This window comes from Pangasianodon hypophthalmus, chromosome 11, assembly GCF_027358585.1.
Source record: "Pangasianodon hypophthalmus isolate fPanHyp1 chromosome 11, fPanHyp1.pri, whole genome shotgun sequence".
Taxonomy (NCBI): domain Eukaryota; kingdom Metazoa; phylum Chordata; class Actinopteri; order Siluriformes; family Pangasiidae; genus Pangasianodon; species Pangasianodon hypophthalmus.
Window position 1 is genome coordinate 19,135,549 of NC_069720.1, and position 144,179 is coordinate 19,279,727.

At 37.7% G+C, this 144,179-nt stretch overlaps 1 protein-coding gene across 22 annotated transcripts; it reads right to left on the reverse strand.

The window, feature by feature from the left end:
• Nucleotides 1-16,644: 16,644 nt before the first annotated feature.
• On the reverse strand, nt 16,645-113,927 carry adgrl2a (adhesion G protein-coupled receptor L2a). Of its 22 annotated transcripts, none has more exons than XM_034308674.2 (25): nt 113,211-113,925; nt 94,461-94,639; nt 75,123-75,336; nt 59,206-59,315; nt 55,013-55,027; nt 52,637-53,437; nt 42,045-42,344; nt 41,724-41,827; nt 41,023-41,208; nt 40,349-40,387; nt 35,135-35,318; nt 34,105-34,227; nt 32,868-33,073; nt 32,089-32,262; nt 31,684-31,893; nt 30,940-31,160; nt 29,653-29,719; nt 26,534-26,625; nt 24,195-24,363; nt 23,846-23,974; nt 23,300-23,396; nt 21,950-22,078; nt 21,237-21,254; nt 19,112-19,150; nt 18,495-18,615 (listed from the first exon to the last, which is right to left on the reverse strand). In XM_034308674.2, exons 2-24 carry the CDS (start codon nt 94,561-94,563, stop codon nt 19,113-19,115), a joined length of 3,729 nt encoding a protein of 1,242 aa, XP_034164565.1. In that variant the 5' UTR covers nt 94,564-94,639; nt 113,211-113,925; the 3' UTR covers nt 18,495-18,615; nt 19,112. The 22 variants fall into 22 exon arrangements, with proteins under 22 accessions (XP_053093954.1, XP_034164554.1, XP_053093955.1 ...); XM_034308673.2 differs by having other exon boundaries at nt 18,506-18,615; nt 21,203-21,254; XM_053237979.1 differs by lacking the exon at nt 19,112-19,150 and having other exon boundaries at nt 16,645-18,615; nt 112,739-113,927.
• Nucleotides 113,928-144,179: the final 30,252 nt, after the last annotated feature.

The following is a 144,179-nucleotide window of genomic DNA, read 5'->3' on the forward strand; positions in this document are numbered from 1 at the left end:
ATTTATCTTCCTGCTTGTAAATCCATATTTAATAAATGTTTCAGCATATTTTTATGTTTGCTTCCTTGACTTCAGTTGTTCCAGTGAGTCAGAGTCACTTGATGTTGTTGGTGAATTAGCAGAGGTAGATGGACAGACAAATTTGTCGCTTTATTGCTGAACTCCTACACTAATGCAACGTGTAAGAATCACTAAAAACACTAAAATGGCATGTACATTCCTAATTTAAATGTGGCTTGTTTGAGTTAAATTTTAAAATATTAGCAAACAACATCCATCATCATTGTTAGATTGATGTTTATATTATATTAATTTGTAAAATAAATGAATAAATGAAGAATCGTCGGAGATTCGTGTGAGTTTCTCTCACGGCCAACAATTTCTAAATCAAGTGACCACACATGGGGTTGTGACTCCTAGTTTGGCAGCCCCTGATATAGATGGTTTGTTGACTGTTTGTTGAGAGTACTTCCTAACATAAGCTTGTATCGCTTGTAAGTAGTTATAGTTACAGTTATAGTTAATTTACAAGAATTAATATATGATTCATAATTTCAGGGCACATAATATCTGCATGCATTTTATCTGTTAATAAAAACATTTCAGACACTATTGTTGAATTGTAGTAGAACACAGACTCTGCTATAGCATCTGAAACATAAGGTATAATGAATAATAATAAACTTTTTCAATTTCTACTTCACTGTTTATCAAAGTATACAACACATTCTAGAGTATTATGGCGGGCCACTGGGTGATTACAATAAATTAAAGGACATGATCCAAATCAACATATTGCGCTTTGCACTTCCCAGTTTCTTGTTACCATGACAATCTGTGTTTATTTTTTCTTATTAACTTCAAGAGAGAGAGAGAAATGAGAGATGGGTGAGGGAATGACTTACATTATTATAGCTGCTATAATCTAAGTAATAAAAGAAAACTTGCATTGTGTACAACAACATAAAATTTAACAATAAACAGATAAAATGTTCAATGTATCATTCTTAAATGAATACAAAAAAATTGTAATCACAAATTTCTGTAGTATAAATGGGAATAAATCATTTCAAGACATGCCGTGATTGGAAAATAGTCAACAGCAGGGTAGAATGGCATCACAGCCCCTTGCTGTTGATTATTTTCCTACAACAGCATTGTTGGTTGCATTTATATTCCTCTAATACAGGCTTTTGCTAGGCATTATAAAATATTTCATATCTAAATATGTTAAGAGTGTACTTATAATGCATTAAGAATACAGGATATAGAGGAAGTTTTGCGGTACATCTCACTGGCCACTCACTGGCTTCTTGCTAAAGGAAGGGTATAAATGTACACTAGCTGCCTTGTGAGTTGACTATCCCTGCAGGAGAGAATTTTAAGCAGGGAGTCATCATTCTTAAGCAGGTGAATGGGGACAAATGCAGTTACTGCCGCTGTTACACACATTATTGGCACAGTCTCAGGGGCTTTGGAAGTGTGACACTAGCCAAAAATCAGGAGAGTGCCATAAACTCTGCTGGTGTGATATATATGACAGTAAAGATCTGGAAAGTCATTCACATTGATGATATACTGTGAACTACAGTGGTGCAAAGGAGCAATTGTTCATTGTGGGTTGAAATGACACAGATATCAAACGCTTTCTGTACAGTAAATGTAATGGCTGAGACCAGAACATAAAGAATGATATGGATTATATAGATATGTATAGATATATATAGATACAGAAAAATAATTATATATGGTAGATGTCAAAAATTGACTACCTATATACACCCACCAGTCACTTTAATAGGAACACCTGTACACCTTCTCATCTGTGCAATTATCTAATCAGCTAATCATGTAGCAGCAGCACACTGCATAATATCATGCAAATACAGGTCAAGAGCTTCGATTAATGCTCATATCGTACGTCAGAATGGGGAAAAATGTGATCAGTGATTTTGACTATGGTATGGTTGTTTTACACACAATGGCATGAAAAACAAAAATTACCCAGTGAGCAGTAGTTCTGCCAGTGGAAACACCTTGCTGATGAGAGCGGTCAGAGGAGAATGGCCAGCCTGGTTTGAGCTGACAGGAAGGCTACAGTAACACAAATAACCACTCTTTATAAATGTGGTGAGCAGAAAAGCATCACAACACGCTGAAGCATGAGATGGACAGGGTTACATCAGCTCAGATTCACAACCTCAGGGTTACACCACCTCAGATTCCACACCTGTCAGACAAGAACAGGAATCTGAGACTAGAGTGGGCACAGGCTCACAGAAACAGGACTGGTGACCAGAAAAGAAAGACAAGGAGAGGTTTTTACAATCTTCAACTGTCCAGTTTCGGCAGTATCTGCATGATGTTATGCATTGCACCGCTGCCACATGATATATATCTTTAGGTAGGTGATATGTGTCAAAGTAACATCCACATGAATGCCAGGACCCAAGGTTTCCCAGCAGAACATTGCCTAGTGCATCACACTGCCTCCGCCTGCTTGCCTTCTTCCCATAGTGCATCCTGGTGCCATCTCTTCCCCAGGTAAGCGACACACACGCACCTGATCATCCACATGATGTAAAAGAAAACGTGATTCATCAGACCAGGCCACCTTCTTCCATTGCTCCATGGTCCAGTTCTGATGCTCACGTGCCCATTGTAGGTGCTTTCAGCAGTGGACAGGGGTCAGCATGGGCAATCTGACTAGTCTGCGCTACGCAGCCCCATACACAGCACGCTGTGATGCACTGTGTGTTCTGACACCTTTCTATCATAGCCAGCATTAACTTTTTCCGCAATTTGTGCTACAGTAGCTCTTCTGTGGGATCAGACCAGACAGGCTAGTTTTCGCTCCCCACGCTCATCAATGTGTCCATGACCCTGTTGTTGGTTCATTGGCTGTCCTTCCATGGCCACTTTTGGTAGGTACTAACCACTGCATACCAGGAACACCCCAAAAGACCTGCTGTTTTGGAGATGCTCTGACACAGTCGTCCAGCCATCACAGTTTGGTCCTTGTCAAAGTCGCTCCTTACACTTTCCCATTTTTCCTGCTTCCAGCACATCAACTTCGAGAACTGACTGTTCATTTGCTGCCTAATATATCCCACCCCATTACAGGTGCTACTGTAACAAAATAATCAATGTTATTCACTTCACCTGTTGTGGTTTTAATGTTATGGCTGATATCTATCTATATCTATCTATCTATCTATCTATCTATCTATCTATCTAATCGCACTGCTGTAAAGCGAACACAAAGCACCTGTTCTTGCTCACATCCCAGTAAACACAAATCTCTTGTGATCAGCATTATTAAAGTCTTACAAAGTTAAACATCCGTACTATTATTGCCAAAGAATGCACATTTTGCATTTTTTTATAAGTGCACACTACTGACTATCAGGCACAAGCGCTGATAATATTGTCAAACTTGCTGAGATGGTGGAATTACCTAACTTGGGGAAAAAAAAGGTTTCCCTCTCTTCCTCTAATTTCTACAGTGTTCTACAATGGAATATTCTTCAGTAGATTGATAGAACTGACAAACTGCCACCATCATTTTCAAGCGTAATATTACCATACAATCGGTTTTATACTAGGCCAATAAATGCCTACATCTGTTTTCATACATGAGACGCCTGCCGTTACGTCATACAGATGGAAGCGGAATGGACCATCTGTTGTGAATGTTCTCCTGATCTACATGTCATATTTGGGCAATGAGAAACGAGCGTGCCTAGCGAGAGCCATCATTAGACCATAAATCTATAACTTCCTGACAGACTAGCCACAGGCCATTATCTCTGCTTTAATTCTTCTCATTGCTGCTGCATGCAATGGAGATTTTTTTTCCCCTTTAAATAAACACATCATCTTCCCGATGATGATGAGTAAAGTCTCTAAAGAAGAACTAAAGATATTTCTTTTCCATTTCTTCATACATTCTCTTTATGAAATGAGCCCGCTCTTGCTTTTTTGTGGCTTACTGTACACATGCTGAAACAATACTGTCCTCCATAAAGGACCATCTGGAAGTCAGATCAGGATTTTCTACTTTATTTGAGGTAACAGCAGGCAACATTCCAAACAAGCTCAACAGGAAGTGATGTTAATGATTCATCCATGAGTTTAATGATCTGGTCCCAAACTGGCACTGGTGAAAAGAAGGGAAAAGCTAGCTAAAAAGCCCCAACTATAATTTGCTTTAATGAATAAATGTGACGGTGAACAGACAGCCACGCTTCTTCATTTGAATTCTGGGACCTATTCACTTTGCTAAGAGACTTCTGGGAAATTTTTTTGATTGTCATATGAATCATTAATGTGGTATTTACCAGCATCTGGCTTTGACATCTTTGCATTGCTCTTATCGTTCAGGAAGCAAACTTACAACTGATTAAAGCTTTATTATAAGCATTATTTGAATTTGTATGATAAAACTAATTTTATACACAGGTCTATATATTAAGGTCTGCATTTTTTAATAACTGGGAGCTGAAGTGTTTACTTGGTCTTTGTGGGTTTGTGGTCAGCAGCCATTTGGCAGAGATTAGAGTCTCTCAGAGACTAATAACTCCAAGTTCAGGACTCAGAGGCTATATGATTCACAGCACACAGTAAGATTAATATAAATGTTCCTGAAGCATGTTAGTTAGAACCAAGAGTGTGGGTTTGTCTTGGAACTTGGAGGGGACAGCTGAAAGGAAGGTTAGGCTATATGGATCATTTTGAAAAAACATCCAACTTCAACACTGAGAACAATTTATCTGTCAGAGCGATCTGTAATTTGCTTTCATACAAAAACACAATACACTCTCCTATTTATAGAATAGTAGAAATAAAGTACATATAAACAGAAAGGTTTCAGGATTATAACCATATTACTATTAGTGACAAATTTCATAATGACAACAAAGCAAAAATTTGCCTATATCAGTCGGTTTACATCTAGCTAGCTAAAAAGTAGGTCCATCAACACAATGCTAATAGCTAGACATTATCCTAGCTAAAAGAGATTATCCTAGCTACAAGAGAAATGTTTCCTTTTTTGACAAAGACAAAGCATCAAAGACAAAATGAATAATTTCAGAGTCAGTTTCTAATCAAGTTAGCTAGCTAGCTACTTACAGTCAATCCATAACTTTTTAATTCTTTGAACTTCTTTGTTCAAATCAGCTTCTAACCTGTGAGAGGCTTGTGCCGAGTCTGACTGAAGCATCTGATGATGCCTAAGGTAGAGGTGTGAATTGGGACTGGGATCCCAAACGACTCAACGAATGCAATTTTTACTGTCATGTGGGAGTGAACGGGCAGTCAGATAAAACGCTTTCAGGACAAAAAAAGCCATGTTCATTAACCTTGGAGTGGCTTGCTAATGCATGCACGTTTACCATATTCATTCAGTCCTTCACTTTCAGTAAATGCTTTACCCTGATCAGGTCACTTTAGTCCAAATTGCTAATTGGGTTATATTTTGGGAAATAGAACCAACTAAGTTCATTAGAAAATATCCTTTGGGAGCAGGCTGGAGTGGGATTAAGAAGACAGCCCTGCATATGCCTCTAACCAGTGTTTTCCATCGTAATGACTTTATCGGTAGATTTGGTGACTTTTTAGACCCCTTGAATGAGCCTACGTTCCAGATGACCAATTACTGACCACCCACGCACTGCTTTGTTCTCCTCAGTTTAAAACTATCTTCTTGCCAATATCTATAACTAATAAAAAGTGAATTATTCCATCTGTTTCCTTCATGTCTATTTCTCAATTACTCACTACCATTTTGTCTGAGTTCCTGAAAGAAATAATAGCACCTTTTTTCGATAAGAAATAAGTTCGAATATTTTATTCAATTTTATTCTGATGAGACTATTCTATTCTATTCTATTCTGTCTTTAGAAAATCTTCATTCTTCATGTAACATGTTTTGATATGCTAATGATAATGATGAGTTAGTGAAGATGCAAATTAGTCTGTGAGATCAATTGGTGACTTCTAGCACCTTTTTGTGAATGCACTAGCTACTTTCCCCAAGAAGCCTAGGAGACTTAGACAAACCTACGGATCTGTAGCAAAAGTATGCTCTGTTTTACTCACCATTAAAAAACGCAATTTTTTGTAGAGACATTTTAGCTATCATGGAGGTTGGTAAGGACATGTATCTACCATCACTAACCAAATCTATTCTTATTTGCTTAAAACACTTCCTGAGATACAATGAGTTTATAATACCTTATATACTTATTAAGCATCATTATGCTCATTGTATATGAAGATAAACACATGAATAAATCTAATGCTTATAAATAAAACAACACTTCAGGCTCAATAGTTTATAGTATGTCTTAATGACAAACTTCTCCAATTTACAGGTTTGCCTGTTTACACGATACTAAAAACCTCAGGGTAGATTGAAATGTGTAAACTGAGATGCAAAAAAAGCTTAATTTAAAGGGATAAAGTTAATTTCAAGGCACGATTCCTTGCTTGAGGTGAATTTATTTAAAGAGGAGAAGATTCTTGTGTGAAAAACTAACTGTCTGTGATAGTTATCAACCCACATTTGAATATACAAGGAAGTGCAAGTTCTACACATACACACACACATACACACACACACACACACACACACTGCTGAAATATGTTGTAAGCCTTCTGAACTTGCAGAGAGCTCAAGAATAATCTTCTCAACACAGGCCACCTGCTATGCCACCACCATGCCTTTTTCATAAATTCATGTTGCCACCTTCTTTTCTTTCATGGTTCAGCAGATTCCCCCTCTCCTCACAGCTCCGCTCATTGCCGAGGCCCAGATCACCCACACTGAGCGCAATCAAATAGTAGAGCCACTATCCAGATGGCCCCGCTCATGTTGGTTTGCAAACTTCTTAGCATAGCTGTTGGCTTTCATCAGCAAAACGGTTCCTGATTAAAACTCAGCCTGTCGGAATGCTGAGTTTATGAGAACTGATTAAAATCGCAGAAAAAGTACAATTCTGCCCTACAGCTCGGAATCGTGGGATTGGATATAACTCCGTATGAAGGGGAAAAAGGCTTCATTATGTTTCCTCTCCTTTGAGCAGGATGTTTTTTGTACTCATTTAGCATACAATAATCTACAAATAAAATACTATAATTATTTGTGCTTTTTGATAATCGCTTTTATAGTATACACTAAGGAATCCATTCTGAAAAAAGAAGCAAGCCCAGCTTTATCAACTAACCTGGCACAAAATCATGCTGGTCTACACTGTTGGTCTCTTTTTTAATTTTATTTAATTTTATTTTCAGTGGGGACATCAGTGCCTATGTGGTTTTTACTCTTCATTTTATTCATTTTCTGCTGCACGCCAGGGAATGCATATTCAATTCGTTAGTCATATTTGATTAATTTTTCTCCATATAATGAAACTGTAGCTATTATAGAGGGACTTTAAAGGCAGTTGAGGCACTGGACCTGAGCTAAATTGGCTAACTGCATCCACTAAACGTTTATACTCTAGCAAATATTCACTTGGTTTTCAAAGCAGTTCTGCTCAAAAAATTTATCCAGAAAAAAAAAGGAAAAGAAAGCTGTGCTGTCGCAGACATTCAAAATAAATGTTTAGCTTGACCTTTTCTTGTGGACAAGAACACAAGCTCAGGTTTGTTTGGTTGTTTCCATTCACATAAAGCAGCTTAAATTACAGTGGTTTGCTCTGTCAATACTCAAACGAAACACACAGATGGGTGCCACATTAATGGAAAAGCAGTGGCTCTGTTATGCTGAGCTGTTATGCTGGCATACTTTGGGTCCACTTAGAGTGAAGAGCTGCAAGTCAGAACAATGTACTTCTGACTGATTACCTTCATCCTATAATGAAACATTTCTATGCTGATGGGAGCGGCCTATTCCAGGATGACCCCACCCCCATCCACAGGGCACGACGGCTCACTGAATGGTTTAATGAGGATGAAAATTATGTAAATCATATGCTGTGTATGGTCTTCACTGTCAGCAAATCTCAACCCAAATGAAATCTTATGGGAGATTTTGGAGTGTCACCACCATCACAGCGTAGAAGCTAGGCCAAGATACACTGAAGGCTTGTGGTGGCCCAACATGTTACTAAGCAATTTATATTGGTTTGTACTTTAATTTGTTTCCCATCTGTATATAATATTCCTATAATAATGCTCATTCATGAAATAATCCACTCAGTCAATCATGTGGCAGCAGTGCAAAGCATAAAATCATGTATTTGCAGGTCAAGCGCTTCAGTTAATATTCACATCAAACATTAGAATGGAGAAAAGTGTGATCTCAGTAACTTGGCTGTTGGTGTCAGATGGACTGGTTTAAGGATTTCAGGAATTTTCAAAACAATAATAGGGATAAATTTATAAATTTAAAATTCATATCTGGAATTTATATATTTCTGTAAAGTTGCTTTGTGCCAATTATTTTTCTCACCATTCTGTGTAAACTCTTGATATTCAATTCAATTTTAATCAAGAGTTTACAAAGAATGGTGAGAAAAACAAAAAACATTCAGCAGTTCTGCAGACAAAAATACGTTGTTAATGAGACTGGTGTGAGCTGAACGAATGGCTATCGTAACTCAAATAACCACTCTTTATACCATAGTGAGCAGAAAAGCATCTCAGAATTCACAACACTTCGAACCTTGATGCGGATGGGCTGGAAAAGCAGAAGACAACATTGGGTTCTTGGTCAGCCAAGAACAGGAATCTGAGGCTACAGTGGGCAAAGGCTCATCCAAACTGAAAAGTGGAAGATTGGAAGAAAAAAAAAAACAGGTGACATTATTTTTTTTCTCCAGTCTTCAACTGCCTAGTTTTGATGAGCAGTCTAGTCACTGTAGTATTTATTGTGGATATTGTAAAAGTAAAGCGAAGGACACAAAGCAACAGGACATTTTGGACAAAGGTCCTTCGTATCCACTGGTTTCACTTCCTACAGCTTTAGAAGTTCTTTGCTCACACAGAAGAAGGACTTTTTTTTTTCCCAAAAACCTTGTTTCTCTGGAATCTTTGTGTACTTCCCCTAACTTTTACCCTCTCTATATAAATAAAACGTAAAAAAAAAGAACAAACAAACAAACAAACAAACTACTATAATGGGTAAAAATGCGCACTGCACACACACACACACACACACACAAAAAGATTAACATTTGCCAGAGGACTAATCAGATATGGTGTTTCAACTCAAACCAGATTTATTGGAATATTTTAGCCCAAATGTGTACACTGAGAGAAAGCAGATGTGTGTATGGTTTTTTTTTTTTTTTTTTTTTTTTGCTGTGCAAATCAGCTTGGATTTACTCTCTTACACTGTTTGGATTCAACTGTTTTCTCCATCACCGTCCAGGCTGCATTTTTCTCTGGGTGCATCATCAGAGTGCAATAATCAGACAATTGTGCTCTTATTTTTTTCCAGTTTAACAAAAATGGTCTCTTCTAATTACACAACAAATCCCGAGGGATTTCCTCCAGAGATCGTAATCAGATAATGACAGTGGAAGAAGTTGTGTGTTTATTCACCACTGATTAATCAGGGACCTTTAATTGCTGCATCTTCTTTTCTGCAGCATGTAATCCACATCAGCAACCCCAAATGTAAATGAAACATTTTGAGACAAAAATATGACAGTGATGAGATAGGGACAGAAATGAGTGACAGGAGCATCATCATCATCATCATCATCATTATTATTATTATTATTATTATTATTATTATTATTATTATTATTTCCTGTTATAATAAGTTTTCATTTTATTATTATTTCATGTATTATTTCACTGTTGTGGTTAGAAATTTGAACTTTGATCATCATTAAGCCTCAATAATCACTTTCTAAGATTTCCTTTAATTAAAAAAGTAATTGATATATTCATAATTTCTGCTGACCAGAAATATTACATGATGTTTTTACAGACTGCAATACTGGGATACTTTACAAATAATACATGTAATGATAAATAAAATATTGTTTGGGAATTTCTGAAGCCAGTGAAATGTTTCTTGAATTCTGTGAAACCATTAATAATTGTAGCATATTTGGCACATACTGACTTCAATTAGTGGATATCACACATAGTTTATTTCTCTTTATTTTAAATAATGCAGTTGCAGTATTTACAAAAGTGTGTTACATCCAGTGTTTGTTAAATACTTGAGTAGAGTTTTGTACATTAAATGGAATATAAAGTGGTTTGAATTAAAGGGATCTTTTTCTTTTTAATGACAGATGTCCATTAGCCTTTATTTCATTTATCAAATTTTATTTTGTCATCACTTGCAAGCTCAGGTGGTACATCTGTTAAGGTGCTGATGCATTATGATGGAAAAAAACCTATTTTTCAGAAAGATTGATCTGTAGTAAACCTGTTTTTTTAAATATCTGAGTAGTGAAAACATATTTTGAGCAGCATGTTACTATGTTTGCAGCTAGAAGTGGAAGACTATGAAAAATTAACAGATGACATCCCAATATCACCATCTGATTAGTCAGAAGTTTTCCATAACAGCAGCTCTGACTGTAGTGTTGGCTGTAATTCAAATCACGGGTTTATATTATTGCACTCGTTCTAATACCTTATTGTTTCTATAGTAACCGCTCATTCACAAGGACTTGTATGGTGGATAAATTAAGTATAATAATATATAATACGTCTGATAATAAACAGATTTTAACAAAGAAAAGCATATAATCGATAGGTTTTCTGTAAAGAGATGTTTAATTGACATTTATGAAGGAGTCTCCAGAGTAAGCACTTTTTAACAGTCACTATGTTTTCCACCATGTGAAAGTCTGCAGAACTGAACATTTTGTGTTTTCTGGTTTATCTGCAACATAACACCTTATTAACTTAAGAGAAAAAGAGAGGCTGATGAGGGAACGAGTGTTTATAGCTGTTTTAACATGAGTGATAGCAGGAACTAACTTGTCTCATGGATGTTCCACAACATTAAATGTAACTATAAATAGTTAAAAAGCACAGCATATGGTTCAATAATAAATGAACAATTGCAATTACTGGCAAATTGTAATTGTAACTGTGGTATAAGAGGAATAAAACACTTTGGGACATGCTGTTATTGGAAAAGTTACACTTTGAGGTGGTAACAGTAACTTCAGTTTGTGTTGGAATCACCAACACCAACACCCTGACGTTGATTATTTTCCTATAACACAGCCTTGTCATGCTTCATTCCTTCCTTAATACATCATGGGATCTGATGCAACTTGTTTTTGTATTAACCACTGAGCAGGCGCTTAGCGAGCATCAACTTCTTCTGCTTATTATTACTAATATTATTATTATTATTATTATTATTATTATTCTTTAAAAACTAGACTGCTGTACTTGATGTACAGTTTTTCTTTCTTTTATTTTAAAAGCAGGCTGTCTTGTTTTTAGAAATCTTGTCACATTTCGAGGGGAAAAAATTTTTTAATATGATCATATATACCAGTTTGGCATAATGTTATCAGTAACTACCTCAGATTTCCATATCAGTAAATTATCATACCTATGTTTGTAGCAGAATGGTTTTAAATGACTTTGCTGTTATAAAAACACAGCTACAGATGAAGAGGAATAGCTAAAGCTTTGCTAAAACATTGTGGGCCTCTGTTTTCATTAAAATGCAGTCCAGCTCGTCACCAGGACACAATGTGCAGGAAACAAACTAAAACAAGCTGCCACTTGGGGCCACTTTGTCCTATCACGCAGTACAGCATTTATTGAAATAAATTTGAATTAAGAACATTCATTCCCAACTTCCCCCCGAGGATACACCCGTTCCTTTTTGTTTGGGTTGAGGTGCTTGCTAATACTGCAGGAAGAGCAGCTCAGAAAGATGCAGTGCGAGGTTTTATATCCATTGGGGGAATCATGTTTTAGTGAACAAACCTTTACTGGGAATTGGCTTCTAGTAAAGTAGAAGGATTAATAAAAACGTCACAAACGTTCACTTTCATGTTTGGAGATGTCAGGTGGTCTAAACATTTGTATACAGTTTATACAGAACACATATTATTAGTTAAGAAATGATTATATATTGTTGTGGCTTTCTTTTAGATTTTTTTTTTTACTTGCAGTATAAAATTTAGACTTCTAGTAGCATTGACCATCCTCAGTGAAGACGTTCTAGTTTTTAACATAGCTCTCAGGATAGGAATACAGCTACTTTTGTTGAATACTGATGGTTTTTTATGTGATTTGCTCTAATGCACACTGAACCTCAGTTTGATCAAAGCAGACTTCCAAAGGTAAATAAAGTGTCTGAGCTATAAATTGAACGAAGATAATTTGGCCTGTTGGTTAAATAAAAACAACATGTACATCTGAGCTTTTTTCATTCAAGTTATGTTGCTTTGCAGTAATGAGGCCATTTCATCCAGCTAAAAGAAAAACACTGAACACTACTCTATGCTTTACAGTCTAATTATACACCACTATCACCAAGAAAACCTCTCTACTTGAGACTAATACAGCAAGCAGTCAGGTGATGACTCCCAGCTAGGGGTTGTACAGACTAATTGACAAGTGAAATTATACATTCATTAGCCACTGCTGTGGGGACAAATTTTGCCAACTTTGAGACTCACTTGTCACTAGATTTGGTGACTTTATAGACAAGTGATTATCTTGCACTCGACATGGCTCTCCTGCTCACATCACTGCTGCTATTATACAAGTTGAGAGAGTAGGTTCGGCTGACTCGCCAGCAAGTGAGTTGCACTTATGCAAGCCTATGTTCCCAAAGACTCCCAGAATTCCCAAGAACCAATCACTGATCACCACTGTTTCCTCAACAACCAATCACGGATCACCATTGTTTGTTCCAGTTGAGCTCTTCTTTGTTTTAATCTTTCATCTTGGTGATATTTCCTTCATGTCTATTTCCCAACTAGTCACTATTGCTGCTTCATTTTCTCTGCATTCTTGATCGAAATCATAGTATGACCATGACCAAAGACTTCTTTTTTATAAGAAATAAATTCTATTCTATTATTTCGATTCTGATAAAACTATCCTATTCTAAAATCATAGTATGACCATGACCATGACCAAAGATTTCTTTTTATAAGAAATAAATAATAATGTTTCATTTTGATTGTGATAAAACTATCCTAGAAAAGCTTCATTCTTCATGTAACATGTTTTGATATGTGAATAAACATGATGATTCAATTAATATGTAAATTAGCTTTTGACATAATCTTGTGGCTTCTATGAGTTTCCAGTATGCATAAGCTACTTTCCTCTGAAAAGAGTTGGCAACACTGGTGGGGACTTTCGATTAGTTGGGATAGTGGAAAAAACAGTAGCGAGGCAGATGGTAATGAATGCAGGAAATATTTCAGACTAGACAAAGTCAATTTTATAGTCTACTGCACCAGGAAAAGTCTTTTTTTTTAAATTTCCATTTGTTTTAATGGAATGTTATCACTTTATTATTGGTGATACTTTAAGGTTAAGTGTAGAGGTGTACATGGAGCTGTTTTTTTTTTTTTTTAAATCCCTCTCCGTCCCGCTCCTGAAGGCAGTCAGACCGATCCCACCCACTCCCAGTTATTTTTCTTTGTACCTGCACATATTTTCTCAAGAACTTAGTATTTACAAAACTATACACAAATAAGCAATTTAAAACACAGTGGCTCTGACCAGAATAAAGCACTTACTAATGAAAAATGAATGAATGAGGAAATCCAGATTTACACCAGATGCTCAGGGATGTACAAAAACCATTAATCATTCAATGGCCTTTGTCTCACAAGCTTTATATCTAACCCCCTCTCCCATCTGTGTGTCACACTCCCATGACATTTGTTGTTGGGTCCCACAGGATCCCATTTCCAAGGCGCACGTCTAGTTAAGTGTTCCATGTTTAAGTGTCAAATAGTTTTAAAATAGTGAAATATAATACAGAGGTTTATTTTGCACTTTTATCATGCTGACTTATTTATTTTCTTCATTAACCTTGTAGCTTAAAAAGAATTCATTTGCAGCCTGTGTGTGACTGTTAATTGAAGTACACATTCTTTGCACTATCAATGTTAAATATATATTTTTTTGCTTTAACTATGAAAAAGATGACTAGTCATCTGACTACTTTTTTGAAAAGTAAAATAGAAAAACGAATAGCCATATAAACCTTCCCATTTGGAATTTCTGCTCAAGAATAATTCAAGTTTGAATAAGGAGCATACAGTATAATGCTTTGAGTAACTAGCAGTTTTTAATATGCATCCCATCGCCAATTACTTGTGAAAACCTGCATTACACTACACAAACAACACCTTCAGCCACAAATTAATTTCTTACAAGAAAGGTTCTGTAGGACTTGTGCTTTCCTGGGTCCAGAAGATATTACAATTTAAAGGAAGAGCTGCACCCTTATGACAACTTGCAGAGAAATAATATAGATGACACATGGAAGCATTAAATTCACATCACAAGGTGACCTGTCATGAATGGAGATTTGTTGGAGGAGATATTGCTTATGTAAGATAAGATACTTTGTTATTGCTGGTTATGATTGTAAACACTCGACTAGCAGATTTTATTTATTAAAGAACGAGTTCATTGAAAAACAACTGAAGGAGAAATAAGTATGGTGTTTACATTGATTTTACCAGCACAAACATCCACGTTGGTAGGCAGATGAATATTTCAAACTGATCTAATGTGACTTAAATCCCAATCCAAACACAGCCAACAGCTCCTGAGGCGTTATGGACCGGAGCTGTATGACAATTTCTGTCCGAGCATTCATCCGGAATCTTAATGAGAATCAACAATACATCAGAGACATTTATTATAGTTATTGCTGCTTCTGTCCATCACCCAACATTCGTGCTATCAGCAAGGCAATGCACAATCAATGCTCACTTGCATTCAAGGTTAAAACACGTGTACCAAACCTGATCAATTAAAGAAGTGCTGATTCTATGAGAGTTTTCACTCCTGTTTTGTTTTAAAATAATGTGACATATCCCCAATATAAGATGAAATAACTCGGAATTACGCCAATATAAAGGAGATGAGAGGAAGTGCATTTTTTTTCTCGGCTTTTGATCTGTACCTGTCAAACACGCTTTAGAGTTTAGGGTTATAGGAGGACAAAGCACTGTGACAGACATGTCAGTGTGTGATGGAAGGAAAACCGCAGATGGATCCGAGCAAGAGAGTTTCGGGTCATTGGACAGGAGACATGGATGACACGGTGAGGTGGTGATTTTTTTTTTTTTTTTTAAATCAAACGTTTCACAAAGGTTTCCAGCTTGTCGAAAGGAAAGCGATACAGCCAAGTGTTGAGTGGAAGTGAACAGCAGATTTCTCATCATTTCTCAATTAGCCTCTCTGATAAGTAAGGAATAAAACATGAAGGAGTGTGCTGGTATAGAAAAATAATCAATGACGGAATGCTGTAATGTTGCATAAGTTACTATTACCACCTTGAGGTTGACTATTTTTCAATAAGAGCACATCTTGAATTGTTTTATTCCTCTTATACTGCAGAAATTTGCCAATGATAAGATTTATTTATTAAAGAATGACACACCGTACTTTTTTACCATTTTATAGTTACATTTAATGTTGTGGAACTTTCACAAAACAAATTAGTTCCTTTTACTACTTTTGTTATAGCAGCTAAATACCAGCCTCTATTTTTTCTCTCTTGAAATTAATAAGGCAACTCCCCCCTCCAAAAAAAACAAAAACAAAAAAAAAAACAAACAAATAAACATTACTCTTGGTTATTCATGTAACCAAGAAACAAACCGTTACAAAGCTCTGACACTGAAGACTCCTTCTAGAAATGCTAAACAGACATCTCCTCACAGAAAACTTCAGGAGATCAACAATTACATGTCTTTTTGTTATCCATTTATGTGGCATGTCCATGCAAGTCTCTGTGCTGATTAAGATTAAGATTCCAAAATTTTTCATACTTAGTTTATATTATATTTTTTTCAGATAGCCTTTAAGAATGCCTTTGACAAAAGATTGAAATCATTCTCATGGCTGAGTCGGGAAGCTGTTGCGATGGACATGCAATTATGTGTTAACACATCCGATGTTATGCATGAGTTCATCATGAGTAGGAGAGACAATTCCATGTGTGTTTACAAAAAATGTCAATTGTGTAGAGGATGTTTTGTAAATAAAGATACATTTTGCTAAAAAGTATTATTTACCCCTATGTTTAGAGACTTTTGGGACACACTTTAGCATAAACCTTGCAGCCGGATCTAGTGTGCAAGGCGTGCTGCTATAAAAAAAATTCTGACCAATCAGAAATGTTAATTCACCACTGCTGTATAATGATGTTTTATACAGGAGTCAGTGTGAAGTGACTTTTAACCATGGTCCATCTGTTTATGTTCACACAATACAGTGAAAAGTCTCGCACTGACTTTTGAATGTGTTGCAAACAGCCTTGAAGACCAATTAAAAAAGAGCTTGCAGATAAGCACCTAGCGATAGTTGTCAAAATAATGGAAACACTAATTAATTTGAAGTAACGCACTTCTTTTTCCATGGACACAGGTGTGCGCACACACACACACACACACACACACACAGAGCATCTGAAGTCATGGGAATAAAAACATGCTATAATAGCCAAAAATTCACATTTATTTATTGTTAAACAAGTGTTGAACTTTACATTATTTGTATGGGGCTCCTTACTAACATGTTAATGCAAAGAATGAACCAGTGCTGTAATGTATTCACAAAAGAGTTCAAAAGTATCACTGAGAATAATTTAATAAATAAATATCGGAAATCTATTTAGAAGAATGTGTCTGGAAAGCCTCGTGTTTGGCTGTGGACTTGAGTGACTTTCATGCCTGTACAGATTCTCTGAGAATCTTTTAAACAAAGGCAAGAAAAATCCTAATTTCCTCCTAAAGCCCAAAGCTTTGGTGCAGCAATCTCATTTTCCTGAACAAGACAGAATTTGATGTCAGCAACCTCTCTAAGCTCTGTGTCCATTCATTTCATCTTAATCCTCCTCCAAACACACCATGATGAATAAACTGTAAGAACAAATCATTTTCTTATAACATGTGCAATTTTTTTTCCCACACAATAGTCACTTCTGGATAGACACGTCTTAATTAAAGTCTTAATTAAAATGTTTCCTTATTATAATTAAGGTCGCCTTCTTATTATGCACCTGAAATACAACAAAATATATATTTTTATGCCATTATCCTTGATGGTTTTACTGTACAACCACGAAAAGATAAGGCCTGGGGTTGATTGCTAGTGGTTATACAGCACAATCTGATCTTCATTGTAAAAATGGGGCCGTAGATCCAGACTACTAAATTTCCTAAATAAACAGTCCCATTAGCAATAATCTTAGTACACATCTCTGCTTACGTGCTGGAAACTCCATTTTTGTATATAATACAAAACTGGATTTGAATTATGTGACCCTATGTACAACCTCTGACAAACATTGTACGAGCTGAAACAGGAAATACTATTATTTGGTATATTTTTTTTTTTCTCTTTTTTTATGTGAAATCATTCCATAGTTCTGAGTCAGTCAACATCGGCAGCGCTAAGACTTGTCCATCAAATCCCACATCTGATTGTTTTTACAGTCAAATCAGCGCTGATTTAGACAAGCGGAATCACACTGCAATGCAGCCATACTGGTCTACACATCTTTGGGGATGTCAGCGAAACAGTGAAGAGCTATGTTTCTGAGGGGAAAGTAGTGAAAGACGAAGCGAGATGAAGTATGAACCTTGTTCTAAACCCTCCCCTAGTACCCAGTGTCCTTGTGGCAACTGGTGCTGATTGTTTTTGCGAAAAAAAAAAGAACATATTAAAGGCTCGTGATGAGCTGCATCTGTCCTTCCCGTACGTCCACCTCTGGCTCACACTCCTCTTTAGGGGATTGGGGGATGGGGATTATATAACCGTCACTGCTTCCCCTGCTCATCTGATAGTAGGTGTGCAGCTGTTGGCCGGCCCCTAAATCGGGCATGCTCTTGTAGTAGGCATCCTCGTCCTCGCTGTGTTTGGAGGGCGAGAGCTGCTCTGTCTGGAGGCCGCTCTCGGTTAAGGGCGAGTCTCTCAGGTTCAGCTCTCTGGAGTACAGGGAGTCCGTAGTGGGTGGCTGCAGACTGTGTTTTGTAGCTGTGGGCTCGGTTCTCACTCTCTCCTGAGTGTAATACAGGAGCGAGTGAGTCCGCTGGGGGATGAGAGGGGCATCCAGGTGGTGCTGATGGTGCAAGCTCAGACTCCCCACCAGTAAATGGCTGCTCTCGCTGTCCACGGGCACCAAGGATGTAGTTTCGGCTACAGTGGCTTCATCTTTGCTACTGGTCCCTCCCCCGGCTGCATTTCTAGTGGAGATATGAGGCTCTTGCCGCTGTCTTTTGGCACATGTCCTCAGGTTGCTGTGCACCAGGTCTGAGATAATCATCTTCTCGAAGGCGGCTTCATCTAGGCCGATGCCACCATTACCGTAGTCCCCGTTCCGAAGCGAGTAGCTATTATTGAAGTTACCATTTAGCGGTAGAGTATCCATTGCACTTGTATCCCTGGCATTGTTCATTGAGTGTCCTACAACAACAGAACATGTGAGGGGGGGTGCACATTAGTCACTACTGGCCCTGTAACGATAGAAAAGGTTAAAAAAAAATATAATGAATGTTGTTTAGGACTGGCTTTAGATTTCAAGCATGACACTTAAATCTAAAGCATTTATTATGATGTTAAATGCATGATAATTAAGACATCCTAAACAACATAAAAAAAAAAATAGCACAAACATCGCAAACACATTTTAAAGGACACTGCCAAAGTGGAGCCACAGATGGGCAAGTTAGAACATTAACATAATTCATCAGTCTTCCAGCTTATTTTGGGAGGGGGAGTGAGAACGGGCTGTGGGAGGATATGAGAAAAAGGAAATGAAAAAAGCACATGGCCAAAAAAAGGGACCAAAAAAGAAGAAAAACACAGACAGCCAAGTCTCTCACTATGAAGAAGCCAGCAAGCAACCATCCAACAGCACGACAGACAGGCAAGTGGAAATGACTAACTTTAGACAACTCACATCATGTCTGTCTGTTCAGGCTATCTGGCCTAAGAGTAGCTGATGGACAAAAGAAAGAAACGAAAAAAAAAAAAAACAAACAAAAAAAACAAATGATTTTATTGTAAAATATGATGTAATCACTGACAAAATCAACGTGAGCAAGGGTTCAGCAAATTAAATCTGATAGACAATTAAAGGCTTCTCTCCTCATTAAATGTCACCATTCAGTTTGTTTTTGCGAGCTGGGCCGTTAAGTCTGCAGCTAATTGAGTGGGTATGTGAGCGTTGTTGCCTTGGGCAGGTAAAGGTCGATCAGAAACCTACAGCTCTGCGCTCTCCTCACAGCTTGCAGTGACAGATTCAAATGTGCTTTCACCCCTTTCTGTTTTTAACACCATAAAGACTGCACTGGGTCAGCAGTTATTGGCATCTCTTCAAATGGAAGTCTTGGATATAAAAAAGGGAATAAAAGGATGAAGCAGACAAAGAGACGAACATTTGTAATGCCTAGCAGGGGTTTGGGATCGGGAGAAAGGGGAGTAAAAGGAAACATTCTGGTAAACTGTACAAATATATGTGTGAAAACAAATAGAACTATGTGTTTTATTGTGATATAGCTCCTCACTGATAACGGCCAAAAATAATTTGCATGTAGAAAACCTGATAATAAGTGGAAATACAATCTAGAATGAAAATGTACACAAAGGAAAATTATAGCAGCTGCCATAGAAAAGTAAAGCAATTTTTACCACACAGATATCCTGATTTAAATTACCTGCAGAAGTTAATAAGAGTGATCCAGATGATATCATCCATTTGTGATAACAATAATAATTTAATGAGGAGTGAAGATAGGATACTGCATCTCTATGACTTAATTCCAATTATGCACAGAAAAGTGGCAAGCATGTTTACTCTAGTGACTCTAAGACATTTATTTATAGTTCATTATCTGGATGGAGTGTGTTGCAAGTGTCACTGAGGTTAAAGATGCTATTTTCATACAGATTCAAATAAATAACCAGATCAGTTAGATGAATGCTACATGTATATACTCGTAGTTTAGTTATTTAACTAACCATTTTTAAATACAATTTTTTAAATGTAAGAATTCATTATTTGACTAGCCAGGATATTTAATGTTTAAAACTATTTAAATGAAATTAATTTGTATTGTATTTATCTTAAAAAAAAAGGTCTTTATCCAAACACTTCAATAGATGGTTGATGTATTAGCTTGTATTAAATTCCTGTGTCACACGGTCCGAGAAGTTCCTCATGTATCATAATGTGTTCGCTTGTAACATCACTGACACAGTGTTACACCAGTGACAGATCATACGTCCTCAATCAAACTGGATAACTTTTTCAATGGTACTTTCTAATGTCTGACCTAATCTGCGGTGATGATATACCCAATAAAATCTACTGTATTAGTCACATCATCGAAGCGTGCTATGAATTTTTTGGACAATTTATCGTTTCCAAAAACCATGGTATGAAATATCTTAAAATATTTAATTATCTTCATTTCTTGTATTTAACTCTTTGTATCAGTCATTAATCCTATCCTACTGTATTAGTCATGGTGTGATAAAAATACTTCAGTAGATGCTTCATGCATTATCTCACGTTAAATTTAACAGGATCCTGTGCCATATAGTCAGAGGTGTTATAATCCTTCATCACTAATGCCCTATGGTGTACATCTGTAAGATCACTGACACAGTGTTACACCAATGACCTTTCCATGCTACTTTCTAAGGTTACACCTAATCTGCGCTGATGACATAACCAACATAACTTCCATATTTGTCGTGTCATCAGCATGTTAAAAATGTTTATTATTATTATTATTATTATTATTATTATTATTGCTCTGTTCTTATTAAAAGTGTTAAAGATATAAAATTTTGATCGTATACTTCATTCAAAGAATTGATGAATCGATTGTGTTTCTTCCCCACTCCACATACTAGTAAGTCCAGATAATGACCATATTTCAACTTTTAAAGATTTCTGAACCACTTGCTCACTGAGTATAGATGGTCTGAGGCTAAACCAGTGATTGTGCCTTTTTAGAAAAAATCATGCTGAAAAAAAATTTACATTTGATAGGCAAAGTTAAGTTTTACTCCCATACTTGTCTCTCTGTAGGTCGCTAGAGGCATGCAGCAAGAGGGAAAAAGCAGAGCAAATAGATATTAAGGTTTCACATCAATTTCCAAAATGTCACAGCACTTGAATGTCACACCCTGGGGCACGCTTGTAAATCACAGTCACATATGCTTTAATTGTGTTTTAGGATGAAGCTAGTGAAATGGACACCAATCAATTTTAACTTGATTATGCATAATTGGCTTTAATTCCAACAGAATGAACGACAAAAAAAAAGCAGGAAGCATCAGTTTCACTCCACATTTTTGAGGATAAGGTTCAGCTTGCTTCATAATATTCACTTATTATGCACTAAAACACAATAAATTCTATCACACAATCAGAAATCAATATCAATAATTGTAGAGGAATGAACTGAACTGTGAAATAAATATATATAGTATCGCTCTCTATAATAAAATAAAAGGCAGAGTCTTAAAATGAGAAACTGTATACAGTATATCGAAGATGATACTGAAATGTTTCCAGGGTAATAAACATTTCAGTTCTGTCTAAAATTTTGGGATATGCCTTCCATCTGGAATTCATATATATCTGTATATTATAGAACAGAGAGAAAAAAAGAGTGTGTGTGTGTGTGTGTGTGTGTGTGTGTGTGTGTGAGAGAGAGAGTAATACTACAATGCACCAGCACAGGCGTCAGAGTACAGAAGAGAAATGGTGGTTTAGTAAGCGCACCTGGAGAATTAAAGACAGGAGCCGTAGGAGTGTTACATACGACCGTTTCGGCCAGTAAGGTATTGTACGGGTTGTTAGTGCCTTGGGGTCGTAGAAGAGGGTTTGTTAGTAGATAATTGGCCGTCATTCCTGGATCAGCAAGACAGAGGAGAAGATATAAGTTCAGAGCACATGGATATAACAAGGATATATAACCTCTCATACTATTTAATGATGACTGGCTCAGGGGATCATAATAATTCATTTATTATGAAATATCTTATACGATATTTGCAGAATCAATGTTTTATTGAGATTTGTTTACTTGTTATGATGATAGGATAATTATTACTGAGCTGCTTGGTATACCAAACATTTGTTGCCATTATATTATCAATCTAATACGTTATTACTACCGCAAGCCAGTTCAGTTGTAAGGGGTAAAGGATCTGCCAGCTTTAAAGGATCTTGACACTTATCTGGACAGATGATACCAATTGGTAAGCATCTCATTTCATGAGTGACTGTATTCATTTGGAATTTAATTTTCACTCATAAGACTGACAGTTTAAAAAAGAAAAAAAAAATCCTTTCTGAAATATCTGTTGTCTCAGTCAGTGCAAAGGAACAGAAGCATGAAGAGAGGAAAAGGATGTCAGCCTCTCCTGACTTGTGCATGCATGAAGGACTGCTTTAGCATTTTAGAGCAAGCCAAAGCGATGACTGAGGAACACAACCTTACCACTCGGGTCAGCTAGAGTTGAACATCATCTTCTCATCATCATACATTTGTGCCCTGGCTAAATAATAAATGACATTTTTTTTCTAAGTCCTTCAAATAGCATCCACTAGGTCATTGTACATCTTGATTAATTGATGCGCCTGGGTGTGTGTTAGGAGCAAAGGAGCTTATGAACTTAAAATGTGCAGCTCTTCTGCAGGATGTGGCTTTTAGTCTAGACACACACCGCACAAGACTACCTTCTTCTAGACCTTACAACATGCATAGACGGGTGACAAATTAAAGGAAAAACAGTGGCTCAGTTATGCTGTAGGGGTATGTATCCTTAAAGGGAATGGTCATTCCAAATCAACCCAAAGTTATTCTGAATGATCACGTTTATCCTATCCTGATGGGAGTGGTCTCTAATAGAACTATATTTTCTATCACACTTTATATTGTTTTTCCTTTAATTTGTCACCTATATGTAGTTTAGTACTGCAAAACAAAGTGTCCATTAACATTTACTGGCAAAGGAAATATCATAACCTAACACCACTAGCTCTGAATTAATAAGGGACATATAAGTTCACAAAGGAGCTCAAGAGACTAAAATGCTTCTAATGTAGCACCAATGGTTTCTCACTGACCTTGGTTGAGGGTTGATGTGCTGTTGATGTCCCCTGAGATAAAGGAGGATTCAGATTGCTTTCTTACAGTGTCATTCCACATTCTTCTGATTCGACTCTGTTAGATTAACAAAGGCAGCAATTAAGCGTCAAACCACTTTGAAAGATATCTCTGTAATCTCTCTCTCTCTCTCATTTAAAATCATTTTAACTGACTTCTTACCAGCATCATAACCCTGAAATCCCAGAGGTGTTGTTTTACCAAATCATTCCCGTTTTCTATTACATATTTCCCAAATTATCTACAAAATTCAGATACAGTTCGATATTCAGGAGCATGTACATAGAAAAACCATCATCTGTCAGAATGCTTCAAAAATCAATGCAATTCTTCATTGAATGCTGTAGTAGAATCATCCTAGGTTACAGGTAATCCACATTTTATATTATCATTTCAGCTTGTAATTCACAACCTTGCTTTCTATTCACTATGTGCTTTATCTCTTCCTGAAAGCTAGAGGAAACTGGGTCAGCTTGGTTCTTCTAGGCGCAGTGTACTGAGCTTACCTGAGTGCCAGAGGAGTAGCGAGCACTTGTCCTTGTTGTTGCTGTCTTTGTGGAACTGTGGGAGCTCTCACTTGGCAAGCTGCTGCAACAAGATGTGTGGCGAAGGCATTTGCTGTACTCTCGACGAACCTGCAATTCAAAGGCCGTTTGTGTCCTTTGAGTTCCTGAATGTGCGTTTCTGTTAACAACTCAACAGCTCTTATAACCAATTTTATCACCCTGGGGCAGTGTGTAAAAGATGCTCTAGATTTAACTTAGAGATACAGTTTTAATAGGCAACCTATGGTAATATATAAAATGCACTGTTTTATTAAATAAGCAGTTTCTATAGGAAACGAATAAAGCTCACTTTTTTCTGAAGCAGACAGTGGAAGATGAAGATGAACATGCCCTGGAAGGTGTTGAAAATGGTAAAGAGATAGGCCAACACGACGGACTCGCTATTGATGAATAACAAACCGAAGGTCCAGGTAAGACCCAGAAGACATAGCAAAGCAAACGCTCCTAGAACCCAGGACCTGCAAACGCAGACACATAACACCAAGTGTGAGTCTGCAGGGAAGCCATAAATTGTGAGGCTTTAAAATAGGCACTGATGATGGCTCGAAAGTAAGACATCTACTAAAACATCAAAGAAAAAAGACGGGAAAACATACATGGTGCAGTAAAGTTTTAAAAACAGGTCCTTATCATTTGACCTGGGGCTGGGAGAAATGAGAAATGTGAGGGAATAAAACCGAGATTTGAATAAATAAGAAATGAATAAATATGCACATGTATCAATCTGGTTCTCAGTCATATATTACGATATTTGGAGTGTGGGAATTTGGTGTGTGCCACACTATTACATGAAGAAACATGTCATTTTGAGCTGCATTTAGAAGGAGGAGAGAAGAAATATTGCACTTGAGGACTGCAATAATTTCAAATAGGTCCATTACACTTGAGGAGGCGTTGACAACACATCTTGGCTAGCTAAGGAACCAAAGAGATAGAGTTAGAGGAAAGAAAGGAACCAAAAAAGGAGAAAGGAGGAGTGGTGTGTGAAGATTCAAGGGAACCTTCAGACACCCTTGCTGACGGATAAGAGCACTGACAAACATGGAGGATGGGCATTTTAAACTGAGGATGAGGGGGCTGGAAGGTCAGAGAAAGACTGAGGAGAGTGGCAGAGTGATGAAAGGGAAACTACGAGGCTGAGAAAGAAACGTCTAGCTGACGGTCTTACTTGATAAATGGTTTATTATCTTCATAGCTAGAGAGCGTGGTAAGCAGGGAAGAGAGACAAAATCGGGTCAGACAGATCACAGTCCAGTTTAAAAAAGAAAAAAGTAAACTGTGAAGCTGGAAATTGTAAAGAGATGAAGCTGGCAGGGTCAGAGGAAAGATGATGATCATTATCGTTCTATATGTTAAAATGATGAGGCTGGAAACTGTGCTGAGCCAATTCACTTACATAGAATAAAATACTGTTCAAATGTGGAACATATGCTTTAAAGTGAGTCAGACACAAGCAGTACTGTAATAAAGATTTACAGCCATAGTGGGCCTTCTTATTTTACTTCTATACTTCTTTTTTCAACTAAACAGCAAAGCATTTGATTTATTCACCATGTAATAAGTGAGCACAGCTACACAAACAATAATGGTTAAAACAGGTCCTTGTGACAAGAGAGGGGTCTAGTGAAATTTTATTGGAAATGTGCCCGTATATATTTCTGCCATGAAAAATTTACAGTGGCGCTAACGTTTTATGAGTGGCCATCATAGGTTGTGATATATGATAAGAGCTTACCCAGGCAAATCGGTATTATAGTAGCCATCACAAACGTGATAATTACTGGTTTGGGTAAGAGCAGGGTGAGAGAGAGAGAGAGAGCAAGAGATATAGACAGAAGTGGGGGGAGGGGGGTAGATGTGGAAAAACGGGAAGAGAAAAGAAAGGAGATGCCACAGATTAGCTCTCTCCACATGCAACATGCAAACAGTGCTTCCAATGCCATGTAGGCTACGATCCTTAGCCCTGCAAGCTCAAATAAAAAGAGTTCTGACAAGGTAAAAGCAAAATCATAACACTGTGTAACATACATCTGAGAAATGTGGATAGCATTCATTTTGTTCATTCATTTGTTTTCTTCTTTTTTTCATTATTCCAGCACTATAAAACCTTGTCAATCACTTTTGATGAAACTCAACTTTTTTTGTTTTGATTGAACTGGGGCAGACAAATTGAAAATTAAGGCGTGTTTAAATATTATTGCTAAACATTAAAAAAATAATAACCATGCTTGCAGGACCATAAAGTGAACTTAGCAGACATATTCTCTTTTCTATTATTAAAATAGGTTCTGTTATTGGAAATGCTGTTATTCTCTCTGCTGCACCCTGCTACACACACACACACACACACACACCTCCATTCTACAGGGATATATCACCAAGGACACTTTTGTTATCACTATCAAAACACTGGAATCTAAAAATACACACAAAGTATTTTTTTAAATTCAGTTAGGTTTCATTCAGTGATGTCATCTTTCAGTGATATTCTGGACATATCCGACATTTTAAAAATGTAGAGAATGTATTTCTTCTGTCCCTTCTACTATATACTCTTTCATAACATGAACTACATAGAAAACAGTTTTGGACTGAAGAAATATCAAAACTCGGAACAGCTTCACTTACTTTATATTTTCCAACCTGCTGGAGTCTGGTTTCAATGAAGTAGAGTGCTTCACCATTTTGTATATTGTGATGACCAGGAAGATGAGATTAAGCTGTTGAAAAAGAGTTAATGCCTGTGTTAATAAATCAAAATACACTTGAAAATGAAAAGACAGAAAAGTTTCATCTGTGGCATTCTCGGAAAAGAGCCAGCTAAGTGTCTCTGCAGCCCGAGTGAAACTGCTGGAGCCAACTGCTGGGTGATTCTATATTGATAAGGGTATGAAAAATGAATCAAAATCCAGCACACTGCAAGATAAACACAAGCACTGTTAAGAGAGAAGTGAAACCATAGAACAGCAGTAGACAAAAATTATTTAGGGATGTAAATGGAGCCACATTTAAAACGCATGAATGATTGAATAGTATGTCTTTGTATAGCTCACGCTCTCTTACTCTCACACTCATGTCCACACACTAAAACACACACATAGACAAAAACTGCTGAGGTTGCGAGATCTTTTTATAATGGGGCATGGTATGTGCTGTGAATGCTGGAAAAATAGCATATTCGTAGCAACGCTCATGAACAACACCACTAGCTGGTGTGAAATAAGCTTCAGCGCGGCAACTTGCTTTTTCGATGCCACACAATCTAATTGATTTGTACACTGCCCTCAAACAGCAGAGATAATCAATATACCTCCTCCCTCACATCAGCAGCTGTTACACAGGAGTCAGTGACAGGACACAAATGCCAATGAAAGAATGAATGAAGGGATAAGACGAGAACAAAAAAAACCCAACAGCCCTTTTGGCAGATTGCCGTGATGCTGGCGTGACGTTGTGTGTGTTGGTGGCACTGGTGTGACTCCAGTGTACTGAAATGCCCTTCATACACTCTCACACTGCCTGGAGTGGTGACATGGATCTGATGAGACAGGTGAAGAGGGAGTGTATGTGTGGAGAGCAAGGCAAGCATACACTTTCGACCCCCTCGGCCAGCACACACCACCAACTCACTTTCCCTGCTGCCCTCCCTGGGGCTTCCGCTACCTTTGTGAAAGCTGTTCCTGACTTAGCTCCTCTCTCTCTCTCGCTTTCTTTTCTCTCTCCATAAAGAAGACCCTGAGCTGTACTGAGGAGAAAGCTTTTTACCGCGCTGTGGGAGTCGGCGTGTGTGCCCAGTGAACTCTGCATGAACCGGATGAAATATTAAAGGTGCAGATGGAGCTGTCTGGATGATGCAAACAGCTCACGACGCGTCATGATCTGATGCCTCGAGACCACTCATTACTTCCATGTTCTTCTTTACATAGATCTAATGCCCCTTTGTGTCCCAGAGCAGGCCAACCTCTGGCTGCCTGCACACTTTCAAAAGCTTCCAGGAACTACCACTTTTAAAGAGCAACGAAAGAGGAGCAGTGTTTTTCAAAGTTACAAGACCACCCTAGGCCTTTCATGCTCGATTCAGCAGAACCGTTCTATTTTTCCTCTTTTTTTAAAAGCAGGCTGCTGTAAGTGCTGCACGTTGAATAATGAGATTGTCTTTGTGTGCGTTTTCCCTTCCCCCTGCCAAACCGCTTTTCTCACTGACAAGGACAAAGCCAATTTCCTGAGAAACCCTATTTCTATTAGTATAAATGTACACTGTGCTAATAGAAATAGGGTCACAGGTTTAGGGGAAAACCTTGGTCCCAGTGATTCCCCAGGGAACTCGCAGCCATTGTGCCTCATCTCACATTGTCAATTGGGAAAATGTGTTGCGACAACTCCCTGAGAACTGTGAGTCCTGCTGCTTGAGTCCTCAACAATAAATCAGCTTCATAAGGGGCACGGGCCTTGTGTTGAAGATGACTGGAACATGGTTTCTGGTAATCAGAGCTGCTGCAAACACATACATCAAACCGGCGTATGGTTCCTGGCAGAGAAGTGGCTAAATGAGAGTCTCTCACATGCCTCCGCAAAGAGCCCTTTGTAGAGCTTTCAAACTCAGGGTGACGTCTAATCTGCAACTTGTTAGTGGAGCGTATTCTTTAGCGGTCGCTGCTGCTTTTTTCTTTTCAACATTTGATAACTTTCAGCATGTGTCCTGCCACATGGACCAGAGTCTCCCCCGCTACTGTAAGACAAACAGCACTTTCCATTACTGTAATCTCATCGTTTGACAGCATTCGAGGAGGTCATGTCATCTGCGCATAATGAACTTGGCCTTGGTCAAACATTTCTCCACCTTTGCCACCTCCTGTCTTCATTTTCAGGATGACGAGGTTTGACCCGGGACAAAGATTAGAGAGGGGGAACCAATAGATAGCAGAACTCTAAAGCCAAACAGCTCATGTAAATACCACCTGCTAGAATGTCTCTCTCATTTTTCCCTCTCTTTTTTTCTATATCCTTCTATTTCTCCCCACAGGCCTTTTGCTTCAGTGCCTCACCAATATACTTGGAGGCAGCGAAGTCATAACCAGTAAATAAGTGCATGCTTGAACAGCAGCTGTGTCAATATATGTCATATATGCCCTTCGCCTGAATGTTCCTCAAAACCAACTACAGAAATGCTGCTGAGAGCGCTGTACCATAAGAGAAAGTTATCACCTACTTCTCGAAAAGTCATGCTGCCGAAAAAAGAAAGAAAAGAAAATCTCAGTGTGCCATTTAATATTGGTCCTTCACTAGCATGCTGGGCATTTTTTGAGGATAACATTATACTTTAATGCTCTGTTGTGAAAGCCTCTCTGCATCGTGGCAAAATTATTCCCACAAAAACATTACTCAGTCCTTTCAAACCGGCTTTTCAGAGTGCTTCTCTCCTACAGTGGGCTGCATTGACTGAGTTTGCTGAGACTGAACTGATCTGCACAGAAATCGAAGCGCTACGATCGGCTGAATCAAGCCAAGGAAATAACAAAAGCGACCTGGCTTGATGTTTTCACACCATGGCGCTTCTTGTTGCAGCATCTGTCATTGGCTTGGAGAAGTCAATTATTGCTTAAACTATGAGGTGTATCATTCTGGCCAGGTCTGGAGGCAAGCACCTAATTTTTTCCTGTTTCCTTTCTTTTCTTCCCACTTGGTATGCACACACTTTCCAATGCAGATGCACATGAACACAGAGCCAAGTATAAGACAGAACATACCATGATGATGAAAGTAACAGGTCCAATAAAACTCCAAATAAAGTGGTTGTCCAATCTCAGCCAGCATCTACACAGAGGAACAGACAAGACATATTAAAAACCTAAATGAGGTTGCAAGGGAATTATATATATGTATGTATGTATGTATATATATATATATGTATGTATGTATGTATATATATATATATACATATATATATATATATATATATATATATATATATATATATATATATATATATATATATATACATACATACATATATATATATATATATATATATATATATATATATATCATTTATTTTGAAAGCAATGTCGTCTCTTGATAAGGATTAATGGGAAGAAAAAAAGAGAATGCTATTCCTCACTAAGACAGCACATTGTCTGGTGTGGATCACATTACGATGTTGTAGGCTTGGCAAGCCAGTGTATACATTACTGTTAAATGCAGCTCAAAGATGGTAATTGTCTGTAAAAGTATCTAGGTGCTCTTGTCTGTGACCTCCGGCAGGAAATATTGATTACCTAAATTAGTGCAAACTTACACTGTGCTAATAGAAACCACAGAAGACATTACATGCACACACACACACACACACACATTTGTCTTGCTATCCTTACTTGTGAGGACCTTCCACTGACATAATTATTAATGCAGCTAAAAAAAGGCAGTTTTACTCATGGGGACCAGCCAAATGTCCCCACAAGGATAGCTATATCTGACAGTTTTGACCTTGTGGTTACCACCAACATATATAAACATCCCCCCCGACACACACACACACACACACACACACACTGCAGTGTTATAATGAAACAACTTAAAACCATAAGCCCTCATTTTTCTATATATTTCTCTGTAGAACTGTGTATGAATTACATTACTGCCTTTAGCCATGATTAAGAAAAAGCTTAGACAAGGCAGTGTGACCTGTATTAGGCACACATTAACACACACATAAAGAGGAGCCCTTAGTACCTCTAGCCTGAGCTAAAACACTATCATTAATCTGTGTAAAAGCCTTCCCATGCAGCACTTGTCTTTGTTAGAGAGTGTTTTACAAACAAGAGCTCGCTAGAGGCTTTTTGAGCCGATAAAAACCACAGTCACTTCAGGTGTCCTCTTAAAGATTTACTGTGTGTGTGTGTGTGTGTGTGTGTGTGTTTAGCTCATCAATGTTGCAGACTGCGCTCCTTGTGTATGAGAAAGTTTATGAGAAAGTTGCCAATCCACAGCAGACTTCCACAAACACCAGTTAAAAGCAAATCTTTGCATCCACTTACGCTTTTTCTGTTCCATAACTCCCATAATCCACAGCCGCAGACACGCCCACGATAATGGCGGGAAACAGGTAGCCCGAAACGTAGTAATATTTCTTCCGTGAATATTCACTCTCAAAGATGTCCACGAGCATAAGATAGAGATGAACTCCCTCCAAACACATCCAAGCGAAAGAAGACAAGAAGAAATAATGCAGGATCCCAGCAATGATCGCACAACCAATCTGTATGACACACAAATATCACAGCATGATAAACATGACCTCTACCATTAAAAAGATACAAAAATATATTCTGCAGTAACATAAACAAGGGCTAAAGACAACAGTGATTATGTAGCGCTTGTTTCTCAGTAACAATATTTGAAGGAATATAGATTAACACACACAAAATGGAGTTCTAAGACACCACATATGAACCTATGAACAATACTGTAATAATGGTCTGAATAATGTACCAGTTACTTCTGCTATTAATTCTCATTCAGAAACCAAATCCCTATAAATTGCATACAGTCGTGTTTAACAAGAATTAAATAAATGACTATGAGAAAAACAAATGAACATGACAAAGCAAGTAATCAAACATGCTGACCATGTCTTGCTGCTTTCCTGTATTGCTAAAGACTACAGCTGGAAAAATGAAATTGTTTAGATTTTCTCTTGGAGGAAAAGACATCTTGGTGTGACATGGTGTATGACAGAAATAACTGAGTCACAAAGTCAACGGTTCACCCTCAGATCCTACCCTGTGTTCTGTCACACTGCGGCCAATTAGGAAGAGGAGTTCGGCAATGAAGAGGTTAATGCAAAGGTTCTTGTGGATGGTGTTTCTGTCACTCTGCAGGCCACGGAAGAAGCAGAATGTGAAGATGCACATGGCCAAGCAGACGAGTGAGACCACAATGCCCACGCGAGTGATGACCGTCAGCAGCAGCTTGTGCTCTCTGCCTGGGCCCTGGAGAACGACAGGATGGAGAGAGAGGACATATAGGGAGGAGAGATGAATAAAATGTTTTGCCAAGGCAATGATAGATCATGTGTGTCACAACCATCTGTTCTAGCTTCCTAAGAGCTACAAACACAGACTGTATTGTATATATTCAACAAATGAGGGTTACTGAACCATCGATTCCTTCCGATCCGATCTTACCAGTATTTCCTGATGAGCCATAAGGACGGCGAAATTTGTTAGATGGCTGCACGAGCAGGTTGTGTGGGTTTTGTTGGACTTAACAAGCTTGCAGCCTTGAGTGGACCAGTATCCCATCATGCTCCTTTCTGAGTAATTCCAAAAGGAGCAGTTTGAGTTGAAATAGTGTTGCATCTGACAAAAAAAAAGACAAATTATTCATGTTGTTGTACACCTAAATTATAAACCATTAATTCTTCTCCTTAGAAATACTCAAAAAACAGAAAAAACTGTAAAGCACTCAGTGCACAGTGCCATTGTGAAAGAAGTGAGAAATTGAGCATGGGACCATTGATTATATGAGCTTCTAATAGAGAGCATAATGGTTTTAAGGCATGTCTGTGAAAATCACACAATTACTTTGATAGAGAGGAAAAATCCAGCAGAGGCTTCCTCTGGGAGCACTTCTGACCACTTTAAAAGACAAATGATAATTGGTCTTCTGGTAATTTCATCCCACATTGTCTGGCTAATCTGGGAGTTAATTTTCCAATCGAAAGAAAGGGAAATTGTATCATTTACATCCTAATGTCGACAAACAAATTAGTATTCATTAGAAATTTCGTCAAGACCCCGTAACAATCAACAGTTCATTCTTAGTTAATTTCATGTTCAGTGGTTTTAACAAACTCCTCTCTGACCTTGCAGGCTATTTAAAATTGAGGCAAAGTTTACAATCTCCTTATCTTTTCTGTCTGCCTTCCCACTGCTCCTGCACTTAAGACTTGCGTGGGACTCACATCAATGTGTTCCAGGGTAAAAATCACTGGCTCAGTTATATAGACTCGACTGGATTCCTTGTTGATTGAGGCAGCAATGACATCTGAGTTTACGGCCACGGTGAGGTTGTGGCCATTCATCTCACTGCCCAGTTTGATTGTTGCATTCTCAGTGCTCAGGAACTGGCCCAGGTTTTTGTACAGAGCGAACACCAACTTGGCAACACCTGTACATTAATAGAAATGAAAACAACATGAAAGGGGTTAAGCACTGATTTATGAAGATTAGGTTTCTGCAGCCCACAACAGGTATGTATTATTGTATATGGAGAGAGTCTGTATGTACACAGAATTCGACCTGGTGTTCTATAGCCCTACAAATGAAGCGAGAAGAAGTCAGCAGTGAGAGACATAAAGCTAAAGTTCAGAAATTTTATTTAAAAGAAAGGTGTGTACAGGAGAAGTTGTGAGACGAACAGCTTCAGACAGAGCTGTAATATCTGAGCTAAAACTGCTGATATCCAGGAGCTCCCCAGATATGCCGAGTCATGCCCACCGTTCCAGCGTTATTAATACGACTAAAAGTCTTTAGACAGTCTCGCCTAAGGGATGGCGTCAGTGCTGTGTTATAAGTCTGAAATCAATAAGTTGGTGTGCTGTGCTCCTGAAGGAAAAGAAACATATTGCCCTGCGCACCCACCACAGAAGCAATGGGTTCAACTGGCATCAGGAAAAAAATAAAGACCAAGACCTCTCATAAAGACCAAGTCTCTTTTTATACATAACTGATTTGTAATGACAAAATAATCAAAATAGAGCACAATGGAGAAAAGGCAGCCACGTGAAATAAGCAAATGGAATTATCAATATGGACATCTTTGTTCAGATTGTTTGTTTCTCTGGAAAATCCACTTAATATTTCTGTGATGAGGTTTCTAGATACACATTTATTACACTATTTATTACATCTATTTTCAGATTGGTCCAAAATAGCCAATGTTCAAAAGGCATGTTGTTGAAGCAGTAATCTTCTGAATGAAGGCACCTGAAACATGTTACCTATGCCAGAACTGCAGGTGCATATTTGTAGACTGAAACACACTGAAAAAAAAAAAAACTGACAGTTCCCACCTTCTCCATGGTTACAGGCAAAAACATGCAGTGGCACTTAACACTGCTCATGCACTTCTTTTACCACTGCTGCCTCTGCGTGTGTGTGTGTGTGTTTGTGCGTGTGTCAGTGTGTCTGTGTGTTTACCATTCCGACTGTTTAGTTTAACTGTATTGGCTGTCAGCTGGATAGATATACCCCCCTTGCTGCTCTGGGGAAACTTGAAGTCCTGCACCTGGCCATCTGTGCTCAGCACATACACATCCAGGACTAGATAAAGAGAGAGAAAAGAAAAACATTTTGTACTGAGGGTTTCTAATTTATTTGTATCTCACTATTTCTACATTTAAATCCATAGAAAAAGAACAAACAAAATTCACCTGCAGAATGAATTAACTTTCCTAACAAAATTTAAGGGACAAATATTTGGCACAACCACACATGTTCTATCATTAAAAATGGACTAAACAGGTGCAAGGGGATTTTAGAGCATATAATAAAATCAAATATCAAAATTATTATCTCTTTTATATGTATTTTTTTGAGGAAATTCACTCAAAGTGCAATATTACTGGGTACAAACAATTACTCTCTGATTGTAACCACCTATTTCTGTTTATCAAGGCTGATAGTAATTACTGACTTCGTGACTGCAGGCCCATTTCATACCCTTGAAAAGCTGCAAAAGTTATTGCTCAGATGAGACATTACCGACCAGCAGGCTACAGTGTTTTTGGAAATGTATTAATTTCTGTTCAGTGACAGACAAAATCATTTTGCAAACATACCCCCTGCTAAATCAGATTTTTATGTCTTTTATAGAAGAGCCTTAAACCAAAAGCAGCTGTGCAATCCTGCACTGTCATAGCTCCTGGCCACGCTTTGGGCTCAGTAATTTTTTTAAGTGTACAGTGGCCTCAGTAGCTTGAATGCAACAGTCAGCTTCACTGTCTGTAGGTCCTAGGTCACATCCCAAATGACCAACTTGCGTTTAATTAAATTAAATATGGATTTTCAGCACCACATAATTACTCAGTGCAACAGACACAAGTTGATCCAAATATGATTCCTATTTAGAAACATAAAGCACATGCACTCCTGAAATGTCTAGACTCAAAATCCCATTCTGGCAAGGTAGCCATATCTTAGGTTAGCCACATTTATTGGCAGTACTCACTTATATTGCTAGCTGGCACTTTCACTATTGCTGGTTCCATCAGATTGTCAGCAAGGACGAAGGCTCCTTCCTCGAGAGTGTCCAGTAACATGGTGGCAGCATGAGTCTGCTCTGTGATATTCATGCCTCTCCAAGACTTCAGTGCTTCTGGCCGAAGCAGGTTGTCCACGGTATCGACAATCGCCTGCAAACAAAAATGAACTGTCATGTTAGCATTTATGACAATGAGGTCAAAGGTCAAAGCTTTTGCTTTATACTAGTGCCAGATAGCCTATGGCCACAAAAACAAACATGCATGTCTTAACACCATGACCACCGTGTTTTGGTTAATCAATTTTTTTTAATTCATCTTCATATAAGCACATCCCATCCACCATAAGCACAATCAGTAAAGAAAAGACAGATTAGATGATGACACTATGTAGGAAGTGCTGAATGCCAGGGTTTATTTTGATGGTATTTACATCCAGTACATACCTTTAATCACAAGATTCCAAACACAAAATGAGCAATGAAGTAGCATATAGCACAAAAGTTCCTGACCACCATGGTGCAGACCGCTACCAGCCACAATCTAGCAGTGAGAGCACTATGCTTCCCGCATGGAGACAAACGCTGTAGTTTAACAAATAAAGCAGTCAAGTATTGACAGAAACCAGCTTTCTGAACAAGCAGCATATCTCAATCTATCCACATACATGCTTGACCGCTTGTTGCCTCTCTCTTACACACACACTGGCTGGGTACTATTTGTATATGTCGCAGCACGTCTACCCAGCACATGGATGGGTCCTGCACCGACATCACCATCTCCACTAAACAATCAACAGTCAATCAATCACAGTTTATTCTTCTATGAACTGACCAGCTGCTAATGCTACATCAACCACCGTTAAGACGTCAGTGACTTAGCAATTACAAAGCACCATTCACACAAACACAGTCCTGTTTCACTAAATGTTAAATATGAGCATATCTTAAAAGATCAAGACCTTCACTTCAAAAATAAGTTTACTTCAAATGTGCCCGGTAAGGTTGACCCAGCTTCCCTTCACCATGGACACATCGGCTCGTCAACAATGCTGTACGCTGCTGTCCAATCTACATTATTATAAAATTTTGGGAACTACTGATTTAACAGATCATAAGGAACCTAAATGATTCTGTGACTGTCACAATGCTGTGACATAGTCCTAGGGCATATAGTTTTAATATGCTTAAGGCTTGCAGTGATAACACGTTTCTAGCAGGGGGTACTCATGCAAACTGTGGGGGGTCAGGGGATGCCGACTGCACAATACATCAGTAATTATTCAAAAACACCCCAAGCAGACTTATGCCACTTCCAGCTTTCTTATGTGCTAATAATATGCAAATATATGCGAAAATCCTGGATCTTACAAAACACCATTATAACTGCACAAATAACTCAATATCGCAACACAAAATATTGTCTATTTATCCAAACTACTCCACAACGCAGGCATGTCTCCCGCAGTCTACTTGTGATTTCGCAATTTGCTATGTGGCTCCAAACTCCTGCTCTTCATCTATCTTTCTTACTCGTACCTGCAGGCTACTGCCGCTAGCTGTTGTTGACACTAGTGTCTGACTACCAACAGCTCGTTACTCCTAGTACCAGGGTTTCCAGTTTCCCGCAGCTCTTGACTTCACAAGCCTGAGCTTTTATTTTTATTTATTTATTTATTTTTCTCTTTTAGTGTCTTTAGTCCCATCAATTCTGCTTGTTTCTTTGGGAATTGGTAATTTAGCTCCTTTTTTTTATCATTTCAGAAACTCTTTGTTAGCACCACTGATGCTTGACCACATACAACAGGTGACAAATTGATTACAGTATGATTCTGATTTACACCAAGCATCATGGAAAAGATCCAGTTTTATACTCTAACTGTCATTGTATTACAAATGAAATTGTATTTATTTATTTATTTTTTAAACAAAACTATGAAATGAGAGCTACAGGATCCTGTTGCAGGATTTTTACATTTACACTCAGTTGCCAATTTATTTCATACCAACTGTATACACCGATCAGCCATAACATTAAAACCACCTGCCTAATATTATTTAGGCCCCTCTTGTGCTGAGAAAACAGCTCTGACCCATCGAGGCAAGGACTCCACAAGACCTCTGAAGGAGCGTTGTGGTATCTGGCACCAAGATGTTAGCAGCAGATCCTTTAAGTCCTCTAAATTGAGAGGTGGGGCCTCCATGGATCGGACTTGTTTGTCCAGCACATCCCACAGATGGATTGAGATCGGTGCTTTCGGCAGCGGACAGGGGTCGGCATGGGCACTCTGACCAGTCTGCGCTATGCACCCCATATGCAGCAAGCTGCAATGCACTGTCTGACACCTTTCTATCATAGCCAGCATTAACTTTTTCAGCAATTCGTGCTACAGTAGCTCTTCTGTGGGATTGGAGCAGATTCGCTAGTCTTCGCTCCCCACGCACATCAGTGAGCCTTGGGCGCCCATGACCCTGTTGTCAGTTCACCGGTTGTCCTTCATTGGACCACTTCTGGTAGGTACTAACCACTGCATAACGGGAACACAGTATGCAGACCTGCGGTTTTGGAGATGCTCTAACCCAGTCATCTAGCCATCACATTTTGGGCCTTGTCAAAGTCGCTCAGATCATTACGCTTGCCCATTTTTCCTGCTTCCAACACATCAACTTTGAGAACTGACTGTTCACTTGCTGCCTAATATATCCCGCCCTTTGACAAGTGCCACTGTAATGAGATAATCAATGTTATTCACGTCACCTGTCAGTGGTTTTAATGTTATGGCTGATCGGTGTATAAGTCATATGTCACGTAACTACAGCATAAGGTATAAATCAGTCTGATGCATATATCTAGCAAAATTATTGATCAATTATGCATTGGAAGTGTCCTTACTGATTTTTAATGTGGTGTGATATTTGGTCTAGTATCTCCCAAACAGCTGTCCTGAGCTTTTCACACGAAACCATTTCAAGAGTTTATTAACAATGGAGCAAAAAGAATAGTTCTGCAATCGCTGTGCCTGAAAACAGCTTGTCAGAGAGGTCAAAAGAGGATGGCAATAATCGTGCAAGAAAGCAGCCAGGCCACAACTAGGCTAATCACATCCAAATTGAACACTGCTGTGCTAAATGCCATCTCAGAAGCACTTATGGGACACTGCCTCAAATGGGCCACAACATGGGAAATGGGAAACATGGAAAAGTTGCCTGCACTGAGAAAAATCAAGATTTCTTTTGCATCATAGATGGAAGGATTAGAATTTTACATCAGCAGTACAAGGAGTGTGACGAGGTATCCCAGCGTTACCACTGTGTTGAGAAATCAAGGCAAGTTTCCATCGGTTCCTGGGTCATAGTTCCAGGGACCTTTTTATTTCCTGCACCAGAGTTGGAACTCATCTGCAGACCAGGAGTTATTGTAATGGAGTTTGCTGTGCTGAATGTCATACATGCTTCTAGTGAAATACTGTCTGTGACAAAGGCAAAAATAGATTTGAGGTGTGAAATTGAACCTTGTGTCTGTGTGACTGCTGCTACACCACTTAAAAAGCTTTTAAATGGTACATTAATGTAAATGTTAGCAGGCTCAAAAAGCTCAACCTCCTGCATGTTTGCTTTTTTGTCTACCTTTGTTACATGCTAAAATGGCAATTGTTATGTAATTTGTTTCACTCCTGTTATTTTACATAATGGTAATGTTCCTTGTAATGTGTTGAAAAATGCAGAACAGTAACTTGTCCAGGAATTGTGCAGATCTCGCTCTTAAACTCTTATTTTCTCCAAAGGAGAACCAGCGCCTATGGGGTTGGACATGTTTTCCTGGCACACATTCTCTATGGTTACAGTTTATCCACACTTGCACATAAAGCATGATAATGTACCATATCTCAAAGCATGTACTGTCACTGAATGGTTGCAGGAGCATAAGAGCTTTTTCTTTCATAGCTTTAGTGGTCTGTTTAACCTCCACATCTCAACCCAATAAAGCATATTTGGGACAAAGTATAAAGGGCTGCTTACCGCAAGATTGCGCAGCCATCCAATTTGCATTAACTGCACAATAAGGTCATTTTTGTGATTGTTCGAAAGCATCCATCATCTCTTTATGTGATTCTGAATGCCAAAGAAGGCACAACACACCTATATTGGATGAACCAAATAGGAATTGCACTTCTTTTTATTCATAGTTGTCCCATTTCACAGGATCATAAGTCACTGGATAAAGTGACAATCTTAAATAAAATGGTCACGTTTAATGCTTGCTTAGAAAGCCTGCCAGGCCTGTAATGCTCAGTGAGGTTCATGTGACTCAATGGGAGCCATACATGTTCCATGCCACCATGCTTCACTGTTCTGCTGGTAAGCATTGCAGTGTGTTGTTCTTCACTTTCCTAATTCAATAAATCAATACAGGCTAAAATTCACTGCACCTGTCAATAAGACATTTTAGCAAACCTTACACTGGCCTGGCCTCAGTGTGCATGGGATTAGTGATATGCTAAGTCAGCCCCTTTACTCCACCTTTACTGATGTTCCTTTCATCACATAGACGCATTCAGTTCATTAACTTTGTGACAGCAAGTACCAAATAGTAGTCCATCACTGCCCTTTTTCTCCAACCAAGCACCCTCCTCCATTTATTTTTACTCCCCACTCTGTAGAATGTCTTGAATAGCCTTAATAAGATTAAGTATTTTATTAATTAATATTTAATTAAATGCAGTGAATGGAGAGCTAATCTTGTTGCACATCTGAAGGCAGTGGTTTGAAGTCTGGAATATCTTTATTTGAATTTGGAATCATTGCAGTAGCTATAATGAAACTTTAAGCCTGGTTACATTGCTTATATCACAGCTAATGTTTCCTTTAAAAGGCAATGTGCTGGAATAGAAAGCCCAACCAACAAGAACTGGGTCACTGTCCAGTTACATACTGCACTGTAATCATGCCTTAATTCTCTCCTGGCATGCTGCTGTACAATGCAAACAAACGTCCTTTGCAAAAAGTTCAACCAACCAAAGTAATCTGCTAATTTAGCATATGTGCTCAGTGCATTTCTCCACTAAAGATCAGTGGACGCTAAGTTTAACCATTTACAATCTTGATCTAGCATAGAAATAAACACATTTTTAGGAGGCGGGACATGTAAAGAAAAGAAAAATGGTACCGTTGGCACAAGCATACCTTCATATATGCCCTGCATGTCCTTTCTCGCTTTTGAACCTTTTATTTTTATTAGAAAGAAGACAAAAAGACAGACAAAAGAAAGAAAGACATTAGAAAACACTGGCCCTCAGACACACATAACTGTTCCACATGGACTTCAGCAACATTAATGAGCTGTTTCGATTGCTCATTCTCTTATGTACATTAAGGCCAAATTTGAAAGGTGGTGTCTGGGCAAAAAAACAGAATCAATATACTGCAGACTATTATGCCAGTAGTATGCCAAATTTCTAATGCTTAATGAGGATTTAACCCTCTGAAGTCACAGTTATCACTGGTAATACCAGAAATAATATTATATTAATTATCTCTCAGTAATAGCTTATAGAAACAAGCTGAGAACAAACAAGAAAAAAAATCATGCAGTGAATATGAATTTGTTCTGGGTACAACCCTTCACTAATGCAATCTGCACCACTTTTGATTGGTCTTGACATCAAGAGAGTTGAGAATGCAATTTTAAGAGAATTCCTCTGTTCATTTCTGTGAGCTCTGAGTAAAAATAATATACTGTTGTGTGTTTTTTTATTCCCAGTAATAAGTGCAACAACAGAAGGTTGCTGAATTAGCTCCATGTGCCTAAGTCTCAAATTGAAAGTAAAGTTATAAGACAAAGATAAATCCACTTATACCTTGTTGAAGCTCCGTCCGGTAGAATCCTTTTCGCTTGGCCTCAGCTCCTGTAGTTGGGCATCCAGGATGTCCACCAGCTGTTCCATGAGCCTCATGGTGGAGCTGATGTCGCCGGGGAAGATGGGCCCTTTGGTGTGCTTAGCTAGCTCGTTGGCCAGGTTGGCCGCATTCTCCCCACTCCGGATCTGAAAGATTGTGCAAATTAGCCACGCAGCAGGAGCTGAGAAATATCATTCTGCGTCTGCAGGCCTCTCGCCCCTAATTATGACATCTTCACGCTGTGAGGAAATATGCTTCGCTAACAGCACCCACGAGCCATCGCTTAGTAATTAAAAACTGATAACACATCCTGTGTGCATTAGACAGGGTTTTTTTTTTTTTCCTTTGGAAAAAAAGTTAATTTTGCTGCCGCGTGAGGTGTGGGCAGTCCATTGTGTCTAATGGCAGCCCATTCGAACTTCAGCTTGCAGAGCACATTAGCCTTTTAAGAGCACACATTCAGTAGATGCGTTATCAGATCGAGCAGCGGGGCGCCCTATTGGGTAGCTCGAGGCTACGTTTCTCAATCTCAGCCAATGATAGTAAGAAGCATGTGCTCAAAATTTGGCACTGGGGACTGTTTTATATTCATGACGGTGAGCTCAGCAAACTCTCTGAACTATTAGTATGTCTGGTGTCATGCAGTTGGACTAATACGAACCTTCTGAGCCACTTGATTGACCCAGTGAGAGGTGCAGTTGCTTAGATCAGGGCCTTTTGGGTGCCAGGCCCCAGTGGAGAGGACACACAGGTAGGAGGCAGTGCCTGAAAATGTACACATATTTTTTTTGTGATAACACTTCTGTGTATCACATTTAGTACACTGCTATTTCATATTTTTATGTGCCCACAGTTTTAACAAAATCTCTCTCTAAAACACGCTATACTCCCAACTGTAAAGTAAAAGAGACCCCGTCCTCAAAAGTGTTCTGCTTAATGGCTCTTGTAAATGAATTGCATATGGTGAAGCAAACACACTAACCTCTAGTTCCTTTGGGACATGGTCGTTCCACAAGCATGCCCCTCTGTGTCTGAGGCCACAGGATGTCCCTTCGCTCTACACTGTCACAGAAGCGCTTGGGCAAAGGGAACGACTCCAGGGACGGAGGCGTGGTAGTTCGGGACGGAGCCACTGGGGGTTTAGGGGGCTTGTTGCCGACCCTGGTCCCTGTAGTGTTTATGGTTGTTGTTAGGCCTCTATGCTGTGCTGTTGTTGTTGTCATTGTGGTGGTAGTCATTCGGGGTGGTGCTGGCACTGAGGTGGCATCTGAGATAGGCGGGGCTGAAAGAAAGAAAGATAAATTTAGTTCATGATGACCTGTTTTTTTTAATACCTTTTAGGTAATGGATATCCACTGCTAGAAAATCTTTGATTCTGAATTGAGTTCTGGAAAGAGAGCAATATGGTTTCTTTTTTATGACCTACATTTTATTCCAGGCATGGCAGAAGCATTAATGATGGAACAACAATGTTTCTGTCTGCTATTTTCAAGCATGCTCAATTAGCTTTCAACAAAGAAACATGTATTTTTATATTGCACATCCATTTAGAAGACAGTATGTGATAGACAAAAACACTCATTGGTTTTGAAATGCACACAAAAACATGCATTCACTACAACTCTTCTTAAATGCTGTACTGGAAAATAAAGGTTTCTGTCACAAAAGGAGTTCAGGATTTCTTGTAGTTAAATTTGCATCCTATCAGGAAAGCAAAAACATCAGTGATGCCATCCCTGCTTTGATAAATGTCAGAGTCTTCTTTGTTGCTGCCAATTCACACTCATGAATCACTGCCCACATTTCAAAGTTATATAAAGCACACTTCCTAAAAAAATAAACTAAGCTGGCTGAAGTACATAAATAGTGTACAATGAAAACACAGACCTGTTAAATCACACCATGTTTAAATCTAAATAAATACTGACCAATATCTCCTACCTCCAGCTGGATGGAAACAGCTTAGTCTGGCAGCCTGCTGATAATAGCCCCAGAGTGTGTGAGAGATTCCGGTCCAGTGTGTGTGCAAAAGAGCTTTCTCTTTGAGATTGGTCATGACCTACTGTGAATTAGTCTCAACTGACCGGGTGGAGAGCTCTGGTTCGATTCAGACTGCAGAAAACTGCTCCAGTCACTCCACCCTGAAAAGCTTGATGTTTCCCCGATCAGTTTTTTTTTTGACACTCTGCCTGCCATGCTCAAATGTCCATTACTCTTAATCCATTTTTTTCTTCCTGACACTCAACATGTGTACATTCTCTGCTTGTCGTGCTGAGGGAAATAATACAGTGCTGGATATTCTACCAGCAATTAAATACTGCTGCCAGACTCACAGCGTACATTAAGCCTGAGTGCATGCAACGCATATTGAAAAGCTAACACTACCAACATGGTGACATTTTTTTGTTGCTGCGTGCAACTGTTCTGTAAAATCTGCAACAGAGCATTAACGCAAGCTCTGCCAATATGCACCAAGTTCCAACTTTGTCTTTGGAAACAAAAGACGTTGCGCATCTTTGCGATGTGTGAGGCACGCTATGCAGGCGAAGCCTTTCTTGAGGTTTGGTGCTGTTTATTTCTGAAGTGCGTGCCACCGCTGGGGTTTTGATTCGAATCCTAGCTTGGTTGTGCTGCTTGAGAAAGCAAATAGAAGTTGTATAAACGAGGAAGGAAGCACTGTTGTTAACATATGGCTGAAAGGTCATGTGGCTTTCAATCACACTGAGGAGCTCACAGATATACAGTGTAAACAGTAGACACCATATTAACCACTGTTGCTACATCAACATGGCACTCCATTTAAAATCCAAAAAATGACATTAACTTCACATTTTAAAAATTTAAGGCAAACAGTACTAAACTGTAAACATACATAGCCATCAGCTTAGATAGCCCCTTGTGTTAAATCAAATAAAGCGTGTCAGGAAATGAAAACACATGCTTTCAGAGCCTCCACTTGCAATAAATTACTCGTTCTACTTGTTTTGAGTCGTCAGTAATACTTACACCCACATTAATGGGTGTAAGTGATACCCACACCCACTGTACCACTTGCCAACATTTTTTGGAAAGGAATCTTAGTTGAATGCAATTCAGCCAACTTGGAAAAACAGCGTAACCTCCTCTGATCCCCAGTGATGTTTATTTAACGTTGTGGAAATGTTCGTAAGACAATAACTCAACTTGATATCGGGCAATTAGGGAGCGACCTACCGCACTAGACATACAAAAAAGAAAGGATTAAAAACACAGAAAAAACATTACCCATCTCATCTACTTACTGGAACCTTCATTCTTATTCTCATATCCAATAAGCATGCACATCTACATCTTGTGAAACTCGTCTCATATATCAAAGTTCCAGCCATATAATCTAAACGTTTTCATTCACAAGCTTTCCTGAATCTTATAAAATGGTACTGTAAATATCGCCAAAACATTTGAAAGGAGAGATGAGAAAACAACATGGCTGATGAAGTATAAATAGTTTTTCCAGCTCTCACACACCCATTAACTACAGAACTGCGGTTTACGGAAATACTGCATCGGAAGACGTTACTGCTATACACTGCAACACTGTTTGTTTACACTTAGGATAACGCACAGACCTGTTATTTCTCCATCCAAAATTCTACAGCAGGAAGACTACTTGAACCAGTGCAACAATTCCACACTGATACTTGAGTGTTTGCTATGAGTCGATGGGAAAAGAAAAATACAGTAGGGTCAGTGTCACCTTGTCATGTCTGTGATTCTTTGATTCTCTAAAAGAAAACGACTATATGATTATAATTCAAACACATATAGCGGGGCGGATTTCTTCGCCATGCCACTGCTGGTTGAGGTGGTTCTGTCGCCTAGCAATTGAGGCTGTTGTGGAAGGGAAATAACAACCTTTCTAGCTCACATTTGTGTGTCACGGCTAATTTCACATGCTGAGTGAGTGATGCTGAAATGACATTGCTTTATATTCACCTCCATATTGGTTAAACTCTAGAATTGTCTTCCTAGATTAATCTGTGCAAAATTCAGGAACCTACTCCCTCTCTCTCTCTCTCTCTCTCTCTCTCTTTTAATGGACAGTTTGCGAATCTGGAGCATCGTTACTCTTCCCTTGACAGCAATCTGTTTAATTCATTTTTAACAAGGGATTAAAATCAGACTCAAATTGGTCCTACATGTTAATAAAATTAGTCTATTGGGTAACAGGTTAATAGGTTTAGGATTCTGGAAATAATATAGTATACTAGGCTATTATTATATACATGTATACAAATTGAGCAAACTTGGGATTGTCCATCTCCTAGCTGAATTGTTTTCCCATCACACAACGCTGCTTGTCACAGTTTCTCTGAAGGGTTATTGAGTTGTGCTGGGTTTGTTAGGCACCTGTCGTGAAATACTCAAAATTCAAAGAAACAAAATAAAATGAAAACCAAGCATATCTTATTTCATGTTAAAAGGCATGCCGCATGTCTCTCCTGTGTTGAGTGAAAATAAAGAAAAGGAAACTCACTCAGTGGCTGCCCATGCACCTAAACAGAGCCATGTCAGTATTTTAATCTTTAGTAAAAAAATAAATTAAAAAAATGCAGAGAATTTTGAGTGCAAACCTTACCAGACGATGTTAAAAACAAGCAATCGTTGCTTGAATCACAGGAAAGATCAAAGTACACAGTGTTAAAGAAATGTTACTGTGAGTATATATAAAATATAAATGAATATGAAACATTTAAACATTGTTTAAATGGTTGGCCAGAAAATTGACTTTTGGAATGAGTGAGAAACTTTTGCAAACACTGTCCTACTGCTGAACGTTTTTGTGCACTTCGACCCAGAAACATTCAGGATGTCTGTGTGACTGTTTGATCAATCGATAGTCTGTGCTATTTTAGCTCGGCTCACGTGGTACCTAGGTAAGAAGGGTAGGCAAATTCAGTAGGGTACGGGTCTTACCTAGGTACCACGTGAGCAGAGTACAGTTAGTACAGCAAGGCTCGCTTGGCGGTGGAAATAGGGACAGCATGATTTGCCAAGCCTTCCAATACCATCCAGAAAAATGCTACTAATTACATTAAGACATTGTGGGATTTTTGTCATTCCTCTAAAGTAGCACTAGATGCTGTATTCTATGGCAGCAATTGTTCACTCTTTCACTCATCACACTGGACCCAGGCATTCTCTGATATTAATTTGCCCTCTGCTACAACAAGGACCATTTTTCTTAAGCTCAACAGACCAGCAAACCTGAAATTAATATGTCTGTCGAACAGCAAGCCCAAAGGGAGCCTTCAATTAGCTTTCAAGGAAGAGGACAGGAAAGAAATATTATATATAGAGTTATAAAAGGTATATTCATAAGCTGCAGGGATGACATATGCTCACTCTGTACCCCTTAAACCCCCAACACTTCTTATAATAAGTCGGGAATCACCGCTGGGTATAAGAGAGTCATTGGGAATATAAAGGCAATAATCTATGACATGAAAAAGGGGATGTTGTCATGTGTTGTCAGCATAGAAAGGGAGAGGGATGAATCTGTGAGCTATGTTGCTAGAGCTCTCACTGTCCGTGCGCACAGACAGTGAGGTGAAAAATGAAAAGTGACAGCCAGTGTATATTCTATATTATGCTTAATGGCCACACTCAGATGTGCAGAGCTCGCTTGTTCACATGAGTAATGCGTGGCCTGTTAGCTGAGCTCGTCGTGTTCAGTAACTGCAGCTAACGGCTGTGCAGCTGAAGGAGGTACGCGGTGAGATCAATGCCTGGACTAATTTGTGAAGAAGATGTACAAATCTACAGCAGTGGCACAAGGTCCTTCAGCGCACTGCTGAGTAGATTATCAAGCTTCAAGCCGAAGCCGAGGACGCCTGCTCTGATTAGTGCCTCTTCTATGCTACAACAAGCGAGCGTGTTAAACACTGATCTTCATCACGACTGAAACATTGCTCCCAGGTGGTAATCAGCCACTAATGGAGAGTGCAACAGGAAACAGGGAGTCAAAAAACGTAGCTCAAACAATTACAGGCATTTGGAAAGGGGGTGGATAGGGGTGTCAAAAATTAAAGTTCATCCTCTGAAAAACTACTTAAAAATCACAGCAGGATGTGTATAATCCTTCAGCAATAATTAAAGAAGCTTAGTTCGTAGCTGTTTAATAGTGCTCCTAGAACTATAATAAACAAGCAATTTCAAAGGCACGACACAAAAACATGATACTCAATATTACCATGCATTAAATCTGATTAGTTTTGTTTAACACTTTTGTGTACATTTTTACAGCCCTCAGATTAACTCCACCCTTACTGTAACAGAGTTACTCAGATCCTCAGAGCTCTGTCCCTCTTTTCATGAACCCACTTTAAGTTAATATCTTTGGCATTAAATTTTCTGATATGCCATAAACATCACTAATCAGATCTAAGGCGGTGTCTTTGCTTCATAGAGTGTAAAATCTGCAGTTGACTAAGCTGTGTGTGTGTATGTGTGTGTGTGTGTGTGTGTGCCCTCTGTGGGTCTCATATGCCAAGAACACTGTGTTTCCTCTGAATACGCTGTATACTCACTCACTCACTCATGTTGTTAAGTGTCAGTAGATTCTCCCAAACCTTTAGGCTATATCTTGCTCATCCTGCACATGTGAAACAACAACATTCCAAGACATGCAAGAGATTATTTGCTCTGAGTCTCTTGCCAATGCTGTATCAGTATAGTGAATGAACAGTTACAAAGCTTTGAGCTCCATGTGATGCAGTATTGCATGAATCCACAAAACCTCCTGAATAGCGCAACAAAAAGGTGATCACCCTATTGTCCGGACGATGCCAGAGCCATCTGTGGGCGAGAACCAAGGGAGCACAACTGGCCTCTGAGAGAGAGGGATGGCATACTGTCTCTCCCCTCTCAATCACGGCAACACTAGCCAATCGTGGGCATCTGTCAGCACATGTATGAGGAAGAGGGTAGACAGCACTTTCCTTAGAGTGGTGCACCATGGCCAGCAGTTCGAAACGATGTAGTTGGCTAGCTTCACCTGTCCCAGAGGAAGCCCTTAAGAGCCTTCACTCTCCCTGGTTGGTAGTTGTGAATGATAAGGGAGAGTTGGCTGGTGAGTGGGAATTTGCCAAGACTAAATTAGAGAAAAAATGAAGAAAAAAGGAAAAACACTCTTTTCCTAGGTTGAACAGAGGTTTTGTATGTGTGTGTGTGTGTGTGTGTGTGTGTTTGTGGTAAATGCCTCCCCAGTGTACAACTACTTGGTCACAACTAGAGCACTGGTCATGCCTGATTGACCAAGCTTTTATTATAACCCAAGTCAAGTACGTCTCATTTGGAAGTCGGTGACCTTAAACAAAGACATTAATCTGACATACCCACAAAAGACCAGATTTAAATTCATTAAATATCCATCATTGCTAAAAAATGTATTAAAAACATTTTGATTGATAAGTGATTAGCTACTTAACCCCAATTACTACAAGGGCCTTATTTGGAAGAAACAATACATTTGAAGTGGGCTGTTCAACTGACAAATAAGTGATAGGATCCTCCAAAATCAACTACATCCATATATATATATATGTGTGTATGCGTGTGTGTGTGTGTGTGAAGTCAAATCTGACACCAACCAGATGTCCATATGGAGACTAACATGGACATTGACACTACTGGACTCATATCATTATAATGCTCAGTTGAAACACTGATTCTAGGCATGTACTACAGAAACCTAGCCATCCGTGAAATTGCAGCTCGACTCCGGCACATCAATTAGCAAAGGGGTAATATATCAAACTAAAAGTTTGATCATACTTTCAGAGCTCGTTTTAGCTCCAGGAGAACAGTTAATGATTTAACTACCCCATAAATCACATGACACGGCATTGCCACTGATCTAACAGTAAACTATTTTTTTTTCCCCGTCCATCTTATTTAGACATTTACCCAAACATAGTGAAGTAATAGTTTTAGGATCGATTCCTCTTTCTGATGCTTGAGGTGCAACCAATAGCATGCAGCAGTATGTCAGGTGAAATCACATTAACAGAAACTATGGCTATCATCTCAATTAGGTGATTATCAAGGTTTATGAGCTAATTGCAGAGGCTGCGATAAATAAACACTCATTAGTAAGCCTATAAAACTCACGGCAGGCTGCAGTCAAATAGTTTGAAAATCGCTTGTGCACAAATGTACCATAAAATAGACAAATTCTTACTTCAACAGCACTAACGGAAGGGTAAATGAATGGCCATGTTTCTCTTGCAGAAAGGAAATGAGTTTAATATTTTTTTAACTTTATTTTAGAGCCTGGCTCAAAGAAATCCCTAGAACTCTTCAAAATTTTCTCAAAAAAAAAAAAAAAAAAAAAGTTGTAGGGTTCCTGCGAAGCTTTTAAGGGGACATGGTGATGGAAAAAATTATAAGATGGGAGGAAATTTTATATTTCAATGCTTTTTGCGTTTGTTCGCAAAACTATTGCGTTCCCAGGAGAAACTTTGAGTTCTCTCACAATTTTTTGTGTTCTCACACAGATATTTGCGTTCTCTCTTTTTTCCATCTCCATGTCCCCTTAGGGGTTCTGTAGGTTCCTGCTGCCTGTGTTAAAAAGCACAATAACTATAACAAAAGTGAGACTGTGTATGTTCATATACACAATAGTGGTTTCATCAGATGGTGGTTTGATAGAACTGTTGTGTGTGCTGATTTAAATCAATGCCATGTGAGTCTCAGACAGAAATCTCCTCGGCCGTATTTGTCTCCTGGCATGCGTGAGTGAGAGAGGAAGAGCTGTTTACTGCTGGTCACGCTGAGGTGAACTATCAGCGGCTGTAGAGACTGCCACCCACATGCTTAGGAACACAGTGTGAGCCAGGAGAACCAAACAGTAAAAATAAACTCTTGTCTGTTTAATTTTAAGTATTTACTTTATTCAAGCATTACATCCACCTTAGTGATTTCTAGAAATGCCGGCATTTCAAATAGTTGAGGATCCATAAAATGTATATGATTATGTAGCGCTTGTCAACATTTCAGCTATGAGATCATCATATCTCATATAACATTATTTGGGTCTGGCTATTTTCTCAATCTTTTTAACTGCGAGGTGGCTATATGTTGTGCTAGTAGGAGCGTTGTACGGTCAGTGCTGGACCTTATTTTATTCAGTTATGCTTATTTACACTGCAAAAAACTGACATCTGTTCAAGCAAAAATATTTATTTTGTATTTCCAATTATAAGATATAAGATTATTAAACTGATTTCCAGACATTTCTACTAATTTCAAGCTTTACATTTTGTTATTCTATTGGCAGATAATTTTGCCTCTTCCTAGAAATAAGCAAGCAATTACGATCTGCAAAATTATCTGCCAATAGAACAAGATTATTTCAAGCTTGAAATTAGTAAAATATGTCTAGAAATAGATGTAATAATCTTGTAATAAGTTTCCTGTAATCTTATAATAGGAAATGCTAGATAAATCTTTCTATATGCAAGATATAAGATTTTCTATATTTTCACTTGCTAAGATGTCATTTTTGAATTTTTTTTAGAAAAATCGTTCTACCATGAGCAGATGTGTGGAGTACAGCAGACTAGGATTTGGATTGAGTAGCCTGTGCTATAGTTACAGCAGAGAGATGTGTGATCACTGTGAAGCACAGTACGTTTAAACATAGCTACATACCAAAAAAAAAAAACCACCCTTTTGTTCTGCTAAAGTTAATAAGGATTATTTTGCGTTTTCTTTTTCTAGTTGAACTTACTTATCCACCGGTTAACGATGAATTAAAAACCTATAGCCCGGACATTATATCTGCACCAGAGCTAATTTTCAAACAGTTTTGCCATCGTATCAATTCACAGTCACACAAGCATCAAATATGCGAAGACTGCTTAAGTCTGCACATTTTTTTCTTTCTCTACTGCATGATTCTCTCTCTCTCTCTCTCTCTCTCTCCACAATAGTCTTTCATTCATTAAAAAAATATAGACTCCAGAAACGTTTTCTCTTCACAATTATTACCCCAACTCATTCTAATAATAGCAGTGTAGCACCACTTCAATCCCTACTCAACTGCAGAACAAAACATCTATAAATATCAAACTTTCTCCTTCGCATCGCAATGCAGCAATTATATCTCGGCATGTCTCACGCTGGCAAAGACGCAACTTGAAACAATTTGCTCATGGGTGAAGAAGAGGGGAAAAAAGGCTAGAGAGAGAGTAGTCATCCTTCCCTTCATTATTCAAATCTAACCTAACGTGCATACTGATCGTCGTCCATGGGGAACGAAACCCAGCTGCATATGCGATTTAGTTACAGTAAACTCCAGCTGCACAGCACACTATGCTCCTCAGTTAAAGACTCCAGTCTGTCAGTATTGAGGACAATGAATACATTTTAAAAACCCTCGAATCTGAGTAATCTGTGTAAAGTTGCTTGACCTGCAGGTTTTGAATAAATCTATCTGGAGTCTTACTCAGGCCTTAGCATGGAGGGTGAGTCGGATTATGGTGATTAGGATTATTATATGTTCATCTTAAAAGTCTGCTCTTGGCAGATAAATTAAGAACATGCCTCGCTGACGTGACGTGACCTCTGAGACTGAGCTCTTTCTTTCTTATCACCTCAGCAAATGCAAACTGTTTGTTTAAGAGCTGATAGTCAACTGGGACTTTGTGCCATTGGGAGAGATCTATTGTTGCTCCGAGGGTGCTTGTGTACCTGCTCAGACAGGTATGTCTCTACCGATGGCTCTGGGAGGGGCAGATCTTTTTCTCTCTGAGGGAAAAGAGCCAGTTACATTGGTCCCTTGAGCCTAAGCATGAGGGAAGGAGGGAGCATCTGAAGAAAATCCCCCAACACAGATGTCTTATCATATGCTAACCGAGCCTGTGATGTTGTTTACGGTTGAGCCCAGTAGCTTCACTTCTCCGTGTACCACTTCCGAAACACATCAAACACAGATTAGGTCTAAAATTAAAAATCACTCACCCGCAACATTCAACACAGAGACTGGGAAATACTAGAGAAATACGAACACACTCAGCCAATTGGCATTTGGACATGTACATCATCAGCAGGAAGTTCTTACCTGTGTATATGGAGCTTGTTTGGTACAACGATGATGCTCTACACTTGTCACACTGTTTATGTTGTCATATGTATTGTTGTATATGTTATGCTATGATACTGGAGGTGAGATATTTCAGTTGTTCATTCATTTTCAGTAGTCGCTTTATCCTGGTCAGATTCCCGGTGAATCTCAGGAGTGATGCAGGATGGAATACACCTGTGACGGGATGCGAGTCCAGAGCATGAAACTCACACACATTCGCACCTAGGGTTAATTTAGTGTAGCCAATCAAACTACTGGCATGTTTTTGGAGGAAACCGGAGAACCCTGAGGAAACCCACAGGAACAATAGGAGAACATGCGAAACAGTAAACCGAGCTCAGGATTGAACCTGGAACCCTGAAGCTGTGAAGCATCAGCATGCCATACCTCCCCATCTGATATTTCATCACGCTGTATTTGTGGAATTGAATCAAAATCTGACTTACCGTGAGCTGGATCGGGTGGTCCAAAGGCCAAGTTGTAGCGCAGAACGTAAAAGTTATTCCACACGTAGAGCTGGTTGTCCCTGGGGTTGTACTCCACGGCGGCGATGTACTGGTACTGGTTGGGGAAGTGAATGTCCACGTACTCACCACGGCCCTGCTTAGTGTTGTACATGTAATCGATGACGCCTTTGCTCACTTCACTCTCATTGTCCTCGTATGTGGACCGGACCACGTAGAGCACACCACAGATCATAAAGGCGTTAGAGGCTGAGCGCTTGTCGTATGTCGTTTCCCACGTCGCTTCGAAGCGCAGTGTGTATGGGTTCAGCTGGCTCAGCACCATCATGCCGTTGTTCTGCTCAGTGGCATAAATCACCCACAAGCCGTTCTCGTCCACAGCCAGGTCGATGTCCGTCTTGCCGCCCCACTTGTATGGCGACGTGTCATGGTAGTTGGCGTTGTTGATGATGGCCTCGCCGCTCTTGATTCGTGTGCGCAAGTCAAACTTCACAATGTTGCGTGTTCTCTCCTTGTTAAAGAACACAGCGCCGTCGTACACCACGAATCCGGTGCCGTCCACTCGATGGGGAAGTTTGTATGTTACGGTTTGTCTGGAGTTCTGAAAATCGTCAAGCGACGAGTACTCGATCAGTGTGTCGGTGCGGTACGGCGTCCAGGGCATGAAATAAACTTTGTCCCCTGCTTGAAGAGGGTCTTTGCACCAGGCACCAGCTTGCTGCTCCGCCTCGTACAGAAAGGAAGGATCTCCGACAGCTTTCAGAGTTCCAGGACAAACAAAAACTAGTGGCAGAGAAGAGCAGAACAGAGAACAGTCAAGCGTAAGCAAACGCAGGCCAGGTGTATTGCAATTAGATGGCCAAGTTGCCAGTCTGGCACTACATCAGCTTGATAATTGGGTGGTCTGAGAGGACAGGGACAAAAAACACACACTGGAGTGGCTAAGAAGCTAAAGCTATTCAGCATTTAAATGAAATAAGAGGGAGTTTATTTTAGTGTGATGAATCTGGATCTGAAAGTAATTGAAGCTAAAACAGAAAATAAAAGTAGTATTATGTGTCTGAAACCAAAGGCTCCCTGCTGCTCTGGACATACTGTACACCGAAGGGGAATGAGGGATATTAAACAGCAACTGAAAGTCAAAGAAAAGAAAGGAAAAGAAAGCAACCAACCTGTCCTGTAAATAAACCAAGGTAACTAAAAGACACTTGGTAAAAAAAAATGACAGGGAGATTTTCAACAGCACCATACAACATGTCTGCAAATGTGTACACTGAGACATTTGGCATTTATGTGGCCTTTATGCTATACCTAAGAGAGGCTTTCTTTCTGACTAAATGGTGCAAATGTCACAACCATTAAGATTTAAAGCAGCATTACGTTTTTGAGGTGTTGCGATTTTATTTCTTCCCTGAACACAGACACAATAATCAAATGTGAAGACAGCAGCAAGTGGCAGGGTTGAGAGAGACAGAGAGAGAGAGACAGAGAGAGAGAGAGAGAGAGAGAGAGAGAAACAAAGCAAAAGACAGACAGAGAAAGATGCAGACAGAGAGAGAGGAAGACAGACAGACAGGGAGACAGATGGACAAACAGACAGGGAGACAGATGGACAAATTGTAAGAGAGACAGACAGACAGACAGACAGAGAAAGCCAGAGTGTCAGACAGATAAAAAAAAACAGAGTGCGAGACAGACAAATAGTCAAAGAGAGAGAGAGACAGAGAAATATACAAAGAGAGAGCTAGACAGACTGATAAACAGGTGGAAATAGACAGAAAGAGTAAGACAGACAAAGATAGAAAAAGAGAGTCAGACAGATAGACAGTCAGACAAATAGTGAGAGAGAGAGCGAGAGAGGGAGAGGAGAGAGAGAGAGAAGGAGACAGAGATAGCAAGACAGAGAGATGGAGAGACAGAGAGATAGAGGGAAGAGAACGACAGTTAAGGCAGTGAATTTAATAGGCTAAGAGAAAACCTGTTACCATGGCATGCTATGGAGGGTTGGAAAGCCAGGCAATAAGAGACCGAGCCAAACAGAAAGACAGATAGAGCACCCAAGGGTAAAAGGGAGGAGGGAGGTGGAAGGGGGAAACCCCGACAGACTCCAGCCTCTCGGCTAACACATCACAGCTAACATTTAAGTTGCAAGTGTCTTATCATATCTTTATAATGAGTCCTCCTCCCATTGCTGCAGTTTTACTGACCTTTACTGAATCAAGAGGATTTTTTTCTTACAGCCTGCTAGGATCAGAAAGGCAAAAGTAGGGATAGGAAGGTTTTTACAACCATATGCCACAAAGAAAAAAAGAAATGAAAAAGGAGCTACAGGGACTTTAGATTATGTCAGTTATTTACCTTTTTGCTCCACTTCTATTTTAAGCGTGGGAAGAGAGAATGAAAGGGGTGCAAGGGGGGAAAAAGAGATTAACATGAATTAACTATCATGTCCATGAACACATGCAGTTAACATGTCATGAGTTAAAGGACATCATTTACAGACGTACACCTAGTCAGAAAGAGAGGGAGTTAGTTTAGAGTCACTCACGCGAGATCCTAACTCCCCTTAGAGAAAAAGGCTGCGTTAGTAATCGAGTGGTAAAAAAGTGCAACAGCATTTGTTCTGGAGTGAACAGGAGCAGATCAGTAGCCCTGCGCACAAGAAAGTCAATTTCCAAAAGAACTCAAGAAAAGTATACAAGAAGGAGAGTACAGTACAAAGATATATTATCCTAACGTATATAATATTCTACAATACTTTACAATTTAGAGACAACACAGTAAAGAATTATTTTCTAGTTTAAAATGCTCAGATTTTGTTTGACCAGCTTAAAAATAATGACACTCCATTCTACACTACTTTACTTATTTTCAGAATATAGCACTAGATATTAATTTAGTTAGTGCAATTTATATAATATATCTAATGTGTAAACATATCACATATATTTTTAAAAACTGTCCTTGAGAGTTGAGTTCTTGTGAAAATCACCTAATAAACAAACACAGAAAAAAAACAAGTCTCTAAAACATATAATATAATAGGAAATCTAAAACTTTATTTACACTGCAAATGTGACATTTTAGCAAGTGAAGATATCGTGAAGTTAACTAATATTTTTTATTATGAGATTATATAATAAATATAAGACCAGTAAGCCTATTTGTAGACATACTAACTTCAAGCTTCAAATTCGATAGTAGATAATTTTGCTTCTTTCTAGAAATAAATGCTGAAATAAGCTACATTATCTGCCTGTATATATATATATATATATATATATATATATATATATATATATATATATAATATAAAAGCTAAATTATTTGCCAATAGAAAAATATATTTGTTCTAATAAATCTAACAAAATTATAATGTTATCTGTTGAATTTGCTAATATTCAAGCTATTTTTACTTGCTAAGATATAATTTTTTGCAGTGCACACACATACACACACACACACATATATATATACTGTGTATATATACATATATATAAAAAATATATAAAAGTAGCTGTTCGGTTAATATTTCTTTGGGTACAATGTTGACAGAGAGTTTGGTATTGTAATTTCTTTTCTGTATTTTGCATAAGTGCAAAACATTTGTCTGAGTAAACCTAAGAAGAAGTAGAAAAAACATTTAAACTTTTCAATAATAAATCAAACACATTATTCAAACTGATATTTTTGAGACAGGATAACTCGAGCTTCCTATAAATTCAAACAAAGAGTAGTCATGTTAAATAAATGGACAATGCTGTGGACGGCAAGTGAATAGAGAAATCTGGAAAAAATCATATTAAAGCATGTGTTAAAAGGAAAAAAAACTGTGATTTCATCAGAAGATAAAAAGAAAAGTGGCACATAAGCAGAAATGAGAAACAAATCCACATCATATAATTTACCATTCATACTAGCACACTTCTAGTCAATATCTGGCATAATTACAGACTTGGTGGTATTTTCATTACATGCTTTTGTGTCTATCTATTAACAAGACAATGTCCTGACAAAAAAAAAAATACAGAGAAATGGAATTTCCTGTCAGACTGATTTTATTTTTTAGATGTGTTTTGCACTCCTCACTAGAGTTCTCGATTTGTGTAACAAAAAGACAACTCCCACAGATACTCTCCTGGTATATGGGACAAGTGAGTTGGATAATAATATAACCATCCGAATGCCTAATGGACCAAAACAATCTGCACTGGTAATGTAATAGAAAATCTCAAAATAGAGTGCACTTGTTTAGTTTGACTTTGTTCGTGTTTTATGTCAGTTCTTTTTCATGGTGTCCAGATTACAGACACCTAGTAGGCTTGTGCGATATTGATGATATTAATGATATTACTGTCCCTACATGATATTACCTTGCTACAACATCAAGTGACGTTTACTGTTTTTATTATAATATATTACAAGACATGCCAAACGTCACGCTTTTTGCATAGGAACTACACAATTTAACATCGGAGTACGGTAGTTTGAGGTATCACTCAAAAATATGTTGAAAGAGCCCAAATAAAATAAGATCAGCCAATGGACATAGAAATCTGGAATGATTTCGTGCAAGGGTTTTGTACTGACACAGCCTAGAAGCCTTGCCCTTTTCTCCCAAACTCGCACGGGCTCCCTTGCTTTCTGTCAGCATAAACGGAGAATGTTTTTAGTTCAATAATGTGAAACAAAATCTAAATGCAAAATCCAAAAATGGTCAAAAACAGCCAGGAGAGAAAAGGACAAAGATTTTGATGCAAAAAAGATTAAATAGGCCTACAACAAGTGTCAAATCTAACATTTTAAATAATGTTAATGCTGCTGATGATTAGAAGGTAATTAAATACACTTTTATTTATTTATTTATTTTTTTAATGGCGCTCTCCTGCATCATCACCAGGGCTGTTTATGTTATGTTTACTGCGCATTACTGCAGATTTACCTAAAAATCCACCATCCAGCTGAGTTTTTACAATTGCCACAGCTCTCGACTGCACAGCTGGTAGTATTATTATGCCCCCTTTACTCTTCCGAAACCTGAAATTGGTGGAAATGCTTGTCCTGTCTTTTTTTAGGCTAGTGGTTCTAGACGATTAAATAGTTTATTGCGATATTTTAAAATGGAAAAACGTGAGCAATCAATATCACACAAGCCTAACACCTAGAATACAGACTCTGCTGGGAGTTTGGTAACCTGTGAATCTACACAAGCATTAGATTTGATTTAAGCATCAGACTGCACAGCTATTCTGGGTCATCTGATATTCTTTAGAGCAGTGGTTCTCAAAGCAGGGTCAAGCCAAGGGGTCAGTGATTTTATCAACGTTTTTATATTTGTATCAGTGTTTTTATATTTATTATTGAGTTCTTATAGCTATCCAATCCTCAATAATGCAAAAAGATGTAGCCTATAAATAATGTTAATTTGGACTTAATGTGTTCTTCTGGTGGAATTTTTTAGGAATAAAAAGCTCTATAGCTACAATAAACAGTCAAATTATTATTGATTAATAATAAACCTAATATCTCTATAGTTAATAAATCTGTTGTGAGGGGTCTGTGGAATTTATTTTACAATTCCCTGGCTGAATTGGCTGAATTACGAGTTCCTGGCTGCAAAAACTTTGAGAAGTGCATGTATCAATAGCTTTGGATGCTTTTGTCTGGCTCTTCACTATGCAATCGAACTAATGATATTATTTTGCTTTCACATATTAAGATGAATAAATAATGGTAAATAAACAATATACCACTAAATATCATTTGATTAATGAGGAGCACAAGTGACATCTAAAAAATAAAGAGACTAACAAAAAAACCTGGCGGTCACATACACTATATGGACAAAAGTATGTGGACACCTGACCTTCGCTCCCGTATGTGGTTCTTCCTCAAACTGTTGCCACAAACTTTGAAGCACACAATTGTATAGAATGTCTTCGTATGTTGTAGCAGTACAGTTTCCCTTCACTGGAACTAAGGAGCTCAAACCTGTTCCAGCACGACAGTGTCTCTGTGCACAGAGTGAGGTCAATGAAGAAATGGTTTCCCAAATTTGGCTTGTCCTGCACAGAGCCCTGACCTCAACCCCTGAATGAACACAAATCCTCACAGCCACACTCCAAAATCTAGTGGAAAGCCTTCTCAAAAGACTGGAGGTTATTATAACAGTAAAGGGGGACTAAATCTGGAATGGGATTTTCAACAAGCACATATGCATAGGGTGTCCACAAACTTTTGGCCATATAGTATGTGCAAAGTATTACTGTAAGCTTATTCTACACCAAGACAGTTCTGTAAAAGTAAAAAAAAAGCAAATATTAAACAAATCAAAGATCTCCCCAAAATGATTTAAAAAAATAATGGTTAAAAGAAACACAATATAACAGCATCTTAGGTACCGATCGAATTAAGTGAAGAATTACTGTTCCCCTGTGAGGGACGTTTAACGTTCACTTTATACATATTTCTAAGTTTGTTTGGTCCTTAGAGAAATTATAAATGAGTAACAGAGTAATTTCTGCATAAACAAAATGATGGCTCATACTTACTATAAGGGACACATTCATACTGGACCTCAAGGTATTTGTAAGTTCCTGGGCAAGGGTCAGGGAAGACATCCAATCCCGTAATGACAATACACTGGGTTCGATTATTGCACCTGAGGGAGGAAGTGAAGGAGAGAGAGACAGAAAAACACAGAATGTGAGTGAGTTACAAAAAGGGGGGAAAAATCAGCTAGGGATTTTAGTGTGTGCACCTTTAGAGCGCACGAGGGCTCAACTGCCAGTAATGCAATTGGTCTTGTTGTGCTCGGGTCAATATGAAACAAACAGCATCATTCGAGTAAAAGGCCAGTGGATTCAGAAAAGAATGGCTTTGTTTGGGATGAAAAGAATGAGACTGAATATTAGCAGAGGGCACGGACGCCACAGCAGACGTCTCAGACAAAATGAACAATCCAATCTAAAAGTGTTCATGATTAAATTAGAAAGATTTTGTGTGTACCTCACATGCTGATTAGTCCAAGAGAACAATTCTTATAAAGCATTTTCTGTTCAGTTTCATACGGCGTATTGTGGGCTTGTCCGGTTTGGTTTGTTAAACAACATTTCACAGAAAGGAAAAACAAAAACATCATAATTAGAGATCTGAGCAGCTTAGTTACAATGTAAATTATGATTGATTAATCATAGTGCCTGCCGTTTTAAAAGTAGATCCCTCTCTAGAATATTAATGATACAGACTGAATCATGCTGTGTGCTCAGTGGGACTGTCTTGTTTATGTTTTTTTTTGTTGTTGGACTTGTGTTTAAAAAAAAAAAAGAGAGAAAAAACTTTAGGCATTCCTCTCACTACGGCCCCACTGAGGTCTCAGACAGTTACCACAAACCTACACAACCACATTGGGCAGTTCACCGCCCTGATGAGGCTTAGCATTTTATCTGTCGTCTGTAGCCTTTAATCAATATCTCTGTCCATGTGCAAGTGCCTACTATTTCAATTGATCGCTGAAAATCTATCTACAGTACATCGGTTAATGCTGTAGAATTTCTGCACTGCTTCCTTCTCACTCTCTGAGTTTGTGTGTGTATGTGTATGTGTGTGTGTGTGGGGGGGAGTGTGTGTGTGTGTGTGTGTGTGTGTGTGTGGGAGTGTGTGTGTTATTTTTGGTAGAGAGAACAGATGTGCCTTCCCTGAAAGTAGACATTTTATGAAAGACAAAAAGGGTAGCTGCTAAAAGGCAAATTGATTCCTGAATCTGAACATGCCTGTGGACTAAAAAGTCCTCAAGCTGTGACAGAAGAAAAAGTACATTTTCACACAAAGCAGTGTCCGAGAAGGCGGAAGACAGCTGCCCTGATATCTTGCTGACTAAGTCAGTTGTCTTATAAGGCAGCGCTTTGATATCTACTAAGGTATCTGTAAGAAAATGGTTTGAGACAGGCTTTGAAGGCAGCATGCATCAACACGTTGCCAGGATACCGACGTACGCTAACAGTCACTAAACCGAAAGTCCACAGGTGAGAACAGGGGTGGGCGATAGGATATAAATATCATATCATGATTTCTACGATATAGGTTTGCTCAAAAAATGCCAGCAATTCAGTAGTGTTGCATTACAAACACTATTATAATTATTACTATATAATAATTAATAATTATTATAATAATATAATTATAATAATTACATTATTTTTTAAAAAAATACTAAGAAAAATGTATTTTAAAATGTATTAATTTTTTTCAATGTTTTAAACAATGCAAGAGAAGATTTTTATATTTTACAGTTTTAAAGATTAAGTCCAAGATTTTAACAGCACAATTAAATTATATTAATTAAATTAATTAAAAAATATATATCCATGATTTCTCAAAATTGACATAATTTATTACGATATCGATATAATATCATCATATAGGACAGCCCTAGGCGACATGGAATGACTCATGACTGGAGAAAAGAGTATGACTATTCTGTGAATACATCAGGGTTTTCTCTAGAAATAAAATAAAAAATAATTACACAAACTGCTCCCTGTCTCACCAGTGTTTTCTGCCACCATGTTGAATTACAGGATGTGCAGTGAAAGATCGGCCAGATGAAGGCACTTCGAAACGCAGCACTCTGTGCCGACTCGATGCTTTCCTGTCTCTGAACGCAGCCTTAGAAGGCAGGACGCTGTAGCGCTGAATGTCTGAATCACTCTGCTGGCATTTTTCTGACCATTTTTTTCTCTGCACTTTTTCCCCTTCAATCAGCAACCAGCTAGAACAATAAAGTCCTCTTGTTTTCTGCGGTTTTAATACAAACATGGAGACAACGTTATCCGAGATGGATTGCTGTATACAACAGTGCAATATTGTTTACGCAGATCCTGAAGCACAGCTGTGCAATTGTGTTGGTCATATTGAGAAGCAAGGACAATACACAGACAGAAGCCATGGTGAGAAAACTGTCCCTCATATGGATTTTTACTTTATTAACACACCACATGTGTGATAACAGATGAGAGTGCGAGGCCTGTTGCTCATAAAAATGAATTATAGTGCTGCCAGAAGTTGTAACACATACCTTTAGCTGCTGCATTAATGAGCCAGTTGGCTCTTTTTATCTGTGGTGCTGTTAATGAGAATCGTAGAACACGGTCTGTGATATATTTCATTTACTAACACTGTCTATACATTTACATAATGGGATATGAGACTAAATTATAGCTGTTTATGTTCAAAGGACAGTTTATGCTTCCATGGAGGAAGGAATGACTTGTAGTGTGTTGCCTGAAAGGAAGAAAAAAGTTGAAAGGTTTTACAAGGATATTTCTCGTGTGATGTCTTTATAATGCACGGTGATTAAAAGGGAAATAAGCCTCATTTGCTGAGTATATAATACAAATTTTATAAGAAACCTGTACTTTGTGATATCTGCATTCGATTCTAATTGGTCAGAAGGTTGATTAATTTTCTATGAAGGCAGCTCTGCTATTCAAATAACAGGTTTATATTAATGTGCTTATTCTAATACATTATTGTTTCTATAGTAACAGCACAGGGACAGGGAAAAAATGCTTTTCAAAGTAAAATATTATTGTTGATATGGTGAAGCTTTCTGTAAGGAGATGACTATTTAACATTTATGAAGAAGTCTCCAGTGGCAGTGCTTTGTAAAAGTCAGAGGTAAAGCTGTTCCTGCTTGTTACTAATTTATATATCAGAAATACCCTTAAAATATACTTCAGACATAAAGGAAGCTATTGAATAAAAAATATTTCAGACATTTGACCTTGCTGTGACCTTGACCCTGTTTGGATCAATTCTAATCAATTCATCTGCAGGTTAATGATAATTCCATATAAATCCTACAAACATTCAACCACTCCTTCTTGAGATATTGTGCTAATGAGAATCTCAGATGGATAGACGGACAGACAGATGGATGGAGGAACGGACAGCCCGAAAACAGAATGACTACCCCACTCAGTGGTGGAGGCATGAAAAATGGGAAAAGACTATATAATATACAGTTATACCAACCTGATGGCGTCATTCCAATGAGGGAAGAACACATCTAATATTTCATCACGTATTCAGAAGCTAATCTTCCCGTATTTGACCTTTAAGGAGAGCTAAGCATCGCCTCTGCCTGAGCATCGCACAAGCACAGCACACCGTTGATTAAAATCTCCTTCCGAAATAGACCCATGGCTGACAGCAAAGGTGTTTACAGAGAAGATGAGACTTTCTTACAGATGACACATCACACACACATACACACACACACACACACGCCTCTTGTCACCGGGGCTTGAAAATGTAAGCATTTAAGGACTGTGTAAATGTGTACTGAATGGTTTCTCCAAACCCCCACCCCAAAACTTGCTGTTATATTTATTGTGAGGTTTAGGGATGAGCAATAAGACAAAAATAAGATATCATAATTCTCTTTTTTTTTCATAATATCATAGACATTTCTATGATACACGATGTATCACAATGTATAGAATTGCTCATAAACTGCCAACAATATAGCAATATTGTACGGGAGTAACGATACACTCTGGTCACAATTTGATTCACAATACTGGCTTCATGATTTCAGTTTGATTTGATTCTCAGAATATTTTGAACATAATCTGAAAGAAGAAAAACTATGACTGAAAAGACTCCTTTTTTATTTTTGAATCATAAACAATGCAAAACAGTGTGCATTTTTGTCTGTATGAAGCTAAATAAATAAAAATTGCTATGAACCAAGGTTTAATATTGTAAATAAAATGTATTACAGGTTCACCAAGCTTGAAAAAAATAATAAATTATTAAACTGAATATTCTCCCAAAAATTTTGATTGAATAAACAAATTGTCTGACCTGGGGTAAATAACTGACTGAAACATAATGAGTGCCATAGCAGAAATAGAGCTCCAAAGTCAGCTAAAATGCCCGTTTTCCAGCTGGTGTTGTTTGAAAGCTACTGAAGAGCTCTTTTTAACCATTATAACGTGGTCATGTAACCATCGTATGTTGCGTGTTGGTCGTTGCAATACAGACCTATCAGCTATCCGACTTCACAAGTGCAGATCTCACAGGTTCTTCACAAAAGAATGTGATCACGTGACCGGTATGTGCTATATTTTATGGGCTGGTCAGATTGGGACCTCTGGGGTTCAAACAGTGCAACTGCATTTGATGCATAATAGAATGCTTATTTGCACATGTCCATGGTATTGCACCATGTCACATGGTATTATTACACCCCTATAGTATTGCATTAAAAAACTATTCAATAATTTATATGTGCACAAAAATAAATAACTATTTTTATATTTAATTTTTCATATCTTAAATTAATACTGAAAAGGAAAAAGAATAATTAATGTTAAATTAAAATGTTAATAACTGTAAAATTTTCATATTTTAAAAATTAAGTTTTAATAATTAACTGCTTCCAGTCAGGTTAAAATTAGATTTATTAAAAACATTGTCATACTGCCCAGTCCTAGTAAGGGTGTAAGCAGAGTTTGGAGACAAGTATGTTTTTTTTTTTTGCTTTATTAGGGCTTCTCTCAAGGTAGCTGTCATCTAACCATTTACACACACACATACACACAAATATATACTTCAGCATTTCAACTTGTCTAATGATTCTCTATATATCTTTGTAGTTGTTTAGAAGTCACACAGCACAGTTGTATAAAACATACCTCCATTTTGTTTTAACTTGGCAAAAGGAAAAGATCCAGTTAACTTTGAAAGAGAGTTCATGGATAGCAGTTACACAGACTGCTCAAGTGGTAAATGTTTCTATAGGAGCAGCGATTAGTATAACATCTGCAATTTGATTGTCAGGAAAGGCATCAGTATTAGGGTTTTGAAATCATGGTCGAAAGCAAAAATGCAGTGAGATGCTCCTTTATTAGTATGATATAAAAGGAGGAAAAGAATGGCAGTTCTTCAGGTGAATGAGAATGTCAATGTAGGATGTGATCAGACCTTCAGACACTCCTCACAACTACAGAGAGAAGGATATTATAGTAGGGTTACATTATAGTAGGGTTACATTGCATTAATTCATCATTAATTCAGTGGTGCAAGAAGCACAGAGACGTGGAAAAAAGTCATTCGGAAAGCGATCCTTCACCGTATTCCCGAAAAGTGGACAAGCGCATGTGTGCTGTACACCAAGAGACTGGTACCAGTACGACAAATCAGTACAAAGTTCTTCTGACTGATCACCTTTAGCCTATGATGAAACATTTCTATCCTGATGATAATGGTTTCTTCCAGACCCTATCCACAGGGCACAAGGGCTCACTGAATGGTTTGATGAGGATGAAAATGATGAGCTACGGTCTTCACGGTCACCAGATCTCAACTCAACCAAACACCTATGGGAGATTTTAGACTGACGAGTTAGCCAGCGCTCTCCACCACCATCATCAAAACACCAATCGAGGGAATATCTTTTAGAGAAATGGTGTTCATCCCTCCAGTGCAGTTGCAGAGATTTGTAGAGAGTTGCAGAGTAGTAGAATTTTCCCAAAACTGTCAACACTCTGTAAGCCTGAAGAGAAGAGAAGGTCACTCTAAATGCCACAGCGATTCTCAGTAGTAGAAGCAGTGTGTCTAAGAAAAGAGCCATTTTCTGCGCAACCACTTTTGTGGGTTTGGAAGGCAACAAATCGATGTCGTCGTTAAACCTGCAATTGCTAATTATTGTCATATGCCTGGGGTAATTACAATGAACCAAGACGAAACAACTAAATAATCACGTTCTTCTTGGTGCACGCTAGGAGGCAATTAATGCAACATAAACTTGCGCTCAAATGGTCCAATCACATTGAATCACTTTAAATGAAACTACCAAAATACCAACAAATGACTAATATTAAAAGTAATTTGCCTTTTTTTGTTCTTTCCTCATTGCTACAGTGCCTTACACAAACATTTCACACTGAGTTGAAGTTGGTTTCTAATTCTTCAGAAGTGCTTCTGAGAAAAGCCTCAAAATGATCCTGTAAAACCTTGGAATGTGTTTTTCTTTTCCCTTTTCATTTTTTTCATAACAGGTGTTCCTAGCTGTTTGTAGGCTGTCCGTCAAACAAGGGCTTAGTTGACTAATAAGTGAAATTGCACATTTGTCTGTTTAACTGAAACAGCAGCATAGGTTAACTGAGGTGAAAGTGTATCCCTGTGTTTCTCTAGCCAAGGCAAAAGAAGTCATACACTGTCCACCCTGTTTCATGCATCACATAAGAGAAGTCTAAAACAAACTTGAGGACTTTATGCTTTCCCTGCAGTAATCAACCTCCTCTAGTGATTAGAAATCAGGGAAGTCTCTCAGTGTTCTTCTTGATTTCACAAACAAGTGCAGTTTTTTTTTTTTTTTTTTTTCCTGCTTACAGGTGTTTGCATAAAGAGAGATATGGAACACTTTAAAGGGCATTATGTAAGATTATTTCTCTAACAGTTAAGTAGGCAGATTTGATATTTGAATGATTTTTTTTTTTACTTCCACCTATGTTCATCATTCGCCACTTCCAGGATCTCAGGTGGCCTGTAGAGTGGAGTGTCTATAAAATGACTGACGAGAGGCACATTCAAACACAAACAAGCAAGCGTGTATGTGTGTGTGTGTGTACACAAGCATTTCTATCAACAAAGAACACTACACTTGTTTTCCTGAACACTGGAGGCAATGATAAAGGAGTAATGGAGTAATGGAAGGAAAGATATATAAGAAATATGTCAGAAATAAGTTAGCAAATACACATATGGGCTTTCTCTGGAAAATCAAGATTGATAAACTTACTTAGCTTAACTTAATTTTTAGGTGTTGAGCCTACATTTGGTCTCAGAGACCTGAATCCACGCTTGGCCAATTCCAAGTTTTATCTCCATTGAAATGAAGCATTGGGTTCTAAAAACTAGCCCACATCTTTTATTAATGCGCACTAATCAAGCGTCATGATGGATGATTATGATGTTGGTGGTGATTCATTACTTGGCCAAAAGATATAACAACATGAAAAGTGCAAAACAATGCAATTTCACATCTGGGCTTGTGCAAACCTACGGAGGCACATCCCTTTGAAAAGTTTCCCCATGTAGATTAGCACCCACTTGAGACGGCTAATTGCCTGCAGCTGAAGGGCCTAATTGAGCCGCTGCAGTTTCAGGCCTATTTTCATACAAATCATGGCACATGTATAATAAGCCAAGCGGAAATACAAACAACCCACGCTGCCTAGACCTACAAAACACATCAAAGGCCATGTCATGCGCAACTTCCTGTTTGCCAGAGCAATGCTAGAAAAGAGGAATTGCAAGGCTCCAGATGTATGTTAGTCAATCAATTGGCAAGCGGATACATGAAAAACGAGATTTTGTTTGGTTTTTTAAAAGCACGTTTGAAATGATTGTTGATGATTTTAGAGGGGGAGATTCTCCGTGCTTGGTTCTAAGAGCATTTCTATGAGTCAATGCCATGCAACCAGGAGGCCTGATTATAAATGGAGCAGATGAGAGAAAAAAGCGTGGTTTGTAGAATGCAAGGATAGGAAGTTTGAGAGGTGTATTTCGGTCATTTCACCAGGCCGAGTATTCGACAGGGAAAATGACTGAGTAGTACTCAGATTCCAGAGGAAGGAAGGAGAGGATCTTGCACTGCCACTATATGGACTGTAGTAAGTGTTTCTGGAGTCTGGCTTTGCTTTTGGTCAGTATGTTTAAATGCAATTTGATGACCATAAGTACTTGGTGCATTGTACTTGCAGTACAGTTACTTGAATGCTTTGTGCTGCAGAACTTGCACTGTAGTGTATTCTGCTCAGTTTTTTCCATTGTCACTGTGTGCTTGCAAACCCGTAGTATGTGAAAAATCAGACATTCCTCCCTATAGTTACATTTTAACATTTTAAATATATTAATATTATGGCTATTTCTGGAGGTATTTCTTGTTTCATTGTATGGCAATACTTCATTTGATGTAAAATGTGTGATGAAGAACATTCAATTACACATTTATTGTGTTGTCAGAGCCAACCACTGCTATTACTTGCATAAACGCTTGTCCATCAAAAAATCAGTGGTGGAGTAGAAGATTTACATGTAACATAGCTACCAGTTTAGCTATTGGCCAGCAGTCTTAAATAGTTTTGAAACAAATTTCCCTCATTATAGGGTTATATCTACTAACTGTTTTTTGCTATCTCAAATCATATTTCAATATTTAAAAAAATTAGCATTTGTAAATGCTCAAGAGTGATCACTGCTGTTTTGTTCTTTTCTTTCATTTGAAAAATTGACTAATTTGTTACTGCATAAACTATTTAAACTGGCATTATTTTCAGGCCAATCATGGCTGAAACATGGAAGGTGAAGAGACATAATGTCCATAGAGAGAGATTTCATATAAAACACATATTAATTTATGTTTAATGACTAATTCTGCAAGTGTAAAAGAGCCCTAAAAAATAAAATAAAATAAAATTAAATTCTCCATTTCTGCCCTCAGGTGGTGGAATGGCAGTCAGCCTTGTCTACAGTGCTAGGTTCACTTCTGTGATGTGCTCAGAAACACCTACAGTTCCCAAAGTCCCAATTACAGTTGGATTTTCAGCAGAGTTTTACAGTTTCTGAATGTGAAATAGGCATAACTCACAATCTGTAATGCCAGCAGCCAAACAGAAAGCATGTGCACTCCTTAAACATTCTAGCTGTGTGCAAATTTTATTTGCACTGTTAACAACAGACTTTGTCACAATGCAGCTTTACAGAACTCCAGAAGCAGATTAAATCCTTGTTGTGCACGCCACAGGCGACATTGGCATGGAAGAACTACCTGAGACGAGGGTTTGGGGTTTGTGAAATTTTTGGGAGTTAGAACTGGACACAAACGGATGTGAAAGATAGGAGCAAGAAAGTTGTGTAAAAAAAAAAAAGATGGAGATACATTTTAACAGTATTTTGAAGAAGTCAATGGTGAGGTAACTGTTCAATCACACACAGTGACAGACGAATCCTGGTAATGTACCAAAGTATTGTTAATATCAAAATCACGCTAAATTATGTCACAATAAGCTTTTCTGTGATACTGTGGATATTGACTGATTTGGTGTTAAGATTTTATATTTAATGTTTACAATTGTAATACTATGTTTTCACATATGTTTAATGTTTTTCTCCTGTTAGTGTTAAATAATTTCTGTAAATATTTTTAATACAAAAATAAAAACTTTTTTGTAGACATTAAATAAAGTATTAACAACCAGGCTTTCTTTTAAATGCAATACAACTGTTTTGCTGGCAGTTTGTTAGCAGACCTATATGTCTTGATATATAGTGTATCCTATAATGACTTTGAGAATCGTGATATAATATTTGTCATGTCGCTCAACTCCTATGATATACAATAGTAAACTACAGTATTCTAATAACATAAAAAATTAGGAAAAACGTCTGTGTGGTATGGACTGATCTCTCTGTGATGGCTCTGCTGTCATTCACTTTGCTTAATTCCAGAAGCTTGAGTCAGCTTCAAACTGTCCTTCACGTATACACTAGTACAAGTATGTCACATAGTATTGTAGAGTGTCATATAATATTGAAAGACATCACATAGTATTGTAGGATGTAATATAGCATTGTAGGATGTGATACAGTATTGTACAATGTCCTATAGTATTGTAGGATGTAATATAGTATTGTAGAATGAGATACATGAGATACTGTGATGTAGTATTGTAAAATGTTATATGGTATTGTAAAATGGCATAGAATGTCAGGACGTGATATAGTATTGTAGGATGTGATATAGTATTGTACAATGTCGTATAGTATTGTGGATGTGATATAGAATTGTGGATGCGATACAGTATTGTACAATGTCATATAGAATTGTAGGAAGTGATATAGTATTTTACAATGTTATATAGTATTGTAGGAAGTGATATTGCAGGATGTGATGTAGTATTGTACAATATCATATAGTATTGTGGATGTGATATAGAATTGTGGATTCGATACAGTATTGTACAATGTCATATAGAATTGTAGGAAGTGATATAGTACTGTACAATGTTATATAGTATTGTAGGAAGTGATATTGCAGGATGTGATATAGTATTGTACAATATCATATAGTATTGTGGATGTGATATAGAATTGTACAATATCATATAGTATTGTGGATGTGATATAGAATTGTGGATGCAATACAGTATTGTACAATGTCATATAGAATTGTAGGAAGTGATATAGTATTTTACAATGTTATATAGTATTGTAGGAAGTGATATTGCAGGATGTGATGTAGTATTGTACAATATCATATAGTATTGTGGATGTGATATAGAATTGTGGATTCGATACAGTATTGTACAATGTCATATAGAATTGTAGGAAGTGATATAGTACTGTACAATGTTATATAGTATTGTAGGAAGTGATATTGCAGGATGTGATATAGTATTGTACAATATCATATAGTATTGTGGATGTGATATAGAATTGTACAATATCATATAGTATTGTGGATGTGATATAGAATTGTGGATGCAATACAGTATTGTACAATGTCATATAGAATTGTAGGAAGTGATATAGTATTTTACAATGTTATATAGTATTGTAGGAAGTGATATTGCAGGATGTGATATAGTATTGTACAATATCATATAGTATTGTGGATGTGATATAGAATTGTGGATGCGATACAGTATTGTACAATGTCATATAGTATTGTAGGATGTAATATAGTATTGTAGGATGTAATATAGTTTTGTACAATGTCATATAGTATTGTAGGATGGGATATAGTATTGAACAATGTCATATAGTATTGTAGGATGTGATATAGTTTTGTACGATGTCATATAGTATTGTAGGATGTGATATAGTATTGTACAATGTCATATAGTATTGTAGGATGTGATATAATATTGTACAATGTCATATAGTATTGTAGGATGTGATATAGTATTGTACAATGTCATATAGTATTGTAGGATGTCATATAGTATTGAACAATGTCATATAGTATTGTGGATGTGATATACACTATATTACCAAAAGTATTCGGTCACCCATCCAAATGATCAGAAAGTGTCCTAATCACTTGGCCTGGCCACAGGTGTATAAAATCAAGCACTTAGGCATGCAGACTGTTTTTACAAACATTTGTGAAAGAATGGGCCGCTCTCAGGAGCTCAGTGAATTTCAGCGTGGAACTGTCATAGGATGCCACCTGTGCAACAAATCCAGTCGTGAAATTTCCTCGCTCCTAAATATTCCACAGTCAACTGTCAGCTTTATCATAACAAAATGGAAGAGCTTGGGAACAACAGCAACTCAGCCACGAAGTGGTAGGCCACGTAAACTGACGGAGAGGGGTCAGCGGATGCTGAAGCGCATAGTGCAAAGAGGTCATCGACTTTCTTCACAGTCAATTGCTACAGAGCTCCAAACTTCATGTGACCTTCAGATTAGCCCAAGTACAGTACGCAGAGAGCTTCATGGAATGGGTTTCCATGGCTGAGTAGCTGCATCCAAGCCACACATCACCAAGTGCAATGCAAAGCGTCGGATGCAGTGGTGTAAAGCACGCCGCCACTGGACTCTAGAGCAGTGGAGACGCATTCTCTGGAGTGATGAATCACGCTTTTCCATCTGGCAATCTGATGGACGAGTCTGGGTTTGGAGGTTGCCAGGAGAACGGTACATTTCGGACTGCATTGTGCCGAGTGTGAAATTTGGTGGAGGAGGAATTATGGTGTGGGGTTGTTTTTCAGGAGTTGGGCTTGGCCCCTTAGTTCCAGTGAAAGGAACTTTGAATGCTTCAGGATACCAAAACATTTTGGACAATTCCATGCTCCAAACCTTGTGGGAACAGTTTGGAGCGGGCCCCTTCCTCTTCCAACATGACTGTCCACCAGTGCACAAAGCAAGGTCCATAAAGACATGGATGACAGAGTCTGGTGTGGATGAACTTGACTGGCCTGTACAGAGTCCTGACCTGAACCCGATAGAACACCTTTGGGATGAATTAGAGCGGAGACTGAGAGCCAGGCCTTCTCGACCAACATCAGTGTGTGACCTCACCAATGTGCTTTTGGAAGAATGGTCAAAAATTCCTATAAACACACTCCTCAACCTTGTGGACAGCCTTCCCAGAAGAGTTGAAGCTGTAATAGCTGCAAAAGGTGGACCGACATCATACTGAACCCTATGGGTTAGGAATGGGATGGCACTTAAGTTCATATGTGAGTCAAGGCAGGTGACCGAATACTTTTGGTAATATAGTGTAGTTTTGTACGATGTCATATAGTATTGTACAATGCGATATAGTATTGTAGGATGTGATATAGTATTGTACAATGTCATATAGTATTGTAGGATGTGATATAATATTGTACAATGTCATATAGTATTGTAGGATGTGATATAGTATTGTACAATGTCATATAGTATTGTAGGATGTCATATAGTATTGAACAATGTCATATAGTATTGTGGATGTGATATAGTATTGAACAATGTCATATAGTATTGTAGGATGTGATATAGTATTGTACAATGTCATATAGTATTGTGGATGTGATATAGTATTGAACAATGTCATATAGTATTGTAGGATGTGATATAGTATTGAACAATGTCATATAGTATTGTGGATGTCATATAGTATTGAACAATGTCATATAGTATTGTGGATGTCATATAGTATTGTAGGATGTGATATAGTTTTGTACAATGTCATATAGTATTGTGGATGTCATATAGTATTGAACAATGTCATATAGTATTGTGGATGTGATATAGTATTGAACAATGTCATATAGTATTGTAGGATGTGATATAGTATTGTACAATGTCATATAGTATTGAACAATGTCATATAGTATTGTAGGATGTGATATAGTATTGAACAATGTCATATAGTATTGTGGATGTCATATAATATTGTACAATGTCATATAGTATTGTGGATGTCATATAGTATTGTAGGATGTGATATAGTATTGTACAATGTCATATAGTATTGTGGATGTCATATAGTATTGTAGGATGTGATATAGTATTGTACAATGTCATATAGTATTGTGGATGTGATATAGTATTGAACAATGTCATATAGTATTGTGGATGTGATATAGTATTGTACAATGTCATATAGTATTGTAGGATGTCATATAGTTTTGTACAATGTCATATAGTATTGTAGGATGTGATATAGTTTTGTACAATGTCATATAGTATTGTGGATGTGATATAGTATTGTAGGATGTGATATAGTTTTGTACAATGTCATATAGTATTGTAGGATGTGATATAGTTTTGTACAATGTCATATAGTATTGTAGGATGTGATATAGATTTGTACAATGCCATATAGTATTGTAGGATGTGATATAGTTTTGTACAATGCCATATAGTATTGTAGGATGTGATATAGTTTTGTACAATGTCATATAGTATTGTGGATGTCATATAGTATTGTAGGATGCGATATAGTTTTGTACAATGTCATATAGTATTGTAGGATGTGATATAGTATTGTAGGATGTGATATAGTTTTGTACAATGTCATATAGTATTGTGGATGTCATATAGTATTGTAGGATGTGATATAGTATTGTACGATGTCATATAGTATTGTGGATGTCATATAGTATTGTAGGATGTGATATAGTATTGTACGATGTCATATAGTATTGTAGGATGTGATATAGTATTGTGGATGTCATATAGTATTGTAGGATGTGATATAGTTTTGTACAATGTCATATAGTATTGTAGGATGTGATATAGTATTGTAGGATGTGATATAGTTTTGTACAATGTCATATAGTATTGTGGATGTCATATAGTATTGTAGGATGTGATATAGTATTGTACGATGTCATATAGTATTGTGGATGTCATATAGTATTGTAGGATGTCATATAGTATTGTACGATGTCATATAGTATTGTGGATGTCATATAGTATTGTGGATGTCATATAGTATTGTAGGATGTGATATAGTATTGTACGATGTCATATAGTATTGTAGGATGTGATATAGTATTGAACAATGTCATATAGTATTGTGGATGTCATATAGTATTGTAGGATGTCATATAGTATTGAACAATGTCATATAGTATTGTAGGATGTGATATAGTATTGTACAATGTCATATAGTATTGTAGGATGTGATATAGTATTGTACAATGTCATATAGTATTGTGGATGTCATATAGTTTTGTACAATGTCATATAGTATTGTGGATGTGATATAGTTTTGAACAATGTCATATAGTATTGTGGATGTGATATAGTATTGTAGGATGCGATATAGTTTTGTACAATGTCATATAGTATTGTAGGATGTGATATAGTTTTGTACAATGTCATATAGTATTGTAGGATGTGATATAATATTGTACAATGTCATATAGTATTGTGGATGTCATATAGTATTGTAGGATGTGCTATAGTACTGAACAATGTCATATAGTATTGTAGGATCTCATATAGTATTGAACAATGTCATATAGTATTGTAGGATGTGATACAGTATTGTACAATGTCATATAGTATTGTAGGATGTGATATAGTATTGTACAATGTCATATAGTATTGTAGGATGTGATATAGTATTGAACAATGTCATATAGTATTGTAGGATGTGATATAGTATTGAACAATGTCATATAGTATTGTGGATGTCATATAGTATTGTAGGATGTGCTATAGTATTGTAGGATGTGATATAGTATTGTACGATGTCATATAGTATTGTAGGATGTGATATAGTATTGAACAATGTCATATAGTATTGTGGATGTCATATAGTATTGTAGGATGTCATATAGTATTGAACAATGTCATATAGTATTGTAGGATGTGATATAGTATTGTACAATGTCATATAGTATTGTAGGATGTGATATAGTATTGTACAATGTCATATAGTATTGTGGATGTCATATAGTTTTGTACAATGTCATATAGTATTGTGGATGTGATATAGTTTTGAACAATGTCATATAGTATTGTGGATGTCATATAGTATTGTAGGATGTGCTATAGTACTGAACAATGTCATATAGTATTGTAGGATCTCATATAGTATTGAACAATGTCATATAGTATTGTAGGATGTGATACAGTATTGTACAATGTCATATAGTATTGTAGGATGTGATATAGTATTGTACAATGTCATATAGTATTGTAGGATGTGATATAGTATTGAACAATGTCATATAGTATTGTAGGATGTGATATAGTATTGAACAATGTCATATAGTATTGTGGATGTCATATAGTATTGTAGGATGTGCTATAGTACTGAACAATGTCATATAGTATTGTAGGATCTCATATAGTATTGAACAATGTCATATAGTATTGTAGGATGTGATATAGTATTGTACAATGTCATATAGTATTGTAGGATGTGTCACCAGCACAGAATACCCACCTTTGGGACATTATCTTGTAGGCATCAGGGAGGTAGCAGTTGATATTTTCCATTTGGAAGGGGTCGGCATCGCAGATCTTGTCATCCGTGCGCCCGTAATTAGCGCTCTCAATCATGATGACATCACTTCCTGGACAGCGCAGGTCAATTGGGTAGCCCTCGCAGGACAGCTCCCGCCTGACTAAACCAAACGGCAGTGCTGCCCGACTGAAGCCTGGGGAGGAGGGGAAGAGAAAACGCAGAAAGAATAAATCAAAGACAGAAATATAACCACTCTGACAAGAAGTATTGGGAGAAATGTGTGGGGGGAGGGGGGGGTATCTTGAGAAACACACTGGACATTATTTCAAAGGCTGCCAAGCTGACGTTAAGACGAATGAGACGTTCCGAGTGTCAGTTTGTGGAAAAAAGATCACCAATGGGAAGTCAAAGTAAACAAATCAATATTTAATATCTATGGTAATTAATAAGTATGCTTGATAGAATGTACACTATCACTATTCAAGCACTGACATATTCAATTTTAAATTAAATTAATGCTAAATATAGGCAAATATATTTTACAATAATGTAGTGGTTTAAAAAGATATAGCCAAACAAGCATCAACAACATGAATGGTTAACTCTGACAGTATGATAGTAGGCATGTGCATGGCTGAAAAGAAAAAAAACATGAAGGCTGTCTGAGCATGGGGAGAAAAAAAATCAATACTTTGTGTTCTGCAAATGCAAGCAGTGCCAAATAACTGTGCTAAGGGGGGGGGGGGGGATGAAGCAATCTACTCCCAACAAATCATTTAGAGGACATTTTGCTTTCAGCATTGTTCCATGCTAAACATAAAAGGCTAATTTCTTATCTTGAAAATAACACTATATTTCAAATTTCACCTAAAACACAGAAGCTTATTAATTGTGTGGCAAATTAGAAGTAAATCCAGTGAAAACAGTTTTTGCTCTGGCAGGCCCACTAGAGTTGTTATGTGAAGCAGACGCTTTTGGTGTTTTCTGAAAATAAAATTCCAGTGGGACCGTACACAGACTTCTGGGCGTATCCCTGTGGGTGGTGGGAGACACGCCGTGCTGAATTTGACATCAGAAGTTTATGTGCCTTAAAAAACAGGCACAGGAGAATGAATCGGCCTACAAATTGCAAAAATCTATGACACACAGTGCTTTGTGCTAAACATGCTTCATGCTGTGATTCACATCAGTTCTATTTATAGCAAGTTTCTATAGACCAAGAGGACAAATTCAGTCAAAAAATATCCTCAGGGATTTCCGTTCACAGAAACAACAGCCTATTGAATCTCCAAGCACCTTGATGAATATAAATTCAGTTCTTGTCCCTTGCTGAAGTTGACCTGCTAAAACATCTGGCTGCATAAATGCTAAAAATATGTTGTAGACTTTAACATTCCAATTAAGATCATATTTATCATAACCAAAACCTCTGAACAAATAAAAAGCTGGAATAGTTGTCAAACTAAAACCATGTTGGACTTTAGAAAGAAGGAAATTCAGCTGTTGTTTTTTTGTTTGTTTTTTTTTTCATAAATTGCTAGATATAAAACGAAGGTGTATTTACGCCACATATTATCTCAGCGTATTTCTTTTTATTTACATGTTGAAATGCACAGGAAATTTTTTAACACACTCAGTTCATAAGCTACTGACAGGATGTTAATTATACAACAAAAAGAGCACCCATAACTCCTAAGCATTTTTTTTCATCAAGCCATTACCTGCATCACATTTTTTGACAAGCCAGGATGTTTTTAGCTGTATCAAAAGTGTACTGACAACAAAATGGGTTCAAATGACTTTAAAAAGTCCGCTCAATCGAAATGAGTTTCTGGATGACTGGAGTCAACAATCAGAGAAGACAGAATGTGTATTGTTGCTCTGTTCTCTTTTTGACTTTGGGCATTCCTTGTGTGACGGTTACACATTAAAACACAGAAAGTGTTGAGAAATGATGGGTATTTACCTCACTTCCAAGCTGTCATGCTGCGATCATTTTTGGAATGAATTATGGGGAGCGCTTTTGGGTGAAACACAATTTATTAAAGGTTTTCGGCTTGCCAAAAAGAAAATCCGGGAAGGGACTTGAGACTCGGTACAGTGTTGGTGTTGGTGCATTTCCAGTTCAAGGCTAAATTTAGATTGAGTAGTTCTCTTGAGGTATAAAAGGTCTATCAAAATGATGAATGGTAACTTTTAATTTCAACTACACTACACTACACACTAGGACTGAAAGCAAAACTTGTTTTTGGTTTCCTCCGTTAGCATTTGACAATTGCCTTTTTCCTCTGGCTTATATTTGAACTCTGGTCAGACTCAATAAAGAGATCACATGACCCATCCAGGAATCAATGGGATTGCAGTATAGTCCATCTGGCTGGGCTGCATTAGCTTTGGCCTCGCTACACTGCGCTGGCAGAATGTATGTGATCCTCTAAGGGAAAAAACATCAGCATGATCAGGCGTGCCTTCCCAAAACCACTCATATACTTCATCTGAAGAATCCTGCTAAAACACTTACAGTTCACAGCACTGCGGTTTTGCTATATGGTACTGGACTTTATTGTCCTGTGCTCAAAGGAAACCAGAACATGTTGAGGGCGTGGGATGGAAAAGAACAGACGAATGAGTAACGGTGCCGTTGCTTGGTGACCTGAAATGACAGAGCTATAATGCGTAATGCTCGTCCTGTTCATGTGTCTGAAAATTAAACATGGCCTGAACATGGCCACCAACGTGGTCCATACTTCGTGCCCGCAGGGTTTATTTCATAAACAGTCATTGATTAGGCCTGACATCTTGCAGGACCTTCTTAGAAACAGCTACTGACTTCATCAATAAGGGAATCCCTTGCACAAAAATATAACAAATATCTTTTTAAACATATAAATATAATGGAAAAAAATGTTACAGCCACCCAAACAGGAGGAAAGGGTTAGTAAAGTAACGTCTGCACCACTGCACATTAAGCTGCAGCTCTATGCTACTTATCTTACATCTTGATTTGATTTTGTGGATCACACGTTTTCTTTGGCATGTCTATATATATAAAGTGTGTCCTAACGTCTTGATTCTGGGCCGCTGTTGCTCTTATGAGATCGGTCCTGGTTTTATGACATGATTTGTCATTTTTTGACACTTTGATTTACTCTTGTAATTCCCTTTTTGGCCCAAAATATTTGAAACTGAGTCATTTCAAGCTTCCTAGGGACACCTTTTTGTGATTAAAGAGATCAAATGAACAAAATGAAATTAATATCTCAAAATTTTCCTGTCTAATTAAAACCACTGCACAGAAGCTGTAGTGTCAGCTACAATAGATGTCACAACCACTGCACAGAAGCTGTAGTGTCACAACAATAGATGCAAATGAAAATGTAGACTGCAGACTGAGATCTACGTTGAAGATTCGTTCATATATTTAATCAATGAGCACATGAGATTCTATTTCTAAAATAATTTAACCCAAAATCCTTAATGTTTAATGTCATCTCAATTTGGCTACTTGGAGAAATTTCCTTTACTAATAGTAGCCTAGCATTTAAGAAATGAACAATCTTCATTTGCCTTTGCTAAAAAAAACACAGCCTCTGTGGTTACTTTTGTTCAAACAAGCTTTCAAAGCTGAAATGTCAACTATGAAATTAGCAATTGTAGAAATTTGAAACTTTAGGTAATTTTTGGTGCTATACACCCAAAACAGCAGATAGAAGTACACAAAAACGTCTCCAGTATGTGTTTAAAGGCTACACCATAACATCACAATCTCTCAGCAGAGTAATAATGAAAGGATACAGTCTGAGGCTGAAGTATACTGATGCCAGTTAAACAACCAGCAACTACATCAACTCAGCAACGTTTCTGCAACGGACTGTAAATATATAATTATATACATTTTAAAGAAAACATGTTAACTGTAAAATAGTTTAAGGGTTAGCTAGCAAACAGACATTAAGCAGTGAGCATTCTCCATTTCTCAGTAATTAGTCATTTCACTCTTTGTTTTAGCTACATATGGTGCTAAACACAATGTGTTAAAAATAACAGAAAAGTTTTGCAAGCCACATTTTCTTGCGACTTGGGTAAAACTCGAGTATTCTCAGGATTTTTTAGGGCTTATGTATCGGACGGCTTGGAGTTAACAGAGCCAGCATTCCTGTACAAGCAGACAGAACAAAATATAAACAAACCATGAACTGCATCAGCCTGCGATACGTACCCATCATCTCAGGGCTTTTGGATTTAAGATTTTCACCGTATCTGGTCAAAAAATGCTATTGCGAGCTACTTGTGGAAGAACATTTCAGACATGGGTTGCTGCGCTGTTCTTCTCTGCAACGAGTGATCTCACAGAGATAGAATTTGTCCCAAGGCTGTGTCTCAAAATATATAACGCACACTAAGTATCACACTTACATAGTAATGTCATCGGGGGTGGAGGGGTAGTATGCAGTTTTGAACAAGGCCCAAGTATTCATGATTACTCAGTTTTACAAAAGCATTATGAGAATATTTTTTATTCAACCCCATCTGTGTTCTCTGTGTATTTTGTGATCTAATATGTGTAAAGCCTGACACAAACCAGGAAGCTAAAACATACATCAGAGTATAAAAATACACAGATCATGAGAGCAGAGTGCTCAAATCACTCACTCTCATATGGTATAACTGAGTCTGAAATACAAAAATGAACAGCTAAGACAACTTTTCAACTGGGTAACAATCCAAATTCTAGCTGATTATCATAACTCACTCGTACGCTTCCCACCAAATTACAGAACAAATAAATGCCTTACCTGTTCAGCAAGAAAAAAAAAAGCTGAAACCTCTTACAGTACACCAAAGTCTTTCATGCTGTCACTACCATTTGTTTACACTCTCATGCATGCACTCTCTCTCTCTCTCTCTCTCTCTCTCTCTCTCTCATCCCTAATTGGATGTAGCCCCTGCCTGTCACTGTGGAGCTGGACTTCTTTTGTGCCTGAGCTGTGTATCTGAGCTGGCATATGACGCATAGATATGCACAGATTTCCAGCCAATTCTGACATGATCCTGACCCCAATCCTGACTTACTATTACATCATTACAATTACAGGATTGTCAGGCTGCCTTGCAGCTCAGGAACATTGTATTAAACAGAATTATTACTCCCTTGACACAATGATCTTTTTTTTTTTTTTTTTTTTTTTTTTTTTTAACAAAACAATTCTATACACTGTAGCTTTAAATTCACAACAAATTCATAACCCTATGTCCTCACAAATCAAAATGTGTAACTTTCTCATAGTAGGCTGCAAAATAGTAGTAATTCACTCCTCCTCCTATCCCCATCAATGACTGACAGTGGCCTCTTCGTGGCAGGATTTAAATTATACACATTTTTCTAGGGGCATGATGCTCACAGCAAGTGGTGAAAATAAGACTGTGGTTCGTGCACACTTGATTGCTGCTGTGCCACCTTCAGATTGTTTAAAATCCTAAACTGATTAGCATAGGATTGTATTGCAAGCAGTGCTGCAGCAGTGGAAAGCAGCACCGTTACTCTTCTGGTTTAAAATCAACTTTACTGTCCTTGCATTTAGCTCCCTACTACTATGCTGACAGAATTAGCTGATGTCAGCTACAACGAATATAGACCCATCCAAGAACCATCCAGAAAGAAAAGGTTTTAGAAATATCTCAATGAAAAAAAAATGTTTTTTTTGTGCAGTTGTTAGTAACTTCACCAAAGAATTTACCTTCTTTTCTAGAATGTATGCTATCCCTGTTCATTAATGCTAGTGTTTTCATGTTTCAGGAGTTATTTTGAAACCTGGTCCTAAATTAATAGATTACCAACATCACATTATAAAATCAGCTTGCTATAACTGTTTACCTGTAAACAAATCTAGTTAGATTAGTTAACGTGAGAAAAACTCTCCAAAGTGGATTACCTAACTAAGAGTTACCTAACTTACTTTTTTTTTTTTAAATGGTCCTTTTGGATAGATAGCTGTATCATCAAGCTTGGACATCATGCTCTATCTGCTAGCTACGTGATTAACAAGTTTTATTTGTTTGTTTGCTTTAATTGTTTTGGGTGGGGTTTATTGTGACATACAAAAAAAACAGTGATATTGGGTTGCAATGTTATCATGCCATGATTTTTAAAAAATAAATAAAATTCCAACCCCTAATCCTTACCATATGAATTTATTTATTTATTATGTGTGTCAGGGCCAACAGGCAAGTCTGGCAGGAGGGCAGGGGACAAAGGCGTCTTCTGAAATGCATAAACAGCCTGACAGCCCAAGGCCAAGTGCTGACCACAGAAATGCAGCATTAACAAAGGGCTGCGGACTTGAGATCTGGCCTTCACTTGTTCTACACTTATGAGAGAAAAAAAAAAGATAGTTACATAAATTGTTCTTTGTGTTCTGAAGCAATTTACAGTGGGAATCCACCTGGGTCAAACTGTTTGGGAGAAACTGGACTTTTACTTTGAGCAAAACACAATTCATGGTGACAACCTGATGCGTTTTTCAGTGTATATACTATACAAGCAGGACTTCTCAAAGAGGAGCCATCTTTTATGTTCCTCTGTTTAGAAAAGACTACAGAATTGTTGGGTTTGTTTTGCTTCCCATTACTTAAAGTACACTGTCCAGACCTGACCCTGCATTTTGCTCACATATTCCTATTTAAGCCTGTTAAAACAAAGCAGAGAAGCACGGTACACTTACCAGGAGCCTGTGAAAGAGAGTGAGTGAGTGGCCCTCCTACTCTTTCCTCTCCATCTAATTAATCAACAGGCAACAGGATCAGAAGCGGTAAATAATATATTAAAGGGAATGCTCAATTCCATTGCCATAGCAACCGGTATGGCTTTGTGATCTCCGTCCGCCGTCCTGGCCTTGTTGACACCAAGCGTTATCAGGCATTCTGGTCAGTCACCACAAGAGTCGCTTTTCAATTCCTTTCAAGCAGATAGGTAGCCAACTCTGAACTCGGGCAAACAGGCCCCACACTGGTGCACAATGGGAGCCTTTCATAGTTGAGGTTTATCAGTCGCCACACTGTACATGACTCCGTGAGTATGCTCAATGCCACTTATAGGGTTGAAGAGGGCCCTTTTAATCAAGGTTCAAATGCACAAATGACTTCTTGGTCTCCACTTTACTCCACAGTGCTCTGCTCTCATGTAAATATTTGTGTAAATACAGGGCGCTATTGTGCTGTGGTAATTCAGAGCTGTAAAATGAGCTTTGTGATACCTGTGTTTTTAATTACAAAGGATTAAAGTAAAGGAGGAAAATGGTTTGGTTATCGTACTACACTATAGTGACATAAAACATTTTCCAATGTCCCTTTACTGCTACAAATTGAGAGAATGTCAGGTTGTAGACTGAGTTCCACACTAGTGGTTACAGTCCCATAATTCTACTCTAATTCAATTTTCACCTTTGGAGTGACATTGGCCCATTCAGAGAGCAGTAGCCAGGCAAAAATGCTAATTTGACTACAACGGAGCATGGTCTCTGTGGTGCGATAATATTTTAATCTCCTCAACGAGCCAAATCAATTGGAAAAGTGACCATCTGCCAGGACATAACCATGACTGGAGTGGAGGTAATGAACATACAGGGAGCGATTAAGATCGTCATCATTGGTAGCAGCATCCTGTCGTAATCTCCCTCACAAGAAAACTGCTGAGGCACCAGATGACAAACGTATGAGAGTCACATCGGCATATGACCTAATAAAAAATATGTGCGTATAGAGAAAGTAGGACACACAGGAATAAAAATATTTCTGAATATGCTCAGGAGGCACTTAATAAATAAATAAATAAATATTATTATTATTATTATTATTATTATTATTAAACAACTAACAAAATGACATAATATTAATAAAAATCACTGAGGAGTGTTGTCTCCAAGCTTTGGTTTTTATTTTTGTATAGACAGTATAGAGGGATAACCAGATTATTTAAGCATGACAGTGCATTCTTTCCCACTGATGCTCAACAAAAGATGCAGGACACTCATGACCATTGTCAAGCCTCATTAACACAGCTTGGATTGTGCTTTGTCCCGACAGTACAGCGTACAGCTGCTTAGAAATGATCCAGCGTTGCTAGCACTGCTATTATCCTGCTCTTATGGTTGACAAAGCTGCTTGCTGAGGGGATTTTGGAGGGGAATAGGAAAGCATATCATACCGAATCTAGCCGACGCAACAGGAAACGCAGCTTGAGTCCTCCACGTCTTTTTACATTTACTGCTTGCGCTAAATGCTGTGGACGTCTGTGGAAAGCAAAGATTCCCCGAGTCACCTTTCCCCCTGCGGAGCTGATTCCATAATCCAGCAATATCCTTTACAATAGCCATGTTGTCTTAAGAAGTCAAGGGGGGGAGAAGAAAGAGATGAGAAAATATTGTGGGTATTAATGCAAATATTCGCTACTGGTGAGAAGGTTTTACTCTGGTTCAAGTTCAAGTGGGGGGGTGTCCATTAAAGCTTGGTAGTTTAACCTGAGGACACGACCTTCAGCGCAAACATCTGTGGAATTTCTGGGTCAAATCTTAGCATGAAGAATTTATTAAGCAGAAAAGTTGAAGCCATTAAATTTTTCTTCTGCATGTTGAACCGCATTATCACGATTCAGACACAAACACAATGCAGAGCACAGACCAAACCAATACACTGCCTGTCTTTTGTCCTTTTCATCTGATCTGGTTATGGACAGGCTTTAAGGCAGTGTGAAAAGCAGAAGGAGAGAGAAAAAAAAGCTGCGTATGGGTAACATCCTGTGAGAAGGCATATACTCTCTGATATGCAGACAGAGGCTGGTGTGGTTCCTGGATTCAAGATTCATTGGTATTCATGGCCACGGTTTGCCCCAGTTCATTTACATCTCTCTCTTCCATAGCAACAGAGGGTGAACTATCAGGAGCATCTTTGATACAGGTGTGTGGACAAAAAAAAAGCTGTATGTCATTTAGCTTTGGACAGACGTTATAAAAATATATCCTGACTTCTACCTTTTTACTGCTGAAGCGGGTTATTTTTTTTTTTAAAGCCAGCCCTAACCCATCAGAGGATGTTTAGATAGGATCAGCATGCTGTAGCAACCCCCTTCCCCCCGCCTCCACGCTACGATTTGCTCCCTTGTGTTCCACGGGAGATACGCACGAACCCACAAAGACAAATTACTGTGTACATTACCAGCATAATGGGAACAATGTCTATCTACATGAGCATCAAAAAAGCCTTATCGGTTTTGACGGAAAGACATTCCAAAGCTCTGTGTAGGATAAAATTATCAATGTGATGCAAATACAACAGCTTGCACAACAACCTGTGTAAACCAAACAAAGTTGTTTTTTTTTTTTTCAAAATAATAAAACACACAGAGCAGTGAAAAAGGCTGCATGTTAAACATCAGAGAGGCACTCAGAGTAAACCAAGAGTCTGTGGGTTCTGTGACCTCAATTGATAGCAGGCACTCATACATGGAAATTAGCCTTTAAGCTTTAATTAAACACAATGCACCACATCAAGGTCATAAATTTGTCTTTTACAATGTTATTGACGACATGTCATCTCCACAGGCAGATGGTGGCTTTCTCATGCTGTCTCAAATCTGTAAACCCCAGAGGATGTGTCTGGGGAGACTGCTAAAATACAATGATATGCCTGTGTAGTTGTGCAATGTAATAAAGCTTCTCGATGATGTACTAAAAATAGTGATTCTTGAGATATTCTGGGACTGTTAGACACTAATAAATGAACGATTATTCACTGACTTCTCATTTGGTTTCTTTTTATCTTACGTGAAGAATCCACTCTGAATGACCTGCATATTAATCTTTATAATTAACAGGTGATCTTCAGTGCTTCAACGTGATCCTAATGCTTCAATTTCACTTTGGTTAACGGTTTCCAAGGGCACTTTAAAGCAGAGCTTTAATCCTTTAGTCTGTCCGACTCTCTCACCTCCTCATCTGCACACTCTGCTCAAACAGGTCAGACTCCCGAGCTTCAACTTTAGTGCTAACGGCGCCGTCAACAACTCTGTGCTCGTCATCTTGTAGATCGCTTACGAGCTGAGCCGAGTCTCTGCCACATTGCATTCTGGAACTTTGAGTCCAACGTTTGCTGTCTCCGCTGCATCTGTGCTGGACTTTTCCATTGGATTAATATAAAAAATGAGAAAGGACCTTCCTGCTCATTTGTTTTCCAGAACTAACAACAAAACCTGACTGATATCACTTATGTTTGAAATTGTTGAGATTTTGTCTCTAATTAAACGCCATTGTACCTGTGCTAGCAATGTCCCCCTGTGACATCACCAACCAACAAATTAGCACCAGAATCATTAAGCACATCACAAATATTTAATGTGTTTCAGAGCAGAATTTTCCTTTAAAATGGCTCACGTACAGCTTTTTTTTTCAATGGCACTATCAACAGTGTCTCGTATGTGTGAATCTATTACAGTTAAAGAGACATAATTCTTTTCTGACTTAGAAAGACATTTGCAGTTGCAGAATGACATCACCAGAGTAAGAATATTAATGATTAGGAATCTACCATTAAACCATTTTATGCTCCTCCAATCAATAAGGAAGGATTCTACATACATCATCATAGTTAAGGGCACATGCTTACAGTGTCCATTCCCAATCTCTCTCTCTCTTTCTCTCTCTCTCTCTCTCCGTCTTCCTTTTCTGTCACTAAGCACAATGTGCCCTTTCGTGTCAATGCCTCGACGACACATTATTCAGACATCACTTTTCCTGACCTCCACCTGGCATTTAAACTCCCGGCCCAGCAAGTGTTTGCTCTGACCGGCATAGTCGAACAAGCTCAATCATTTAAGCAAGCTTTTGACCCTTCTGCAAAGGTCTTGTGAGGGCTTCGTGTAAAAATTCAGTTTAATTTAAACTATTAAGGAGATACTTCACCCAAACCTGACCTCAGCTTTGGTCTTTTCTCCTCGTATTAGGCTAGTCATTTGTCTGGATTGAAAAATGCGTGGCAGAAAGGAGAGCCTGCATTATGCAGCAGGAGTAAAGCACTACATTGTGTGGTTCTAATACATTTGTGGGTTTGGGATATTATGCCGTAGCACAGAGTCTTTTTTAGGAACTAAATCTGTTTGACATAAAATTTTGCTAATGAGTATCTTGCACATTTCTAGTTGTCTGCACATCATCTGTCTTGGATACTTATCTTGTAGGGAGTAGAACGCTGGAAGGTGCTGTCAAACTGAAATGAGCAAAGGTGCTTTTGTGGCACTGTCATGAAAGACATTTAAAAAGCTTTCAAAACTGCAGAACAATGATGGAGATTTGCATTGGAATAAAAGAACGCACATGGGCCTTGTGAAGACATTTCCACATGTTTTCGAGATGTCCGTCAGAACATGAAGCTATCGAATTTGCTAAGCTGAGGTACAAACGCAATAATTATACCACAGCGCTGTTGAATTCTTGAATCTGATTGGTCAGAAGGTGATGACAGTGACAGCAATGAACTTGTCTCACAGAAGTTCTACAACATTTAATTTAACTACAGACAGTTAAAAACCTTGACGTGTTGTTTATTACGTTGGAAAATTGCTGTAGTCTAAGAGGAATAAAAGACATGTAATAATTTTGAAAGTTTCTGAGAACTTCTGAGAGGTAACGACCCTCCTCTTCACATCGGGCCGCACCACATCATCCTGTTGTTGATCATTTTTCTGTAATACTCACACCATATTCTGTTTCATCCCTTACATAAGAAATTGCATTCCAATCAAACTACTTTTTGCCATCCTCCATTAATGACTGACTATTGTGAAGTTTATTGAGTGCACACTGCCCCATGGGGGTGCAAAACCTCGACGTCTTTTACTGGCATGTCAGAATCACAGCTTTACAATCTCCAGCTCAGAGAGATAAAATGACTCACCAGGTCAAGCACTCAGTCACAGTGTGAGGTCACATTCTCTGTGCGATCAGCGACACACTTGGACAGTTCCATCCCAGAGAAAAGTAAAGCCATAGTCACTTTGCCTGCTCCCTTACACGATGCACCCACAATCTGTTTTGGAATGTTATGAAATGTATCATTTACAGCAGTATGTTGCTGATTTCTTGAAAAGTTATAATACCCCGGGCTAAATAATAGCAGCAAATTGTAATCCTTTAAGTTGGAACTGGGAGAAATGGCTTTAATAAATGGAAATCATGCACTCCTATAACATGGATTACATAAAGTGGAAGTTGAAAGGGAGTAAATAGCTTGACCACTAAAAAATGGACATGCTGAATACGATTGATGTAAATTAAAAGGGTTATTTATTTGTTCTTGTTTGTTGTGTACTGACAATCAAGCTAATTAATTAACTCCAGATTTCTATGATTAAAGTCATTCAAATCAAAAGCTTCTTAATTAGAGTGGTGGTGGTAGTGGTAGTGGAAGTAGTGGTAGGGGTAGTAATAGTAGTAGTAGTAGCAGCAGTGACAGTGGTCGTAGTGGTGGTGGTATTAGTAGTAATAGTGGTAGTGGTCTTAGTGGTAGTAGTAGTAATAGTGATAGTGGTGGTGGTAGTAGTAGCAGTAGCAGTAGCAGTAGTAGTAGTAGTGATAGTGGTCATAGTGGTAGTGGTTGTGGGAGTAGTAGTAGCAGGAGTGGTGGTGGTAGTAGCAGCAGTAGTAGTAGTGGTAGTAGTGATAGTAGTAGTAGTGATAGTGGCAGTAGTAGTGATAGTGGTCATAGTGGTAGTGGGAGTAGTAGTAGTGGGAGTGGTGGTGGTAGTAGCAGCAGTAGTAGTGATAGTGGCAGTAGTAGTGATAGTGGTCATAGTGGTAGTGATAGTGGTAGTAGTTGGAGTGGTGGTGGTAGTAGCAGCAGTAGTAGTGATAGTGGCAGTAGTAGTGATAGTGGTCATAGTGGTAGTGATAGTGGTAGTAGTGATAGTGGTAGTAGTGGTAGTGGGAGTAGTGATAGTGGTCATAGTGGTAGTGATAGTGGTAGTAGTGGTAGTGGGAGTAGTGGTGGTGGTAGTGGTAAGGGGAGTGGTAGAGGGAGTGGTAGTAGTAGTAGTAGTAGTAGTAGTAGCAATACAGGGGTGAACAAACCATCTATTCATTATCTAGCTCACTGGGCAAGTGAAGTTACATTAATACAGACTAACAGACACGAATGAGTATATGAATTCTCTGTGTGTGCTAATGTTGCACATTCTGTTCACAACCTTGACAAAAAGTCAGTAAGTCATTACCCAACATGTCGCTTATAAAATTTGATGTGCTCTCCTCACACAGAACATGTATTTATATGACATACAGTTATATGGCAGCTTTGCTTGGTTTCATCCGTGTCTCCACATACCTGAGTATTCATGAATCTGAAAAGATCATCTGTCATCCGTGCATGCTAAATAATCCACATAGTAAAAACTGTTCTACTGACAGCCAGATCGCGCTTCGGCCGGTGTGTATAGCGTAGCAGGTGGCAGGATTCAGGACGAGTAGCGTGCACTGTAGTGTAGTGCCATCACGAAGAGCATAGAGTTTAAACATACATACATACATAAAAAAAAGTTTTGCAAAAGTCAATCAGAAGTAGATTTTTTTCTGGCTGCTGGATAATAGAGGATAAATGCTGGTATGGGCTTATAGCAGCAGCATACTAAACTTAAAAAAATTAATAACCCAGACACATTCTGCTTTGCCAAGGTTCCCAGGCTACTGTTATTTTGTTGTTGGAATTATTATTATTAACGTCCTCATGAATAGGAAGGAATATCTGATAATTTTGATCTTGTGGGGACATCTGGCTGGTCCCCGTGAGGAAAAGTTTTTTATTTAAGAAACTATGCAAAAAATGTTTACTTTTGGTTGCTGAGGTTAGAGCTAGATTTCAGTGCTTCCACAATATTAATTAACTGCATTAATAATTATGTCAGGTCAATGTAAAGTGAAAGGTGTATATGTGTGTATTATTTTTAATCAAGTATTTTTAAAAATAGTAAATAAAAAATTGCTTTTAAAATTTGGAACTCTGTTCAAAAAGCAGCGTTAAGCTCTTGGCCAAATCTGTCAATTACCGATCATGGAAGCTTGTTTGTAAAAATGAAATACTTCAATAGTAGAAGTGAAATTCTAGTCACAGGCTTCCCTGAATCACATGAAAACAATCAAGAGGCCGATGTGACCCAATGTTGCATTTCCTAATCACTTTAAAATTCCACAATATTAACGCAGCAAACAGGAAACTGGCTATACTTACCCTCTGACCCTCTAATACACAGTCTGTTTTTCTCAGAGCACCCTAAGCACCTCCATCACAAAACCCAACAGATTCATACTCTTCCTGGAAATTGGTTTAGAAAAGGTCCACATCTGTGTCTCTTTCACTTGTTCGCCAAAACCTCTCACAATTGCTGGAAAAAAATTATCAGATCTTTATTTTTTTTAAGTTGCTGTATGTTGGGTCTTCAAAATGAATCTGAGTTGAAATCGTTTCAGACAAAAACAAAAAACAAAAGAGGAATGAAGATCCTTATCGTAGTGAATACACAGTACATCCTTTATATTCAGTTCGATGCCACACTGTCTACCAACAAGGCCTTTTATGGCCACATTACAGCCAGCCCACATGGTGCGTGAAAAAGTAAAACAAAACAATAAAGGTTTCATGGCTTGCTTCTGATGGGATGTTATCCACAGTTCAAAAAAAAAAAAAAAAAGGGGGGGGGGGGGGGGGTGATAAAACAAATCATGTTCTTCCTAGACTTTCTGACCACGTGGTCTTTCCCTATCTCACACTGTTGTGCTGATCACACGGGGATATGCCTAGACAAGACAAAGACAGTAAAAGAAAACAGCCAGGAGAGATAAGAGGAATGTGGGTATATGGCGAAAATGGTAACCTGTGTTCTTATACAGGACATGAGAGTCTTCACTCTAATATACTCGAATGAAATCCTGTTTTTCTCTCCACCGCTTTTTAAAATGGGCAATTTAATCCCTATCCTTGCCAAAAAAGTCTGGTCTGTTGTTAACGTGTCATGAGATGCAAAAGAAACCTGTTATGCTAATTGTAATGAGACAATTTCTCATGTCTGTCATGTTGGAGCAGAATTTTATTGCTAGTTGTGGGTGGTATACCAATACAAACAAGACCAGAATAAATTTTAAGCACTCGGCTGAATAAAACAAATTTGTGTTTGTTGAGACTTTAGACTCTGTAATTTTCATATGGCTTGGTATAGCGTCACTCAGTACTAGGGTAGAATGGGACTGACAGGGGCAGAGGCTTATACGAATTAAGAATCTAACTAAAGGGAACCACAGTACAGTAGTAAAAATACACAGAGAAACTGTAGCTAGCTATGTTATGAACAGACACAATTTGCAGACACACATTGCCCCTATTTCCCCTGATCTGGCATTTAAGAATGACTTCTTATAGTGGATGTTGCCAAGAAAACTACAAAGAACTGCAGAATATGGAAGGATGTTCTTGCCATTCATTGTAGCTATCTATACAGTCTGCACAGCAGTGCTACTATAGTTCTGATTTTATTTTTATATTCTTTTCATTAAAATTCGTTCAGGTTTAGTTTTAGTTTTTAACTGGAATTTGTATTTGTGTTATTCGACTTAATTTTAGTTTTTGTTATTTTGGTTCTAAATTGAAAGCAGTGTGGGATTTTTTTTTTTTTTGCAACTGAACTAGAGACACACGTGTGAATACACTAAATTCTATTCTTGTAATGGGCAAAACTAATTTAAGATATCAATACTTCCAGTATTAGTTCTAGTTTTTGTTATTGTAGTTTATGATTTAATTAAATATATTATGTTACTTAGATTTCTTTCTGTAGTTTTTAGTAACTATAATCTGGCTGGGGTCCAGAATCCATTTCCACGTCTTCATGTTTTTCACTGAAGCACCACCAGACAAACTGCTTTAACATGTTTATTAAGAAGTAGCAGAAACAAGTATTAAAATCACTGTTTATGGTACATCTGTACCTCTTGTTTTTAATGTTTGCTGCTCTTTTCATATATTTTTACTTTTCTACTTTAAACTTTATAGGTGACATAAATGTCAAATTAGCCACTGTCGGGACAGAGAATGTCCACATGCGACATTAGCTAGTTGTCTAACTCTTACTGACTGCAATAATTCAGTAACAGAACATGTGAGAACATCACAAGCCTCAGTGCCATCGAACCACACAATAATATCAAATTCTCTCTTCTCTCAACCAAGAATAGGCAAAATAGCAGGAACTTATAGCAAAAACACAAAAGAGTAACTGTTCCTGCAATATACCGACCAAAAATGAAATGTGGAGCCTAATCTCTTGGTCTGTGCAGCTGTGTAGTTAGGAGGTGTTGTACAATAATATGATTGTAGGCTACAGCATATTAAAGTCTGTTTTTAAAAAGGTTGGCATTGTGAACCTGTTCCTCACTAATCAGCGAGGACTTTTAATTTTTTTGGCCCATCTTGCTTGTCGCCTCCAGCACTTTTCATAACAAAGTTACACCCGTGCGTACATCATCCCGTACTTTTTATTTTGAGTTGCCTGTAAAACAAATGACAACAAAATCTTTCATTTCAAAAAGTGTCAAGTCTATGTTTAATCATCTAACACAGCATTATCCGCTGCTGGACGAGCTGCCAAAAGAATATAAAAGACAAATTACTCTTGGCTAGGTTGTGAGAGTTTCAGCCAGTTTACATTAATACCCATTTGTTTCTATAACCATAAACCTGTTTGGCCAAAGCTTTCCAGTTCTGACTGCAAGTCCTATTCAGCACAACCTCAAAATAGACAAACCATTAATACAGACCAAATCGATCCCGGGTATCATCATAGCCTCTTGGGGGATACGATCTCAGACATTCCAAGTTATAAGTAGCAAGTGTTGGGTCTTGCTTTTTGCTTTTTTTTTTTTTTTGCATGACAAACACAAACCAAAAGCTAGACGTGATGGACCTTAATCCATTAAATCCCTCCAGCCCCACCCTTGACGGTAAATCCTATTGAGGTGTTCTGCTGGGTGGGGGATGCAGACGCAGTCGCACCTTGCCAAAGCCAACTCTCTGTCCCATTGTCCTCTTATCAGCCTTATCAAGGAGGAGTGACTGTTGATGAAAGACCTCGGCTGCATCGAGAACTGATGGCATATTGACCCAGCGGCAGCTTAGCACTATGGGAAGGCAGATCCTTAGGCCTGATACAAAATCCCTCTGTCACACGAAGGGGAAAGCAGAATGAAAAACCAAAAGAAATCTAAGAGGAAAGAAAGAAGACTCACAGAAGCTGTTTACTGTGAAGGACAGAACAAAAGGACTGCACTCAGAGTCCGTTTTAATAAAAGTGTGTTTACAACTAACTCTAACTAATGACCAGAGGGAGCAGGACTCCAGACTATTCGCCTCAACTTCATTAAGGCCTTTAAGTCACCCAGATTAAATTTATGCTGATTGGTCTTAGAAAGAAGATTTCCCAGAAACACTGGGTTGTGGAGCTCTTTTACGAGTTGAAATACTTAATTTGTGCATACACTAAATTTTACGCTATGTCAGAGGTACAAGGCTTTTAAAGTTGTAAGCTTGCCTGTGCACATTCAGTTTCACAGAATGATTTGTTTTCACAGTCAGGCCTAAATTGTAACTTGACTCCCACAAGTAATACAGCATGGCCTGTAACAAATCTACTAAATATGTAGTGGGAAGCTGGGATGGGTGGTGAAAAATCTAACCAGGGCTCAATTTTTTTTCTCTTGTTTTGAGTCTCCAGCAGGAATATTCCCATGTTACATACAAAACCCATGGGAACGACAAAAGCACATGACATGGTGACACTGTATTTGGCAGTGTGCTCCCCCCCCTCATCTTTTCATATTTGCCTGCCACCTGAGGAGATACAGGCACAGCCCTGTCAATCCCGGCACTGACACCAAGCCCAGGAAGACCTCCTCTAATTCCATCTGCGCACACATTCATGTATAAGAAAATCCAGCAGAGAGGAGGAGAGAGGGAGAGAGAAAAAGGAGAGAGACAGAGAGATAGAGGAATGCGACATGTACGCTATCTGACATGTTCTACCATTAATCACCACATATTCTTTCACTACAAGGAAAGACAGACACCTCATCTCAAGATGATTCGCAGCTCTCCTATACAGAAGTACTACTGAGAAATATTAGTTTGCAAACTGAGGTTGTCTATATGTTTGGTGAAGCTAAATTATTAACTTGAAATTATATTTAAATACACACCCATTATTTGTTGTTAAGATTGAATAATTATGACTGTCCTAAGCCTGTCATCTAAAACACTTAAATAATTCATAGTTTTAAAACTTGTCACTAGACCAGCGATGCTTACAAACCAGAGCTGTAATGCAGGACTCTCAGTAATGCTATAAACAAGTATTTATCTGGAAACTAGTGCTGATTTTACATCTTTCACCAAAAAAAAAAAAAACAACAGAAAGATAGATGACAAATATCTTAACAACTCCAAAGAGTTATAAATCATTAACTGTCATGATTAGCCAATATATATACACTCAGAAAGTGTATTTGCTAAGAAAGACAGGATGCTGAAACAAGGTGAAAATCTTTCCTTAAAAAATATATCCATGAATACAAATAAATTACATCCAAGTGTACAGACAGCAGTCAGCCCCGGAAAATTAAATAAGAAAGATGAGATGCAAAGTTTCTCCGGATATGCTGGGGAGGGGGAAATAACCCTGAAGCAATTAATCTTTCAAAGCTTCTGCAAAATACAAAAAAAAAAAAAAAAAAAAAAAAAAAAACTTGCAGCCATTTATGGCTATGGCAGTAACCCATTTAATTCAATTATAAAATGCATTAAAAAGATATTACGGCTGGGGCGGAGTGTAATGAAGCATGTTTACTTGGGGATAGTGTTTATAATGAACAGTTGTAGAACTTAGCCCTTTAGTTAGAACAGGACATATGAACAAATACAGAAACACGAGTTATCGCAAACAAGATAGAGCAGTCAGATATCTCAATTTTAATTTCACTGAGAGTAAAAGCAATGCATGTTCAACAATAATGAACTTCTATTCATAAAGAATGTGGATTTCTAAACTTTTGGAAAGTCCCCTCAAGTTTTGCTAAAAGTCGTTAAAGGCTGTGATGGCACAAATGTTCTACAACCTAATCTAAATGTAAGTCTCAGGCTAAAATATCAGCCTTGTAAATAATGATATTGTGTCAGTTTCACTTGGTTCCTTCTATCCAAATAATGCGTGCATAATATGGTGAAGGAGGTTCTTACCTTCAGTGCACTGTAGAGCAGCCAAAGCGAACATCAGGCAACGGAGGCTTGGGAGACTCCACACTGAACAGGCCATTGTGCTCGGCTTGGGCACTCTCCTCATGCTTGCTCGAAAGTCACTGGAGTCACAACGACACGTGAGAAATCATCCCAAAGACGCTCATCTTCAGGGTCTGCACCTGACGAGCATAACAATGTAGAAGAAAAGTTTCAGGGCTTCTGAGAACACACACACAGTCCCCTCCACCATCTTTGATCTAATTAAAAAGTTTTCAAAACCTATAATAAAACCAAACTTAATCTCAGGTGGAAATCCCTCTAATGTGTGCCAAGGTAAAGACGCATCTTCACCAGCAAAGCAAACACATCTTGCGTTATTCTTCCCAGTTTATCCCTCCATACCATTACGTGTGCTGTGTGCTGTCCGGTTGCCATTCACAGAACAGGTAAACAAGTCTTAGACATGTCTAGTGAAACCGGCTCTAAAGAGGCAAGCCCAGACTACTCAGACGTGTATCTGTCTCTTCTTAACTGTTTTCATCCGACTGCATGTTTACGGCACCTCCTGAGTGCCCCGGTGCTCACCCCTCGCAGGGGAGCGCAGTCACTCCAGTAACAAGTCACTTAGGAGCCCATTAAAAGCCTGTGTACACCCCTCACACACTCTAGAGCATGTACCTCTGCATATACGACTCAAATTATTTATTCACATTGGCAGAAAAAAGACACCCTCTTGTTTTTAGTCGCAATATATATTGTCAAGAATGACTATTTTTCTTCAACCCCTCTCAGAGACGACTTACTAACACGATATTTCATACTATACTAAAAGACACTGAAAGCACTGAACAGTCGTGCAGCAAACCGCCAGCAAAGAAAATAAATATATCACCCAGGAGGGCTGATCCCGTAAACAGGCAGATGGGTGTTGGGCTAAATCGACGACAACAGCCCGCTACTTTCATATCTTTGTGTCATGCTGAGAGTGGTTAACATGCTGATCAGTCTGAGACACCGAAGGCACACACTAAGGCGGTCTGTCTGACTCCCCGCTCTTCTCATTAAACACACTCAAGTCTCTCTTCTCAGCTGGAGGCCTTATCTTGCTAAGCTGTGGTGAAGACCGCCGATCAACACCTGTTAAGTGCTTCACACAATCGGTGGCGATCGAACCCCAGCCGGAGCGTCATGGGGAGTCCTGCTGTTGCCATTTGCATGCGTTTTGTCACATCACAACAAATTACACTATGTTCGTATACAAAGGTTTTTGTGCTTTGAAGCTCGACACTGTGGCATGCTCATACAATTTTTCCAATGAGAATTTATGCTTCTGATATAAAATGACAGCTTGGACCATGTTGTGTTGACTACGTATGAAACTAACGCAAACAGATGTTTAAATGCTTTGAAAGATGGAAAGCCAGAGGGGCACCAACCCAGAGGCTGTAAACAGCTGTGCACACCATGCAGCTGTGCTTTAAAAACCAGAAGACATCATCAGACATTTAAAAAGAGGAGGGAATTTCAAAAGAACATTTGTTGCTCCTGTACAAAAGAGTGGAAAGAAGGGCGGTATTAAAATTAAAGTTGAAAGGACAGTTTGAAATGGTAATGCTTAAATAGGGAAACAAGGCACAGATGTGAAAGAATGCAGCATTCTTTTGACCAAAACCTCCTTGTTGTCTCTCTCAGGCAAGCATGGGCCACCAGAGAATAAAGAAGGAGGCGGGCCATTCAGGGCAATGAGGCCTGCAATAATGGATTGGAGACATGAGTGTGAGGAGGGGCACGGGGGGAAGGTGGGAGATGTTACAATGCGAGATTGACAGCTTGCAAGTCTTGCTTGACCTCTGAATTAACTCCTAAGCTTTCAATAAGCTAAAAGAAAGAGTCGTGATGCTGATTGTCGAAGAATATGACGAGTCTATTAAAAAATACGGCAAAGTGCAAGTTATTCAAAAATAAATGCAGATTAAAGATGAGCATAATAAATCTGAAGATGTTAATTCTTTTCCATACATAACACTGCTAAAAGTGGGAGCAGCAAAAATCAGACTATTTTTTTTTCTCTAGTGGTGAGATATTGGGTCAGTGATCAGATGACATTAGTGTCCCACTGAGCCAGATATCGGAGAGGAAAATCAATCAATGACCCCTCACAGGCCAGCTGATGTAGCTCAACACATGGTGCTATGGCTATCACTCCATCTGACCGCTGCTGCACCAGAGACGGTCAATTAGCAAAAAAAAAAAAAAAAAAGAAAAAGAAGAAAAAAAAAAAGAAGCAAAGATAGAGTGAAATTTAAAAAAAAAAAAATAACATGCACCTGGAGAGAGAGGAAACAGAAAATGTCTGCCAATTACTGAGTACATATCAACATTGTTTATGTGTCTCAAATCACAACAAAAAATACTGCTTCATTTTAACAGACTAGTTCATCTGGTGTTGTTCCAAATTTAACACTTGCTAATTAATCTTTTTGGTATTTTACTAATGGGTCTTGCTGCATATATATCAATTTTACTGCCCAGTCCATTGATCGAATGCAGCAATCCCTGCTGGTCGAAACGTAATGGGACAGAACAAGGCCCTAACGCCCTGATGGATTTCAGACATTAAGTCATCTGCAGTATATAATAAAAATGTGCACGGCTTGTTTTTTAACCTTGTATTTCTTGGTGTTTTGAGCTGAGCATACTAGTGTTGTACTATCACAAAAAAATGAGTGCAGAAATATTTCAATCTACACAAGTGCATTAGCTAGAAAAATGACACGATTCAAACTGGGTTTTCACATACAGAAATGTGCGTTATTCATTTATCAGAATAATCAAGCTAGCCTTTTTATGGCATTTGATAAAGATTTCTATTATACTCCTGAGAGAGACACATTAAAAAATAATTATAAAATAATAAAAGAATTTTAACAAATTAAAAAAATAAAATCTGTTTTTTCTGTACATAATTGTACTAACTGAATATTCTGGATTCTTCAGAATACAGTGTACTGTGTACAAGATCAGCTAAAATGTCTAGTAGACTTTCTTTATTTTGATACATCTTTTTATTTTGAGATAGAAATGACATGCAAAGCCTAATAATCACCTGAGTAACACAGGGGGAATCCTATTAAAACGCTAAGATACCTGTACCTGTTTCTCTCTGGGGATTATCATGGACGTGATATGGGAAGGTAACTAAGTTTTAACGCTGCCTTGACATATTGTTAGCAGTAATTTTGATGTTTTAGTGGACGAGAAGTGGATTATCTCCAAATGAAATTTGGAAATGTCATTTCCATTAACTGATAGCGTCACATTCCTCCTTTCAGGTTGCAGACGATAAGGAGGTTCCTGCCACAGCCATTTAACGGTGGCTTTGCTGAGCACTTCTCGGCTATGGCGTTAATGGGCTGACATTAATACGGCTAGATAAATAAGAAGGATCAGGGAAAAAAAATTCAGAGGACCACCATTATATAGGTATCTCACACTGATAGCGCCTGTCAATCGGCATAAAAGGAGTCCTTGACGCTCTATATTTCTCCTTCAGTTGGTGCAGATAGCCAGGAATATATATTTACACAGGAAGAAACTTCCTTTGTATCGCTTTTGTAACACAATCAAACTGCAAGCAAAACTAAAGACTCCTGAAGACATGCTAAAGCAAAATATGAGAAATCTGCAGCTTTTCAAAGCTCATCAACTCAATTTCAACAAAATACATCAATTTTTAATTCACTCTGAAGCAACAAAAGGACTGTTCTTGTCAAAACAACAACGCAAACGGCTGGAAATGAGTGTGTGCGCATGTGGGTGTGTGTTTGTGTGTGTGTGTGTCTGTGTCCTCAGACTCGCTGTCATTTGGTGTTCATCTGTCCTGATACGTTTGCGTTACTCCTCCAGTGTCACGCTTCACTGCCTGCCCTCTTTACATGTTTATTTTGCCCCGGTCTTCCTCAGACACTGAGCTAAAAAGTTCTTTAAAATATTCATACATACATAACTATGTATGAATGCACTAACACACAGGATACACACACCTGGCTGTGTGCAAGTGTGATAAACACATACAAGGTAAACATATTAACTGAACAAAATATGGATGCTTTAAAATGAATTGCTCCAGTGGGCAGACGTGTAATGCTTCTCAGAATGCCACAGATGAGCAGCTGTACGAGAGAAAAGTGTTCTCTGTCCCTCTATTAAGCATCAGATCATCAATTATTCACACATCATCGTGAGGCATTATTCAACAGCATGATTAATTTTTTAAGATGGCAGGAGGCAACACAAAACATAAAAAGTGGAGCTTTTACAATGTGTTGAAAAGATGACATTTTGGTCAGAGGTGGTAAAAGAAAATAAAAAAGAAAAGGGAAAAAAAGAAGGTTGATGGCTGTTTAGGGAAATAGTGGTTGATGTGAGCGATGTGTAAACCCCAGACAGGACATTAAAGTAGTAAGCGATATCCATAGTGCAAATCCTCTATACCCTGTGCTGAATGCAGATTTTTCTGGCCGAGGTTTTTTCCACATGCGAACAAAGAAACGGTGATGTCTTGCTATGAGATGGAGAGCACAGAGTAGACAGCAAATCATTTGAAAATCTGCAGACAAAGACGGAGGGTATAGTGTGCTCCCTGGGAGAAATCAGTTGTCAGGTCTAAATCTCTCCTGACAACACAACCAGCAGTTAATGCCGCTTGCTAAATCTGACCGTATCGTATTGACCTTTTTCAAATGCTCCTGCAAAACTCGGAGCCCATTAACTCCTGGGTTCAAACTCAGGACTGCTTCGGTATGCTAAGAAAACAGCTACTGAAATGTTCCAATGGGTTTGAAACTGTCGTAATTTAAAGTTAACACTGTTGTTACTCAGAAGTAGAAACAGTGCTTGAATTTGTCAGGAGTGAATTCTCGGGTAACCTTGGATGTTAACAGGGAGAGCAATATGTTAAAAACTCAGATGGGGTTGTTGTTCAGGGGGGTGTCAGAGAGGGAGGTTGGCTTCTTTCACCACAGACCACACATCCTGTACTATTTACCATCACAATGATGCCTAACAATGATGTGAAGTAGGGGCGAAAACCTCAGGCTTCCAACCAACACGATGCAATTTGCAATTCATAAGGCAACAATTTGATATTTGACGAAACTGAATCTGCTACGATACGATACGTTTCTATCCGATTTAGTATCTGCCAACCGATATGTGCCCAACAATGTTCAGAATCTGAGGTAGGCCTAACATTAATTCATTAATATTAATGATGTAGACAAGGACTAGTTTAAAAGTATCAGAGTTATTGACAAATCACCTTGCTAGCCTGTTAAATTGTTTACACATCAGTGGAAATACACAAATTATTTTTAACACTCCATTTGTTTGTCCTTTTTTCTATAACAATCGATTTATGATTGATTAAATTGATTTTTACGATACACAATATGTATCATGGTATATACTGCAGGTTTGCGAACAATTTCTTAGTAGTGTTGCATTTTAAAAAAAACTGTTAAATGATAATTTATTTAATATCTAAAAAAAATAGTTTTTTTCATTTACTAAAAAAATAGATTTAAATATAGAATTTAACACTAAAAAAGAGAAAAAAAATCTGTAAGATCATAACATTTAAAAATTTAAAAGATTCCAATACTAAAATAATAAAATGTAATAAAATTAAAAGCATATTGTGCCATAATTCATCACAGTATCAATATTATATCGTCTTATCACATAGCCCTACTTCACACCCTTAATGTGAAGTGTTTTTCAACTGTGTTTTAGTCATTTATGTAGTCAAAAGCTTCTAGCGCTGAACTGCAATTAATGCTTTTACTATAAAGAGTTTAAATATCATTCATTCACTAATGTCCTAAAAATCCTAAATCCTTATTCGTACCTCCTGGCTGCAGTGCTTTCTGTACCTATGCTCTCATAAATAAAGGGTACTAAACTGTACCATTCTCTGTTGCTGGGATGGTAATCTTATATTTTGTACCTTTAACGTGTATCTTTAACCTGGAAATAGATACAGTGTACCATAACATTATAAAATGATTACCTTTAAAGCGTACGTATACATGCGCTTCTAGGTACCACTGATACAAAACGCGTACTCTTGAGCACACCAATCCAGCACCAATGAATGGTACAGTTGTTCTGAGAGCGTATGGTGTACAGTTTATAATTCATCACAGCGGAATTGTATCCATTTGACTAGAGTGTACTATTTTGAAAATGAAATCCAGTTTAGAAGACTCACAGATAATTCACAGACTAACACAAACTCATTCACCTTCTAGGAACAATTATACGTGCTGAGGCTTGAGCAGGTCTTAACTATCCTCCTAGGTTTTAAACTTAATCTTTAGGCAACAATGCCAAGCAAAGAGCTTTTAAGTGAGACTTCAGTATTGAAAAAGAAAGTGGGTTAGAGAAGCAGGCACTGATGGCCCACTCCGTCTTTCAGAGGAGATCTAGTTTCATTGTGTATGGTGATCTCCCTCTCCGAGGTCTTTAGGCTCGGGACGGGGGAGAAGGAACCGGCGCAGCATTTCTCCCTGGATCGTTAGCTTCATTAACATGTGTTAACCAATGCTGCCATCGGTGTAATTGAGATGCAAACGGTCCCACGCTGGATTTGTGCACAGGCTGACCCAGCCTAGTTTTGCTGCTAACTGTTAGAGAGAAGGCACGGCTATTCATCGCTACTCCACAGCATGCAATCTTCCGAAATACTACACTACACTGCTGCTTCTTTGTAGACTAAAAATATAATTTCACGAGAACCACTTCAGAAATGAGGAAGAAGGAGGAAAAAAAGTTTCCATGAATGACTAATAATACCATATGCAGTTTGTAATTCTGTCATTCAATTTGTTTCGATTTGAACAATGTCCATAAATGCTATTGATATTAATCAGATGTTGACACTGTAGTACTGTAACCTTATCACATTTCAGATTCTGTAATATAATCACCAAAGTAAAACACTTTATTGGGAACCACCCTGACATCTGTTAATACAAAAAAGCTGGGAAATCCGACTGCTTTGAGAAGTAGAGTCACACAAGCGACCTGCATTCCAGGGTAATGACCTCCATTCAACAGACCATCAGTCTAGCCAGGAATTAAAGCACGAGGACTGCTGAAGAATCGCTCTGAATGGAAATGGATTCCACTCGCAACACCACCGTCCTTTGCCACAACAACAACTGGGCCGCAGACACAATAATCACTCATCATTCTCTTCCCATTTCTCTTCCCTCTGCCTCTCTGAGTGGCTCTGGTTTCATATACGTATTTTGTTTGTTTTTATTCGATGCAGTTAAATAAAGGCTGAATATGATGAACACGCACAGGCGATGAACCTATGACTGTCCGAAAATTCGAAATTCAAGTAATATTATAATGAGTAGTGCCACTATTAAACCCAGGAGCTATTCCTGTTAAAATGCTGTGAATCCTATGACAGCCGAGCATATAAAAATTTTTTTTAAAAAAACAATAAAAAGTGTCGGAGTAGAATGTTGGGCCACCACAAGTCGCCATGTGCCCTGACACAGATTCTACATGTCTCTACAACGAACTGTGCCAAACTGTTCCAAACCATATTCCCTCAGTTGGTGTTTTGATGATGTCTCTGTCTAACATGTGGCCCCAAATTCTCACACAGGCGCTCCGCTGAGTTGATATCTGGTCACTGTGAAGACCTTAGCATGTAATGTACATAATTTTCATGCTCATGATCCATTCAGTGAGGCCTCGTGTCCTGTAGATGGGGGAACTGTCATCTGGAAAGAAACCACTGCCATGAGGAAAAAAACATTTCTTCATAGTCAGAATAACTTGCTGTTGATTTGCAGTGACGTTTCCCTCTAAGGGAACAAGTGGACTAAAAGTGGACCATTTGTCAAATGCAAAATGTCCCAGCAGAACACTGCCACCTTTTTTCCTTTAATTTGTCACCTGTCTGTAGATTACAGCTTCAGTAACCAATCAGAACAACTGATACAATTCAGTAATAAAATAATTGGCAATAAATGTCATTATCAGTTCGCTGGACTGTTATGAAGCATGCTACATCACTTCATTTAAACTAAAAACCCATTTGAATGAAAAGGTGGAGCACATTACAACAGAGACAACAGTACCACCACCTCTAAAGCATAAGAACATTTCGCCTCACGATGTAACTTTCTCTGAAGTGTTTTCGTGTGTGTAATATTTTCATTTGTAGTCATTTGTCTGAGAGAATGGGAGAAAGCGCTATGTCCCTGGTTGAATCATGCTTATTAACCGCTGTGTATTGAGCTGTCTGACCTTATCCAGTAGCTATATTGCCCATTTATGGTCATATTTATCTATCTTTCCTGCCTTGATTAGTCTATGAGACTCTTGCTATGAAGCATGTGCATTATACAGTGGTGGGCAGACAGTACTGAAACTATTTGAATCAATATTTTGTAATTGATAAACTCTGCATTGTTTAATTTTTTTTTAGCATATATAATGTGTATTTTGAACATATATTGTGTGTGAAATCATCAAATTATCATCCTGCTTTCGAGTCACATCAGAGTTGATCCCAAAAGGAGTCGATTCACTAAAACACATACACAAAACTCAGGAGTCGGTTCCACACCCCGAAAATCATTCGCCTCACACGCATGGCAAACAAAAAAATGAATTTAGCATTGGCGTGTTGCAGTTAGCGAGACCACTATTGAATATTTATTTTTCCTTTAATTTGAATTTGTCTGGACTGAATTGAAAAAAAATCCGGGCTTGAAATGCAGATACGTCATATTGGTGCAAAAAATTGTGCAGAACTGGTATTAAATGTACAGAATACTGTGATTTTATGTTAGTTTGGGTATTGCACTTGGTTGAAATAAGCACTTGATAATATTCAAGCTGTGGCAGATTATCTAATAAATCTCAGTAATGATGTATTGCAGTTAGTGACCTGTTATTTAATTAAGCCTAGTTAACAGTTCTGTAGTAGTATTAGTTGAATGAAATGCTGCAAAGAAATATTTTTGAAATTAAATATCAGTTAATTGAAAAAAAAACTGGCTGAATCAATTATCAAAATAAGTGTTAGTAAAATAAAACTGCAGCCCTAATGTATATGTAGATAAATCACTGATGCACATTATTCACAAAAGTTTTTTTATTTGTTCATGAAGTGTACTGTTATTCCAGTTTTGTGTAATTATAATAAACAGCACCTGTGTAAAACTGTATGTTGTGGCATACAGAAGGAGGTGATGCCTTTCCAAGGCTTTGTTTGTCCATGGTTGAAATCTAAGACTTCAACATCTACTTATATGTTATTGAAGACAAGAAGCCATTTTGGAGCAGCAGAATGCATTAAGCTCAGGCAATACAAGATTATCCAATTCTAAGACTAATATGGGTTTAGCTAAGGTAATTGCTTAGATGGAGCCTACAATTCTTCCCATCTCGAGAAAAAAAACACCACCCGGTAGCATGTCCAATTGTAAAAACAAACACGCAACATCATCTTACAAAAACACAGACAAGAAGAATCCCAGGTTAACTATATATCCTGTGCACAATGTCAAAATTTTATTAGGTTCTATAAATAATTATAGAGTACATGCCGCATAGACACACGGTTTTGGGTACAAAGCAGTGTTTCTCTCAGATGCTATCGAGCGTGTTTCCATCTCTCCCTTAATTGCACTAAAGTAACCAGACACACAACCGGGGGGACCTCAAGAGCTGGGAGAAACATTCCAGAGAGATCTTATCACGGCGCAACAGAAAAAAGGCAGACGGAAATGCGGCTAAGTGGCTCGGCTCGGAGACCGGACTACATCGGCCAGCCTGAGGGCCTGCTGAGCTCAGATTTGGAGCTGTCTCCTGCCAACACAGGCCAGGCACACTGCTAATCAGCTCCGGGTAATGACTGATGAAAACATCATCAGAAACTGGCACTCAGACGCAATGAGCAAAAATATGTCTGGCGCATGGACTTAAGAATGATTTAGGGATAGTATGCACTGTGCAAAAAAAAAAAATAAAAAATCAGGTTTGATAAATGAACATTTGCTTATGAATGATCTAGTTTATTTTGAATATAATCAGTTTATAGTAATTGAGTAAAATAAGTGACACATTTCATTGAAATTTCCTTGATGTGTTTTCAGACGAATAATTTTCAGCTTGGGCACATGACACATGAGGTTCAACGCAGGCTTTTATTCAGTATAATCCAATATCTAAACTGTTTCATAAACATAAAAACATTTTCCCCAACATAAATACTACAACTACGTGGCAGAGGATCTTTGTATTGGAAAATGATCGTTCAGTTTATTGTGACATCAGAAAATGTCTGATGAGATATGGGCGAATAGTGAAAAAATAAAATTTTATTTTGTAGCATTTATTTTTTAAGTCTTAAAAGGAAATATCCATGTGAATATAAACATGAGGATTAATGGTGGTACAGCGATTCATTTTCCCGCTTTATAAAATATAAGTCTAATTTGTAGAGAAACATTGACACAGTCAAATAGTGCCGTGGTCAGCTGTCCAGTCCGCTAAACAAATATTCACGATGCCAAACTGTTTTATGTAAAACATTATCCAGACTTCCTGCGTGCTGTTTCAGGTTGGCTTCATATCTGTGTTTGTGCTTTACAGACTAATAAGAAAACATCTTTACTCCTGTGCCATTGAAGGATATGAATAAAGCAGGTCTACATCACATACCACTAAAAGACTCTTTTATGCAACTGAACATTGTGAGGTCCTTCAGTTGCATAACGTGGTTAGATGCTATCAATAACCCAAATTTCAATGACAAATGTCCATTAGATATATTGAAAAACACAAAACTCCCCAAGTCAGAAGGCTTAAAGGATTTCAGGACTTACAGGCACTGAATGCTGATTGGAACTCAAAGAGGACATGATCCCCTTCATATTTCTGTGGACCGCTGCCGACTGTCAGACGCTCTCAACAAAAACGTCAGCGTCACCAAAGGAAACCTGTCTGAGTTTGGAGTAATTTAACTTCTCCCAAAATGATTAGACATGACGTAAATATTTTGAAACTTTGATTGAAGAATATAAAGGACTAATTGATACACCAAGCACATCACGAAAACTGAGGAGATCCAGTCATGTAAGTTTTAATTAATATCTAAAATGGCCTTGATGGGTTTTTTCTCAAAGCATTGTCATGGCACAACAATTTACCCTTACTTTACTTTTATACCAAATTCATCATGCGCTTTAATTCCACCTGCTAGATATGTGAAGATTTGAATCATGGTATATGACTCGAAATTAAAATAATCTAAAATTCATCTGAAAGTAAGGGAGCTCGTTTCTGCGTGGTTTCTGCTCTGCAGCAAATCCGGGGTTAAAAATAGCTCGCAGCACTTTCAGGTGGAGTGTGAAGTTTTAGTCACCCAAACAAACAGCAGACGGTTTTAGCTGACTCGATTACATTTGGCACCGAGGGCAGAAGAATGTGACTGCTTTTTAAAGCCTTCAATTTGGTTTCTATAAACGTTTTACATTTTTAGTTGGTGTTGCCTCCATTGTATATGTGCACCAATTAAAAGGCACATCTCAGAAAAGAAATGCACCCAAGTTCCTGTAGTCATCCTGTACAAGCTGTGAAATAGCATGGCTGCTGAGATGGCTTTTCATCTCCTGCCATCATGGTCGGTAAGGTTAATCGCGCCTCTCTCTTATTGGACCGCTTAAGTTACAACCAGGGGGGCATGCGACTTGGAGTCGATTACGGCTGTGTAAGGTCTAGTCTTCCTACTCTTGTGCTTGTCAGTTTATAATTAATCCCATACTTGGCAGTAGACGTTCCAGTCGAACTCAAATGGGAGTACGTTTCACGTCAGGGGTGGCAGGCTGATTTAAACGGCTCTGTTTGGAATACCACTCTGTCTTCTGCATCCTAGTGCTTTCCTCTTAGAAATAACTACGAGTGGCCGAAGTGCTTGGTGCCCTGCCCGGTTCATCCTGCCAGAAGGGCAGGATCTCTTGCCAGGAGAACAACAGCAGGTGCAGAAATGGCAGTTGTCCGGTTCGTGATCACATGCACCGTGGTCAAGATGAGAATCACAGAGCTAGCCATTCACTGCAACCCATTTATAGCCTTGCCCCTTTTATAAGTGTGTTTATAAGTCAGCCACATGGAGTAAAAAAAAACACGTAAATATAAATCTTGGCCTTGCTGCAAAAAGAGCAGTAAATATTAGATGTGATTTCTGTGTGTCTAATATGTCTTCTGTGTCAAATGTAGAGGTTAAGCATGATAGCATATGTAACACGTGGAACAGTTCCCTATCAAAAAGATCAGCACTCGGCTGAGGAGTAATGACTCCTCTTTTTACGTCATTAGCTTAGAGCGACATAGTGTTATTGGCTGGAATTAAATTCCTCTATCTTTTGTAAAGTGGCAAGTATACTGCCTGAGCTGATCAATGGAAATGTCCCTACGATGTCTGCTACAAACTCCTTATTATCTAATCAGAAAGGAACATGTTATTACTGTGTCCTGACAGTTAATATTAGTTTGTTTTTGGCCTTTCAGTTGCATGATAAAGAGGGAAAGAGGCATGCTACCTGAAATTGAAAAGCGCTATTGAACCCATGCTTTGGTTCTCAGTGTCTGATACTGATGCGCACACAATAAAAACATTTACTGTTTGCTTTGCGGAGGTTTGCCCCAGGCCCCGAGAAAGAATGTTTCAGAAACCCAAACTTGCTCATAATAAAATTACACAAAAGGCAGCCAGTAATATCAGCTACTGTAGTTATCAGCACCTGGCCATCTTCATGAGAGGAGAATGAAACTAAACAGAAGGCTCCGTTATTGGCACAGGTGTCCTGTCCCTGCAGAGTGAAGTGTGCTCAGGGTTGGTAAGATCAACAACATGACTATTAGGACTAACCACTGCTCCTCTTTTAACTGCATTTTAGACCAGTCCCTGAGCTGTCCAGCATAACCACAAAGGCCAGATCTTCCACTGAAAGTCAAAAACAAAAAGGCTAATAAAATTATATATTATAATAACACAGTTTTAGAAAACATGGCTGCAGAAATGCTGATTACACACATCACACAAATATCTCTGAATTACTGAAATGTTTTCTTTTTCTGATTTGTGTTTGAGATCTGTTAATTTTTAAATTTGATTCTAAATCAAATTCTAGTAAGATCAAAATATTTAAGCTGAACAAATTACTTATACCACTGCAACGTTCAAAAGAAAAGTAAAAAAGAGTATAACAAGGGTAATATAGACAATAGCGTGCTGGTTTAATTAAGACAGAAACAATGCATGCTTGTGTTCATATCTACTGTTCACCCAAGTTAAGTTTTATCTGCAATCTGAATTATAGAATAAACTAAATGCATAAACAAAGGAAAATACAATTATGCAATTATGCAAGAGCCTAGACTTTAAGGACAGCGCTACTGAACTCATCCTGTACATTTTAAAAATACTAATTACCCACACACTGCCTGCATTTTGAAAACAGCTCACAGGAAGAGGAGCAAAGTTTCATAGAAAATGCTATTTTGGCTAGTAGTGCCGTATGTATAATTAAATAATTAAAAACTAAGCAGAGTCTCTTCTACATGTGTTAACTACATATAGTGGAATCTCTGGTGCAGTGGAACTTAACTGATAGACAGAGCTTAACATGTATTTCTTATATTAAGCTCTTCTGTTATTTAGATTAAAATAAACCATTCTTGTATATAAAATGTAGCCTCTAAAATAAATAAATAAATACATAAATACACACACACACACATACATATATATATATATATATATATATATATATATGTGTGTGTGTGTGTGTTTATATATATATATATATATATATATATATATATATATATATATATATATATATATATATATATATAAGATTCCTAGAAAATATAAGTTATCATTAAGCTGTCAGGGTCCCAAGGTGTTAGAGGTTATTGGTACCTGATCTGTGATCAGCCTGATTTGCACTAAGCATACGCTTTTCACTGAGGGTTTCACACCACTGGCTTTGCTAGCATCTAGATGCAATCAGACATGTAACTGAGTGAAGTTCAGTGTATTGAACGATTTCACTGCAATAAATATTCAGTTTTACGCTGAGAGCTCAGGATACGCAGTATAACTAGTAAAACCGAAGAACCAGACAACTAAAGAAGATACGGCGCATTCTTCTTCCTTTCATTCCTTCATTTATATAATACAAATGCATCATATATGCTACTCATTTAAATTTAAACTAATGTAACCTTCAAGTATGCCTTATTAGCGTTGAAATTAAAGCACCCCGATAAAGTGGCAAACACTCACACCATGAGCACTTTCACAAATTCGAACGCTTACACAGTGCACTTTTTACATGCAGGATGATTTACATTTTTTATTTAGTAATCACGGGAACTCTTAATGTTTAATAACTGCTTGCCAAAATTTGTCTAAACCCATTACTAATATTGGTGCTGCTTCCAAGAAAGCAAGGCCCATGCCCAATGAGCAGCTCAAACCTTTTCCCATAGCTTGGATTACTCATTTGCAGGAGCCTTATCTACGGAGAGCATGAGCTTTCGGATAAACTGAGGATTAAGCGACGCTGTATGGCAAGGTGAATTTAACTGGACAGGGTCTGCATCAGCAGTGCAAATCAAAATAGTTCAAGACGAATGCTAAAGAAACAAAGCAGGAGGATCAGCCATAGCAGCCGTACTGAACAGTCGCAGCAGCCATAGAGGAAAAGTCGTTTTTGTGCAAAGCCAGTTTAAAATGAAACCAGCTCTTGAGGAATGGTGCCAAGCAGAATTTTCACCAATTACAATGTGCTATTTTCTATTCTCTCAGAACTTTTTCGGATAAAAATTTATAGACCCGCTAGCACTAATATAAAACTTCAAACGCTGTATGGAGCCTACATTTTCCTTCCATTCTATCTTACTTTTTTCTCACATCTGTCAAGGACAGCGTTGCAGGGGGAAATTACGCTGCAGCCCATCTCACCTCACCATCCTGAAATAACAGGTCTGTCTCGTTGAAAATGGGGCTTTTAAGTGTGGATGCGATGCGCTGTGGTGAAAGCCGGGAGAGACACAGCCCCTTCTCCCTGGCAGCTGTCTGCAAATTCTCACTGCCACCCCAGCCTCGCTCTCTCCCTCAATCTCTCTCTCCCCCTCTCTCTCTCCGCCTGAGCTGTTGTAGTCTGGCCGCAGCCAGTGTTTACTTCAGCGTCTCGCTTCTCTTCCGTGACAGAGGAATTGATTTTTTTTTCTAATTTTGCTTAGAAACGATGAGACAGAAAGTTGTCATGATGTCACTGCAAATTCATTGAAGAGAATGTTATTGTGTATTTCATTTGCATTTAAATAAAAATCAGCAGCCGAGTCTGAAGATCAATGCATTTAATCTCTGACTTAAAACTAAAAAATATATATACAATATACACAACATTAATACAATAATAATAATAATAATAAGTAGTAGTAGTAGTAGCAGAAATAAATGATATTAACATTTTTTTTTACACATATATATTATATTTAATTTTATTAAATTTATGCAGGCTGCATTTTCCCAGTTGGCCATCTAAACAGAACCGCCAGCTGACCATGACATGGACGTATTTTCTGTAAACACACTGTTCTTTCATTTCATATCCGTTCTCCACTGTTCTGCTCCTGAAGCTAATTAAAGCAGCAGGGCATGAGCCTCCATTTCTCCCCTGTTTGGGAAGCCACTAGACAAGCTGGCAAATGCTTCAAAATATAGCAAAAAGGGCACTACCAGGTCCCGAGGGTGTTCAAACTTAAAATGACTGATTAGCAATCACAAAACTAAACCCTGCTGTAAAAAAAGCCGACCAAGGCCCCAGTCTTAAGCGTGTCCCACAAAATACAATATTTGTGCCTTGTTTATTTTCTTTTAAACTGTTAGTAGTCTTTAGCACAGCATGCATTTGAAACACCGTGCAAACACATGGCTGAGTAAAACTGGGGGAAGAAACAGTCTGATCTGAGATTATTACATTGCGCCGTGCATGGCTCAGCTGCAAGGAAACGACATTGATTATGTATAATCACTTTTTCTCCACTTCTGCGTATAGGCTATTCCCTTTCCTGCTTGATCACTTGCACCCTTTCTTTACTTGAGTAGTGAAAGGCCAGTGTTGTGGGAGAGTCGGGTGAAGCACCACTCATACGCATATTTCATTTCACATGGTCGGACTTTCACCCACTACTACGTTCACATGCGCACACATTAAGGATGAACTGAGCTGACGGTGTCTAAACCAGCAGCACACACTACTTACAGCTATTATTTGGCCTGCCGATGCAAATGACAGAGTAGAACGACATTTCCGTGCCTTGTAAGTGAAGCCACATCCTTATTTTCGACCAAAAACACTACTGCTCCTCTTTATGTCCCAATAAGCTTCCCCTTTGTTAGATTTTAACTGAATATTTGCTTTCAGTGTTCACTAAAAGCTTTGGCTCTAAAGCCTATTCATATTACTGCACTGCTTCGTCTTCATATTTTCCACCTTTGCATGTGCAGGGAGAAGAAAAACACTAGCTCCGTGCCCTTGACAGATAACAATATAAGAGTAAAAGAAAGCACAGTGTCACAAATCACATCCAACAACTCCACTGATCTTCTAAAATTTAATGCTAGTGAAAACGGTGTGAAATGTTCAGCTTTGGAAAAGTGGTGACAGGCCTTTCAGAAAAAGAAACAGCGATTTCTCTGTAGCAGATGGTCACAATGATGCAGTTATTAGACGCATGTTTTAGATTCTGGATCACTGCATCGGAACAAAATACTTAGATGTCCAAAACTTACAGAGCAGAAACCCTTATGTTAAAATGGCAGGTCATTTTCCAACAAATTATACTACTGTCGATGCACGCTGAAAGCCATATATACACAAACTCCAAACTGTGTGTGTGTATGTGTGTGTGTTAAATTTCTGTGTGACGACTATTTATGCAACTCATCAATTATTTTGCTCTCCTTGACGACGTGTGCAGAACTTACTGATAGTTCAAAGGAAAATGGAGAAGGCCCGGGAGAGTTTTCCTCTTAAGCGAACAGGATGGGACAGTGTTTTCACACAGATACACAAAGAAAGGGAGAAAGTGGAGCGCACGCCTCCTAACCCACCCGCTCCACAGGGCCCGCTGAAACTAAAGGGCACAGGGCTGGAGCGTCTCCTATTGAAACGCGCAGGGGCCACTTTGAAATGCTAATGGTATGGCTTCAAACAGGCCGCATTCACACGTGCATGAATTCAAAACATTTTTGGGAGGCCAGAGCGTGGCTACAAAATGCCAAGCGTAGTGAAATACGAGCGGCACGAAATCTCACATTTAAGAAAAATATACATATCCGCCCCAGATAGCATGTGGTGCCGTGCAAGTAAAAACGTATTTGGCATGGTACAGAAAATTTAATAGTCTATTAACTATTAATAATCATGCACAGGGTGAAATTAAGCTTTTTTTTTTCAGTTCGCTTTTGCGTAAGAGAAAGCGTACCCATTTTACTTCGGCTCTCTTCCTTTTACGTAGCGTCCCTGAAGGAAAATAACTACATTTACTACGAAAAAAACTAATGAAAAAACTTTTAGCCCCCCTGCTTGCCACAGTCCTGAGTGAGAGACAGACACAGACATGCTCACTCAGTATGCTGTCTAGACTTTAGGCAGAATGAATTTTGGCTTGAAGTCATGCCATGTATCGAACCCCGAAGGTCAACATTGCCAACTTTTAATGCGTTTCACTGATAGTGCATGGTGTAGTGTGTCCTAGTGTGTGTGTGTGTGTGTGTGTGTGTGTGAGTGTGTGTGTGTGTGTAATCTACAGTGCAGTGAAACAAGTTGATCTAATAATCAATGTATCGAAAAATAAAGAGTTAAAGCTTTCACTTGGCATGTGTATCTCCTATGTGTTAGACATGTTTAGATATGTAAATTCTAGGTCAGTGGTGCTGCTACTGTGTGGAACTGAGTTGATTTGTTCCGGTTCAGAGTTTAAACCGTTACAGTTGAAAAATAACGGTTAGAAAATAAATTTGGTCCAGGCCTGGGTTTCACACATAAACTCCAATCTCGTAATGTTTTACCGAGAGCAAACCAATATGTTTGTATTATGAAACACCGTAAAAGAAAATTAAAATCGGCAAAAAAAAATATAGATATATATTATTTAAAGCTAACCTTCCCAGATCAGCGGCTCCAGAGGGTCCACGCGCACGCGCCGCACGCGCTAATAGTTTCCATTCGTCCTGTCATCAGGAGCGCGAGACGGAGCCGCTCCATCCACATCTGCTGCTGTTTTGATCAGCCGTTTCTCAATTAGCCACCTCACTACCCGCTTCTCCACCATTTTACCTCCTCTTCCTCCTCCTCCTCTTCCTCACACAGCTTAACTACTAAACACACACGCTATTATTATTATTATTATTATTATTATTTACACTAACGGTTAGTTTGTGCTGTGTGACCCAAACTTCTAAACAGCGCGCGCGCGCGTGTGTGTGTGTGAGTGTGTGTGTGTGTGTGTGAGAAGGAAACAGCGCTCGCTCACTTTGAAACTGAAAAGTTTGCGCTCAAGCCGAACTCGGAGCCACATATAAACCGGGTGAACACGCCGCTCACACGGGGATAAAGGCCACACACGGACTCTTACCTGTGGCTGAGTTTCAGAAGTGTGTGTCGGAGCGGACAGAGGAGGCAGAAGGAGCTGCTCCGGTGTGAAGAGCTGCGAGGCGGCGGTGCATGCTCAGCTAACGCCAGTGTGAGGGGAGACGGACCCGCGGCGTGAGCGGTAACCCCGCTCTCTCTCTCTCTCTCTCTCTTTTCTCTGTGTGTGTGTTGAACTCTCTCCGCGTAAAGTCTCACTCACTTCTGACTTCCCGGTCTTCTCAAAGTCAACAGAAAGATGCGGACAAGTGGAAGCCCGGTGGCGGTGAGAGGAGGGACAACACCGGCACCGGCACCGGCACCGGCCAGCTAACGGCACCCTGTCCTCTTCGGCAACTGTGGTTAAATAAACAAACAGCAAAAGAAAAAGACGTGTGTATATATATGTGTGTGTGTATAATTTAAAAAAATAAAATAAACCAAAGAGAAAGCCCGGCTTGTGGAGGGAAACGGCTCCTCTGTGCTGTGAGTCAGTCAGAACGGCTTTTATTCGCGGTGAATTCCTGCCGTTCAGCTGCCGAAGGTTCGTCGCGGGAAGAGCAGCTTTCCGAAAAGGTGAGGAAGGCAGAGCTCGCGCGCGCGCGCGCACCCACACACATACACACACACACACACACACACACACACACACACACATACACACGCGCGCGCGCGCGCGCACACACACAGTCACACTCACTCACACGCACAGAGTGGGGAGCGCGCCGGATGGTGCGCGAGACAGGCAAGTTGGCGCGAAAACGTGACGTGGAGCTCCAGACCGGACGGAACCGGATTTTTCTCAGGAGTTTTCTCTGAGGGCCAAACAAGAGTGTAAGCGCACACAAACACAGTGGAGTGAGACTCTAATGTTTTAGCCAAAAGAGGAAAAAAGAAAACACTCGATGAGTAGTTAAGGTGAAACAGATTATCTACACCAGTGTTGGCGTCGATGTTTCACTCCATTTGACCCGCTAACATGGCCCTTCATGCTAACATGGTGGTGGTGGTGGTGGTAGGGGGGTCTCGATCCCTCTCACAGTAGGCAGTCCGCTCTATTCAGCCAATGACTGTGGCCATTTTTCCTGCTGTAACTCTAGCACACATCTAAAATATGAGGCACAAAACGTGTGGATTGCTTTTTCCCTTCTCCCTCTCTCCATTTCTTAACTTGACCTCAATCAGAAACAGAAAAGCCGAAGCCGCGCAGTGTTGTGCCGAGCTAACTGGCGAGAGAGAGGGCTAGCTCTCAGTGCTCATCTCATTCAAGCGAAATTTTCCGTTTTCAAAACGAAAAAGACTCCGTTATTCGATTTGTCTGGTGCTCCACAATGACACGGTCTGCCTCAAATAAAAGAGGCCACAGCACAGTGAACTATACTAACCAGTTCTTTCACTGTGGCATGCGATCCAGACCTGGAGAAAATGGCACCTGAAATATGGTTACACCAAAGGCTTTTCTACACCTGGCTTTAATATAGCATGTCTGCTAACTGCTCAGGAGGAATCTGAATTTGAGTCACATTTCCCAGGTGAAAGCTGGAGGATGAGATGGGAACGCTGGTGTTTTTGTAAGCATAATTTTACATAATAATCGATCCGTTTTCAGGGAACAAAAGAGAAAACAGATGGAGCAAAGGTCACACCATGGCAAATATTCATTCTTTCTCCAAGCAGGAGTGATGAGTATGCATTAGCGTTAGCGTAAAAACATATGTGGAGCGCTCTGCGACAGATGACCCCAGGAAGGGTTAAATACTGTAATAGAGATTTTTATAAGCTCTTACTCAGGTCTCTAAGTGAGAATATGAATCTGTTATATTATATTGGATCATATGTGTCATCATGTGCACAATGAATCTCCATTAAGTGAATGACTACCATTAGAATAATAAATGACCTTATTAATTAATTAAATATCTATCAAGTTGCATAAGACTACAACTTTAGAAGACTTTTTTAGAACTTACTGAATTATATTGTATTGTTAAGTTTTCCTTCTTAGCAACATAGTAAGAAGAATGTTCAGGCGATTGTCGTACTTTGTTTCACATGTTTTTTCTTCTACTGCTGGTTTCCCAGGTTTATGCAGGATTTAGAGCAACTTTGATTGAATTCAGGTTTAAATCCTTATGTGGAATATGGCCAGACAGCCATAAACACAGAATAAAAAAGCGATGTCTATAGACTTTAAACATTTTCATCAACATTTATTGGCAGCTTCGCAGCAGGGAGGCTGCAGGGAGGCAATATTAAGATTACATGTTAATTCATGTTCAACTGAATATCCAGAATGTTTGTAAGACTGAAAAAATATTTATTTATTTAAATGTAAATACACATACATGTCCTCTATGTGCACATAATATATGCGACGTATATATTGTATGTATGTAACTCCTTATATGTAATAAGAATTTTCTACATTTAAGCCCTACCCTTAACCTCAGTTACCACAAAGAAATGCTTTTACTCTTTCAGTATTGAAATAACGATTCGCATAGCTTTTATATTAAAATTAGCATGAATAACATCATTAATCAATATGATTTTTGTAATAAAATTCTAATGTGTATTTCTATTCTAGCGCCGTTTTCACTAATATTTCTAAGATAAAATATTCCTGAAACCTAAATAGCCTCCTAATGAGCCTAAAATACCTGAACTTAAGTAATGAAACAAGTAATGAGGTGCTATGTGAGTCCATAGTTCTCTGGTGCTGAAAATCAGTGTAGCAGTGGGGTTAGCTGGACGCTCCGTTATAGCAGCTAAAATGAGCTGAATATTCCAAACATGTACCTTTTAATTCATTTTCATTTTCATTTTTAAGTGACATTTATATTTTTATTATGACATTTTATTTTTACCTTTTTATAATCCTGACTGAATGTTATTTTATTCAGTCCTATAGTTTTCTAATCAAACGTTAGGGGAAAAAAGTCTAAAAGAAATTATAATAGAGTCAAAATTAACAAAATAATGTCAAACTGAATTTTTAAAATATTAAATACTATACTATCCATGTTCAGATATAAAATAAATACAACTGTTTGGGCTAGTTGAGACAGAATCATAATCGCAGGCCTCAGAGGAACTTCACGTTCAACGGCCTTTATGACCACATTGGTTTCTGGATTACACAAATGTCAAATATCTTGACCGTTAAGAGAAAAGACTATGCAAACAAATGCCGTTCCAGAAAATGTCTCCTGGTGCGCCTTATTTTCTTTAACAGATCATATGTGTGTGTGTGTGTCTCTCTCTCTCTCTCTCTCTCTCTCTCTCTCTTTCTGAAATCAGATATCTGCTAAAGCAAATATCTGTGAAACAAATCCAAACAGAGGTAAATGGTTTAGCAACTGTTATTAAAGTCATTGTAATTAAAACTAGATGTTAAGTCTGAACTCGAAAGCTTGATGCAGTGACGGCGACAGCCGAGTGGAAACAGATGTGCTTTAGTTGTATTCAATCAAGAAGAATGATATATGGTGACCTGTAATATAAGGCAGCAGCCAGCAACTCCACTTTGCTTTACTTCTGGCTAAGGTAAATCTATCCATTTAAAATTGAAACATGAGCATTATAGTGCTCTGTGACAATAAGAATTAATACAATTCATTCCGTAAGTACTGTTACTTTTTAGGACTTTTTCAAATGTACCACCGGATCTGGTTTTTTTTTTTTTGGCGGGGAGAGGAGGGGCGGTATTTGGGTATTATTATTATTGATCTAAAAGGTGTGTATGTAACACAAAATAAGAGTCTCAAATGGCTTGGTATATTTATGGTCATGGGCTGAGCGCTCAAGGCATTGTGACTATTTGCTTAGAAAATCAAACCTTGTGAACTGTGCTCCAAACATCGTGTATTTATGTTTAGCATGAAACCACATGTGTGAAATCAGCAATGAACTGCACAGACAAATTGAATTTATATGTGCAAACTTTCTATAACCACAATGTGTATTGCACCCATTAAGCCAGTTGAGCATCCTAATGTTTCGTCTAAACAACATAATAGATCGGTTTAAACATCGAAATATCTTGGGCGTTAAAACCCTTGTGCTTTTTATACAACACACTAAAAACCAAAACCACAACTTCTTTGAAAATTAGTTTATAAATCCATCTTAGAAGGAACAAGTTAAACATGAGTATATCATTATGGTCTCATACATACCCTTAATCATCAAGTGCAATTCACATAGCTTATACCACCTTTAGTGTGAGTTTTAAATTAAAGATGATTATACAACACCTCCACACACTTGTAAATTAGATAGATCAATCTTATGAAGCTGACAAGGAAAACATTAGGACTATAGTCCTTATGTTTCGACATAAGATGCAGCTGGGGACTTTGCTAATAGTTAGCCAGTCCAGACATGTTTGCGTGGGTTTTGAGATTTCAAATTTCTCATTATCCAACACCTAAAATGGGATTAGAAGTGAGACAATAAATGGATTTATATTAAAAAACTAATAGACTTCTTTAAATATAATGCTGCTAAAATTGTGCTTCACTCCTGCCATAATGGAGGAGCTAATCAATATTTTATATTAATTAAGGCAAATGTTATAATAAGAGGAGGGAAGAGAAAGAACCACTCCTCAGAGGTCAATAATCTTAAGAAATACATAATTACCTGAATTTTTAATTGAGCAGAAAAAAAAATTCTTTCATACACAAGCATAATTGTAATGTACTGTCTGTCCAGCGCTTCATTCTTATTAATTCATATTAATTCTACTAATTTAAAAGCAACTTCTTTGGACTCGTATTAAAGAGTGCAATTATGAATTCCAAATACATATAACTTATTTCCATAAAGCATTATTGTTATAAATATATTCAGTGGGTGTTCAGCAATGCATAAAATGGCCAGAATGAATACACAGCTTTAGTTTATTATGCTAATCTTAATTACAATTATTTGGCCTTATATGAATCCGAGTAAGTGGAGCAAAAACACGAATCTTGTGATTACATTGTTACAATATTTTTCTATTTGCTTTAACAGTTACAGGATAGGAGGAACACACTAATTGTATGCTGGGAATAGAGTTTGGTGCATAATGTATAATAATGTGTATGAATGCTAAACTTAGATTTTTTTTTTTCTTGAGAAACCTTTCATCCCATGCTATACGTAATGACTCACATGTTATACCTGATAAAGTTTTTCTTCACAGAACAAAAATGATCACTCACCGTGCTAACTCATAACTCATCCCCATAGATGAGGATACATATGCTATATATACATATATATATATATATGAGTTACAATTGCTCTGTCAGTATTTTATACATATATATATATATATATAAAATACTGACAGAGCAATTTATGCAGTTAGTACATTTCCACAGCAATATTTGGCATTCAGTCATAGTGCTGCTCCATGTCATAGGCCTTAATCACGCAGCACCACCATTAACCAGTTTTAAATCTATTGCACAAGTTCTGTCATTGCACTTGTTTTCAGTTTCACAGAAATTTTAAGAAATCAGAAGTTACTATACCTGATGTATGATGTGCACAAATATCTTTTTTTTTTTTTTTTGCTCAGTGTCTTGACATTAGTCCCCCCGGAACTTACGCTTGGTTTAAAAGCAAAAGAATGGCAAGAGCGAGAGAAACGTTTACGTTTCCACAGCAAGAGCGATAACTGGTATTCGATTAATTTGAGATTTGCCCTGAAAAATACCACCTACCTGCAAGCAGTTGTAAACACAGCCAGAGGATATAACTCAAGCAAAAGAGAGTGACCTCTGTATGGTTTGGAGCCCGAAATTCATTTTTGCCACAAAAGACATCCCTGCTGCTCAGGCTTCACACTGACTCCATTAGGAAGATAGGATTATAGGAACGGCTCACTGTGCAGTGGAGCCTTCCTTCAACCGCTCTGATTTTAATGTTAATTCTGCTTTTGTAAAACTACAATGGACACAGTGCACAAGAGATACCCTTGTCAACAAAATCTCAAACGGCTACATGCAGTAGAGAGTCCTCTTTCGAATAGAAATAATCCTCATTTGAGATCGGTGCCCATTTCCCTGTCAAACTTTGTTAACCCGTAGAATCCGCATGAGAAAACAGAGTATGTGGAAATTTTTTTTTTTTTTTACTCTTTTTGCCTAAGGTCTATTTCAAACTACCATAGATATTGTCATAATATGACAGGACACAACATCAAAACCTGAGTATTTAAAAATCAGTGTTGTTTTACAACATAGTAAACGTGCATTCAGGTTGTCTGGAAGCAATATAGCTTGCTTGTTTAGTGGCAGTACCTCAGTAAGCTGCCGTAAGGCTACAGTGTATGTTATTTGATTGAATTCGGCCCCTGGAGAGGGCCTGCTTGTTTAGGAGCTGATGCGTGAAACAGCGGGACTCCGGCAACAGAACAACCAGCAGGAACTAAATGTTAACCTGAATAAACAAACTAGGCATCTGGCATTTGGAGCAATTAGCATGCGTTTTTTTTTTTTTTTCAAAGGTTGAGGATGTCATTTATAAATGTTAGGATGCAGGAAAAACCTCCTCAAACGCTAATGTGGCTCTCTTGTGTGCGCATAGCTTATGCCAATGCTACTTTGGCTCAAAATAAAAAGAAACCAAGAGGCACATGTAGTGTGTAGAATAAAGCCGGTGATGTCATCAGTCACTTGTCATTCATTGGTTGGAATTCTTCCATATGTAGGGCACCAATGGAGAAGCAGAGTAGATGAACGATCCAATTGCATCACTCTGTAGCCCTTGAGAAATTTCTGAGCGAATCTTAATATTAATGCTCGTAGTGCTGAACCCCCCCCAACACACACACACACACACACACACATACACACAAATCTGAAGTGTAGACAGCCTTTTTTGAAATGTGCCTTGCCTGGAGTATATTATTCCTCTCTTCACCAAACAGCTTTCAAAATGAAACCACTCACCGACTTTCACCCATAGATTTGATCGAGGGCACCCGCGCTCCATTATCCGTCAAGCAAATAAAATATTGAAATGAATTCGCAGAGATAATATAGGCAATATCACAAAAGCAATGCTGATGCTCTCCATCTACTTTTTCTGGTCATATGTTAAACATGGGTATGAACATATTCATATCATAATAGTTCTTTTTTTTTTTAGCCAATAATTGGGTCAAATTAGCAACATAGACATTAAGCAAGTACATAATTATTAAGGTTTCAAGTTCCAGAAATGACTCGGGTCAAATCAGTGCTTTCTCAGATAATATTCTGATCTGTAGAAAGTCTTGGTTGCATCTTGGAGTGACTGTTTTACAGGAAAACCCTGGTTACAAATAGAAGCCAGGCTCAAGAGATTTGGAAGTCTGTATAATTTGGAAAGCTCCAGTCATTTTCCTCGTCATCATCCATCTAACGTAATGGTTCTCAGAGTCTGTGAAGCAAAGCCAGAGGGTCAGTGATTTTTGAATTTAGTTACAGTGGTGTAAATCACAACGCACCACTATTACAGTCATATTTATAATAATAAATTCTGGTAGTTATTAGTCTGTTTGACTGGTCACTTGGATTGAATGGGTTTCCTTCAAACTCCAATAACTCAAAAACAAGATGTCTATAAATAATGTCAGCTTTCACCTTTTGTGCTCTGTTAGTGGAAATTTCAGGAAGAAACAGCTCCATGACTCTAATAAATAGATGAAATATTTTTGTATGCAGTTAAATAACGATCTGTAGTAAATAACTAATAATAAATATATAAATAATAAATAAATCTGTACTGAGGGGGTCTGTGGAATGAATTTTACAATTAAATAGGTCTCTGGTTACAAAAACTTTGCGAACGCCTGATCTAGAGAATGGTTCTGTCAAGTGGCCTCATTTGATATTCTTCAGGTAGTTGCTATGTTATTCACCATTGCACACAATTAGCTCCAGAGGATGCATCCCTGAATGTTTAGCTGTGACCTAATATTGCTGACCCTATTGCTCTATTGTTGCAATTCATTAATTGTGATTACAAGGATGGGACACTACAACTGATCAGTCCATCCACATCTACAGAATGTAGAAGAACATGGCACATTTTATAAATAATTTTTGAGTAAGAAATTGTTTAATATTTGTGAGTCTGTGTGAAATAAATATTTACAATATACTTTCATTCCTACATGCACACAAACCTCTAGAATGCCTTGATTATTAATGCCGCATCTAAATTCTTGTATTTTTTTGTCAACCTGTCTTCCATTTTGTTTCTAGATCTTGTGTTCTTCCCTCATCTGCAGCCATCGTCATTCTTTTTCGAGGAATTCTTAGGCATGCACGGCAATGGAACCTCATTCTCAGCGGATGATTGTCATAGACACTCAAACAATTAGCTTTGCTTTTATAACAAGCAATGCAGAAAAGAGAACACAATAAAAGGAAGGCATATTTTGCAAAAGAGAGCGCGCGCAGAGGGGGGGGGGGTGTTGGGGGGGACTGAGGCTTGGAACATTTGAGGAGTGTTGCTTTTGTTTTTTGAAAGATCAGGGAATCAAAGCACCCGAGAGTGCCGCACTGTGCTTCCAAACAGACCAAAAAACCCACCAAAAGTCATTCTTACAATAAAGCCCAGGCTAAAAAAGGTACACGGAAGATATTCTGCATAAATATGAGAATTAATGGAACGATTTTGTTTTCCAAAGTAAAAGAGCTATTTTATGCTCTTTATTTAACTGGCATAGGGCAGAATAGAATAGAGCAGCATGCTTGGGACCCATCCAATATTTTACAAAAGACATGAATCAATGCTGTGTTGCTAAACCTATACTTACCTGCTTCTACCGTACACATATCCAGCACCTCCTACCAGCATTGTTCTGTTTATATGGCCTCTACATAAACAGCACCACTCTTTTTTTTTCTTTCAGCATGTCTATGGATAGCAAGCTTTTTTGAAAATTTTTTTTTATGAAACAGCAACAGACATGGATTTCTCACATCTTATAAAGGTACAGTATATTCTCCATGCGCTTATCTTCGAACACTGAATGTGGATTGACCCATGAGGGGAAATAACAAGACAGCATGCAGGCAAAACAACAAAAGAGCATCGCCTAAGATACTCTAAAGCAAAAGCATGTGAAATATTTAAATGAAAAGCGTTTGCGTTTTTTTTTCCTAGCGCATAAGCTGATAGAAAACCCTTTCTGTTGGCACCAGACTGTCTGACACAAACTCAAATTGATTCCTAATTGAGTTTGTATGGATTTTGTATCCGGCTTTTGTTGGTTACATTAAGACCTGACTAGTCTCATTTTACTACGGCCTGCGCGGATGAAAGGCAACTGATATAAATGTACGACAGTGACTTGCATTATGAGTATTGAAACTGTTAAAATAAAGGAGAATTTCTTACAATTTAATTGACTATGAAGCGCCAATAATTTCCCAAGAAAATAAAATATATATTAGGAGGATATTACAAAACAGCAGCAACTTCATTTCTGCAAGGCAAAATCGGTGCATCTAAAATGCTTCTAAGATGTGTTAGTGCTTGCAAATGACATTTCTGTGCAGCGAAAAATGGGTACTGGGATTGGAAAAGAAGGGCAAACACAGATGTGTTCTTATCCTAAGGGATGTTGTGAGCTGTAGTGGGAAATGTGGATTTCTCTGAGGCTGGACTGGGACCAAACTGTGCCTGCACCTGGCAGCAGAGCAAGGATTGGCACCGCTACCCACATACACAGTGAAAGGTCTGTGGAAAGGTCTGCCAGGAGGGTAGAGGGCACTGAGAGCTCAGACCACATACATGGCTAGTGTTTTGGAGTCCAACTGCAGTAAAAGCATTACTGCCGGGACAAAATTTAACGTAATGAGATGAGGCTGATGTTGTGGCCGATTAACAGAATTGATCCCCAATCTTCTAAGTCATTTTCCTCAATCTCTAACCTGTCATTAGGGGTGCACAGTGATATGGCCTTCTCTTAATCATAATCTGCTGTGTGGAGTTAGACTATCTGACCACTGCTGTACCCTAGGTAAGAGCTCCTCTAGCAGGGCATAATAAGTTTGCAAATCATTTTAATCTTGGAAAATTGCAAGACATGTATATCAAAATGAGTAGAAATTATGTAGAAATTATGCTTTAGCATAGTGAGGGATAGGAGATCACAGCCAAAGCTGATCACTCAACAAATTCCTTCTTGGTTTCATAGAGAATCCAAGAACATAATAGTCTCAAAAGTAGCCAAGAAGTAAAGCCAGACAAATAACAAATGACTTTTCCACCTATAATTTAGACCACTAAGTTGGAGGAAAAGTGTACAAATGTGTTTGAAGGTGAAATGTATGCAATAATTAGAACAGAACTGTAGTGTATGGACTGACAAATTACTAGGCATCTTGTTTATGTAGAGACGCTAAGGACAGAATAGTCCACAGTGCATGACAAATGATGAGTTTCTTTGATCCACATAAATCAGCTCACCAAGCTGGGAAAGGGTTTTGCACTTGGCATGTTTCACCATGTTCATTGTGCCACCACTATATCATAGAATAATAATGGCCAGACTAGCAATGACTAATGGCTGCATTGAATGAAATGTGACATCATCTCAGTTTGGGAAACACTAAATAGATTGAACCAGAACCAGACAACTGTTCCAGTAGAGCCAGTTGTACAAGAACACAGTTCAGACAACAACTACCTGCTTGGGTAACTTAAGGAAAAAGGTTAAATCTAAAATCCTAGGGCCCTTAAGCTTGTGCTTCTAGGGCAGGGGTCATCAAATGGCAGACCATGGTCAGGATATAGAACCAGTGAAATATTTCAGCGGATCAAAATGGGCACTATCCAAAATCATCAGTTTCTGTAGCTGATCCTCTGCTGAAGCCAATCACGTGCATTTATGTAAATTATGTATCTGAAGGTAGTTGCAAGAAAGGGAAGCATTTTCACAGATTTCCTTAGACTGTTTATTATAGATTTTTTTTCATGGCTTGTTCAAATGTCAAAGATGAAAAAAAAATGAATGTTTAAAGATTGGACAGAGAAGTACATGTTTATTCTCTTCACATTCAATACAAATGTCTCATCTTCTCAGAGACCAAATCTGGTTTTATATATAGACATGAACCAATCACTAATGGCTAAGCATTAAAAGGGAATAGTTGTCGTCATTTAGTCATGTTATGTTCCTTACCTTGACCTTTTTTAAGGAATTTTATGTACCTGGACCTTTGGAGATTTTAGTTGATTACCAGTGTTCTAGCAGAACCCTTAAAGGTAGAACCATATAACAGAATGTTTCTTTATCAGAGTTTTGATTAGAACCCCTTTGGGAAGAAAAAGCTCTTATCCCTTCAAAGAACTTATGGCTCCCGAGTGGCGCAACAGAATAGCATTCACACAAACGTTGGGATATCACAAGCTCAAATTCAAATGATGCCACAGCCATCTTTGGGGAACAAGGAGCAAAACTGGTTCTCTTGGTGGGAGGGGTGGCATGCTCTCTTTCTCATGTCAATGAGAGCAACACAAGCCAATCGCAGGCACTTGGGAGCTCATGTATGTGGAAGAGGGTAGATAGCACTTTCCTCTGAGTGTGTTATGCTGCCCTGTAATGCAACATGAATAGTGGCTTTGGTGTGTCTTGGAGTTAGCATGTGTTAGGTTTCATCGTCTCCAGTTGGTAGCTGTCATGGCTGGGAATTGTACCAATTGGGGAAGAAATTGGGGAGAATGTGGGGAAGAAACATTTATCTAAAGAACTCACAAGGAATTGCCTTTTTTAAGTGATTGTGCCAGCAGCTCTGAGGATATCTTGTCAGGTGGTGGCATGAAGGCCAGCAGAGAAATTTTTGTGAAGGTTGGTGGAGAATGTCAACTAAACGTCACCATCAATGGTGATCCTATGCTTAATCTATGTCATCCAACCATTCCAGAGAGATTCCAGAGAGAATGGAAATACAACATTGTGCTACAGTGCAAGCAGGACCATACTGTTACAGGACAACAGAGCAATCAGTTAGTTCATACAACAGGGAGACGTCCAGCAGTTCTAATAATATCTTCAGGCATTGTGTTGCAGAGTAGCAAGTTTGGGAAGCAATAACTGTGAAGATGCAGGTTGGGTGAGTTGGTAATATTCTTGAGCGAGGTTGAGGCCTCCCCAGCTCCCAGCACTGTGGTCAAAACACTTGATTGAAAAGAACTCCAGCGAAGTACTTCCAGCAAGCAGCGTCCCTAAAGTGGGCTGTGTCAACTGAGTGGCAAAAAGAGCAACAGAGCCATTAAAACACTAGGAGAGACCTGGTCCTTGGGATTTATGTGTTAGTTAAATTATTTATTTACTTTAATTTCAGTTCGTCTGTATTGATTTTTGAAAGGTTACAATAAAATATATACCAATTCAGAGTACTTGCCATTTTAAAGTGGGGTTAAGTATTCTCTAGTAAAATATACACTATATAGTATAAAGCACAGCCAAAGTCTACTGTAGAATTAATAAAAAAATCTCCTTGGCTTATTAGAATGTCCAATTATTTGAATCAAAAAGGAAGGCGAGAGTAGTCAGTGTACTTAATTTAACTGTCTATTCAGAGGGTCAGCTAAGGGGGTGAAAGCAATTTAACACACTCTACAGAGACTTCACATTCATTTTGGAACAGACCGACGTCGTATTTTGTGTTTATTGGTCTCAGGCACTTAAGTGATAAAGCACACAATGCATGGTGGAGTTTTTTGACAAAGAGAAATCGCTGGAAAATTCCTGCCCTATTAATTTATTGAGGCTTAATTAGTTTTTTTTTCCTCTTCACCACTGCAAAATGACTTGTAAAATAAGATGGTAATCCTGCTGATAAACTGCAAGTAAGAAATGTGGCATTTAGCGGGAAAATACCAAATGCACAGTAAAGTGCTTTAACATATACATACAAACAGCTAAACAGCTAGGGAAAATTAAATATCATTTAATCATTTAGTTAATGTTTCAACTTTGCTTATATGATAAACAAATGTGTTTTATGCACTTTAAAATGTCTATGATAAGCTAAATGCATATACTAAATGTATGCCTGTGTTAAAAGAGCCAGCTGAGCTGAGTCTTTATTTATAATTCCACTGCTAATACAATGTGAAGCAGTTTCAGAATGAAATACTATTTAAAAAAATAAAAAATACTATTTTCCATTATATATGTACATACTATGACTTACTATTGCTTTTTTTTATCATAACAGCAAGAAAATGTTTCTATGTAGTTTAACCATAATTCACCATACACCTTAATTCACCATACACAAGTGTGGAAATTTTTAACACAAATGTTACAGCTGTTCCTTATAACAGAGATAGCTAGATATCTCTGTACTCCCATCCTTCAGGAGCGACGGTGACATAGACAGAATACACACCAGCTGCGGCCATAAAAAAAAGGACTTCACATGTCCCAGTGCCCAGTGAGCCCAGCCCGGAGATAAGAGACTGAATTCTAACACTCTAAAGAAGTGTCCTGTCTTTTTCTGGGAGTGAATCCACAAGCAATTCTGCCATTTTTGCTTCACCAATCATGTGACGTGAGGGAAAGAAGATGAGAAAAGGAAGCGATTTGAGAGGCTCTGGAATGGGGCCAGGGTCTGCCGTCATAGCTCTACCACTCTTATTTTTCTCTCTGCTGCTGCTCGGCTAGAGACACATCTGAGAGCAACAAGGCACTAATTACAACCCAATGATCAGAGGCTTGCTGTGACATCTTGTCAACTGACCTCCCTTCAGCTCCTGCTGTCACCGGCTGCATCCACAACACTGGGGGAGTGGAGACTGTGCTCAGGTGCCAGTGTGTTAATAGTGTGAATATGAATGAACTGCATGCTTCTCTCTCTCACTCTCTCTCTCACTCTCTCTCTCTCTCTCTCGCTCTCTCTCTCACTCTCTCTCTCTCTCTCTGTGTGTGTTCTGTGTGTGTGATGAGCGAATGGATCCAAACAGTCATGGTGCAAGATTTTATACTTTCAAATTTATAACAATTGACTCAGTTTGTATGAAAACTAGGGGTTCATTTGTATTTGCATCTATTTGGTGCTCCAAATTCCAAATATCCATATCTGCATCTGTATTTGGATTTAAACCCGAAGTGGGTGTGGCCTAAACAGGAAGGTGATTTTCCAAAAACAAACAAACAAACAAACAAAAAAACAAAAAAACAAATAGGAAAAGTACAATTTTAGAAATGCCAACACTGTCAGCATAGTCTGTGAGTTCCAGCTCTGACAGTTCCTCAATCTCAGCTACATCAATCAAGTTAATAATTTATCTAAACAACAGATTTGTCTTAACAAAACCTCCCACTCTTTTTATTTGCATAACGATCCCAGTCCCAATACATACCCTGAGTCTCAACAAGATACCCTGTGAACCTTTCTGGCAGGCTTTATTTTAAAAAAATTTATTCTTATTCAAATATATCCCTAATGAAAACATTTAAAGGTTATATTAAGGTTGGGGGAGGGGCTAGTTAGTGCTCATATCTTTTCTTACAACTTAGTTCTTACACACTTTAATCTCATCTATCTGCATCACCCTCACTTGTTCGAATTTGGACCACTTTTTCATTATATCAAGTCGATCCAACAAACAAAACCATCTCATATGGGTGACTCTCTAAATCTTATTGCACAGGACATTTTAGTATATAACCACTATATTGCTGTCTATACGAAGTGAAATATAATCTATCATGGTTCCCAGTGTGCTGCTTTTTAATAATACTTACAATTAGTCATTGCTATTCCAGACATAATATAGGCTTTGGATTACTCTAAGGCCAATTGGATTATCTAAACCTCAAGTAGCTTCCAATGACCAATGTAGAGAGAGCTTATTAGGTGGCAAAATGTGTGTATAGTGTGTAGCGGAGGTGTGTGTATGAGAAACTCCCTGTATTATAGATTGAAGCACGGATTTATCAGCTAAATAATACAAAGAAAGAACCATGAGTTTTATACATAGCCATGTACTGTAGCTATATGCAAATTACAGTACATGATTATAAGGTCAATTGCGTCAAACTTCAAACGTCTCATTATATATTGAATCTAATCTGGGTTGAGTTTCCCAAAAGCATCACAGTGCAAAGATAATTGTTAAATTAGCATTCGGTGTGCATCACATTGAACATTCTCACTCCCAGTTAAGATCTTCTTAACTTTGCAATACTCAGCCCTGATCACTTAAAAAAAAAAATAAAGAATTCTATGACTTTGAACAAGCAAGAGTGATTTGGTTGAATTTTGTTCTATTTCATACAAATGAAGTCAAAAGAACACACTATGTGGTCATTTAGATTTTAAGAGAACATATTAGGTATAGTTTACTTAAAAAATTAAATTTCTCATTAAAATGTGCTTTCATTGCTTAATGAATGCTAAACTTTAATTTACAAGTTTCTAATTGCTAGATTTAGTTATGTAGAGTGAGCATGATAAAGTCACTTAGTATTAACATAAACCAATTACATTATGAAATTTTGCAAGCATGCTGGCACTAACAGGAACTATAACTATAGAATTAAATAAGCATGATTAAAACACGTGCAGTGGCTGTCACAGGATGCCCGTGACCTGGATTTGATCCTCAGCTCAGGTGAGAGTGTGGAGTATGATTTATTTTTCAGGGTTTTAAAAATACATGATCAAATTATGTTGGATGTATGAAAACAAATTGTGTTAATGTAACTCAATTCACTCATGCTCAAGTTCAAGTGGCTTTATTGCCATTTCAACCATATACAGCTGGTACAGTACACAGTGAAATGAAACAACATTCCTCCAGGACCATAGTGCTACATAAAACAACACAGAGCTACATGAGACTACACAGAACTAAATAAGACTACAAAGACATACACAGGACTACATAAAGTACACGTATGCAAACATGCACAACAGCACAAGACAGTACAACAATTACTAAACAGGACAATATGCACAGTAAAGGACAGTGCAACGCTAAAATGAGTACACAGTTCCTAAGATGCAAAGAGATATTACAGTATAATAATAAATGTTGTAAATGTAAACATAACATACTAATTAGCAGCAATGTGGAACCAATGCACACATTTGAATTAAATAAATTAGCCTATTTTTTTCAGTGCAGATATGAACACTAACCCCTCCTCGAGCCCTAACATTAATTGCATAACTTTAGAAACTATATTTATTAAAACCTAAAATTTCACACAGTTATATGCTAAAATGTTGAGTGTAAAATTATATTATAGCCTGTATGACTAATATGATTATAGTACAATTTTGGTGTAGTTGTCTATTAAAACTAAAAGAAGACAAAAGTATTATTCAGAGTATTTAAATGTCTTTATAGGTATTCCTATGAAAAAGATGGCCGACTAAATTAATTACTTAACTACAGCATTACCATTAAGAGATCTTCTGAGGTGGTGATAAAAAGTGACTGAAACTTGAGCATGTTTTCCAAAGACATCGCAGCACAAAGATGATTGTTAAATGGTAGACTGGGCAGCACTTTGAGCACTCTCTCAACAATTACAATGATCTTAACTTTATGGTGCTTTTGGGAAACTTTGCTTTTGGGGGACTTTGACCTTTCAAACATACATTGAATTTGAAGACGGATGGTCACAAACATTGAGCACCATTCAGCAATATGCTGGGTAAAATCATAGCAGCCACCATCTTGTGAAAACACAAGTGAAAAGAATGAATGGAGCTATCAATAATGCAGCGTATAGTTTTAGCTTATATACTTTCTGCCATTCTGCATATATACAGATGGGTGACGAGTTAAAGGAAAAACAACATAAGTGTTTTAGAAAGGTGCTGGGCCATCACAGGCTGCCTTTCAGTGCACCTTGCCATAGTCTGGAACTGTACTAATGGGATGAACACCATTGTTCCATTTTTCCCATTCCAAGTTAGTAACAGATGCAGCATGTCTCCGGCAATTCTGTCTAAACTTTCTACACAAAAAGATCTAATCATGTAATACTCTGCCAGACTGTAATAAATATTTGTGCTTATCATTATTATTATTATTATTTTGTAAATAAGACATTCTATAACTTCAGACCTAAACTGCACAGTCAATGTATTTGTTTAAAAATGCTCTTAAAAATGGTTAATTAATTTTTTTTAAATATAGCATTTTACTTCTTTGATGTGCTTTGATGCTTGCCTTTTGCTTGTAGTGTTTTTTTTTTGTTTGTTTGTTTGTTTGTTTTTTCAAAAAGTGTAAATTAATTTGAATTTGCATGTATTGTGTAATAACACCATCTAAAAATCTGGATATGTTTCAGAATTTATGCATAAAAGGGTTAATTTGGTATCTGACTGTATAGTTAACAACCTTATTGGTATTCTGTATATAAATTTTAAAATGTATTGTGAACTAATTGTGCATTTTTTTTTAAATTTGTTAATTATTTATTTCCCAGGTATATATCAAGACAACAATACACCATATACATTTTGACCATGTAGTACACAGTTATAGAAGGGAATTATTTACAATCACACTATCTGGTGTCACTCAGATGAGGATGGGTTCCCTTTTGAGTCTGCTTTTGAGGTTTCTCAGGTCGTCTCAGGGAGTTATTCCTTGCCACCATTGCCTCTGGCTTGCTCGTTAGGAATGAATTTATAAATTCAAAATTTATACCCTGAATCTATATATTTCTGTAAAGATGTGACAATGTCCATTGTTACAATATATATATATATATATATATATATATATATATATATATATATATATATATATATATATATATATATGTGTGTGTGTGTGTATGTATGTATGTATATATTAAGCATCCGTATTGCTGAGGCCACTTCTGAAGCGATAGTACAGAACATTGGAGAGACATGATGCATAAAAGGGGTGACTGTCGATATCGGGTGTATAAAAGGGCGGCATGAATGTCAATATTGGATGTTTCCTTTCTATAGAGGCCAGATCAAACTCACAGCATGCTTCCTGTGTTGTTGTTGTTGCAGCATGAGTCAGCAAGATGCAGTTGACAAGTAATGCTTTCAAAACCCTGCCACTTTCTACAGTGCTTAATCATTTGAAAGACAAGAAACAATGCATACCTTCATTTGTATGCAGATAAATACAGAATATTATATAGAACATTATAACCACTGAGATAGTACATCCTTTCTTTTAAGCCAAACATGTCTTTATTTTTATTACAATACAAGTTGTTCCCCAAACCTTTAAACCCACAGCATTGTTGGATGCTCAATTCTGATTGGTCAGAAAGTGTTGATTCATATTCTAGCACAGCTTGAATAGTATTTCCAGTAGCATTTGTAGGAGGAGTCTCCAGTGTCAGTGCTTTGTAACAGCTGCAGGTAAAGTTTTAGCTCTTTCCACTTCAGAAAGGAGAGCTTTAAGGTTTGTCAGTAACATAACAAGCTGCATTGTTTTTGCATTACCTTATTGTTTTGTCTTATTATCATATCATTGCTTTGTCTTATCTTATTGTTTTGTCTTATTGTCGTATCATTGTTTTGTCTCATTACCATGACTAGCTGCATTTTGTCCTATTAAATGAGAGAAAAGAGAAGCTGTTGAGAGAAAGACAGTTTATAGCTGTGATAATGTAACTGAGTACATGCAGTAAAACAGGAACTAACTTGTTCCAAACTGGAAAAAAAAAAAAGATATCTTAGCAGGTAAAAATATCTTGGAAATATCAGCAAATTCAACAAACATTTCTCTTTATTAGACTGGCTTTACATAAATAAAAGTTTATAAAGCATATTTCTAGGTATTATTATTTATTACAGGCTTAAAATTGTCTTATTTTATTGGCAGATAATTGTGTTTATTTCATATGTTTCTTGAAGAGAATAAATATGTGGAGAAATTTGTGGAGAGGCTTAATGATGTTACATTTGTTATATAATAATCTCATAATGATATGAAATATACATAACTATAAATGGACAAAAGTTAATAAGTTAAACATATAAATGACGTAAAACAATTGCTAATGTTGGCAAATTGCTGTGGTATAAAAGGAATAAAACACGTCAGGACATGCTGTTATTGGAATTCAATCAAATTTGCTGTGGTAACTCCATTGTTTATTTATTCCTTACTTAGCAATAAATCTATTTTTCACAAGCACTGACAGAAATATATCAGCAGATGTGTTTAAATTATATGTACACACATTTCTCCAAAGGCTGTGTTTTAGCCCATGAGCTGTGAATAATGGTACAAATGGTGGAGAGAAAGACCAAAATATCATGTTTCGTGATAGATTTAAATTGCATTTATGCAGTGGATTAACATGTAATATGCAAGTTTAAAAGGAAGTGTACAGCATGGCTGAATGAGTCACTGAGCATTTTCTCAAGACTATGTTGTTAGCGCCAGCACTATGCTTACAGCTGCAAAATCAGAAAATCATTTCATTTGTGACTCACAGTCTCTTTGTTGTACTGCCATAGTATCGCTTTTTGATCACTATATAAATGCACTATAAAAATGCTTTCACTATTCTCTCTGATAGTAAACTGTTAGCAATTTCTATAGCCGGTCTTTGGTGCTCAGTAACATATAGAAGGGTTTGCACATTTACACAACAACAAATGCAAACGTCAAGCAACCCTGAAGCTGATATATGCTACATGCATCTTGCTTTCTTTGCTATGCAAAGTAGATAAAACACGTCTGCTCATAAAGGCAGAATTATCGAGTCATTAAGCTCCATTCCACTTCCAATATTATTTCCTGTTTTCGTATTTGCGGAGCACATGATGACACCAATGAACACACTCATTAGCCGGCGAGTCTCTGAGATGTGCGCCTGTAATTATTAGGGTTGCAGATGATTGCGTTGGAATTGGAATATTTATTCCAGCTGACTGGTCTGACAAAGCACAAAGTTGTGCTATGGTTTTAAGAACAGAAGTGAGAAAACACTGACCATAGAGAATGCAGTCATTTGGATCCAAGTGCATGATACAACTGTGCTTCAAAGCAGTTTATCCTTCATTTTGATAAAAAAAAAAAGATGTAGTGGGAACCAAGCTAGTGCTGAATGGCAGAAAGCGAGATACTGTATATTGCAATCCAGTGACAATGAGTGTCAGAATGACTTAGCTAAGAAAGGATATTCAAGCCATTCAATATGAGGCAGACTTCTTTTCTCTCCCTAGCAACTGAGACAGTGCATGAGAGAGAGAAAGAAGGAGAGAGAGAGCGAGAGAGAGAGAGAGAGAGAGAGAGGGAGTAAGCAAATAAGGATTGGCCTTGGATTAGGAAAAAAAACATTTAAACCAAAGTCACATCTACGATAATGAAAACCAATTGAGTCTAGCCTATAAAAAGGTTTATCCTCCATACTCATACTAGCCTGCAGGGGCAAGAAAATTAACAATCTGGAAAATGGTGTTGGAAATCTATTAATCTGTACTTTTCCTTAAATACCTATCTTTATTTTTAACAAATATCCATTCAGTACAGAATGTAAGTGAATTTTAAAGAGACCTCTGACTGGAAAAACTGCAAGAAAGAAATCTGCAATCTGCAATCTTTGCTCGCTCTAGCAACCTAATTAGTTTGGGTGTTTTTTTTTTTTCCCCCGAAAGTTTTTCAGGAATTTAACAAAATAATCAAAGCAATCAAGCTTGGTGCAAAAAACAAATAAGACACTTCACCAGAAAGAAGAGCGACAAAAACTTTCTCCCTTTTTTTTAAAAAAAAAAAAAACAACTGATTAGCATACAAAATTACATTAGTACTACGGACATAGTTATGTTTAATCTTTAGTTGGACCATATCATATAATTTAATCTTTGACAGACTGATGATATTTATAAAGAAAGACATGTTGCCAAATAAATATGGCAGATGTACAAAGATGCCACATTTACAACATGGACCAGTTTAAAGTTTTTATAAACCATGGAAAAAGGCTGCTATGAATTACGTCCATGAAGCTCAACAACTGTGTTTCATCCTCAAAAGTGGGCAATGAATCTCACTGTCCCTTTCTAAATCTGTATTTCTCAGGAAAGACTTCAGAAACAGGGGTAAACGATAAACCTCAAGACATGGCAAATTATACCTTTCAACTTAATTCGACATGCCAACAGATACACACTCACACTGCTTTTTCTTACTCTGGATTTTTTGCCGTTTAATTTTTTCTAAACCCCTTTAGGCAGTGAAGCAACCAGAAACAGCAATATTATAACATTAACAGATTGCTTTCTGAGCGCCGTGGTTTCTCTCCAGGGTGTCTCCATGAATGTCAGTATTAAAGCCACGCTAGAAACTCTAACGATGTGTTTAACTTGATGCTAGACGTACATTTATTGTTAACTGATTTTATACATCCCATTTCTATAAAAGCTCAGAGCAACTTTTAATAACACTTTCTATGAAGACTATTTTCTATGGAGCTTGGAAGCTGACAAAAGTATTTGAATATGAATTTCATATATCTGAATTATATACATCATTTTTTTTCTATGGTGTATTTAATAAAATATATATTTTTTGCCAATGTGTTTTTTTTAACTTACTAGGGTAAGATTTGCCTTTATAAAGGCAATAATAATCCTTTATAAAACATATAATCATAACCCTAAATACAAATCTCTAAAATTCAATCTCAAAAATATAGATTTGATGTCAGTTAGGCAAAATTTGAGTCATGATGTATTCCCAGGGAAAAATAGATTCTTTCAGAGTGGACAATCTCATCATTTAGGTCATTTTGCCATGTTCGCATCCATGACATCATGTGAAGAGATGTGGAGTAAAGACAAGTGGAGTCAAATGGAAGATAAAAATTTTATGTTCCAGTGAAATAGCTAAATTCAGCTAACCTTGGCGGTTATCCAGGTAAAGATTGCCAGCAAGCTAGCAGTACGCAAGTTAGCATAGCCTAACTAGCTAGAATGTTACCCGAAATAGAACATACTAAGCGTCAGTTGTTAAACTTCACTACAGAAAAGTAGCTACATATTTGAGCAGACCGTAAATATTTATTTATTTATTTTTACATTTTTCTGACCACTCTGAAAATGTCTACTTTTACCTGGGAATCTTTGATGCTTCACCTTTGGGCTAATTTACATCAAAACATTTTTTCTGAGATTTGTATTTAGGGTTTTTATTTTTATTGTATATATTTTTTGCATCCTAGGCAAATAACCATTTATTTATTAAATACACCATTGAAAAATATTATTTTATTTACTGTGTCATGAATACAAAATTCATATTCAAATACATTTATAAAATACATTTTTGCTTTATGACTGTCCTTGTCTTTTTTTTAATATATATATATATATATATATATATATATATATATATATATATATATATATATATATATAATTCAATAACAATGCTTTATTTCAATTTATAATCTATAATAAAGCTCTATTTAAGTACTATGGTTAATGATATAAAGGTCTATAAACATGTAGCACGAGTGTTACTAGTTAAATTATAATGTCTTCTACTGTACTGTAGTACTGTAGTGCTATAACTGATGATCTGGGTGAAATTATAAAGCACTTTTAGTATTTATTAAGAATCATAAACATGTAAAAAATGTCACTGAAGCTGTACATAAAAACAAACACATTAAAATGAATTCAAATTAATTTATGCATTAGAATAGTAAGATTGAAATGAATGATATGTCCTTGTAAGTAACAAGAACACTTATACAGCATTTTCGGGATATTTTTCATTCTTATATTTACAGTGAATAGTGAAACACATCAACTAGGACCTAAGTACAGCACTTCAGAGCTTATAAACATCCAGCTTGTTATCCAGTTTGAAAAATGATGAGCACTCATGAAGCATTGTTTTGACCTTGAAGCCTTATTCAAAGCTTCTATCTTAAGAAAGACTGGGAGATAGAACCTTATAATACTAAGGACACATTATGTAGAAAATGTTGTGTTACCCAACGGTCCTGCCCTGACATGATCCAGGAAGTGATCCAAGAGGTTTTCATTTCACTGAAAGTAGAAACAATATGTTTCTAAGTGGATGCAGAGTTTTGCACCTGTCTATCAGTTTTAGATGGAATTTACATGGACAACATACATGCTGTTTCAAAAGCCTATTTATTTAATATCATGATTTATTTATTTATTTACTTGCGCCTACATTTACCTTTTGAGAAATATGTCATCAGTGAATTTACTTTGTCCCAACTTTTTTGAATAAAACAAAAGTCTCCAACGTAATGTAAAAGAATTTTTAAAAAGTAAAGAAATAAATGAGTGTAGTGAGTTTTATGACCTGTTTTCAGCTATTGATCTTGTACACACATATCCTTTTTAATTGGATTTATGACCTGGTCTTGGAAATATTCGCCTCAGACCTCACTGCCTTCTTGAATAATGTCTTCCTTCTGATAAATAATCAGTTCGCTAACACACATGCACACACACACACACACACACACACACACACACACACACACAGGAAAAAAATGTTTTTTGACATGTGACTTTCAGTTTTGCATTAGTGTCCAGTACTGTGGTATAATCACAGTTACTCTGAGAACATGGCATGAGAATGAGGCAAAACAGAGCCACAGGAGCCTGTGAAGTGAACTGGCCTTTTGGTTTGCTGGAATAAATTGGTACCATATGGTGCGATGACAGGATCGCTCAATCTTCTGTGTACCCGAACAGCACATTAATCATTTTGGGGTGGATATTCTTTCCCTTTCATCGCACAGGAATTTCCAAATAGCCCCCAAATTAATTCCTTCACACATGCACAAAATTTACATGTAAAATATGTATTCAGATGTGGAAAGCTATTCTAGAGAATAAGTCATTTTTTATGATCCACTTCAACCAAAGGAATCCATTTTTTAATTTTATGACATTGCAATCTAATCTAATTTTTTTTTTAGTGGCTTTTTCTAGCTACAAAGATGAGAACTTAGCAGTGCACTAGTTATGTATGGTTAATAAAACCATGTGACTTTATAAAACATTGACCGCTAAAATGAGACAGTAGTAAGGGCCAAAAAATGACCCTTCAGTACTTTGATGAATTAGTCATGTGTGATTTCTTGATAGTGATTTCCATTTATTATTTTTTGGTCTGTACTAGCTACATAAAATTTTAGTGTCACCACTGAATGAAAGAAATGTAAGGGAGAAAAACGGTAGAGGAGAACCAAGGAGTCGCAGCACCCCCTTCATGCCAGAGGTGTGATGTGTCAGCTTTTCACAGTATCTGAACAGCAGAGACCTGAACTTTTTGTTAAAAAAAATAAATATATATTATTATTATTATTAAATATGTAATATAAATTAGAGATGCCATGATACCACTTTCCTTATACCGATACTGGAACTTTGAGTATCGAACCGATAACCATCTGAATATTGTTTTCTTTAAAGACTACTAAGCTTTCAATTATTTTTTTTTAACTGACACATTTCACAATTAAATTCTTTCACACAAAATCACTTACATTGTAAATATAATTAAATATATAATTATGAATAAAGTATAAATATGATAAAAATCAATCCTAACAAAAGAAAAAAATAGTCAAGTCTTATTATTTGTAAAAATTTCCAGTTCCCAAAATAAATTGCTTTTTCAAATTCAATTCCAATCTTGGCTTTTTGTTACAGGATATGATATCCAATATTTTCTCTGATATCCGATCCACTATTTTTTGCTGGTGGCAGTCCAATCCCGATGCTGGGTATCAGATCAGTGCCGTCTCTAATATAAATAAATCTATAAATATTTATTAACCAATTAAATAATGTTTTTTTTTGTTTGTTTTTAAATCTTATTTTGTTAGTTAATATATTTTATATAATAATGATAAAAGTATCATATTAGCACTAAGAGTAAATGAAATTCCTCTGGATTCCTATGAACACTATGCCTACTATAAGTATATGAATGTTCATACATATAGCTGGAACAGATGATTCATGCAACTGCTGCTCTGCCTCGTGTCTGAATGGCATGGCAGCTGTAAGAAAGCGACTCATGCGTTAGATTCTCTAGCCTGCAATAATAAACCTCTCAAGAGACACGGAGAAAAACTTTAAACCTGTGCTTCCATCTTCACCACCCAGAAGACATGTTGCTCACATGGAGCTTTTTTAGATTGACAGCCGGCCTTTCTCACGAGAAAAGCAGTGTTCGATTGCAGTGAACTCCCTGCCGCTGAAATATGTTCTCATTATCACAATCAGGTTACACAGCTAGCTGAGCGCATAAGTAAGCTGCTTAGCCTCATTCAGAGGAATATAATCGTGCATGTTAACTGATGAGCAGTGTTACGGAGGTGGCATGCATAAGATAAGACGGAAGATACATTTGGGATGTCTCAGCCTGACAGCACACACAAAATAAGAATATTGTGAATTTACCCACATCATTGGTTTACGCAGTCAAGTTTCCACAGTCAGCTCTTTTGTTTTAAACCTTGGTCTTATTTCAGTACCGGTGACTGAACCAACTTTGGCTGATGTGTTGGAAATTGTCTTTTCAGCCAGTTATAACTCACTTCACCATGTGGAATCCTAGTGGGATTGGTGTATGCTGGTGACTTTTACCTATTTCAGTTGTTTGTGCCCAAAAACCATTGATTCTACACATCTGTAGAGATGAAAGTTTATATTCAGGTTAACAGTTAATCATAGTGGGGAAGAATGATCACTCAAGGCAACTTCAGTACTGAAAAACATACAGTAATGCTCCTAAACTATGATGATATTAGGAAACCTTCATATATCTCTTTATTTAGCTAATCAAACAAAAGCAGATCCTCATGTAGATGAGGGTTAAAGAAAAAGCCTGCAAATGATGAATCCCTGATACAAATGAAACAGCTCAATGGTATAAAAGAGGCATTTTTATGTCTTTTTTTTTTTCTTCAACCACAAATGTACAGGAGATTCATGGGCACCCGGCTCAGGTTCTGAATAAAACATAACTCTTGATAATTGGCTGGGGCAATGTTTTCTTTTCCCCCTTGCCCTCATTGATAATTTTCTCCTGCAGCCTCGGCCGGCATTCGCCGTGAGATCAAAGTCACTGTCACACGCCTCCAGTGGAGAGACGCCAAGCCGTGTCTACCCTGCTAGGTTTTATTCCTCAATGCATGATTAAAGAAGGCATACTGAGATGTAGAGAAGACCTAGAGAAATAAGACGAAGGACTGAACTGTTGATGCATTTTAATTTTTTACCTGGTTTCAGTCAAATATATATAGGCTTTAAAAGAGATTAATATCCAAGGCTAGAAAACCACAGGACAGCAAAATGAAGACAGAAAAAAAAAACACAGAAAGACAATTCTTTCCAAATTCGCTGTCTTGGCAAAGGTGAAACTTTGGATTCATAATGTATGAGCCAATAATTTGGACTCCAAAAATTGTAATATGAGAAACACAAAATATTGATTAGGTCATCTAACAAAAGGCTATGGTAAACAAGAGTAACATCCAAGGCTAAAGCAATTATAGGACACTGTAATGGAAAAAAAGTAACACATAGGCTATGATTTATTTATTTATTTATCTATTTATCTATCTATTTATTTATTTGTTTGTTTGTTTGTTTGTTTGTTTGTTGTTGGTTAGTTTATTATCATCATCATCATTATTATTATTATTATTATTATTATTATTATTATTATTATTATTATTATTATTATTTTGGGTTAATATTATTTAAGAAAAATAATCTTATTATATAAGAAAACATTAAAAAAAAAGTCTAAATTAATCTTTTATTGTTTTATTAAATTTATATTCATAAATTCATTGTTTTAGCTCAGATATCCAATATATGTTAAAATATTAAAAAATCCACCATATTTCAGAAAGATGTGCTTCTCTGTTTCTTCATTCTTTCTCTCTCTCTCTCGCTCTCTCTCTCTCTCTCTCTCTCTCTCTCGTTCAGCTTTTCAATTTGTAACCAGTGTGTTCTGAACCAGACAGGCCCATCTTATGGGCTCACTAAAGGGTACACTCTTTGCCTCCCTAGGGTGCAGCAGCACTGGTGCAGAAGAAGTGAACTGCTGAAGACCCCACTGTTTAACAAACATTCCTACTGTGAAGAGAAATTAATAATTCAAAGCCATGGACCAAGGCAGCCTCATTTTAGTGCACTACCAAAGCTTGGTCATCTGTGCGATGCTGATTTATATGGCCAGTCTTTCTCTTGTTCAGTTCAGATTGATTAAATTAATCCGGGTTGCAGGTCGCCTTTACTATGGTGTGTGTGAGTGTGTATAATAAAGCTGTAGGTGATTCACCTGTTCCACAGCTGGAGCACACAGCTAATGTAGAAAATCAGAGAAGCAGTTTAACCAATTTTCTCTTGTTCCTGTTCAGAATAGCTTTAAGCTAATATTTTGCATATCTATTCTTAGAAAAAAAAGAACAATTCTTTACAAACGCAGTTTCATGGCTTAGGTGCATTTCTGATTTTCTGCTGTAGACCCATGGTTCTCAAAGTGGGGTCCAGGGAGCCCCAGTTGAAACCAGTCTGGCCATTCTCCTCTGACTTCTCACATTAACAAGCTGTTTGCACCCACAGAACTGCCCCTCACTGGATGTTTTTTGTTTTCACACCATTCTGCGTAAACTCTTGTGTGAAAATCCCCTGAGATCAGCAGTTTCTGAAATATTCAAACTAGCCTGTCTGGCACCAACAGCCATGCCACGATCAAAGTCATTCTGATGGTTGATGTGAAGATTTACTGAAGCTCTTGACCTGTATCTGCATGATTTTATGCACTGCACTGCTGCCACGTGATTGGTTGATTAGATAATTGCTTGAATAAGCATTTTTCAGGTAAAAGGGTCCCTGGCTGCAAATGAGTTTGAAAACCCCTGCTTTAGCCTACAATATTTTGGCATTCAGGTGATGAACACTCAATAATCTCCCAATAATTTAGACCCGAGAGATACATGCAATATTAAAATGGGTAAAGTATTCATAAATATTTTAAATAACCTGATCATTACCATGCAAAGAAGCAACTGATTAAGAAGTGATGGAGTAAGCAGCATCTCCATCTAAGTATGGAAAAATGTGTGAGCACCTTAGCGTGCTCAGTGACAGAGAACAGACAGGACTAGTGGCCCATTTTCCTCATGTCAGACAGCGCCATATGGCAACTGCTCACTTGCGCTTCTTAGTAGCATTTGAAACCGTATTTGTATGCAGGCATAATGGTGATCACCGTTAATTAAAAACACTGGGGGAGCAAGTTCATAGAGTGTACACTACAAAAACATAGTCCCAAAGGCCTTGATGCGTAATGTAAGGCAAGTCCTTGAAGGCATCCAAGTATCAAGGACGGCGAAACTTTCTGACTTGCTGTCAGATCGGACTTTAAATAGCACAAAAACCGAGTTATAGCACTCGCTTGCAAATTTAGCCAGGCTCTTGATAATACTTTGCAGCAAAGCAGCATGTAGATGACAAGAAAACATGCAAATTTGATATGCAAATAGAAAAGTGATCAATGATTGCTCTAGTTTGAAAATTGTTTTTTACCCTGTGGTAACTTTGGCTTAGAAGTTTGATGTACATGATCTCACAAAAACAATGTAGGAATATGATCAAACAATTTTAGCTTTTATGTATCAATGAATAAGGAAAGAAGAAAAAAATCAATAATTGCTAATCCTTCATGCAACTCTCATTTTAACCTTTTCTTAATTTCTCATTTAACCTTTTCTTAATTGTGAAACCAAGCAAATATCACAATGCAAAAATTCATTTAAAAAATGGATGACTTTATAGCTGAGAAACCTCAATGTAAAGACAAATGTCTCTATTATAATTTGTAATATATACCCTGGAAAAAAAATATATCAGAACAAATTATAATATCTTGAATATGGGGAAATTGATCTAATGTCAGATTATTTAGCCTGTTTTAGATTTAGCTTTTACTCATTTCAAGCTTTAATTATACTTATTCTATTGGCAGATAGATTTGCATTCTAGAAATAAATGTTTAAAAATGAGAAAAGTGCTCTGCCACTAGAACAGGACTATTTTAAGCTTGAAATTATTTTTAAATGTTTTGTTTTCTGTTTTTTTTTGGTAAGCCTAAGATGGGAAATACTAGATAAAACTGATTATATTCAAGATATTTTCACTTGCAGATTTTGGCAGTGTAGGACATTAATCTTCATCCCATAGCAGGTGAGAAGATGATCTGTCATACCCATAAGCAATGATACTTTTTACATCAGGAAGTTTGTAAGCATACTACATACTCTAACATGCATATCAGTAAATCAGCGACTATCCAGGATTATACAGTGTGGTCCTGAGAGCACTAGTGAAAATGCTTCTAGTGAAAAAGAAAAAAAAGAAAAGAAAAAAAGAAAATGCTTATATTTTGCATTCTTTTCTATATCTATATCTATATATCTATATCTATATCTATCTATCTATCTATCTATCTATATATATATATATATATATATATATATATATATATATATATATATATTACTGACAACAACCTGAGTGAAAAGTAGAGTCTTTGAAATATTTACATGAATTTCTGAGTTTCTTAGTATTTGATACGTCCCCTTTTTGCTTTAATGACAGTGTGCACTGCTGGCATGGACTCCACAAGTTTGTGCAAAACCTTATGATCCATTTTAGATCAAATCCATCAGAGGTTCATCTGAACACTTGCTTCAGTAGGAGAGATTAGGCACGAGGACAATCAGATTTTTTGTACAAAGCAGTTAGCATGATTAATATCACACATTTGCTTACTTTTAAATAGGGACCTTGAAATAGGGCAGAATCTCGAATCCCAGTTTTTAATGTGGTCTTAGACTTTTGGACCCCACTGTGTTATAAGTTAATAGTCACTACAGCATCGTCATCATCATAATTCCCCACTGGATAATGTTGGCACGGTGTACAACATGCTCATACAATTACAGGCGTTCATGTTAGAACTGTTGATGTATAAAATTTTAGGTTAACACTTTACTATGAGGTGCACAAATAAGCATATATTTAATACTTACCTAATGCTTTCATAATAATTAATTAATACATGCACTAATCCTTAACGCATTAGGAAATACTGATGTGTATACACTAACACCCACCTGTCTAGCCATTAATAATGCTAACGGTATGGTATTAACATCTTTTTTACTCATTATGTTAATTAATATCATGGTTAATATCATATACTGAAGTGTTACCAATTTTAGTATAAAAAGTATAGCTATAGCAGGTTTATTGGTCAGCTTCATACATATAAAATCCTATTTATATTACTCAGTGTTTCATAATTCCTCCAAAAATTATTATTACTGCTATAAATTCATCTTTCTTATAAGATTATAACTGGTATTATGCAGCTATGTCAATAAAAAATGCAAATAAAAGAAAATAAAATGTGAAACATTCTTAATCATTGTACTTTGTACTATACCTTGGTATCATTTTGTACTTCATTACATTAATGAACATACTTAATTAGATTTTCATGAGCAAAAGACATACTTTTATTCAATACCATTTTATTCAGACTTTCCAAATCCTCAGTAAAAACCTCAGGACCATATCCCATTTGTTTTCTTTTGCCTGATTCACATTTGTGTGCATTTTACCTCTTTTTTTTAATTGATTTATAGATTTAAAACATGCAATAAAATCCACACTGATGTAGATAGATATTACACTCAGCCTATTAGCACACACATTAAACCTCCATTAAAGTTCAAACAAAGTCATAAGAAAATTTATAAGCTTTAAATATGAATTTGCAAGTGTGATACAACAATCAATCAATCAAACAAACAAACAAACAAACAAACAAACAAACAAACAAACAAATAAATAAAAACCATACACTGATGTCCAATTTCAGTTAAAATAATTTACTTTTCAATATTTGATTCCATTACATGTGGACACTATTA

What these genes read in the sequence shown, in the direction of transcription:
- adgrl2a (XM_053237979.1), bottom strand. Translation starts at nt 94,563, where the DNA reads ATGAGGAGAGTGCCCAAGCCGAGCACAATGGCCTGTTCAGTGTGGAGT. An exon ending in CCGGACGGAGCTTCAACAAG is followed by an intron (nt 40,388 to 41,022) that starts GTATAAGTGGAT and finishes TAAAAATAAAAG; the next exon opens with GTTCAAAAGCGAGAAAGGAC. An exon ending in GCTACTCCTCTGGCACTCAG is followed by an intron (nt 23,397 to 23,845) that starts GTAAGCTCAGTA and finishes TTAATCTAACAG; the next exon opens with AGTCGAATCAGAAGAATGTG.